The following is a 144,179-nucleotide window of genomic DNA, read 5'->3' as shown; positions in this document are numbered from 1 at the left end:
GAATTCAAGGTACCTGAATTCCCCTAAACCCTCCACCCCTCTGTTGCAAGAATCTTTCTTAAATAAAGCATTCAAGAAAAAGACAGTGTGTCGGAGCTATAGTTACTAGAGAAAGGAAATCATGACCCCTAAGATGTACCGTATATATTTGAGTATAAGTCGAGATTTTCAGCCCTTTTTTTTGGGCTGAAAGTGCCCCCCTCGACTTATACTCGAGTCACTGCCGTCTCCCTACATGATCAGCGTGTCATGTAGACAGACGGCGGTCAGCATGTGCTATTACCATTCGGCGGCCATTCACTGTTCAAAAGCCGTGCCTCCTCCTTGTCTGTGATAGACAGAAAACTCCATTTCCCAGCAGTCAGTGTACAGCCTATCACGGACATTCTCTCATCCTCGTCCGTGGTATGAGGGTGAGAGAATGTCCGTGATAGGCTGACCGCTGACTGCTGGGAAATGGAGTGTTCTGCCTATCACGGAGGAGGAGGAGGCGCGGCTTTTGAACAGTAGAATGGCCGAATGGTATTATCACACGCTAATCGGTGCAGAATGGCACACGGAGGATGGAGATCGCCACACGGAGGCATGCACAGGACACAGGTAGGATGCACACATACACAGGGAAACATGCACAGGACACAGGTAGGTGAAACATGCACACATACACAGGGACACATGCACACATACACAGGGACACATGCAGAAGACACAGGTAGGTGACACATGCACACATACACAGGGACACATGCACAGGACACAGGGACACATGCACAGGACACAGGTAGGTGACACATACACAGGGACACATGCACACATACACAGGGACACATGCACAGGACACAGGGAGGTATACAGCTTCAGATGGGCATTGTTGACCCTCTTTTTCCACTTAAGGTAGCTGCTGCATTTCTCACCCTCATCTTATACTCGGGTCAATATGTTTTTCCCAGTTTTTTGTGGTAAATTAGGGCCTCAACTTATACTCGGATCGACCTATACTCGAGTATATACGGTATATGGTGAGACAGTAGAGGAAAGGTAAGGCCCAATCAAATACCAGCAGCTCCTTCGGGGGTAGGTGCTACAATTCTATGAGAGAAATCTAAAGTGCTACTTTTAAAGGTTAATATGCAAGTTATTATCATAAAAAGTGTTTGGGGACCTGGGTCCTGCCCCAGGGGACATGTATCAATGCAAAAAAAGTTTGAAAAATGGCCTTTTTTTCGGGAGCTTTGATTTTAATAATGCTTAAAGTGAAACAATAAAAGTGAAATATTCCTTTAAATTTCATACCTGGGGGGTGTCTATAGTATGCCTGTAAAGTAGTGCATGTTTCCTGTGTTTATAACAGTCCGAGAGCAAAATGACATTTCTAAAGGAAAAAAAAGTCATTTAAAAGTGCTAGCGCTATTGCCGGCTATTAATGAATTGTCGGTCCAGACAATACACATAAAAGTCATTGAAAGTCATTGAAAAATTAAAAAAAAAATGCATGGGGGTCCCCCAAAATTCCATTTCCAGGCCCTTTAGGTCTGGTATGGATTTTAAGGGGAACTCCATTGTGGGGGTCTGCGGGCGGGGGCTTATCGTAATCTGGAAGCCCTCTTTAACAAAGGGGACACTTAGATCCCCCCTATGTGAATTGGTAAGGGGTATATACCCCTACCATTTCACAAAAAGAAAGTGTCAAAATGTTAAAAAACCACAGGAGACGGCTTGGGACAAGTCCTTTATTAAAAATAAAAAAATAAAAAATAAAAAAGAGATTCCAGCGATGTAATCCAATAAATCCATGCTCCTACTCCAGCGATGTAATCCAATAAATCCATGCTCCTACTCCAGCGATGTAATCCAATAAATCCATGCTCCTACTCCAGCGATGTAATCCAATTCTCGATCTCCAGCGATGGATGATCTCCAGCGAGGAACACGCACAGGATCCTGCCTCCACCGGACACGGCGCTAGCTTGACAGCTCTTATGTAGCTGAGGTTGGGGCCACCCGTCCCCCTCTGACAAGGGGAAAAGCCGGGGGTTTCCCGGGGACGTGTACAGGTGACCCCGCCCCCCTCTGATGCAATTGGAATCCTGCCCGCCCCCCTCTGATGCAACAGGCATACTATAGACACCCCCCCAGGTACGAAATTTAAAGGAATATTTCACTTTTATTGTTTCACTTTAAGCATTATTAAAATCACTGCTCCTGAAAAAACGTCCGTTTTTAAAACTTTTTTTTGCATTGATACATGTCCCCTGGGGCAGGTCCCAGGTCCCCAAACACTTTTTATGACAATAACTTGTATATTAACCTTTAAAATTAGCACTTTTGATTTTTCATGTTGGTGTCCCATAGACTTTAACAGTGTTCACGTGTTCGAACAAATTTTTTGCCTGTTCGCATGTTCTGGATGCGAACCGAACAGGGGGGTGTTTGGCCCATCCCTAATAATGAAAAAATTATCATGGACAATTCAAGAAATTAGAAAAGGAGAGAACTGTGAAGCCTTGATATTACTCCTGGAATAATACTGAAATATGGTTTAAGAACTGCAGCTCGTGTTTTTGAGTGAGGTAGAAGCTCTAGGGTGACTAGTCCATATTTGCCATAATTTCTCAAACTTGACCGTGTTGTCATTTTTATACGCCAACATTAACTCATATTGAGCTTGTGTATTCAACCTTATAACAACATCAGATAAATTTGGTGCTTCATTGGATTTCCATAGTTTTGTTATAGTCAGCTTTGCTGCTATTAATACATTTGCTACTACTGTTTTATACACTACAGAGTAAAGATCCAGATTTATTCCTAAAAAGGCCATTGCGGGAGTAAGGGGAAGTAAATTACCAGTGAGGTTAGCAAAAAATGTTGAAACTGATTTCCAAAAACTACTAAGATTTTTGCAATTCCATAAAATATGATAAAGGGAACCAGTTTGTTCATTGCATCGCCAGCAAATTAGGGAGAGTGATGGGTAGATTTTGGAAAGTTTATATGGTGTAAGGTACCATCTGTTTAATATCTTTTGGGCATTATCCCAATGTTCAACGCAGGATGATGCTTAGTGCTCAGAATTATGGCCTTATTCCATTGTTGCCAAGAAATAGATAGGGAAAGATCCCTTTCCCATTTCAGCATATTATTGGTTTTAACAGATTTAGGGAATTTTGAGAAAAGTTTGTAAAATAAGGATATTCCTTTCTTATCACAAGCGTATTTGTTCAGTAGGAACCTCCAGATTATTGATGGGATATTCATGCTCGATTCCGGGTCAAATTTCTTTAATCTTTCAAAATGTCTACGTTTTTTTTAGCACCAACTCTTTATAGGCTAGGGGTATGTAGGTTGACAAATTAAACCCCTGTGAAATCCAATTATTCACTGAGATACGGGCTCTACACTAGTCCAGCATTCTTAAGAGCACAGGGATTTTAATTAATTCACCTAGTTCTTTTGATTTAGATAATATGTATTTCCAAGCTATCAACGTGGATTTAATAGTGATGAGTTTTGGTATTACGACTTTAGGAAGCAAAGCATACGCTATAGCTAATGCACACATGTCATTGCCCTTAGTGACTTCTTTTTCAATATTTACCCAAAGTTTCTCGTCTGAGGGGGGGCATGACCAGATGCAGGAGAGAGTGAGGTGAGCGTGCGAGGCGTTTCTCCTCCGCTGTGCTCCGCTTCTCCTTATTGCTTGGCCGCCTAGGTTCGAGAGTGCCCGGATTGGGGAGACGCTTGACTCCCCTCCTGACTTCCCTTGCACTGCAGTGAGGGGAGAGCCGCGTTCTGTGGTGGAGATCCGAAGCAGGGATGCCGAGTCCATGGGCGCTCAAGATCTCGCAAGACTTCGGGCTCCGGAGATCTCACTGCGGGGCTTGCTTTCTTGGCTCGGCTGATGGAGAGACGTGTACTGTGCTGGCACGGAGGGATACGAATAGGTCAGCTGGTGGAGTGTTTATCTGTGGGATAAGAGGAGACAGCCGCCGGAGTCTTCAAATCCCCCCCCCCCCCCGAATAGCAAGTTAATAGTAACAGATAATAATCTTTGAAGAACTCTCTTAAGAATCAACATGTCCAGAAAACGTGCAGCGGAGGAACAGCCATCTCAGGAGGGGACTCAATTAACCCGTGCTGCAAAGGAGAAGGGCAACTAGACGGCAGCTGCTGCAGCCGCCAAATAGAAGAGATATGCCCATACAGCTTCTTTGTCGCCTGCTAAAGGGGGCTGTCAACAGGCATCAACGCAAGCCAAAGTACAGACGACCTCCTCAACAGATAGGAAGAGCCAAGGGCAGGTATCCTCAAACCCATCTACCCCATCAACCACCAAAACTGTGAGTACTAAAGGGTCAGGGGGAGGAAAACCTGGAACTCTATGTGCAATCTCTGCTGTAGTACCTGAGTCGGTCCCTGCACCTGATTCTATGTTGCTGAAGGAGGAACCTTCATTGAGAGATATATAATTTGATTGAATGATTAATGACTGTAAAGATTCAATTACTAGCCTTGATACCCAGCTAAAAAGCATCAAGGAGGAAATACGTACCATGGGGCAAGAACTTTGTAAGACTGTGGAAAGGACTACTGCTTTAGAGTAAAGAGTAAGCACAGTTGAGGATAATCTGTACCCATTGAGGCGAAAAATTAAAGGGCCAAGAGAACAAATGGACATACAGGCAGCCAAACTCGATGAAATGGAGAATAGAAGTCGCAGAAATAATGTCAGAGTGATAGGCCTGCCAGAGCGAAGCGAGGGTCCCAACCCCATAACATTTTTGGAGGGGTGGTTCAGGGAAATTTTTGGGCCCACTATCTTCATGCCACTATTTGCGATCGAAAGAGCACATCGAGTCCCCTTTAAAACCCACCAGGCAGGTGACTACCCTAGACCGCTACTCCTGAAAATTCGTAACTACAATGATAAGGTAAACCTGCTACAGAAGGCCAGAGAGATGGGGGACATTAAGTTCAATGGGGTTAAGGTTTCACTCTACCCGGACTTTTCGCCGAATCTTCAAAAGCGCAGAGCTGAATTTATACCGATCAAGCGTAGCCTGATGAAATATAAGGTCGTATATGCATTGCTGTACCCGACCCGCTTGCGGGTGACAGCATTTGGCGGAACTTTGTTCTTCAACTCTCCGGTTGACGCTGCACAGTGGTTGGAGGAAAACAAGAAGGACTTATAGTGCTGTAGAATTTGGAGAACATGGAGCTGCTACTGCTTTGACTCGATTTTGTGTTGGGGGGGGGAGAATTCCTTTTTATAAAGAGAAGGTAAAAGAAATTCCCCTTTCTTTTTTTTTTCTTTCTCTTCTTTTTTTTGCTATATGCATGAATATGCGCATGTGTACGCATACTTTATGCGGATCATGGTCCTGTGGGGTGAGGGAGAGAGGGGAAACATCTTTTGGGTTTTCTCCTCCCCCCCTTTTTTTCTTCTTTTTTCTTTTTTTTCCTTTATTACATATCTGTTTTTCCTTTTTTTTTGTTTGCTGGCAATCATCACTAGAATATTATAATAATATCACACTAATAATAATGGTTCACTTGAATACAAGGAGTGGAGGCGAGGAGTTGCACCTCAATTTGAATGTTTAGAAGTACACAAGAACAAGAGTGAAGGAGCAAATGTGGCTCCCATATTGGTTACACTTTGCACTAAAAATGTTAAGATTATTGGTTTGGAATGTGAGTTGGGGAAGGTTTGGAATGGTCACGGGTGAACCCCCTAGGGGAAGCCCAGTTGGGCAGTGGTTAGGAGGCATGGGAGGGAGGGAGGTGGTGGGAGAGGGGGATAAGGGTAGAGTGGGCAGGGCGGGTAGGGTAGGAGACAAAGGTTAAACACCACAAACATTAACACGATTTAGGACACAAATAGAGAGAAGGATGGGTTAAGAGGAGAGGGAAAAACACATAGATTGGAGTAAGTACTTAAGGTGGAGGGGAGAGAATTGGATCACTGGAGGGATTAATTTGTTATTTGTTTATTTACTTTTTTATTTCTTTATTTCTTTCTTACCTTTGTATTATCTTTATATGTTCTTATGCAAGACAAGACGTTTAGTATAACCTCTTGGAACGTCCGAGGTTTAGGGGATCCAATAAAGAGAACTACGGTTCTGTCTGCACTCAAGGTAAGTGGGCCTGGACTGCTCTGCCTTCAGGAGACGCACTTGACTAATGACACGATCCCACATCTTTGTAGTCAGAAATTTCAAACCTAATATCATTCTGTTCACTCCTCATATTCAAGGGGGGTGAGTGTAATGATCGGAAGAGAAATGGTGTTCTCCTGCCGCGAGAGCTATATCGATACACAGGGTCGATACATTTTCTTGTTCTGCTCGATTGAGAATAAATTATACCTGCTGGCAAACATCTATCCCCCCCCCATTTAAATTTAAGGTTCTACAAGAATTGATGGAATTTTTATTGGACAAAGTCGGAGTCCCAAATATAGTGGTGGGGGACTTTAATGAAGTTCTGGACAAGGGTTTAGATAGGTTCCCACCGGGAAACAGACCCAATAGAACAGGAGAGGGCCGACTAACTCGATTCTTGGACGAAATGGGGCTGAGCGACATATGGCGAATGCGGTACCCGCAGGAACGGCAATTCTCTTGCTTTTCAAGCTCTTACCTTACCCTGTCTAGAATTGACATGGCCTTAGCTAATAGTGAAGCATTAGTATTGATAAGGAATATAGAGTATGGTCCAAGAGGAGTCTTCGACCATTCCCCACTTGCGCTGACAATAAATGTGGGGGGGTAAGGCCCACCCAAGAGAATGGAAAATCGATCCTTGTTGGTTGGAATTGATTGGTAACTCTGGAGAAGTGGTGACTAGATTAAATTAATTTATACAAATAAATACAGGAACGGCACCAGCTGGAGTGGTCTGGGACTCCTTGAAGGCCTTCCTTAGAGGTCTCCTGATTCAACAGGTGGCAAGAGTGAAGGGGAAATCTAGGAAGTGGGAAAGGGATGCTAGGAATGAGGCGACTCTGGCAGAGAGGCGATACCTTGAGGACCAAACCCCAGACAGACAGAGGGAATGGCTAGATAAGCAACAAGCTTATAAAATGAACACTATATGAAAGACAGAGAACAGACGAATGTTTCAGAGACAGTGCCAATTTGGAGAAGGGGAGAGAGTTGGTCGTATGCTGTCTCTATTGATTAGATCTAATACCCCCCCTCTACTGTCTTGGCGGTTAGGATCCCAAGTGGAGAGATCTCTACCGATGCATCTGAGATAATATATACATTTACTGAATATTATAGCTTCCTGTACAAGTCCAATAGGGGAATTGGGAGGGAAAAAATGGATGATTTTCTTCAGAAAATAACAATCCCGACCTTGACAGAAAGGGACAAAATGGTCATGGATGCACCAGTGACCTTGGATGAAGTGCGCAGAGCAGTGGCTGGGATGCCAAATCAAAAGTCGCCAGGTCCACGGGCTCCCAATAGAAATATACAAACCATATGGAGAGGTATTGCTCCCGGAGTTGCTGAAGACTTTTGGATGGGCATTAACCAATGGGAGACTGCCCACCTCAATGTCAGAAGCCACTATCATTGTAATACACAAGGAGGGGAAAGACCAACTGGAAGCCTCCTCCTATCGCCCTATCTCATTACTATGTTTGGATGTAAAAATTTTGGCCAGAGTACTAGCAACTCGCCTAAATGGATGTATTCAAAATCTTATACATCCTGACCAGTCAGGTTTCATTCCAAGTAGGTCAACTAGCATCAACATTAGAAGAGTCCTCTTAAATATGCAGATTCCAACAGACAATGGCGGCTCTAGGGCCATATTGGCCTTAGATGCAGCCAAGGCCTTCGATAGCCTGGAGTGGGGCTATCTATGGAGAGTGCTAGAGAGATTCGGGTTTGGCCCCTCCTTTATTAAGTGGGTGAAAACACTCTATACCGAACCAAGAGCAAAAATAAAAGTTAACAACGAATACTCTGATTTGTTCCAGTTGGAGAGAGGGACGAGACAGGGCTGCCCTCTGTCCCCCTTATTATTTGCTCTCGCGATGGAACCGCTAGCAATTATGACCAGATCAATGATGGGCATACAGGGATTTCGGAGGCGCACAGAAGAGGATAGGATAGCACTGTTTGCAGATGATGTCCTGTTTTTCCTCGGAGATGTTCAAACTTCTCTAAGAGCAATGATACAAATGGTTGGAGAGTTCGGACAATTTTCTGGTCTGGTTGTCAATTGGGATAAATCAGCCTTGTTACCGGTTGACCCACTTGGCAACCAGACACTGCCGGGAACTCCAAACCTAAAAGTAGTTGCAAAACTGAAATATTAGGGGGTTTGGATTGCTAGCGATATAAATCTATACCTGAATGACAACTAAGTCCCACTATTACTTGAATTAAAGCAAAAAGGAGATATTTGGCGTTCACTCCGATTGTCTGTAGCAGGACAATGTAATCTCATAAAGATGATATGGTTACCTCAGCTACTATATCTTTTCCATAACTCCCCAATTTGGATAGGCCAAAAGTGGTTTCAAAGAATAGAATCCCTGTTTAGGGATTTAATTTGGAAAAAGGGCCAATCTACAATCAGCTTGCAAACTATGCAGTTACCGATCAAAGAAGGGGGTATGGCGGTTCCACACCAGAGGTCATATTTTCTGGCATCTCAGCTTCAGCAGGTAGCGGTTGTGGAGCCCTTGGAGGGGGTAACTCCAGCGGTAGGATGATAATAATGGGGGCCCCGCATAGCACATTAATAGAGGTATTAGAGGCAGATTAATTTATCCATAAATGCCCAACGATAAAATTGGTAAGGTATGGCAGACAACAAAAGTATTGCTGGGGTACAGAGGGATATCAGAATATGCTCCTCTATGGAACAATAGAAATTTAGCGGAACTAAGAGATATAGAGAGGCCTGTGGAATGGGAGAGACAGGGCATTAACCGACTAAGCCAGTAATATGAGGGCAATGTTATGAAAACATTCTTTTTAAAACATGAACTTAATATACCAAACAACTCATTTTATAAATACCTTCAAATAAGATACGCTATCCAGGCGCAGTTCAGGTCGCAAATAATCGAATGCACCCAGATCCCCACTCTTGCAAAAATAATTAATCTAGACACATCCAAAGGACTAAGCTCCGAACTATATGCCAGACTGGAAGCTAGAATACTAAATCGAGTGGGACTTTCCAAGAGTAGAGAGGGATGGGAGAGGGATGTGGGGGTAATGACTACGGAGGAATGGGATAGGATCTTGAGACGAGGAACACTGGTCTCAATTTCCCCCTCACAGAAGGTATCTCACCTGTTCCTAATACATAGAGTATATTATACCCCTCAAAAAATGTTTAAACTTGGGTTGAGTGCCCCAAATGCAGGGCAACAGGGGACCTTATCCACATGGTATGGAAATACCCGAAGCTATTTAGATACTGGGTAGAGATCATAGATACAATAAATAAAACTTTTAAGACTGCAATAGAACTGACGGCCAAGACCTGCTTATTGGGGGACATGGAGGGGGGGTAGCGCCTCGAAGGACACCATTAAAGTAGTGTTGAGATGCCTATTCCAGGTGTGAAAATGAATCGCACAGCAATGGCAAGCACACAAACCCCCGACTGTAGAGAACTGGGTTGAGACTATCAACTCAATAGGATTAAACAAAGATAGTTACCACCACTCCAGGCTATTCAGGCTCAAATCTCCTGTCCTCCACTGTGTGAAAAGGTGAGAGCTCCAGGGGCTGGCAATTGCTAATGCAATTGTATACATGCAGGAAAAAGATCTGGACAGCCGCACTCCGGAATGAGCAAATAAAATCTTCTTTATTCAAAACGTGGCATAAAATTAGTACATGACACTGCTGGAGCAATACAGCTTAGCCGCTAAGCTGTATTGCTCCAGCAGTGTCATGTACTAATTTTATGCCACGTTTTGAATAAAGAAGATTTTATTTGCTCATTCCGGAGTGTGGCTGTCCAGATCTTTTTCCTGCATGTATCAACTCAATAGCTGGGAATGAGAGAGCAATATATATTAGGCAAGGTAATTATAGGAAGTTCGAGAGAATGTGGAGACCCTGGCTGGATAAGATGGGGTATCCCCTATAGGGGGAGAATGGTGAACGCATAGAGATCCTCCCTGCCCTCCTCCTTCCCCCCCTTCTTTTTTCTTTTTCTTTTTTCTCTCTTCCTCTCCCTATTTATGTCTGGCCGTTCCCAGCCCCCCTCTGTTGAGGATCTTGGATGCCCCTTGCTCTAACATTCTTCTTGACCCCTTGGAGTATGGTTGTTTATTCATCCACTCTTTTTGGTGACTTTGCAATTAACCACTTTAAGACCAGCCTCGTTTTGGATTTTAGGTGTTTACATGTTTAAAACAGGTTTTTCTGCTAGAAAATTACTTAGAACCCCCAAACATTATATATGTTTTTTCTTCTAACACCCTAGAGAATACAATGGCGGTCATTGCAATACTTTTTTTTGCACCGTATTTGCGCAGCGGTCTTATAAGCGCACTTTTTTTGGAAAAAATTCACTTTTTTGAATAAAAAAAGAAAACAACAGTAAAGTTATCCCAATTTTTTTTATATTGTGAAATATAATGTTACGCCGAGTAAATTGATACCCAACATGTCATGCTTGAAAATTGCGCCCGCTCGTGGAATGGCGTCAAACTTTTACCCTCAAAAATCTCCATAGGCGACGTTTAAAAAATTCTACAGGTTGCATATTTTGCGCTACAGAGGAGGTCTAGGGCTAGAATTATTGCTCTCGCTCTACCGGTCGCGGCGATACCTCACATGTGTGGTTTGGCCACCGTTTTCATATGCGGGCGCTACTCGCGTATGCGTTCGCTTCTGCGCGCGAGCTCGTCGGGACAGGGGGGTTTTAAAAATTTTTTTTTTTTATTTTTATTATTTATTTTACAATATTTTATTTATTTTTACACTTTAAAAAAAAAAAAAAAATGGTGTCACTTTTATTATTTATATTACAAGGAATGTAAACATCCCTTGTAATAGAAAAAAGCATGGCAGGACCTCTTAAATATGAGATCTGGGGTCAAAAAGACCTCAGATCTCATATTTACACTAAAATGCAATAAAAAAAAAAAAAAAAGTCATTTAGAAAAATGACATTTGAAAAAATATGCCTTTAAGAGGCGTGGACGGAAGTGACGTTTTGACGTCGCTTCCGCCCAGCAGTGTCATGGAGACGAGTGAGCGCCATCTTGGCCTCATTCGTCTCTATACACAGCACGGCAGAGGACGCGATCGCCTCCGCCGCTACCGACGGCTCCGGTAAGCGGCAGAGGGCACCGGATTGTGGCGGGAGGGGGGGGCCCCTCTCCCGCCACCGATAAAAGTGATCTCGCAGCGAATCCGCTGCTGGGACCACTTTTATCTGAAAGCCGGCCGCCGCACGAAAACGGGGATACCGGGGTTATGGCAGCTAGCTGCTGCCATAACAACGATATCCCTGTTCAAACTTAGGACGTACATAGTCGTGCGGCGGTCGGGAAGTGGTTGATAGAATTTATATATAGGTAAGGATTGTGTGGTGTGTGGGTAGGGGGGGTGGGTGCGGGTTGGGAGGGAGGGAGTGGGTAGATAAAGTAGTGACAGTGCTATACATTGTAAGATATTACAAAATATTTCATAATGTTGTATTTTTTAACTTTTTTTTCTTACCTGTGTAATAATAATGTAACAAACAAATAAAGAAAAAGTATTGAATTAAAAAAAAAAAAGAAAATCAAAATTTAATTTGATCAAGGAGTGACGCATAGTAATACTGTCGATATCTGGGAGACCCATTCCAGTTTTATTACCTTTATTCTTAGTACTGGTAAGAATTGAGAAGGCTACTCTAGGTTTTTTATCATTCCAAATACATTTTTTAAGCTTTAGATTTACCTGGTTGAAAAATTTATTGTTCACCTGGATGGGGAGCGAGTGGAAATAAAAAAGAATTTTAGGAAGGTTCTGCATTTTAAAAGCCGCTATTTTCCCTACCCAGGAGAGTTGTGTTTTATGGAAAGATTGGAGATCCTTATTTATATTTTCTAGTAGTTTAGGGAAATTTACTTCATATAATTTAGCTGTTGGATAGGTAAGTTGAATCCCCAAATAAGGAATGGAGGACTTGTCCCAATTGTAAGTCGTTTTATTTTTAAGGGTCATATAGCTTTTTTGGGATATATTCATAGGCAGGACATGACATTTGTTGCTATTAATTTTGTAGTATGAGATTTTCCCAAAGGATTCTAATATATTTTGCATATTGGTGAGAGAGGTTTCAGGATTGGATAAGGAAAGTATTATATCATCGGCGAATAATCCTAATTTGTGTTTAATATTGCCCACTTTAATACCTGTAATTGATTCATTAGAACGATTAGTTTTGATTAGATTAGATTAGTTCTGCCAAAGGTTATAGTGCCAATTAAAATATTATAGGCGAAAGAGGGCAGCCATGTGCCATTAGAAAGGCCAAAGGTTTGGGGGGCGGAGCCGGCGGCCAGAGCGGATGGTAGTGTGAGGAGAAAGCTCTGCCACAACGGCCTGTATATCGCAGCTCACAGCTAACCTACACGGACCCAAATTGCACCCACAGCAAGGGGAGATCAGGAGGAACAAAGCGGTCACAATGAATAAAAGGAAATCGAGAGAGGGACCGAGAAAACTGACCGATTTTTACCCCCTCACGGCCGGCCGAGATTTCCAAGATGGCGCCCGCTCTGCAGAAAGAAATCCAGCATCCCCTGCACACTCCTGCAGCCATCCGTCGCCATCCCTGGGTGAGTCTGATCCCAAATGTTATCCACTGCCATCCTCACCCTCTGATAGCCCTGTGAAACAAAAGAGGAAGATTGGGGTGGAAGAGGAGATTTAGGATGAGGCAGGGACGGAGGGAGACATAATGGAGGAATCCTCCCCTTACGGCCAGCAGCTAGATGCTTTCCCCACTTCAGTACAACCCATCCTGGATACCACAATGAAGGAAATGTTACTGACTCTCAGGGGGGCCCTTCAGCAGGACATGTCTTCATTTATGCAGAACACTAAAACTGAACTGTCAGCGTTCAGTAGCAGAGTCACTTATGTGGAAAAAAAAATGGAGGAATTCACATTAGCACACAATGAGCTGGTGGATGCTCACTTTGATGTGGAAGATGAGATCAAATCCATGCGCCTCAAAATGGCGGGCATCGAAGACAGGGCACGCAGGAACAACATTAAGTTCAGAGGGATCTCTGAATCAATCAAACCAGCTGAACTCACAGCGTACCTCCAAAAGCTCATGACCTCGGTTCTGCCGTCTCTGGGGCCTAACGACATAATCATAGATAGAGCCCATAGACTGCCAAAACCCTCATTCCTGTCTGACCAAATCCCCAGGGATGTCATCGCTAGGATCCATTTTTACCACATAAAGGATCAGCTGATGCGATTCGCCAGACAGCACCCCACGCTCCCTGATCCATTCACCGGCATCGCATTGTATGCAGATTTATCGCAAGCGACACTAACGGCAAGGCACAATTTGGTCCCCATTACAAAAATCTTACGCAACCATAAGATTCTTTACAAGTGGGGATTCCCTGCTAAACTGCTGCTAGAAATGCATAACGAATCGCACGCGATCACTTCACTTGAAAAAGGGATGGAGCTCCTCAAAAGATGGCGTCTTCTACCTCCAGACGGAGAAGCTGCAGAACCTGATCCCCTACATGACAAAAGAAATAATCACCGTCAAAACAGAAGGGGCAGATAGGCACAGCTCTGCTACACGCATACCCCGGCTGATGGCCTTTATGAATGTGCGGTACCAATCTCAGCACCATTAACCCCTGACAACTTCCAAACTTCTCCTGCATTTAAGTGTAGGTTAAAGAAGCAGCCGTTGTTCGGCTAAAATGAACCCTAGTTATCCCCCTTCTTCGATTACAGGATGACTCCTGTGAACTGTTCTATGCAAACTTTATTGTTTGACTGTTCCATATTGCTGCATAACTCAGCTTGTTTTTTTGTTCATGTTTTTTCTTTTCTTTTTGATATTCTGAAAATTACCTCAGGATCATTACCTCAAATAATACACATACCCTTCAACATCTCAGGAGCATATTGCTTATTGGTTCCTACCACTAGATGGCAGCAGCTGGCACTAATTGAATTGAATGAACATTAAAGTAGTATCACACAATGTGAGAGGTTTAAACAGCCCCTACAAGCGCAGGGCCATGTGGAAGTCAGCTCTGGACCTGAAATGTGACATCCTGTGTGCACAAGAAACACACTTCGCCAGCAGCAAACCTCCAAAGTGCACGCACAAGAAATTCCCCAAAGTGTTCACCGCCAATGACATTTCAAAAAAAAAAGGGGTATTGATCGCTATTAAGGACACACTAACCTTTTCTTTATTACAGATTCATAATGACCCCCATGGACGCTTTATTATTTTGGTTGCTGAAATAGACCGGGTCCTCTACACACTGGTAAACCTATATGCCCCAAATGTTAAACCGCTGAAGTTTATACGTAAAGTTGTCACACTTGCCAAATCCTTACAAAAGGGCAATCTTATAATATGTGGGGATTTCAATATGGTTATGAACGATGTACTGGATACTTCCTCGGTGGCTGTGAGGAAGAGGCCCTCTTTAGGATCCTGGAGTCATGAAGAAAGACTCTTTGATCCATGGCGCTGCCTTAGATCCACCGAGAGGGACTACTCATACTATTCCACAGTGCACAATAGCTACTCTAGGATTGATTTCTTCCTAACAGATATGTACACACTGCAAAAGGTGAAAAAGGCTGATATACTCAATATTACCTGGTCTGACCATGCACCCGTAGCCATTGAGGTGGAGGCGGATGACAAAACCACCCATAAACCACTATGGCGCAACAATACCTACCTTTTGTCATGCCCCCACATCAAAGCTGAGATAGAGGAGAAACTTAAAGAATATTTTAAACTCAATGCCAATGGGGAATGCTCTCCAACAACGATATGGTGCGCACACAAAGCTTTTGCTAGGGGAATTCTTATTCAGATTGCCTCTAGGGAAAGAAAAAAGAAGTCACAACATTTAGCACAGCTCCACAAGTCCATTGCAGGCCTAGAGGCCCAACACAAGGATCCCCGCACCACATCCCCCAACATTTTGAAACGCCTTAATTCCTGTCGTGAAGAATTGCGACAGGAACTTAGGGCAGATTACGACCTTTATTTCAAAAGACTGAAACTATCCTTTTATTCCCAAAATAATAGGGCTAGCAAACTTCTGGCCGCACAACTCAAAAAAAGACATGCTAAATCCAATATTACTCACATTCAACAACATAACTCCGACACCACATTCTACAATCCTAAAGACATAGCTAATGCCTTTGGGGATTATTACAAATCTCTTTACAACCTCAACAAAGACCCACCCACCTACCAACCTACAGATAGAGAAATAGATGACTTCCTTCAAGGAATTCAACTGCCCTTAGTAGATTCAACAACACTACAAGCCCTTAATGCACCAATCACTAGTGCTGAAATCGAGACAGTTATCAAATCTCTTCCCATGCACAAATCACCAGGAGCGGACGGCTTTTCCGTTGAGTACTATAAAGCTTTTAGCTCCCTCCTAGCACCTAACCTTGTAGATGTCTTCAACATAGCAGCCACAACAGGATCTTTCCCGAGAGAAATGCTCCAAGCCATAATAGTTACCTTACCCAAACCCGGCAAAGACGACTCACACCCCCAAAACTATAGGCCAATATCATTGCTTAACTCTGACCTGAAGATATATGCAAAGATATTGGCAAATAGATTATTAGAAATTACCCCTTCTCTTATAGGATTGGATCAGGTAGGATTCGTAAAAGGCAGACAAGCACCAGACGGAACTAGAAGGATGCTAGACCTCCTGCGATTCGCAGAAGTCAATCAAGTACCGAGTATCTTTCTAGTCTTAGATGCCGAAAAGGCGTTTGATAGGGTGCATTGGGGCTACCTATCAAAAACTTTACTTAAATTTGGAATATCGGGATTGATACACTCAGCGATTATGTCCCTATACTCCAACCCCACAGCCCAAGTCAATACCTCTAGTCTCCTATCTGATCCTTTCCCACTATCTAATGGTACGCGACAAGGATGCCCTCTCTCCCCAATAATTTTCTCACTCATTATTGAACCTCTGGCACAAAGTATCAGGTCCAATGAAGCTATCAATGGCATTAGAATAGGTAAAGAAAACCATAAAATTGGACTCTTTGCCGACGATATAATACTGACTTTATCTAAACCAGCAGACTCTATACTAGAACTTAAAAAGCTAATGCATACTTTCAGTCAAGTCTCCTATTACAAAATCAACACAAATAAATGCTTCGCTTTAACACTTCACTTACCCACAGAGGAACAGCATACTATCGAACATTTGTTCCCCTGTAACTGGAACCCCCATCACTCACCTATCTCGGTGTGCAACTCACCTCCTCTTCTGCTAAGCTATACCCTAGCAATTACCCTCCCCTACTTGCGAATATAGAAGAAGAGATGGTCCAAATTGGCAAACTGCACATATCATGGATGGGGAGAATAGCTACATATCAAATGCAGATACTACCCAAACTCCTATACCATTTTAGAACACTACCCATACCTATTCCCCAATCATTCTTCACACAATTGGCGAAAATGCTAAATAAGTTGACAAAAGATGGTCTGAAATAGAACAAGAAATTAGCCCCGGCCATAATCTCCCAGCACTGGCATTAGCAGCCGGCATACATCACAGACCTACTACACCACAATTCCCCACTATACAAGCCTCTTTAATGGCGTGGTCTTCTATGCTACGTTACAACAATGCATGAAATACATATTCCATTAGCAACGTATGAATATCTGATTCCAAATATCTCGACCCAAACTTTTCAAAGGAACGGGGAAACACTTTCTTACATCTGACCTACAGGGACAGGAAACACTGGAAAGATATCAATTATTTCAAATTAAGCACTACATTAAATCTAATACCCCTAGACCACTAAAAATTCCCCAAATACTTTGGCATTATCTACTAAGCAAAAACCCGGGGAAACACAAGGGAATATCTCTTTTCTACAAATTCGCTACCCCCCTATACATGCAGACTAAGGTGCCCAATATGAGAAAGTGGGAACGGGAACTAAACAAAGAATTCCCATTGCACCAATGGCATCTAGCTGTAAAAAGCAATGGCAAATCTTCAGCTTGCATAGATCATTGGGAAAACGCACAGAAGATACTGCACAGGTGGTATCTTACACCTCTACGCATCAATAAAATGAATCCGAACACTCCACCATTCTGTTGGCGGAACTGTTACAACACAGGTACCCTGTTACACATTTTGTGGAGCTGTAAGATAATAAAACAATTCTGGCAGGAAGTAGCTTCCATCATTCATACAATCACAAATACTATGGTTACGCTTAACCCTGAACTTGCTCTCCTAAGCCTGGGCATAGAAAACTTTCCTCACTTGACGAGAAAGGTTGTTATTAATATACTATTTGCGGCACGAATATCACTAGCAAGAGAATGGCGCTCTCAAACACCCCCAAAAATTGAGGAAGTAATTTCCAGAGTGAATGCCCATTACACAATGGAAAAAATGCTTGCATATAAGGAAAGAAGAACCCAGGCCTTCCATAAACACTGAGATGTCTGGAAATCTTCTCAGTTTGCTCCCTCTCACTTGTGAAATGTGAATTGTTTTTCATGATATGTAGTAAAACAACTAGGCAGATAGTGGTTTAAGACTTTAAATAAGTAGAGAAAATGATAAGTAAACCAATAAACAAATAATAATTCCAGGAGTAGTCACATCAGCAGAACCTAGACAGATTTTAATAGGTTGTGACTACACTAAAAAAGTATGTGTTTTATGTTATTACTATAATAAGACAGTATCACGGTTTGAAGTTTTTAAGATAGTTATCTACAAAGTAAAAATTAAGCATATTTTGTAAACAGCCACTAGTGACCCTCATTAAGGTCGCTAGAGAGCTACTTTGTTCAAGACAATCAGAGGTTCCTGCTCACAGTATGTACCCAGTAGGGGTGACAGGTCCTACCTCCTGTTGAGGTTGTCAACTACGTAGATATGGGTGGCTCAGGTGGAAATATCTCTTTGTAGAATCACATCTGATATTTATCATTCACCCTGCTATGTCATTTGTTGAAAATGTCTATTCTCTTATGTGCATACATATTTTTTTCCTTACTCATTATATAAGTATACAGGTTTGCTCTGTTCCTATATTTTCTCAAGATGGCGGGTACCCCCTACATCACACACATCAGAAGAACGCGGAACTGAAGATAAAACCAAGGACAGCCAAACCTCGTTATGAAGATTCTCCATCTTCTTTTCTATCTTAACCAATGAGATGTACCTATTAGACTAACATAGCAATGACGTATTTTTGTGTATAAAACATTAGCACCGCCTTGAATAAATTAGAAGTGTAAAAAGTAATGGTGCTGAGCGTGTCTCAGAGTGTTTACTTTTATATGCATGCATAGCCACACTTTCCAATTAGAGACAGCAGCAGATAACCTTGGGCTCGATTGGAGCTCTTAATCATTTCCTTAACAGCTGGTGCCGAAACCCGGGAGCTTCAGGCTACAGTCGAAGCCATATCGCGATAAGCATTCGAGCGTTAACTGATAGATAAGAGGGGGTTTGCGCAGCCCTAACAGTAGTACGGTAAGTCTTCTTTATATACTTACCACTGTATGACTTTCTTATCTTTCGGTTGACCGCTGGATTCTGTCGGTATGCTCAGACTGTTTTAGAGGCAGGTATTTCCTCGCCTGAGGCTGTTTTAACGAACTTGCCGATGGGTTTCTGCTGTCTGTATTTGTTCACTGTCTGCCATTCTTTGGGCTACGAAACTCAGCAGTCTAAAAGTGCTACATGTGTGTATGTGTGTTCTCATCCCCAGACGAGCTGTCGGCCTCTGGGATGAGGTTTTCCCTTGTAGCAGACGGTTATAGACGGGTTACTCAAGGTTTGTCGGACCTTTGAGGGTTCTCAGCTGCTGGCTTTGCAGTATGAAAGTGTTACAGAAGTCTCACCCCAAGATGAGCTGTCGGCCTCTTGGTGTAGAGCTGTAATAGACGGCTATAAACGGGTTAAAAAAGGGGGAGTTGTCTGCCCCTTGTGGTTTACCTAAGCCTGTTGAAATTTTGCAGTTCGAAGAGTGGCAGGTGTAATGTCCTGTCGTGAGTGTATTTGTGGTTTACTGTTTGCTATACACGAGAGGGGTAGGGGTTGGGGACTGTTTAAGGTCGGAGGGGGGCTGCCCCGGGGGATCTGTTGGGTCGTGGGCCGTTGCTCCCCACTACCCCTGACGTGTTTGTTCTTGTTCTGAGATTAACCATACATTACAGGGTTATAGCAGACAGTAGCAGCTAGTAGCGCAGCCTTATGTGCCCCCACCCAAGGAATTTGTTGATAAGGAGCAGTGAGAAGAATATTAACCCATTAGTTGTACGTATTCTCCTCTCAAGCCGTTAGCCGAGAAACAGAGAGAGAAAAGAATGTGATATTGTGAAGAATGTGATATTGTGAAGAGGAGAGAAGAAGATGTTGAAATAGTTAACAAAGTTGAACGAAGTGGAGAAAGTTATGTTGCTAAAGAAACAGGGAGAAAAATCCTGTGTGATAAAGAAAATTGGATAAAGGAAGTTAAGAAAGCTGGCAATTGTATTCTGTATGTGTATCACAGAATTGATATGTGAAATTACCACACTATGTTGGAACTTGAAACAAAAGGAGGGGAGGGACAGCACTGCCCTCCGTCTAACAACCACTCCTTTCTCACCGCCCAAACACAACCCACTGTGACAACTCAGCCTGGCGGCCATCTTAGTGCACCCATGCCTTCACTTTCTACCCAGCCCAGTGCACTTCCTGCCGGCGGCCATCTTGGTACACCCAGTAAGCTTAAACACAGCCTGTACCCAGCCCTCCCTGTTTTAAACCAGGATGGTTCATACCACACACCTGTCTTCCCCAATACGGAAGCATCCATTCCCAGGCCGGATATGTTAATGATGAAGAAGCATCTGAGTGGGAAGCCCAACAGCAGGCAGCAAGGCCACCCGCTGATTTAACCCCCAATCCGGCTCCGGACTCACAGTTCCGAGAGGATCTCAAACACATGCTGGCAACCGTAAAGAACAGTGCCCCTTGCCAGCCCCCGCCCCAACAACAGTCTCGGTTACCAGAAGGGGCACCAGTGATGTATGTCGCTTTTACTCCATCACAAGCAGAGGCCTTAGTGACAAGTCTGCCTGACAAGTGCCACTTCCTACACCTCAGGCGTAGAGTTCTGGGCAAAGGAGAAATTGACGGATCAGACCACCACAATCCAAAATATTACCCAAGATAAAGGGGAGTCTGAAGAAGTATCATGCTAGACTCGTACAGGCCTTTGATGATCTGAGTTTCTCCCACTATGAAAAGAGACACACACATTTCCTGCGTGGGAATGGATGGGGTGCCCCGTTCCAGTCCACTTACTGAGCCACTCCAAGTGGGGACATTTCCTGATTTGCTTGCCAGATTTGTGGTGTCCTCTACATGTCCCTTGAATCTACTTGGAGCTGATGTGTTGTCCGGACTACAGGCCTCAATCAGGACACGCCTGAAGGGGGGATGAAGTTACATACTCCCCTATCTTTAGAAGACTCATCTGCTTTGTGTTTTCTGCCTCTCCTGATGACACTTCATGAAGCAATAACTTCAAGTTCAATACTGCAGGAGGTACTTGACAGAATCCCTGCGTGCCTAAGGTCCACAGGACCGGAAGACAACGGTCATTTAAAGGTGCCACCAGTTTCAGTCAAGCTAAAAGAGGGCGCATCATTGCCCCGGAAACCACAATAACCCCAAGAAGAGAACCCCTAAAGGAGAACCAGGTACCTGTGGTGGATGCCTTTGACTGCAAAATACCTCACAGTGGTGGACCTTACAAACGCTTTCTTCAGTGTCCACCCTCACCCCTCCTGCTGGTACCTTTTTGCATTCATCCACGGAAAGAAACGGCAACATACCTAAACAGTTGTGCCGCAAGGGGCACAGAACTTTCCAAGCCAGTTTGCAAAAGTTATGGCTATCATCCTTGACATATGACAAGAGGAACACCCGGAAGTGATTCTCTTCCAACATGTTGATGACCTTCTCCTTTGTGCAGCTGACTTACCCCCTGTTGAAGTCACCTCAGAAAGCCTGTTGTGCTATCTTGCCAACCAGGGGTGCAGAGCCTCAAAGCCCAAATTGCAGTGGTGCTCAACATCTGTCATTTTCCTTGGACACTGCTTGGACACCCCACTGAAGACAGGGTGCAAGTAATCTCTGACATCCCACTGCCACAAGGCCAGAAATCCCTTCATGCCTTCCTTGGACTAATTTTCTAGTGCGAAGCATGGATTCCAGAAGCCTTCCTAGTGATGCTCTGCAATCAGACCCCTTCCAGATGTCTCCTGAAGAAATATCTAAGTTTGAGCTTAAGTGCGCCACCTTCGGCGCTAGGGCTCCCAGACTACGACAAAACGCCCAAGCTCTTTGTATCCGAACGTCTGGGACATGCAGCAGGTATACTCACTCAATCACACGACATCAGCCTACGCCCCATAGGATTTTATTCCTGTCGGCTGGATGCGGTAGCAAGAGGAGGCCTATTGTGTCTGCGAGCTGGCATTGCTGCACAAACCTCGCTTGACAAAACTTTGAACTTGGTCCTCGGACACTGCCTCGTTCTGCTTGCTCCCCATGACGTTGTTGCCATATACAACCAAGATCCAGCCAAAACACTTGGCCACTACCAGATACTTAAGACTCCTGTGTTCCCTCCTACTGGACAGCATTACTCTATTAAGTTGTCAAACACTGAACCCTACCACCCTTCTTCCACTTCTCGAGGGGGGGAAAGGAGAAGGAGGAGTAGAGTCTTGACTTGTCACCCCATGACTGCATCGAACTAATACGGTTGGAAACCACGCATCTTCCCCCTGTGAGTGAAATATCCCTGCAGGATTCAGAATTCAGACCTAACAACGTGGCAAATACCGCACAGGACACGCGGTCACCACTGAAAACACTGTTCTACAAGCTGAAGCCTTACCACCGGTGATGTCTGCACAGGAGGCAGAGCTGTAAGCACTTACTACAGCATGTAAATAGGCAGAGGGAAAAAGAGCCAACATTCATATGGACTCAAGATATGCTTTCAGCATTGCCCATGATTATGGTGTTATCTAGGACAGAGGATTCCTGACGGCTGCAGGAACACCTGTGAAAACTTGATTGATGCCTTGCTTCTCCCAACCCAAGTGACTATTCTGAGTAAAAGCACACGACAAACTGAACTCAAAGGAAGCTCGAGGCAATCATCTAGCCAATTCAGCTGCCAGACAGCTGGTGGTCCACGGGAAGTGGACAGCAGGGTGGTAGAAGAAGACCACCCTGTGCTTACCTTACAGACTCTCCCAGTGGACAGAGTTTATCTAAAAGAACTACAGGAAACAGCAAGTCCGGATAAGAAGGAAAGCTGGAAACAGAGAGGAGCAACTCTCAGAAATGGACTATTCAAGTGCAACAAGAAGCCTTGTCTACCCAGGAGTATGTACCCAGCCGTGGTGCAATGGGCACATGGAGCTGCCCACTTGACAAAGACTTTTATGAACTCTCTTATCAACAAGTGTTGCACCAATAGTTACTCCACTGACCGACAACTTCTGCAGATAATGCATTATCTGCACCAAATGTAACCCAGGACGCACAGAAAAAAACACAGAAGAAGCACCTGGCAAAAGCCCTATACCCCATTCCAGAGGATGCAAATTGATCATTCTCAAGTGCCAAGAAGTGGCAGATTCGAATACGCCCTAGTGGAAGTGGTCACGACTGCCAGGACCACAGCTAAGAAACTACTGAGTGAGATAGTATGTAGATTTGGGGTCCCAGAGGTGATATTGAGAGATCAGGGCCCAGCCTTAACAGCAACCCTTAAAAAAGAGATTTAGGCAGCACTGGGGGTTCAGTTGGCACTACACACCCCATACCACCCTCAAAGTAGCGGGAAGGTAGAAAGGATGAATGGGACACTAAAAAAAACAAAACAGGATGTTAAAGATGGCCCAAGAGACTAACATAAGTTGGCCAGACAGTTAGCCCATTGCCCTGTTCAGTGTCAGACACACCCCCGGGGGAAACATGCCCTATCCCATTATGAAATTTTGTTTGGTTCAGCTCCCAGACTTGGTTGTTACTTTCCACAACAATTACAGTTGCAGTCTGATGTGTTGACTAATTATGTAACCACTTTATCATGAGAATTAACCTGAATGCATGTCCAGGTGTTTTCTTCCATTCCAGATCCTGAATTAGATACAGGAACACACCAACTACTGTCTCGAGATCCTTGAGCCAAGATATGATGGTCCATTCCAAGTTTTGCTGACCACAGCCACCTCAGTCAAGTTGGCCAGGAAGAACACTTGAATGCACGCTTATCACTGCAGGAGAGCGTGTTTTCGGGTGCTGCATATCCTTTTTCTGTTTGATCTGGGGGGGGGGGGGGGGGGGGGGCCCAGGAGGTGGCCATCACAAAAATGATAACATAATTACGTTTTGGTATAACTCTTCAGGTACACATGTGACCACCTTTACTTTAGATTACTGTGACATAGTACCTTGTCCATTTGACCCTTCATGGTGATGCCATTGGTACAGTGATATCCCTGATGGTAAGGACATATGTATGCCACACAGACAGTTACTGGGGACAGAGTTGTGGTTCCAGGGGGGGCAGTGGGTTGGAACACAGGGCCAGACTGGGCGATCACAGAGTGTATTAGACAAAAAAAGATGAAAATGGAAAGCCCCATATCCTAACCGAAGATACCCCTGATACATACATTGACCCAGCACACAGTCAGAGGAGGAAGCGAGCAGCTCTCTCCGGAAGCTTTGACCCTCATGTGTACATAGATGCCATAGGGGTTACAAGGGGGGTCCTTGATGAATTCAAAGCCAGGGACCAGGTAAAAGCTGGTTTTGAGTCTTTGATCCCCATAACAACTGTCAACAAGAATGTAGATTGGATTAACTACATGTCATGGTTATGCAATAGAGTTTGTCGATCAGCATACCTGTCTCCATGTGTTCATCTCTAGAGGCCAGCTGCCTCTCACCTGACTGCTTTTGTAACCTCTCCTCTAAGCATGGCCCCACCCCAGGCCCTATCAGGGAACCCTATATTAACCTGTGCACTGCAAGCCAGCAGTGCTGATCAACCATTGTGTGTTAGCCTCTGTGTGTACTTGCTGTGTTTCCTACATCTGATTCCTGTTACCGACTTTGGCCTGTTCTTAACTATTCCTGTCTGAGCGTGACCCTGAACCTTGGCGTGTACTCTGTCATCCTTGTCTGCTTGTGGCCCCGACTTTGGCTTGTCCCTTACTTTCCTTGTTGTTCCAGCCTGCTGCCTCCTTCCTCTTCTCCTGAAGTCTACCGTGAGCGTGAGCTGTGAGACCCTGGGGGCCGCGACCTGGAGACAGACTGCAGCGCAGTCCATCCTTACCATTAAAGGCTCTGGTGAACACCTGCTGGCTCTTAGACTCCGCGCCCTGGGGAATCTATGCTCTAGCTCCCAGTGGGATCTGCGTTAGTGATCCAGTAGGCCTGCTTCTTGAACCTCCCAGGGTTCAATCCGCAGCAGTCAGTAGTAGGGTCCACTATCTTGCGGTGCACTCCTGATCCCAACGGTGTGCATCTGTCACCCAGCCTCTAGGTGACCTGACACTACACATATTATAACCAACAGAGATTTGTAAATTACACTAAAGATGCCCTCCAGGGAATTGCTGACCAGTTAGCCCCCACTTCCTACATGACATTCCAGGACCGGATGGCCTTAGACATGGTGCTAGCTGAGGAGGTGTTTTGTAAAATCATAGGAAAAAACAGGAACCTGTTGTACATACATTCCTGATAATACTGGCCCAAATGGTAAGGTTACTTTAGCTATAAAGAAATTAGAAGATCTGTCATTGGAGTTGAAGAAGAACTCAGGTATCACAGACCCATGGGATCAATACTTTAGCTGGATGAGTGGGTGGCAGAAGGTGCTCACCCAGATAGGGGTAACGGTATTAATAATCCTGGTTCTTTTAGCCCTGATTGTATGCTGTATTCTACCTTTTGTAAAAAAGTTAATGAACAAGGCTGTAGACAATAGCACACCTACGTTTCTCCACCGAGAAGAAGAGGACCCCCTTATGATGGAAGATGACAAACCCTTCACTCCTCTACAGTCACTCCTTGTCCATAATCTCACAATCCTATAGGGTTATAGGGATAGATAGCGCCTGACTGCACCTCTCCAGCTGTATCGAGGAGGGAAGTGAACAGTTGCTGCCCAATTCTATATACAGCCTAAAAGAGTTGCTGAGGAGAAGGGCCAGGCCAAAGTAGGACCTTTAGTATTAGGGACAGAAAAGAGAAAATAGCCATTTTAGGGGGACTGTGAAGGAAAGTGATGTAGATAATAATAATAATAATCTGAAAATGTCTATTCTCTTATGTGCATACATATTTTTCTCCTTACTCATTATATAAGTATACAGGTTTGCTCTGTTCCTATATTTTCTCAAGATGGCGGGTACCCCCTACATCCCACACATCAGAAGAACGCGGAACTGAAGATAAAACCAAGGACAGCCAAACCTCGTTATGAAGATTCTCCATCTTCTTTTCTATCTTAACCAATGAGATGTACCTATTAGACTAACATAGCAATGACGTATTTTTGTGTATAAAACATTAGCACCGCCTTGAATAAATTAGAAGTGTAAAAAGTAACGGTGCTGAGCGTGTCTCAGAGTGTTTACTTTTATATGCATGCATAGCCACACTTTCCAATTAGAGACAGCAGCAGATAACCTTGGGCTCGATTGGAGCTCTTAATCATTTCCTTAACAGACACAGGTACAGGACACATGCACATATACACAGGACACAGGTACGGGACACATGACACATGCACATATACACAGGACACAGGTACAGGACACATGCACATATACACAGGACACAGGTACGGGACACATGACACAGGCACATATACACAGGACACAGGTACATGACACATGCACATATACACAGGACACATGACACATATACACAGGACACAGGTACATGACACATGCACATATACACAGGACACATGACACATGCACAGGACACATGCACAGGACACAGGGAGGTATACAGCTGCAGGTGGGCATTGTTGACCCTCTTTTTCCACTTACAGTAGCTGCTGCATTTCTCACCCTCGTCTTATACTCGAGTCAATAATTTTTTCCCATTTTTTGGTGGTAAATTAGGGCCTCGACTTATACTCGACTGACTTATACTTGAGTATATACGGTAAGTTTTAGTTTCTTAAAATATTTATTGCGGTTAGCTGCTAGAGTAGCCCTTAATTTGTTTCTACAGTTATTAAGTTAGTGTGGGTCATTAGGTCGCTTTTTATGATCTTTTTCTAGGGTTTTAATATCCCTCATTAGTTTATCTATAGCGGTAGCTTTCCTCTTTTTCTCCCTAGAGGCTAGTTGAATTAGCAAACCTCTAATGTAGGCTTTATGGGCACACCAAAGATTAGTGCTCGACACAGAATCATTATCATTTACCATAAATAACTCCTGGAGCTTTTCTTTCATCACAGATATGTGCTTCTCTTCTGATAAAATATAAGTATTATTTCTCCATAGAAATGTGTTGTTGCATTGCTGGTCCTCCTGTATTTCTAATGTAATTGGTGCATGGTCTGACCAAGTAATGTTATGAATTTTGGCGTCTATTGTTTTTTGTAAGAGAGTTTTGTCTGTGATGAAAAAAATCTATTCTTGAGTAGGTTTTATGTGCATTGGAAAAGAATGTATAATCCCTTTCGGTGGAGTGAACACACCTCCAGGGGTCATACAGGTCTTCTTGAAAAAAAAAGATCACATAGTGCCAATTTGATGGGGTGGTTCTTCTTGGTCGTATTAATATTTGGTTCCATAGGGGCATTAAAGTCCCACAAATGATAATGTTACCTGTTTGGATTTTACATATTTTTTTCAATATTTTCGGCAAGAATCGGTGAGGATGTCTGTTGGGTGCATAGACATTGGCAATTGTATATGTTATGTTGTCTATGGTAGCCACTAATATAATAAATCTACCTAGGTCGTCTGTTTGTAAATCCAGCATCTTAAATGTTACGGTGTCTCTTACTGCAATAATTACTCCTTGTTTCTTTTTGTGATTGTCTGAGTAGAATATATGTGGATATTTGTTGTGAGTGGACTTCTGTGAATTGTTTTTAGCAAAATGTGATTCCTGGACGCATACTATGTCACTTCCACACTTTAAGGCGTCAGTCCATAGAGCTTTCCGTTTGTGGGGACTGTTGAGTCCTTTTGCGTTTAATGATAGTAGTTTAAGTCCCATTAATGTGAAACCAATAGATCGCGAAGTGTTGCGTTGCTATTCTTAGGATAAACCAGGTTATTCCAGTGAGGTTATGCATTATATAGCGGAATGTTGGAGAGAACCATATAGCTAAGCCCATGAAGGTAAAGCAAAACCAACTTCTTAACACAACTGAAAAACTGTAAAAAACAAAAAACTGTAAAAACAAGGAGGAGTTGTGAACAACTCCTGTGTACTATTATGTTAGTACTTGCAATATTGGGGGAAAAATACATCTTTGGGATACAATTTTAACGAGTTCCCTGAAAAAATGGTATACCTGAGGACATCATACCAATTCAATTGCAGGTATTTATACCACTTGCATTTAAAAATAATCAATTTAATAACATTAATAAAAGCAGACCTGTACACATTTTGACTTTTTTTTATCTGTCTGGAGTTCAGCTTTAATAAGTTGTTTTTGGTTACTGCAATATGTTTTTTTTTAATATTTTTTGCTATTTTAAGGCTGAAAAACAGGGAGATGAACAAAAAAAAAACCAATGTAGTTATTTATTAAGTAAAATAATAAAATATATATCTTGAACACAGTCTCCTGTTATCCTAATTACAACAACACTTAAAGCGGAGTTCCACCGTCAAATATGTATAATATATATATTTTTTCTAAATTCCTAAGTTACTATAATCTACATATACCACTCACTTGTTATTTGCAAATGACCTCCCGATGTCCGGTTTCGTTTAAAAAAGGAACTTATAAAATTTGTTCGTGGTGGTTGTCATCTTGCCTGTGGGCATATGAAGCCCACAAGCAGACACTTCCTGGATATGGTGATGCTGAGCTACCAGCATGCACCGCCCGTTCCCGCGCATGCGCATTATTTACAAGTCGCAGCGCCGTAAGCCTCCGGCGTTGCCATCACAATGGGCGGCGGCGGCGAAAGTGCCCGTCCCGTTGTGATGGCAACGAATATCAACACAAGCACGTCATCTCGTCACTTACGGTTTCGGTATCTTGCGACGATTAGCGGCGGCTAGCCACACTGACTCCTGGGAAGATTGATTCATAGCTCCCAGGAGTCAGTGCACCGCTCCAGCAGACATTGCGCCGCCGGATCTGACGGTAATACTCGCGGGTGGCTAGGACTGGTAATGCCACATCAACAATCAATAACAAGGTAACCCTTTGGAGAAAAAAAACATTCTTTCTATTTGTCACTGTATTTTATGCCTGCTTGTGAATCAGCTTGATTTGTGAAAGAGTGTGGAACTCCACTTTAAATTGAAAAAGAGAGAGGGACAGAACTGGGAGATATTCAGACTCTGATGTGTGCACATGAGCTGACAGAAAATATAATGACAGAAGGAGAAAGAGAAAAAAAAAAGCAGTAATACTGATTCAGCTTATATTCCGCACAGTAAAGGAAATGGCGCTGTCATGTTGGGGTTCTTCTGGAGATGAATCCTGCAATGAAAGAATAATTATTATGTAGAGTTCTTTATTACCTAAAAGAAAGACTTCAAATCTACTATGTGAAGTAACTGAACCAGACATTCTACATTACCTTAGGTATATGTGGATGAGAGATGAACAAAAATGACCAATGTCAGTAGAATACACACAACCAAGACAAATCTCACACAGAATGAGAACATTTGAAGACGCGGGGTACTAGCTGGAAGTGTTGGCACTATAAATGTAAAACAATTTATACATGTTAGTTCTCAGTTCTCTCAGTTAGGGTCTCATTTTGGTACTTGATTAAGGATATCATTATACAAAGATCTTTTGTACCCTGTAATTATTTGTATGTTTTGTGTTTTCTCTAAATGAACAGTAACATTAGTGATTTTTACATTACACTGTAAGACCCCTTTCACACTGAGGCGCTTTACAGGTGCTACAGCGCTAAAAATAGCGCCTGCATAGCGCCTGTAAAGAGCCTCTCCTGTCTCTCCAGTGTGAAAGCCCGAGGGCTTACACACTGGAGTGGTGCACTGGCAGGACGCTAAAAAAAGTCCTGCAAGCAGCATCTTTGGAGCGGTGTATACACCGCTCCTGCCCATTGAACTGAATGGGCACCACTGCCGAACCACCGACAAAGTGCAGCTGCAGCCGTGCTTTGTGGGTCATTTTAACCCTTTTTCGGCCGCTACCAGGGGTTAAAACCTCCCCGCTAGCAGCCAAAAACCCCTGCAAAAACGACGGTAAAGCGCCGCTAAAAATACTTTACCTAATATTTACCGCTGACGCCCCAGTGTGAAAGGGGCCTAAGACTAGATGTTTTTTCTGGGACTATGGAGTTGCTCCCACCACCCTGACTTGTGGCTTTGACAGATTCCACTGTTCCTTGTGGTATAACATTTTTAAGTGTTTCTGTGGGATTTTGTGCCCATTCATCCACAAGAGCACTTGTGAGGCAGGTACTGATGCTGGACAAGAAGTCTTGGCTCACAGTTGGTTTTCCGATTCATCCCAAGGGTGTTCAGTAGGGTTGAGGTCAAGGCTCTGTGCAGACCACTCAAGTTTCTCCATACAAACTCTTTAAACCAAGTCTTTACAAATATTGCTTTGTGTGCTCTATTCATACTTGAACACAAAAGGGACTTTCCCAAACGGTTGCCACTAAATTGAAAGCACACAACTGTATATAATGTATTCCTCTGTTGTAGCATAAATAATACCCTTCTCTGGAACACCAAAGACCCAAAAAATTGAAAGGATGTTCACATACTTTTGACCATATGGTGTGGGAGGGATGGTCAGGAATTTACAAGCTTTCATATAGGGGTGGATTTACTAAGACTGGAGAGTGCAAAATCTGGTGCAGCTGTGCATGCCAGCCAATCAGCTTCTAACTTCAGCTTGTTCAATTAACCATCTCAGTACAGTGCAATTTCACCCCCTTCCTGCCCAAGCCATTTTTCAGCTTTCAGCACTGTCACAATTTGAATGACAATTGCGCGGTCATGCTACACTGTACCCAAATGAAATTTTTATTATTTTTTCCCCACAAATAGAGCTTTGTTTTGGTGGTATTTGATCACCTCTGCGGTTTTTATTTTTGCGCTATAAACAAAAGAAGTGTGACAAGTTTGTAAAAAACACATTATTTTTTACTTTTTGCTATAATAAATATCCAATTTATTTTTTTTAAACAATTTTTTTCCTCAGTTTAGGCCGATATGTATTCTCCTACACATCTTTGGTAAAAAAAATCGCAATAAGCATATATTGATTGGTTTGCGCAAAAATTATAGCGTCTACAAAATAGGGGATAGATTTATAGCATTTTTATTATTATTTTTTTTTTTACTAGTAATGGCGGCAATCTGCGATTTTTTTCATAACTGCGATATTGCGGCGGTCACTTCGGACACTTTTGGGACCATTCACATTTATACAGCGTTCCGTGCTATAAAAATGCACTGATTACTGTATAAATGTGACTGGCAGGGAAGGGGTTAACACTAGATAGTGATTGAGGGTTTAATCATGTTGCTAGGGAGTGTTTCTAACTGAACGGGGAGGGGACTCACAAGGGGAGGAGACCGATCGGTGTTGCTCTATGCTGAGAACACACATCGGTCTCCTCTCCTCTGACGGGAGGTGGATCTGTGTGTTTACACACACAGATCCACGGTCCTACCGTGTTACCGGGCAATTGCGTGTGCCCGGCGGACATCGCGGCCGCCGGGCTTGCGCATCGGGTACCCAGTGACGCGGTGGGCGCGCGATTGCCGGCGGCGGCGCGCGCCCCCTGATGGGCTGGGAAGGCGAGGGCGTCATATGACGCCCTTCCGGAACGAGACCCGCGCCGCCTGGCCATCATATGACAGCCGGCGGGCGGCAAGCTGTTAAGCTTTGACAAAACACCTGGAGGCTGATTGGTTTCTATGCAGAGCTGCACAAGATTATGCACTCTCCAGTTTTAGTAAATCAACCCCACAGTGTACCTCTTCAGAGGAACTTCAGAAAATTGAACACTACTATAAACTGGGTACACTCTATGTGTCATTCTTTTGAAAGTTTAAACGGGTAATGAAGCCTGTGCTGACAGATGGCATTTGTGCTGTATTCGCCTAAAAAGATGGCACTTGTCATTGTAGCTTGTCACTAGCAGATTAGCAACACCCAAGAAATGGCTTTTATGTAAAAACTGCAGGTGAAGAGCAAATGGAATATTTGCCCATATCAATCATTTTGACATTCTGTTTCATTGTTATTTCGCCTAGAAGAATAAATGCTGATAGATTGCAGATAACAGAGGGTATTGGACTCAGAGGTATTATTGGTCACTACTAATAATACCTCTGAGTCCAATACCCTCTGTTTAGGAAACACAAGTGTTGTAGTTGTAACTGTTAACTACTCACACAACAGGCGCTATATATTTATTGCTGTGCAAATGTACATAGTGCCTTCTGTTTATGGGCATGCTCATATGATATCCCTATTCCAATGCAAATACAGATGAAAATCAATGTGCATATAGGATTTTTAATTACTTAGCAATCTAGACAACAAACATTATTGCTTAGCTGCTATAAATCTATCTTTGTTAACGATACACAAAGACAATAGATGATTGTAATAGCTGTGTGTATTACAGCAGATACTGCTGGCACCTTATGATAACAGTGGTACTGGTATAGTCAGTTGGGGATGATAATATTACAGTATGCAGGTCTATGTCTACATTTGTTTACAGAAAATGCAAATCATGAATGGATTAAATGGAAAAATGGAATTCTAATTCATACCACATTTTTTTAAACAATACACATTCTTCAACTGTATCACTTAGTAATAATGTTGCAACATATGCATTACACATCAGGGAGTTATTTGCTACAACAATGGATACTCAGCGGCTTTGCCTCACTGATCTTGTGGCCCATGGAAAATGAAAACCACAATAATTTCAGGAAACATGCATGTTTAGGAAATTAGCAGACATACTACAGCTGGCCTTGAAAAAAGCGGAATGGGGAGGGGCACAGAGAAATTAGCTATAGAAGCAGGGTGACACTAAAGCTGCCCAAAGACTGATCTTAATTAGACTGGTTCAGTAGGAACCAACCAAATTTGCATTAATGTGTGGCTGCCCCTGCTCAATGGAAGTCGACTATTTGATTGACTTCTGTCAAAGGCATATGCTGGAAAACTTTTCTTGATTAGCGGGTGCAGCCGTTTGTTTTCTAACAGCAGGACCCACGGCTGTCAGTATAAACTATGTCCCGATGGGGGGAACCCTTCATCCACCTTGTATGTGTGGATGAAGGAATCCACTGGCTGAACAAACTACCTGTATATGGTCAGCTTAAAGTGGTTGTAAACCCACTTTGAAAAAAAAACAAAAAACTAACACCTGCAAGACAAAGGCATAAATAGCTAGTATGCATAGCATACTAGCTCACTATGTAATACTCACCTGAGATCGAAGCCCGCACTGCGGTGCCCATACACAGCACCGGCCGGCGACATCACTCCTGGGGGTTACTTCCCGGCATCGCGGCTCCAGCGCTGTGATTGGCCAGAGCCGCTGGTAACGGGACACTCACTGAAGCAACAGCACATACATTCCGTTGCTTCAGATTGCGTGTGCCGATGACATGCAGGGGACAGGGGATATCTCTGTCTTCCACCTCTTCTCCCTCCAACTGCCTAACAGTTACACGTAGAAACCTTCGCCACCTCAATCCTTCTCTTCTCTACTCTGCTACTGATCTCCTCTATGACAAAATCTCACCTCTGTCCTGCCCCAACCTAGCTACTTTCATCTACAACAGCTCACTGTCTTCCTCCCTAGACAAGCTTGCCCCCCTCACTACACGCAGAATTAGGCCCCGACTGCTACAACCCTGGCAAACAAATGACACCAGAAGTCTCAGAAAATGTAGCTGCGCTCTTGAGCGCCTGTGGCATAAGACCCAGGAAGACTTCACACAATATAAATCTGCCCTCCTAAAATACTACTCCTGCCTTCACACTGCCAAACAGACCTACTTTATCACACTCATTAACACCTTCTCATCCAGTCCACGTCACCTCTTCTCTACCTTCAACACTCTACTCTGTCCTCCACTGCCTCCACCCACCAACTCACTCACTGCCCAGGAGAATGCCAATCACTTCAAAACTAAGATTGATACAATTCAAGAGGAGATCACCAATGCGCAAAAACCTCCCCCATGCAACACCCCATGTCCACAGATACAATCATTACTTCATTAGCAAGAAACAGCAAAGCTGCTAAGGTGACCATAAATTCATTCACTCTCTATTAATAATAGTACTACAAAGTGTTCTCTGCCTCTCCTCTATATAAGAGTTTCTAGCCGTAACCAATTGCATATACATGTAAAATGAAGATTCTATCCCTAGGGTGGTCTATGACATAGGCATCCCAGGGACAGGATAGACAGCTACTTCTGGTCAGAAAGGGCACTCTACACACTTGTATAAAAAGTTTAGTAACAAATTTTATTATGGTGATATTCACCCAAATTGTTAATTTAAAAACAGTCAAGTTGCTTCTTTAAAGCTGATATAATAGTATCCTCTGGTAACATGTTATTCAAAACCATACTGACACATTAACTATGTTACAAGTGACTGACATCCGACAAACAATACTCACATAAAACAATCAAAAAAAACATATATTGCAGGCGCCTGAAGTTATCCACTCCTGTTCGGCAATCCCAGTAGGCCAATCGCCTCTATGTTTTAATTTTAAATAAATTATTTGTGGATCAGATCCAATTATATAATCAATTACGGGGGTGCCGAGCAGTAGTGATCCCCGGGGATATGATTTAAGTTCACTACGTTGGCCAGGGTTTTAATTATGAGAGCGGGGGGTGGTAATTAGGGCGGTAAAAAACAGCAATGATAATGAACGTCCAGAAGAAGCTACGTAACTTACCTGTTGCGAAACGCGTCGACGTTAACAGCATGCAGGGCAGCCGTGTGAAGTGACCCCCGAACCAGTGCCGGGTAGCGGAGGAGCGGCGTAGCTAGGTCCTACTACACATGAGATACCAATAAGAGAAGAGCTGACAGCAAGCTAAGTCGGAGTAAAAATCAAACGGGAGTACAGTGGAAGCTGGGAGCGACTAACTGCAAAATCGTCCATCTGATCGGTGTGTATATGACCATCTATATAGCGATACAGGGCAAATCACGATCGGACAGCAAGGATTCAAAATCCAATAACAGCTGCTTGACCACCGAAGAGCGAATAGCTGGAAAAGCATCCAGAAAGGTGACAGATGAGCGGCTAATAACCAGAAGATCCTTTGATTTACCTGTAAATTACCAGTCATATTGAGCAGCGGGACAAGTGAAGACCTGATCTCCATGAACTAACACACACCAGCAGCTGTTTCACAACTTAAACGCGAACAGCAAGGAGAGATAAGAGGTCTACTTCACTTGACTGTTTTTAAATTAACAATTTGGGTGAATATCACCATAATAAAATTTGTTACTAAACTTTTTATACAAGTGTGTAGAGTGCCCTTTCTGACCAGAAGTAGCTGTCTATCCTGTCCCTGGGATGCCTATGTCATAGACCACCCTAGGGATAGAATCTTCATTTTACAATCATTACTTCCCTCATTCAACCCTGCTACTATTACTGAGGTTGCTAAACTTTTATCTAGCACTCATCTAACCACTTGCCCCCTGGATCCTGTTCCCTCGCAAATGCTACGCTCACCCTCTGACTCAATTCTACACGCTCTAATGCCGCGTACACACGGTCGGACTTTTCGTCTACAAAAGTCCAACGGACGCTGACGGACTAAAGCTGGCTGGTAATCCGATCGTGTGTGGGCTTCTCCGGACTTTCAACGGACTTTTTTAGCCTAAAATCCGACGGACTTTAGATTTGAAGCATGCTTCAAATCTTTACGTCGTAAGTACGACGGACCCCGAAGTCCGCTCGTCTGTATGCTAGTCCGACGGACAAAAACCCATGCTAGGGCAGCTATTGGCTACCGGCTATGAACTTCCTTATTTTAGTCCGGTGTACGTCATCACGTACGAATCCGTCGGACTTTTGTGTGGTCGTGTGTAGGCAAGTCCGTTCGTTAGAAAGTCTGCTGCAAGTCCGCTGAAAGTCCGCCGGAAGTCTGTCGGACAGGCTGTCGGACTTTTGTAGACGAAAAGTCCGACCGTGTGTACGCGGCATAACTCACATTTTCAACCTCTCCCTCTCTTGTGGCATCTTCACAAACTCTCTAAAACATGCGCTAGTCACCCCCATACTAAAAAAGCCCTCACTGGATCCCACCAATCTCAACAACTTACGTCCCATCTCCTTACTCTCCTTCTCCTCCAAACTTCTTGAAAGACTGGTCTACAACCGACTAAGCGACCATCTGACCATGAATAAACTTCTTGATCCCCTTCAGTCCGGTTTTCGCCCTCAACACTCCACGGAAACTGCTCTCCTTAAACTCTCAAATGACCTACTAATGGCTAAAGCCAATGGATACTATTCTGTACTACTTCTCCTGGATCTCTCTGCTGCCTTTGACACAGTCGACCACCCCCTCCTCCTCAAAAAACTCCACTCCTTTGGTCTCTGTGACTGTACTCTTCGCTGGTTCTCATCCTACCTATCCCACCGCTCCTTCAGTGTCACTTACAACTCTACTTCCTCCTCTCCTCTTCCTTTTTCCGTTGGGGTCCCCCAAGGTTCTGTTCTTGGACCTCTCCTTTTCTCAATCTACACCACTTCCTTGGGTCAGTTGATTGCCTCCCACGGCTTTAAATATCATCTCTACGCTGATGACACCCAAATCGATCTCTCCACCCCTCAGCTCTCTCCATCTGTCTCCTCACGCATTACCAACTTACTAGCACAAAAAACAAAAGGTTCCCCTAAGTGGACTTTTCCGGCACTTGCATAGGTAAACAGGGTTTATACAGAATAAAGAGTGTTTATGTATAGTAAAAAACAAGTAATTTTATTTGAAAAATACAATTGTTAAAAACAAGCACTAGATATATAAGATAACATAGTAAGACTACATGATAATCATGATGAACAACACATAGTAGATTGTGATAAAGAACTCTTCTCAAGACCGACGCGTTTCGGGGTACTTAATATTTATGAAGTCCTTCTTCAGGGGCATAGTTGAGAGAGAGGGGTTCATCTGAGCTAATTAGAAAGAAATGAAGGGGAGGAGGGTCAGGTATTGGTATAACTTTCATGTGAATATCTAGTAAAAGGTTAGAATGATCAATTGATCACCTACCTGAAGATATATATTTATTTGCTTGTGAAGAGTAGATTTATGCTAAAAGCAAGGAAGGCCACAAGGAAAAGGGCCAAGTATAAGAGTAAACAATGGTGATGTAACCAATGTAGATGTTGATACTTAAATGGTTAAATAGTGAGAAATGCAGGTTGGTGGGCTGCAACCACTGTGGAGAGGTGTGACAGTACTCCCGTCTCGCCCGACCCGGGCGCGTGCGAGCCAGAGCGGCGTGCTGAGGTCACAGAAGGCGTCCCTAAAAAATAAAAAAGTATAAAGGGGACCTTAGAAAAGGGTCCAACAAAGGTAAATTGGGAGGTGAATGTAGTAATGTGTAAGTAAGTACGCTAATAAAAGTAGTAATGAGGAAGATGTTGGGGAAGCTATATATGCAAAGCAAAATATGAAAAGCAGAGTGCACCAAGTAGGGGCCAGCAAAAAAATATATATATATAATAAATTCCAGCTTACATTATATACAATAGCTATGTATATGTATATACATATGGGGATGTTAATTTGAGAGTAAAATATAATGTGGGGGTAAATATGTAGTTGCATACCTAATGGTAAATATATAGTATGCATAAGTAGTAAAAAATTCCATATAGTATATTAAGTAGCAGCTGGAGTGGTATAATCAAGTACAACACAGGGTTTGAGTCTGAAGTGTATGGAGAACCGATACAATGTAGCAGAGCCCATATGAACTCCCAAAAGCCTGCAGAGACCGAAGTGAGAGCAGGCCAGGGAGTAATAAGGTGTAGCTATAAGGCTAAGGGGGGAAGGAACTAGTAACCCAACTTGGCACTAAAGTGCTAGAACATTCAATGGAGTAAAATGACTAAAGTAACATACCTTGGGTAGAAGCAAGTATACAGGGAAACCACCTCACAACCAAGCATCCGGCGTATGTGGCGCCTTGGCAGGGAGTAAGTGAGGCTGGTTATTATAGTGTGAGAAATCTAATCAGCTGGCGTCAGAATGAGGCACAGCTGTGTGTGGAGAGCGTAAGCAAAGACGCTCTATATTGACCCCCCGAGGCGAGGATGCGCGGCGCCGCCCCAACAGCGCATGCGCGACGTCACGGCGTTTGGAGCAGCGTCGCGCACACCCGCCCCACCGGCACGGAAGTGCCACCCCGGCGAACAGTGCATGCTCGCCGGAGTGGCAACATCGAGGCGATGGGCGTGAGGAAACGCCAAGGCACCTCCCTCAACGCCGCCCCAGAGATCCTGTGAAGAAGAATCCTGTGGCAGCTTGCCGTGCCGGGCAGCCGCTCTAGCCACACGCGCCCCGAGGGGAGGGGCGAGGGGAGGGGGAACATGTCACAACATACAGCACGGGGGAGAACGCATGAAACATTGTATGCAAAGGAGGTGGGGTGACCTAGGCCTGAACACAATTGCCTAGATACCTAGGATGTGAAGGAGTATAAAAAAGAAAAAAAAGAGAGAAGGGGGAGTTTTTGAAATGAGGGGGGGGGGGGGGAAAGGGGAGAAATGCAATGGGGGAAGTTAGACAAAGGGCTAGGATAAGAAATGGTCGAGTCACAAAAGTTACTAAGATAGTGGAAGAGAGCTAAATAATACTGGAAACTGTAAATGTAAATAATTACGTATGGAAGTAGACAGAATGGAATATTGCATAGTAGAATAGTGATGGCCAACAAAAAACTTAAAAACATGTAAAAGGCATATGAATATAGATGCTAACTGAGTATATATAATAAACATGAATAGATCATATATAGGCAACATATGGACAAAGAGAAGGTTCCCTGAGGGAGCCAACCAAGCTGAATGTGTGTACAGATACAAGGTCCCCTGGGGTACCAACTGAAAAATCAAAGGGGTGAAACGAAAATTACATGGGATATGGTAAAACGGATAATGATAATAATAATAATGATATAATAATAATAATAATAATAATAATAATAATAATGAATGAAACATAAAGGTAGAGAAGGAGGGGGGGAGGAAAAGGGCGGGGAGGGGGGGAAAAAGGGGAGAGGGGGGGAGGGAAGGAAAGGAAGGAGGGGGGGGAGGTATATATGTGACAGACGTTCAGCTTGGTGTACAAAATTGGTCAATATCAAAAAAAGAAACAGAAAGGATAACCAACAACCAGATACAGCAGATCGATAAATAATTAGAGAACAAGAGACATACTCTAGAGAGATCGTGACCCTATTTTTCCATACCTCCGGAATTGAAACCTTGTAGGAAGGGTTTAAAACAAACCGCCTCATTGAGGCCTGGGGGTGTAGTGGCCTTAAGTAAATGGATCCATTTAAGTTCTCTCTGGAGCAGGACTTTATTCCAATCGCCCCCTCTGGGGCTAGGGTGTATGCGATCCAAAATTAGGAATTTAATGGAGGGGAATTTACCTCCATGTACCAAGGCCACATGTCGGCCGAGGGGGAGGTCGGGGTCAGCTGTTTTCATAGATAAAATGTGCCTGTATGCACGTCGCCAGAACTCAAGCTTGGTCTTTCCTATATAGAAGCAGCCGCAGTTGCACTGGAGTAGATAGACCACTCCAGTGGTTCTACAGTTTGCAAAGTGTTTTGGAAAAAAAGTTTTCCCGTTAGGGAGAGTGGGGTTTTTTTGAGTAAGCATGTAGCCACAGTAGTGGCATGAGCCACAGGCAAAGGTGCCTCTGTATTTACAGTGGATTGTCGATGGTCTGAACTCACTATTGGTAATGTGGTCACCAATGGAAGTGGCTCTTCTAAAGGTAAAGTGGGGCTTTTCCGGAACCAGATGGCCCAAGCTGGGGTCAAGGGCCAGTAGGTGCCAGTATTTCTCAATTATTCTTTTAATTTGACAGTGTTGCTGGTTGTATGTTGTGATGATACTAAGTGGGTGAGCATCTTTATGCTGTTTGGGGGGATGGAGGAGCACTTGTCTAGGTTTGTTGTTGACTTTGCGAAAGGCTCTTTTGAGGGAATTGTGGGAATACCCACGTAATAGCAGTCTATCTCGGAGGACAGCAGCCTCTATGAGAAAGTTGTTGTTATCTGTACAGTTACGCTTGATCCTAATATATTGGGAGTAAGGAATGGAATCAATTAGAGGTTTAGGGTGGGAGCTAGCAGCATGCAATATGGTGTTGCTTTTTCTAAAGAGTTTGGTGGAAAGTTTACCCTGTCCATCCTTGAAAATTTCAATATCTAAAAAAGTTACATGAGTAATATCAGAGGACATAGTAAATGTCAGGTTAAAGTCGTTCTTATTCATCCGAAGTATGAACTGCTCGAGTACATCCAAGGGACCCTCCCATACGACAAAAATGTTGTCTATATATCGATACCACCCTTGAATGTGGTTAGTAAAGTAAGTAAGATTCCCGTCTGTGAGAAGGGCTTTCTCCCACTCCCCCAGGTACAGGTTAGCATACGACGGGGCACAACATGTCCCCATCGCTACTCCCTGCACCTGGAGGTAGTGGGAGCCAAGGAAGGTAAAAACGTTGTGGGTGAGGATGTACTCGAGCAGTTCAATGATGAATGCATTGTACCTGGGATCGGAGTGCAATTGTTGCTGGAGTATATGTCTAATTGCCGCCAGACCCAGTTCATGTGGAATGGAGCTGTAAAGCGTCTCCACGTCAATGGTGACGAGGAGGGCTCGATCAGAGATAGAAAGCTGGTCCAAAATTTGCAAAAGATGGCTGGTATCTTTTACATAGGAAGCTAGAGACACCACAATAGGTCTAAGATGTTCGTCGATAAGTTTACTGGCATTTTCGCTTATTGAACCCACACCGGAAATAATCGGCCTACCCGGTGGGTCTTTTAGGTTTTTGTGCACTTTGGGGAGCGCATAAAACGTAGGGGTCTTGGGAAAATTATTTCTTATAAAAGTCCAAGTAGATTTACTGATAGTGTGGTTAAGAAAAGCGGAGTCGACCAAGGCGTAGAATTCTTTGTTATACTTCTCAACAATGGAGGCTGGCATACAGCGATACCAGTCTGCATTGTTGAGAATTTTTTTGCACATCTTAATGTAGTGGTTGTTGTCCAACACCACAACATTGCCTCCCTTATCAGAAGGTTTTATAGTAATTGTGTCGTTCGCCTTTAGGGATTTTAATGCCTCTAATTCTTTAGGGTTAAGGTTGGAGGGTCCTTGTTGTTTTATTTTGAGTTTTTCCAGGTCGTTGTTAACAAGTTTAAGGAAAGTTGCTGCATTTGGACATGTGCTTGGTGGTGGGCAGAGGTTCGATTTTTTCTTCAATTTAGAGGTACCCGGGTGTGGGTGGACATCCGAGTCGTCTATTTGTTGAAGAATATGTGAAAGATCTATCTGGTCTATCAGATCAGATGTGTCACTTTCCTCTAATAACGCAACAAGTTGATCCAAAGCCCGATTTTCCTGAGGGGTAAAAGTTATTCTGGTGTCCTGTTTCTGGTAAAGTTTTTTAAGAATTATTTTCCGGATAAAGAGGTGGAGATCTTTGTAAAATTCGAATTTGTCTAATCTCTGATCAGGACAGAAATTAAGTCCTTTCTTCAGAATGGAAATTTGATCAGTGGTGAGGGGGTAGGAGGATAAGTTGATAATACTCAAATCATTATCCAGAGGAGTGCACAGAGTGGGGAGAGAATTCACAGTGTCATTTGTGTGTAAGTGTTCAAATTCGGTGGGGGTGGTTTGAGACCGGCCAGTACTAGGTCTAAAAAAGATGAGTCATTACGGCTAGGCTCGTGTCCAGTAGTAGTGTTCTGAGAGGAAAGGGATGGATGTGCCTGTGTAGAATGATTGGACAAAGATCCCTTGGTGATATTATCAGGGTGTGCAGGGGGGAGGAGAGGATTGGACTTCTTTTCTGCACTAGGTTTTTTCGATTTTTGGTCTAGAGTGGGATCGCCAGAGAGTTGGCGTTTAGTTCCCGAAGAGGGTTTTGCTTTGGGAATGATCAGCGGAGGAATATGTGATGAAGGTTTGTTGGAAGAGAAATTTTGAGATGTCTGTGGATTCCTAGTTGTCCTGTTGTTTTGATTCCATTTATAGGCCTTGCCGGCCTCAAATGCATTCTTATCCCTATGGAATTTAGAGTTTTTCTTAATTAGAATATTTTTATTAAAGGATTCAAGGTGGATTTTAAGTTTTTTCTCTTTGATAGAGACTGATGGATGTGCCTGAAATTTTTTTTTTTTTTTAAGTAGTTCACAAACACTAGTAATCTCAGTGTCCAATGCTGAAGATCTCTTAGTGTATTCATCTATCAGTATCTGCATAAGATTGCGTGAGCATGTCTGTAGAGCGTTCTCCCATGTGGACTTGAAAGCCGCGTCCAGATCCTCCAGGGTTGGGAAGATCTGGACGCGGAGACCCAACGGGTTCATATTATTCTTCATATAGTCTTGAAATGACTTAAAGTGCCAAAAGAAAGAGGACTTTTTCTCTAAGTTCTTGGCAAGTTTAAAGAACAGAGAAGAGATCTCTGCTTCGGTTCGGTCACTATCGCCGAATTTGTCTAGATATTGTTGCATTAAAGTTTCCCAATCTTGACCCAGAAATATATTTTCAAAGTGAGAAGTCTCCGTTTCAGAAGTCATTTTGTAAATAAAAAAGTTTTGTTGTTTGAGAGGTGATGAAGGAAACTGGGGATAAAATAAAAGGGTTCTTTTCCAAGGGGAGGGTGGGGGGAAAGGGGGTTAGGGGGGAAGAAGGGGAGTGGAAGATGGAAAAATCCCTTGGGGGTATTTAGAATAAATATATAATTGTACAAGGCCTAAAATACGTTGGTCAGAGCGGGGAGTGGTATTTGCTACCAAAGAGACATTGAACAAAAGGGGGGTGACCAACTAGTTTAGGGGAGGGAGCCGTGCCACGTCCAATATTGTATAAACACAAAAAACAAAAGGTTCCCCTAAGTGGACTTTTCCGGCACTTGCATAGGTAAACAGGGTTTATACAGAATAAAGAGTGTTTATGTATAGTAAAAAACAAGTAATTTTATTTGAAAAATACAATTGTTAAAAACAAGTACTAGATATATAAGATAACATAGTAAGACTACATGATAATCATGATGAACAACACATAGTAGATTGTGATAAAGAACTCTTCTCAAGCCCGACGCGTTTCAGGGTACTTAATATTTATGAAGTCCTTCTTCAGGGGCATAGTTGAGAGAGAGGGGTTCATCTGAGCTAATTAGAGAGAAATGAAGGGGAGGAGGGTCAGGTATTGGTATAACTTTCATGTAAATATCTAGTAAAAGGTTAGAATGATCAATTGATCACCTACCTGAAGATATATATTTATTTGCTTGTGAAGAGTAGATTTATGCTAAAAGCAAGGAAGGCCACAAGGAAAAGGGCCAAGTATAAGAGTAAACAATGGTGATGTAACCAATGTAGATGTTGATACTTAAATGGTTAAATAGTGAGAAATGCAGGTTGGTGGGCTGCAACCACTGTGGAGAGGTGTGACAGTACTCCCGTCTCGCCCGACCCGGGCGCGTGCGAGCCAGAGCGGCGTGCTGAGGTCACAGAAGGCGTCCCTAAAAAATAAAAAAGTATAAAGGGGACCTTAGAAAAGGGTCCAACAAAGGTAAATTGGGAGGTGAATGTAGTAATGTGTAAGTAAGTACGCTAATAAAAGTAGTAATGAGGAAGATGTTGGGGAAGCTATATATGCAAAGCAAAATATGAAAAGCAGAGTGCACCAAGTAGGGGCCAGCAAAAAAATATATATATATAATAAATTCCAGCTTACATTATATACAATAGCTATGTATATGTATATACATATGGGGATGTTAATTTGAGAGTAAAATATAATGTGGGGGTAAATATGTAGTTGCATACCTAATGGTAAATATATAGTATGCATAAGTAGTAAAAAATTCCATATAGTATATTAAGTAGCAGCTGGAGTGGTATAATCAAGTACAACACAGGGTTTGAGTCTGAAGTGTATGGAGAACCGATACAATGTAGCAGAGCCCATATGAACTCCCAAAAGCCTGCAGAGACCGAAGTGAGAGCAGGCCAGGGAGTAATAAGGTGTAGCTATAAGGCTAAGGGGGGAAGGAACTAGTAACCCAACTTGGCACTAAAGTGCTAGAACATTCAATGGAGTAAAATGACTAAAGTAACATACCTTGGGTAGAAGCAAGTATACAGGGAAACCACCTCACAACCAAGCATCCGGCGTATGTGGCGCCTTGGCAGGGAGTAAGTGAGGCTGGTTATTATAGTGTGAGAAATCTAATCAGCTGGCGTCAGAATGAGGCACAGCTGTGTGTGGAGAGCGTAAGCAAAGACGCTCTATATTGACCCCCCGAGGCGAGGATGCGCGGCGCCGCCCCAACAGCGCATGCGCGACGTCACGGCGTTTGGAGCAGCGTCGCGCACACCCGCCCCACCGGCACGGAAGTGCCACCCCGGCGAACAGCGCATGCTCGCCGGAGTGGCAACATGGAGGCGATGGGCGTGAGGAAACGCCCAGGCACCTCCCTCAACGCCGCCCCAGAGATAGAAGAATCCTGTGGCGGCTTGCCTTGCCGGGCAGCCGCTCTAGCCACACGCGCCCCGAGGGGAGGGGCGAGGGGAGGGGGAACATGTCACAACATACAGCATGGGGGAGAACGCATGAAACATTGTATGCAAAGGAGGTGGGGTGACCTAGGCCTGAACACGATTGCCTAGATACCTAGGATGTGAAGGAGTATAAAAAAGAAAAAAAAGAGAGAAGGGGGGGTTTGGGAAATGAGGGGGGGGGGGAAGGGGAGAAATGCAATGGGGGAAGTTAGACAAAGGGCTAGGATAAGAAGTGGTCAAAACACTTATATCGAGTCACAAAAGTTACTAAGATAGTGGAAGAGAGCTAAATAATACTGGAAACTGTAAATGTAAATAATTACGTATGGAAGTAGACAGAATGGAATATTGCATAGTAGAATAGTGATGGCCAACAAAAAACTTAAAAACATGTAAAAGGCATATGAATATAGATGCTAACTGAGTATATATAATAAACATGAATAGATCATATATAGGCAACATATGGACAAAGAGAAGGTTCCCTGAGGGAGCCAACCAAGCTGAATGTGTGTACAGATACAAGGTCCCCTGGGGTACCAACTGAAAAATCAAAGGGGTGAAACGAAAATTACATGGGATATGGTAAAACGGATAATGATAATAATAATAATGATATAACAATAATAATAATAATAATAATAATGAATGAAACATAAAGGTAGAGAAGGGGGGGGGGGGAGGAAAAGGGCGGGGAGGGGGGGAAAAAGGGGAGAGGGGGGGAGGGAAGGAAAGGAAGGAGGGGGGGGAGGTATATATGTGACAGACGTTCAGCTTGGTGTACAAAATTGGTCAATATCAAAAAAAGAAACAGAAAGGATAACCAACAACCAGATACAGCAGATCGATAAATAATTAGAGAACAAGAGACATACTCTAGAGAGATCGTGACCCTATTTTTCCATACCTCCGGAATTGAAACCTTGTAGGAAGGGTTTAAAACAAACCGCCTCATTGAGGCCTGGGGGTGTAGTGGCCTTAAGTAAATGGATCCATTTAAGTTCTCTCTGGAGCAGGACTTTATTCCAATCGCCCCCTCTGGGGCTAGGGTGTATGCGATCCAAAATTAGGAATTTAATGGAGGGGAATTTACCTCCATGTACCAAGGCCACATGTCGGCCGAGGGGGAGGTCGGGGTCAGCTGTTTTCATAGATAAAATGTGCCTGTATGCACGTCGCCAGAACTCAAGCTTGGTCTTTCCTATATAGAAGCAGCCGCAGTTGCACTGGAGTAGATAGACCACTCCAGTGGTTCTACAGTTTGCAAAGTGTTTTGGAAAAAAAGTTTTCCCGTTAGGGAGAGTGGGGTTTTTTTGAGTAAGCATGTAGCCACAGTAGTGGCATGAGCCACAGGCAAAGGTGCCTCTGTATTTACAGTGGATTGTCGATGGTCTGAACTCACTATTGGTAATGTGGTCACCAATGGAAGTGGCTCTTCTAAAGGTAAAGTGGGGCTTTTCCGGAACCAGATGGCCCAAGCTGGGGTCAAGGGCCAGTAGGTGCCAGTATTTCTCAATTATTCTTTTAATTTGACAGTGTTGCTGGTTGTATGTTGTGATGATACTAAGTGGGTGAGCATCTTTATGCTGTTTGGGGGGATGGAGGAGCACTTGTCTAGGTTTGTTGTTGACTTTGCGAAAGGCTCTTTTGAGGGAATTGTGGGAATACCCACGTAATAGTAGTCTATCTCGGAGGGCAGCAGCCTCTATGAGAAAGTTGTTGTTATCTGTACAGTTACGCTTGATCCTAATATATTGGGAGTAAGGAATGGAATCAATTAGAGGTTTAGGGTGGGAGCTAGCAGCATGCAATATGGTGTTGCCGGCAGACATATCAGCAGACTAGCAGACATATCAGCCTGGATGTCACATCACTTCCTCAAACTCAACCTATCCAAAACCGAGCTCATGATATTTCCTCCCTCAGGTGCCACTTCCCCTGATTTCCCTGTCAATATCAACGGCTCAACTATCAACCCATCTGCCCACGCCAAGGTCCTAGGTATAATCCTGGACTCTGAACTAACCTTTCGACCCCACATTCTATCACTATCCAAAGCTTGCCGCCTCAATCTCCGCAACATCTCCAAGATACGCCCCTTCCTAACCAATGTCACCACAAAGCTTCTAATCCACTCCCTGGTCATCTCCCGCCTCGACTACTGCAACTCCCTCCTCATTGGTTTACCTCTAAATAGGCTATCCCCACTTCAGTCCGTCATGAACGCTGCTGCCAGGTTCATCCACCACACAAACCGCTCAGCGTCTGCTACACCCCTCTGCCAATCCCTCCATTGGCTGCCACTCAGTCACCGAATTTAATTCAAGATACTAACTATAACTTACAAAGCCATCTCTAACCTAGTCACAAAATACCAACCTAATCGTTCTCTTCGCTTCTCCCAAGACCTCCTGCTCTCAAACTCCCTTGTCACCTCATCCCATGCTCGCCTTCAGGACTTCTCCAGAGCCCCCTCCCCCCATCCTCTGGAATGCTCTACCCCAATCCGTCCGATTTTCTCTTACTTTATCCACTTTCAGACGATCCCTGAAAACTCATCTCTTCAGAGAAGCCTATCTGGCCCCCACCTAACACAACTGTACATTTATCTTCTCAATCAGCACATCACCCACAGTTATTACCTCTTGTATTTCTTGACCTTCCCTCTTAGATTGTAAGCTCTAAGGAGCAGGGCCCTCTGATTCCTACTGTATCAAAGTGTATTGTATTTGTACTGTCTACCCTCAAGTTGTAAAGCGCTACGTACACTGTTGGCGCTATATAAATACTGTATAATAATAATAATAATATCTCCTAAACCGTGCAGGTTTAGGAGATATCCTGGGTAGCTACAGGTAAGCCTTATTATTACCTGTAGCAAAAAGTAGTCTGTAAGGGTTTATAACCACTGGTGTTATAAGCATGTACAAGAGCTGATACAGGAACCATGAGGTTTATGAGGAGGTAAGTAAAACCTTGGACAGATGGGTGGTGGTGGATGTGGTATATTTGGATTTTGCAAAAGCGTTTGGCACAGTTCCCCACACACGGATCATGTGTAATTTAAAGTCTACAGGCTTGGAAAAATCAGTTTGTAAATGCATAGAAAACGGTCTAAAAGACAGAATTCAGAGAGTAGTGGTTAATGATTGTTACTCTGAATGGTCTAAGGTTATCAGTGGTGTACCCCAAGGTTTAGTGTTGGGACCCTTACTTTTTAATAACTTTATAAATGATATTGGGTCTGGGATTAAAAGTAACATTTCTGTCTTTGCAGATCACACTAAGCTATGCAGTGGGATAACAGGATGTCCCCAATTTGCAAGCCAACCTCAATGCCCTGCCTAACTGGGCGACTATGTGGCAGATGAGGTTTAATGTTAATAAATGTAAAGTTATGCACTTGGGGGCTAAGAATATGCATGCACCATACATACTAGGGGGAGTACAACTGGGGGAATCAATGGTGGAGAAGGATCTGGGGGTTTTGGTAGATCATACGCTCAATAATAGCATGCAATGCCAAACTGTGGTTTCCAAAGCGAGCAAAGTCCTTTCTTGTATTAAGAGAGGCATAGACTCCAGAGAGAGAGATATCATTTTGCCCCTGTACAAATCACTAGTAAGACCTCATCTGGAATATGCAGTGCAGTTTTGGGCACCAGTTCTCAAAAAGGATATGGGGGAACTGGAGAAAGTGCAGAGAAGGGCAACCAAACTGATAAGAGGCATGGAGGAACTCAGCTATGAGGAAAGATTAGAGGAACTGAATTTATCCACTCTTGAGAAGAGGAGATTAAGATCACTTTATGGTCAACACTGAGGACAAGGGGGCATTCTTTATGTCTAGAGGAAAAGAGATTTCATCTCCAAATACGGAAAGGTTTCTTCACAGTAATGCCCTGTACACATGGTTGGACTTTCCGATGGAAAAAGTGCGATCGGATTGTGTTGTCGGAAATTCCATTTGTGTATGGGCTTCATCAGACTTTTTCCATCGGAGTTCTGACACACAAAGTTTGAGAGCAGAATATAAAATTTTCCGACAACAAAATCCGATCGTTTAAATTCCAATCGTGTGTACACAAATCCGACGCACAAAGTGCCACGCATGCTCAGGATAAATTAAGAGACTAAAGCTATTGGCTACTGCCCCGTTTATAGTCCCGACGTACGTGTTTTACTTCACCGCGTTCAGAACGATCGGATTTTCCGACAACTTTGTGCGACCGTGTGTATGCAAGACAAGTTTGGCCCAAAATCCGTCTGAAAAAATCAGACGGATTTTCTGGTCAGAATGTCCGATCAAGGACGGGCGGCAGGGGATGTGACGTGCTAGAACCAGGGGGAGGGGCCTGACGGTGGCGTGGTGGAGGAGGGCAGAGGTTTGAATGGTGATGGCGGCAGGGATGGCTCGGGGTGAGAGCCTGGGTTTGTCCCGCTAAATGTTCCGCCTCGGTGCAGCGGGAGGAGGTACCCAGCTTCCTGGCCCTGCTCTCTGCTCGGGATCTTCCCTCTACAGCTGCTTAAGGAAAAAAACCCATAGGATTGCCAGTACAGCACCCCCCACCACACAGCGGGGATCTAAAGGAACTCGGAGGACCCCTGAAGTCCAGGCTACCCCTTGAAAATGCATCGGTACTCCCTGGTGACCGTGAGGCAGGACCGTGATGGCAGCTTGATCGTCTCTTGAAAACTGCGGGCCCCAGGTATGATCAGCGGACGCTGAGCTCTATGTTATTGTTCTGGACTCTCTTATTTCTCTCTTTGAGTGTTTATACCCATCATGCAATAGAAGAAGTACTGAGGTACTGAGTAATTGAATTGTGGTGCTATAGAACTGAATAAATGAGTTTAAGCTGAGCTGACGCTGACGGGAATAGCTGAAGTGAGAGCAGAGTGCTTGTTTAAAGGATTTGAGGATCTTTTCTCTTACTTCATCTTACCAAAGTTAAATAGCTTGCGGAGAAGTGAAATGGTCAATTCTTATATGTACCGCAGGATCTCCAAGGTTATGCACTGAGTCTCACCAAAAATACCGGGACTATAGCTAGCTTTGCGCAGTATGGGGGAGTATGTGGCGAGGAGGCAAAGTGGGGCGAAAGATTTAGAAGGAGAAAGTAAGAGCAAGCCAGACGCAAGCAAGAGGAAAAGAGCAGGGGGGAGAAGAACATGAAAGGTCGCTCCCATAAAGCAGCGGAATCTAAACAGCCCAGAGAAAGTTTGAATTCAAGCTCAACCCAAAAATATTTAAAAGAAGCGCAAATAAAAAGCCCAGCTATGGATAATAGGCAACAGAGTGCGAAAGATAAAAAGAAGGATCCAGCTAAGAATAAAGGAGCCCAAGGGGGGACCCCCAGAGGGGAGATACACCCAGAAGTGGACATGGACCTCAGTATGGAGGCAGACATGGATGCACTCCCAACAAAAATGGAGATGCAGGACATGTTTTCCAAACTAGAGATTTCAATCAAAGCAGAGATTCTCAATGTAAGGGCAGATTTGGGGCACCTCTTGAAGCGAGTGGAAGTAGTAGGAGGAGGCATCAGAACAACAGGCGCTGGAGATTACAGCTCTGAAAAATCAACTAACAAAGCTACAGTTAGAACAGAGGGGGATGCTATACAAATTGGAGGAACAGGTAAATCAAAACAGGCTGCAAAATTTAAGGATTAGATCTATTCCAGAACAGAGAGGAGAAGATCTGTTCTCAAAGATGAAAGAAATTTTCAGCCCACTCTTGGGTAGAAATCCAGATGAAGAACTAAAAATTGATCGAGTCCACAGGATAAGAAAACCCCCAAGTGTGAGAGAAGACGTACCCAGGGATATAATTGTTAAGTTTCATCAATATGAGGACAAGGCAAAGATCTGGAGTAAATTGAGAGGAGTTCAACCGGTGAAATTTAACAACAGTGAAATTCAAATATTCTCTGATCTTTCGGCTGGGACCCTGTTCAGGAGACATCAATTAAGACCTTTATTGGACACACTGAGAGGGGCTAATTTGAAGTATAGCTGGGGGTGGTGAGGGGGGGTGCTGGGGAGGGAGAGGGGAGGTAGGGGGGTTGGATGTTCCCGCAGATTCTTTTCAAACAGAGAGTAAAGGGGATGTGCATGAGGCCGGAAGAAGGTGCGTCTTATAGATCGAGTCTGATGGATATCAATTGCATGACTTATAATCTAAAAGGGCTGAATTCTCCCGTCAAGAGGCTCAAAGTGCTGAAAGAATTACAGCACTATGGAGCGGATTTAGTTTTTTGCAGGAGACCCACTTGGTGTTGGAGGAAGGCATCAAGCTGTACTCAAGGAACTTCCCGAGTTGGATCTATTGCGATTCCCCCATTAAACGGGCAAAAGGAGTGGCAATCGGTTTCTCTAAACTGATTAAATATGTATTGATAGAAAGGAGAGCGGATCCGGAAGGCCGTTTCTTATTTCTGAAGGTTAAACTTGGGGAAAGGATTTTCACTCTTGCCAATATCTATTGTCCGAATAGAGACCCGATTAAATATCTCTCCCAAACCCTGAATAGATTGATGGAATTTAAGGAGGGGGAAGTGATATTGGCGGGAGATTTTAATTTTTGCCTGGATCCAGCCTCGGATGGTTCATCTAGTACACGGGAAGTAAGTAAAAACTAGGGTTGTCCCGATACCACTTTTTTAGGACCGAGTACAAGTACCGATACTTTTTTTCAAGTACTTGCCGATACCGATTACCGATACTTTTTTTTTTATGTCACATGACAGTGTTTTGTTTTTTTTTTTTTTAACAGTGCTTTTTTTTTGGGGGGGGGGGGGGGGTGAACGTTGTATGTGTGTGTGTGTTTTTTTTTTTATTTACAATTTTTATTTTTTACAATAATTTTTTTTATTCTTTATTGCAATATGTGTTTTTTTTTTTTTTTTTTTTTTTTTTTTTTAATCAGCCCTGTTGGGGGGCTTTGGTGAGATATCAGGGGTCTTAACAGACCTCTGATATCTCCCCCTTGAGACAGAGAAAGAGACAGAGGATAGAGATTCCCCAGTCCCTTTCTCTGCAGCCTCAGCTGCACTGAGAATGAATGGAGAGAAGACAGCGGCTCCTCTCCATTCATAAACTGACACATTGTAATCACAGGAGATTACAATGTTTCAGTTATGTGAATGGACAGAGTCAGCTGACTCTGTCTATTCACAAAGGAAGGAGGAGGGGGACGGCAGAACGGAGGGGGGAGAGCAGAGAGGGACAGAGAAGGAGAGGGGAACGGAGGGGACAGCGGAGAGGCAAAGCAGAATGGAGGGGACAGCGGAGGGGGACAGAAAAGGAGAGAGGAACGGAGGGGACAGGAGAGGCACAGATAATGAAAGAGGAACGGAGGGGACAGCGGAGAGGCACAGCAGAACGGAGGGGACAGCGGAGGGGGACAGAAAAGGAGAGAGGAAAGGAGGGGACAGCGGAGAGGCACAGATAATGAAAGAGGAACGGAGGGGGACAGCGGAGAGGCACAGGGAATGAAAGAGGAATGGAGGGGACAGCGGAGGGGGACAGAGAATGAAAGAGGAACGGAGGGGACAGCGGAGGGGGACAGAAGAGGAGAGAGAAACGGAGGGGGCATGGAGAAGGATGCAGTGACAGTCAGCGTTGACCGATCACCGCTGTATGTCACTAAAGCTGCTGAAAGCCGCTGGGGGAGAATCTTGTAACTCCCCCATGCGCCGATCACAGCTGACTTCCAGGTATCGGTGGAAGCATCGGGAGCATTTGCCCGAGTACAAGTACTTGGGCAAATGCTCGGTATCGGTGCCGATACCGATACTAGTATCGGTATCGGGACAACCCTAGTAAAAACCTCTTAACGAGTATAGGGCGTAAACTGCATGCATGTCAAATGATAGATGTATGGAGGGTACAGCATGCAAAGGTGAGGGATTATACATTTTTTTCTCCGACCTATTCAAGGCTGGATTATTTGATGGTGGATCACAGTTTATTGGACTCTGTAGGGGATTCGAAGATAGAGATCATGACACTGTCAGATCATGCCCCGGTCAGGATGAATGTGAAAATAAAAGGGCTTCAAAGGTTTCCGTATACTTGGCGTCTGAATGAAAATCTAATCAGGGATGATAAGATAGCCGGAAAAATCCAACAGGAAATTGATTCATTTTTTTTGATCAATGATACCGGAGAAATCTCGGGGGCAGTCGTATGGGAGGCCTTTAAGGCTTATATAAGGGGGGTCTTAATTTCTATAGGAGCGGGAGAGAAGAAAGAGAGAACTAAAAGGAAAGAGTCTTATTGCTGAAATCCATAAACTAGAACAATTACATAAAGCCTGTAAGGGAATCGATAGGCCCCTGCTACAGCAATTGATAATTAAAAGAGAAGAATTAAAAGACTTATTGGAGAATGAGTCAAATAGGATCATGAATAAACATCTAAGAGATAGCTACCGGGGGGAAACAAGGTGGGCAAACATTTGGCAACAATTTTGAGGAAAAAAAGGGATGTGAATTTCATCGACAAGATTCAAAATAAAAAAGGGGAATTGAGGCATACATCTAAAGAGATAGGGGAAGAATTCAGGCAGTATTTTACATCCCTCTACTCTGTTAGGCAGAAGGAAAATAGTGGCGGGAATAGGGAGGAGAGGGTGAGAGTTTTTTTGAAAGGGGTGGGGCTCCCTGCTTTGTCTGAAAATGACATAATAGAACTAGAGAGACCTATAACCGAAGAAGAGATATGCCTGGCACTGAAATCATCTCCTCTGGGCAAAAGCCCTGGACCGGATGGTTTCACATCTAGCTTTTACAAAAGATTTAAAGACTCCTTGGTTCCAAAGCTCTGCCAGGTTTGGAATGAGCTGGGGAGGCAAGGAGAATTGTGCAAGGGCGCGTTAACGGCATCAGTGACCCTAATCTATAAAGAGGGCAAAGACCGCACCCTATGCTCTAGTTACAGGCCGATTGCGCTTTTAAACGCAGACGTCTTCTTATTTCGGAGGCCATTTTTAACATAAAGTTTATTTAATTTTTCAGACAGACAGAGAATAAATCACATTACAATACCTTTTGGCATAGTCATTGAACAGTGGAACAATCTGTTGTGCAAACACACACTTATATCAAGTGCAACAATTATTACAATAGTAAATGATAACTTGGCATTTACAATAGTACCCAAAATATCAGTTAAGGACTTAGGGGCGAGGAAGGGGGGGGGGGGGAAGGGGGGGAGACATGGGAAGGAAATGGGGGGGAGGGAAAGGATAGGAGGGAGAAAGGGGGGGGGAGGGCGGGTCTCTCTAAGTCCAACTTTGCATTTAATTCTTATGAGTGGATTGAAGTTTGAAAGTGATCGCACAGGAAGGTGGTGCTAAAGGGGAGGTGGCATGGGGATAGTATAACTACCTGAAATTATTCTAGGGACAGGTGTCTCGCTTTAACCCAACAGGCCCATATCTTATCGAATTTATGTGGGCAGTTTCTTCCTAGGTACGTTAGTTTGTAGAGGGGCAGGGCGGCATTTACCAGGGACAGCCAGAGTTGCTTAGTGGGGGGCTGAGTCTGATTCCATTGTAAAAGAATAGCTTTCCTCGCATAAAAGGACACATAGAAAACAAATAGTTTCTTCCTCTGGGGGGCTTCAAGGAAATCGCAAATACCTAACAGGAGCGGAATAGGACTAAATGGGACCCTGACCTTACCTATAGAATTAATCTCAGATAGGACTTCCCTCCAGAATCCCTCCACCACAGGACAGGACCAAACCACATGGATGAAGTCTGCATCATCTGAACCACATTTAGGGCATATTGCCGATCTACCCGGATAAATCATTGCCAGGCATGCTGGGGAGTAGTAGGCCCGATGAAGAAATTTTAACTGGGTGTATCTGTCTCTGGCTGAAATCATTAGGGGTAGATATTGCTGAACACCCTCCTCCCAGTCCTCAACGGTCAGGCCCGGGATATCGTTCTGCCATGTTGTGTACAATCGTGAGATCCTAGAGGTATCCAGCACGGCCAATCTATTATAAATGTTAGAGAGTGCACCACCACCGTCTAAGGACTGCAGCATGTTTTCTAAATCAGATAGTTGTAGATCTATCAACGGGGGGAATTGGGAGCGGTATGCGTGGTATAATTGGAGGTACCGAAAGAACATGTGGTTCGGCAGGTCCCTGTTACGTTTTAGGGCATCAAAATTAAGCAACTGTCTCTCGGAAACGATGTCTCCCAGACTTATAATTCCATATCTGACCCATATGTTCGGGTCTGTTATAGAAGCAAAGTGGGGCAAACGAGGGTTGCCCCACAGCGGGGTCGAGGGGGACCACGTATTCGGTTTCCCCATCTTCAAGGCGACCGTGTCCCATACTCTAATTGTCGTCTTCATGAGCGTAGTCACCCGGAGGCTAGATTTAGGGCCCTTGTGTATTAAGACATTTAGCTCCTCAAGGGAGCCCAACAGCGCCGCCTCTAGTTTAGACGCGGGGTTAGCCGGGGTTTTGGACAGCCACCATCGAACGGTAACCAGGACCGCTGCCCAGTAATATTGTATGAAGCATGGTAAAGCCAGACCACCCATTGTAACTGGTAGTTGCAGCGTTGTTTTAGCTATCCTAGGCATTGCTCCCTTCCACACGAAGGAAGTAAGTATGCTGTCTAGCTTATTAAAGAAAGAGACAGGTATAGGAGTGTGCCTAAAAAGATAGGTGAACTTGGGCAGCACAGTCATCTTAACCAGATTAACCCTACCCACAGGCGTGAGCGGAAAATTTTTCCAGACTACACACCTATGGGACAGCTGGGAGACTACCAGGGTCAAATTTAGAGGAATAAATTGCTTTAGGTCTCTGTATATCTCCACCCCCAAGTGTCTAAACTGAGAAACCCTCCTGAGCTGCTCATCCGGGGGGGGGGATCAGTGCTGGAATGAAGTGGGAACAGTATGGATTTACCCCAGTTTATACACACCCTTGAGTATCTCCCGAATTCATCAATAACCGAGAGCGCAGTCCGCAGGGAAATGCCGTCATCTGTAAGATATAGGAGAGTGTCGTCGGCATATAATGATATTTTTTCGTGGAGGGGGCCTATAGGAATACCCCGTATCCCAGGGTCAGAGCGAAGGAGGATTGCCATGGGCTCTATTGCAAGTGCAAATAACCCCCGGGGATAGGGGGCATCCCTGTCTCGTTCCCCTACTCAGAGAAAAGGGTGCAGAGAGGACAGTACCGGTGCGGACCCTTGCCGTCGGAGCCCTATACACGGCCTCGACCCAGGAGACGAAGACTGGACCAAATCCGAACCTGCGGAGGACCTCCCACAGATATTGCCACTCGACCGAGTCGAAAGCTTTCTCTGCATCCAGGGAGGCCACTACCGCAGGACAGCTGTCTCCGATCCCGGAGGCCAAGACCGAGTACAGTCTACGGAGATTGATATCCGTACCCTTGCCAGGCATGAAACCCGATTGGTCTTCATGCACCAAAGTGAGTATCACCTCATTCAGATGTCTAGCAAGGATTTTTGTCAAAATTTTAGCATCCGAATTAAGGAGGGATATTGGCCGATATGACGAGCAAAGCTGAGGGTCTTTACCCGCCTTGGGAATCACTATTATAATAGCTTGAGCCATGGAGGGAGGAAGGGCCCCCGCCTGCAATGTTTTGGTGATCATGTAATGCAGCCTGGGTGCTACCGCTTCTATAGTCTGTTTATAGAATTCTGATGGGAATCCATCTAACCCCAGGGTTTTACCTGATTGCATTGAGGCTAGCGCAATTTGTACCTCCTCCAGGGTAATCGGGGCCTCTAAACTTTCTCTCGCTGAGGGGGAAAGAACTGGGAACGATACTCTATCTAGAAACTCACATAGTTCTCCAACAGAGTAGTTTGCCCTAGAGGAATACAGTTTAGAATAGTACTCCACAAAGCAGGCATTGATTTCCACCGGGGCGGCCACCAATGTCCCGTCCTCTTTCCTAAGCCGTGCTATAGTGGAAACAGTGGACTGCTCCTTAGAAATCCAAGCCAGCAGTCTGCCCGTTTTATCCCCCTGCTCAAAAATTCGCTGGGTTTGAACTAGTTGCCGCTTATTTACCTTGGCCACCCTGAGTAACATCACCTCTCTATATGCCACCCTCATATCTTGACCTGTGATGGGATTGGCGGTCTGAGCATAACGAGCCTCAAGGGCCTGGGCCTTTGCCTCCGCCTGTTCCAATGTGATCAGATCATTTTGCGTTCAGTGGCAATTGAGGCGATATAGCAACCTCTAATGTAGGCCTTAAATGTCTCCCAATCGTTCCCCGGTGAGGTGGTGCCTGCATTTAGAGTCCAGAATTGTTTAATTAAAGTAGTTATTTCAAACTCTATAGTGGGATGTGTTATCCAAAATTTGGATAGGCGTCAGATCCTATCCGCTGAGGGCATTGTAGTTTGGATGCAACAAAGTAGAGGAGAGTGGTCTGATATACCGCGGGGAAGCATACTGATATCCTGTAGTTTGGGGAGCATACTGACACTTGCGTATAGGAGGTCTATACGGGATAGTGAGTTATGTGATGAGGAGTGACAGGTATACATGCGGTCTGAAGGGTGCTTCCACCGCCAGACATCCACCAACCCAAACACCTGCGCCCATCTAGAGAGGGCAGACTCTGTTTGGGGGTCTGACGAAAGCTTATCCAAAGATGGGTTAGGTGGGATATTAAAATCTCCAACTAGGAGAACGTTATCTGTGGGGAATTGTGACAACAGAGAGGCAATAGATTGGAGGAGGGATAAAGTAGCAGGAGGTGGCAAGTATACACCAACGATCACCAATTCAATCATGTCTATAAGCACATGCACCAGAACGTATCGTCCATCCGGGTCCAGCTTTACCCCAAGGATCTCACAGCCCAGGGATTTATGTATCAAAATACTAACCCCACGGGAATAACTTGAGTGGGAGGCATGGTAATGATGTCTCACCCAGGGACGTTTAAGACTCATAATTCTGCTGCCTATTAAGTGAGTTTCTTGAAATATACAAATTTGGGGATTATACTTTCTTATATATTCGAAGACTAAGGAGCGTTTGATTTTATTGTTGAGACCTCTGACATTCCAACGATAGGATTTTCAATGGAGCCATATTAAAGAAAAATGAGGGGGGATAAGTAACAGGAGATCCTTGTAGCCAGGACCCGAAGAGACTGACACATCCACCAAGCCCAGAACCTTAGAGAGCCTGCTGACCCATAATATCCAGATTAGTAGCGTAGAGCACCACAGATTATGCCTATTTACCATTACTATACTCTGTCCGATCAAATGTGAACAAAAAAAACAAACATGTAGAACGAAGAAGAAAAAAAAAGAAAACAAAGGAAAAAAAAGGGAAAAAATCGAAAAACCAAACAAAAAACATAAAACCCCACCCAACCCACCCCACACCCTGATAAACATATCTCAGGGTGTCTGTGTACCCGAACCTATCCCAACAAACACTTATATATCTATAGTTTAGGAAAGATTCCTGTGGGGGTAGTGCGTAAAAGGGAACACACCCAGGACATCTTCCTGAAGGCGGGAACAGGACGCTCCGCCAACCGTTATGTCTGGAGGCAACTTGTGATAGTAATATACATATATAGGAACATATCTATCTGGAACACTCAACATGTTACACTTAGATCAAACTAAGGGCTCAAACTTAGTTACTATTTAACCTGTCGTGACCGATCAAATACTCTGTAAGAAAACTGAAACTCAGAGTAAAGAGGAATGATAAAGTCTCCCTAAGTTCTCCATGTACACCCCCACCCCAAATCCCCGGAGAGCCACAATGTGTGACAGTAAGTCCCGACATAACCACAATCCTTGAGCAGGGATTAAAGTATAGTTACATGTGAGTCCTGCATCTGTAGAGGTAGTAGATCCGGAGTCCATCCCTCACCCCCTAGACCGATCATTATGGGTAGGGGGGCCATTAAAAGAAATTCCTTCCAGGAGAAAAGGAGGATCCCCAGCTCTATCTTGCAGGGGAGACACAACACAGAAGGTGTCCAGCGAACCAGGCTATGACTGTTTGCCCACACATTCTCTACTCAGCCCATGGAAAAAAAAACAGAGCGGTATACGGGGGAGAGTGTGTCACAACCGCCTACCGTAAGGACCCCCTGTATCCTCCCAAATGTCGGGTCAGGAGTCACCACTCGCCAGATAACATAAACCTCCGGTCACCGGGGGGGGGAGGCGCGCATCCCGCTGCAGAGTCTCGCCAAAACGGGGAGGGATTATAGCCTCAAGGGATCAGTGAGTCTAATGACTTCTGTGCGGGCAAAGACAGCATGTGACCGGGAAGGAGAAGTGGAGATGGACATAGGGCAGAGAACGGGATCAACGAGCTCTAGGGAAGGATTCCAGCCAGCGGGTTGCCTCTTCAGGGGATGTAAAAAATTTAGATGACTCACCATCCACCACCTTAAGTCTGGCCGGGAATAACATATTGTACTTCAGCCCCTTCGCACGTAGTTGGGCTTTGACGTGGTCGAAAGTACGCCTTTGCCTCTGAATTTCCATAGAGTAATCTGGGAACAGCATGATTTTTACATTCTCATAGCGCAGCTCCTCCAGTTTACGTGCCTCACGGAGCACCAGATCCCGGTCCCTGAAATTCAGTAGCCTGAAAATAAAGGTCCGAGGTGGAGCTCCCGGCGGGCCCCTAATGGATGGCATCCGATGTGCTCTCTCCACCGCAAAGTAAGGGGAGAAAGGAGCCTGTGGCAGTAGCTCGCGCAAGACTCTCTCTGTGTATGCAGCCAGGTCGCGGCCCTCGGCACCTTCAGGGAGGCCCGCCAGGAGGAGGTTGTTCCTCCGATTCCTGTTCTCCTGATCTTCCGCGCGAGATTCCACGGCCTTCATCTTAAGTTGCAGAGTGCGGAGGGAGGCACCATGCTCTCGGATTGTGTCCTCTGTGTCCCCAATTCTTCTCTCAGACTCGGAACCCGGAACTTGTCCATGTCTCTCCTCACCAGCCCCATCTCCATCTGGATCTGTTCAATTTTCGCCATAAGCGTTGTCTGGCAGCCCGTGATGGCTTGCATTAGAGCACTGAACTGCTCACTCCCCAGTGCGGACGGGTCTGACTGATCAGTTTGAGACGCCATGCTGTTCTTGTCGAGAGCACGTGTACCCCGGGGCAGCGACGGGGAATTAAAGGTAGGATTACGCTTGCGATTCGAGCCAGAATTACCCTTTCTCATGCCCGAGATCAGCTTGCACCTCTCAGTTAGGATAGGAAGCGATAGTCCTATGTAAAAAGGATCATTTAGCCTCTCAGATGCGGAGCGCCCAGCACACACGTCCTCTCAGGTCGCCATCTTAACCACGCCCCCATTTCGGAGGCCATTAAATCCAGCGGATCCCCAGGACTATTTCTGTCGATAGATGCCGAGAAGACTTTCAAAAGAGTAGACTGGGGATTTATGTTTAAAACGCTTGATGTTATGGGAGTAGGACCTACAATGCTAAAATGGATTAAAATCTTGTATAACCACCCCACTGCATTTGTGAAGGTTAATAGTCTAGCCTCAGCTCAGTTCGTTATAGAAAACGGGACTAGGCAGGGATGCCCGCTCTCTCCTCTTTTATTCGTCTTGACTTTAGAGCCCTTATTAGCCACGATCCGAAAAAATCCGGATATTAACGGCTGCATAGTGGGCAAGGAGGAGCACAAACTGGATGCTTTTGCCGATGATTTTCTTCTCTATATCACGAAACCTAGGATCTCAATCCCCAATTTGCTGGCCACATTGAAGAAATATGGAGAGCTGTTAAACTATAAAGTTAACCTTGAGAAATCAGAAGCCCTAAAGATCAATGTGGATAAGCAGGAAGTAGCAAGACTTAGAGAGGTGTTTCATTTCCCTTGGAGGGAAAACATTAATTATCTGGGGGTTAAATTGGCAGGTTCCCTAAGGAAGATTTACCTGCTGAATTTTATCCCGTTATTAGATGAAATTAGATCAGAAATAAAAAGAATATCGCATCGCCCGATCTCATGGATCGGGCGAATTAACACAGTAAAATGGTGCTGGCCCCAAAGGTGTTCTATAAGATGCAGATGTTACCAATTTCACTGCCTCAAACATATTTTAGAACCTTAACAGGACTAATAAGTAGTTTTGTATGGAATAACAAGAAACCTAGGATAGCGTACATGGTGTTGAGTAGAGAGAAAGCACAGGGGGGGTTGGCCATCCCAGACTTTAAAATTTATTATAAAGCGATCGTTCTATCACGGGCTATAGATTGGGCAAAAGGAGGGACTAATAAAAGATGGGTTAATTTGGAAATGGGGTTAAGTAATGCACGGTTAAATCACTTGTTTTGGAACCCTCCTCAATATAGGAATCTAGGTCCAAATACACACGATATAACACATCGCACTTTTAAAAGGAGAGGATGTATGGCCCCGGGAACGATGGCGCATCTTTGGTGGGGTTGCCCAAAAATTAAAATATTCTGGCGGGAGGTGATCCAGCTTATTGAGGAGATTACGGGGAAGGTTATCCCGCATGACCCATGGGTTTGTCTGTTCACGGTTCTGAGGGATCGAGTAGAGGGTACAAATCTTCCCTAATCTCAGTGTTTTTAAATTTAGCAAAGAGTGCAATACCAAAAAAATGGCAGGAAGTAGAGGGGCCTAAGATTCGGGATTGGATTTCAAGGATTAATGAGATTTATAATTTAGAGAAGACTGAGGCAGTAGATTCCCTGATAAGGGATCATGATGAGGGTGGAAGCAGATGGGTCAGATGGGAAGCCTTCAAGAAATCTGAGAGATTTGCCGATGTTATCATGAATTAATATGTGCGCATCCATACTTGATGTCGTTATTATGGGTCCAGATGAAAAGTACCTGCGGGGAGGGGGGGAGGTGGTATTGGGGGGGAGGGAAGGGTATGCAAGGGGCTAAAGGGGGTTTATCATAATCTTATAGAGATATGTATATTTTGAAGAGTGTAATGCTTTTTGTATTTTCTTATATAAAACTAAATAAAGAATTAAAAAAAAAAGAATGTCCAATCAATATCTGATCATGTGTACAGGGCATTAGAGCTGTGAAAATGTGGAATATACTCCCTCCAGAGGTGGTTCTGGCCAGCTCAGTAAATTGCTTTAAGAAAGGCCTGGATTCTTTCCTAAATGTACATAATATAACTGGGTACTAACATTTATAGGTAAAGTTGATCCAGGGAAAATCTGATTGCCTCTCTGGGATCAGGAAGGAATTGTTTCCCCTGCTGTAGCAAATTGGATATATATATATATATTTTTTATCTTTTTTTAATGGCTGAACTTTTTTCAACCTGACTAACTATGTAACTATGTAACCATGTGACAAGAGAAACCTGGATGCTCCCAATGTTGTCTTTTCCTTCCAAAAACAATAGTTGTCAAATTTAGAAATGTTAGCTGTGCCTAAGCAATACCCTGATAATGTATTTTTTGTCTGAAATTCCAACTTAACCCCTAAATGCCGCTGATATGAAAATATGCGGCCTCTCGGTGGGTGGGCCTTGGTGCCGAGAGGCTGCAAATTTATGTACCAATTTCCAAACACAGCTGTCCTGAGAGTGAGCGCCGGCACAGTTACCACCGGCTAACAGAATTGCTTCTTGAGCCAATCACATGATCATAAACCCCACCTCCCGGTCAGTCAGACACAATTATATCCATTTTGTGTGCACAAAAGCATGTAATAGTAATGTTTATTTTTAAAAAAATGATCATTTTGAAAAAAATGCCCCCCTGTCACAATGGTGGGTGTGACAGGAGGATTGTGTGTGTGTGTGTGTGTGTGTGTGTGTGTGTGGCGGGTTGGGGTGCCAGATGGATGAGGCCTAAGTAGAGAAAACTCTTGCACCAGCCCTGTCTTGGAGACAACTGGCAATACTGGTGACTAGTCCTTTGCCCTTATCTGTTTTTTTGTGTTTTTTTTTGGGAACAGCCTCCAGAGTGCAGTTCCTCTTTTATGTACCTACCAGTAATTATTTCTGAGTCGCTGACCTGAAACAAATATGCAGATCCAGAGTTTTGATATCACTGGATGGACTCTGGTCTTTTTTCAACCAGATTAACTATGTACTGTGCTACATGCTTGTTTTTGGGAACTAAAAGTGATCAGCAATGGCAGCCTTCAGTTTCTCTCAGTTCAGGTTCCCTTTAAAATCCTTCCTTGCAGGGTGTTAACATTCGCTTCATACAGATATGTCTGCAAGTGACAGGCTCTAACGAAAATTATGATACAGTTCCTTGGCTTTCTAGACTCCATCACAAAGTCACTCCCATTAAAGTTTTATTAAAACCACATTATTAAAAACTATCATTAAATGCTGTATTACATGCTGTTCATACTCACTCAGTCACTATGGGATTCGCTTTCCGTTTTCTGCAAAAAAAAAAACTGGTTGATCCTGCTATTCTCTATCTCCCCCCTTCTGTACATGTCCTTACTGCAGTTGCAGACTTGGCAGAGCAGTGTTGGCAGCTCTACACATGCTCAATTTTCAGTGTATTTTCTACCCTGAGCATTTCTTCCATATCACAACTGAGCAACCCATGTGACCATAGAGTCACACATGTGGGTGGATACATAGTGGTAAATAACAGCCCACACCCCCACTCCTCCTCCATGCCCACTAACCAGCAAATTAGGGTTGCAACAGACTGCTGCCAGCCTGCCACAGTAGCTTTGGAGAGCGAGGTGGGGTTGGCTTCTGACCAATATGGGTTGGATCCCTCTGCCTCAAACTTTGAAGCTCTGCAGGCATCTAAACGTAGCCTTCATCTACATTTGTCAGAGGTTACTAGACTTGACATGTATAACACGAAGCAAAAATTTTTTGAACAGGGAGACAGGAATGGCAGACTGTAGGCGATGATGTCTCATCATGACACCCCTAATACCATGATCCCTGAACTTACCTCTCCCACGGGTGAGGCCATCTCTTCCCCAGAGGCTATCTTACAAGCCTTTCATGATTTTTATCAACCTTTATATACCACCACACTACCCTCGGGTTCAGACACAGAGAGGTTAGCATCTCTCCTGGATCCGATAGCCCTTGGTTGGCTCTCCGATACTGAAAGAACTCATCTAGTTGCTCCAATTACCGCAGAGGAGGTTGAAGTTGTTATTAACTCCCTATCCACTGGCAAAGCTCCTGGCCCAGATGGTCTCCTGACTGATTTCTATGTAGCACATGGTAACATGCTAGCCCCCCGCCTGGCCGCCCTATTTACACATTGCCTGGAACAGGGCTCTCTCCCATCTTCCATGGCACACGCACATGTTATCCTCATCCCTAAGACGGGCAAAGACCCCAAACTATGAGCCTCTTATAGACCTATAGCACTCCTTAATACTGACCTCAAACTCCTAACTAAACTTCTTATCACTAGACTTAATCCATTACTTCCCTCTCTCATTGACTCGGATCAGACCGGGTTCATGTCTACAGACATCAATCTGCATAGGTTGTTTACTAACCTCCATGCAAGACATGACAATCAGGGTAATAGAGTGGTTGCCTCTCTCGACATTGAGAAGGCATTCGACTCGATTGAATGGCCTTTCCTGTGGGAGATTCTGAGGAGATTGGGGTTTCCATTGGTATTCATTCGATGGTTACAGACTATCTATTGTTCACCAACGGCTGCCATTCGCTTAGGGGGTCATCTGTCTCCAGTTTTTGAACTTTCTAGGGGTACAAGACAGGGCTGTCCTCTCTCTCTGGCACTTTTTGCCATTGCCATGGAACCAGTGGCGGAGGCACTTCCTGCCTCACCACATATTAAAGGTCTACGGCTGGGCTGGCTGGAGGAGAGGGTGGCCTTGTATGCAGACGACCTCCTTCTCTTCCTGAATGACGCTGGCCCCTCCTTGCAGGGGGCACTGTTAGTCCTTGAAGAATTCTCTGTAGTGACGGGACTTAAAGTTAATTGGGGTAAGTCGCAGCTCCTGGCTATTGATGCTGAGGCTAAAAAAGGGGCCTTGGCTTCTCTTCAGCTGCAGTGGGTGGACAAGTTTACCTACTTAGGGGTGTGTATCTCAAGGAACGGCACTGACTTCTATCCAATGAACTTGTTTCCAGTAATCAACTCAGTCAAAGCCAAGCTGAAAGCATGGGAAAACCTCCCCCTGTTATTACTGGACCGTGTTAATCTTATCAAGATGAAAATCCTTCCCAAGTTTACATACTTGTTTCGTAACTCCCCTCAATGGATCCCCAAATCATTCTTTTCCCAACTTAACAAAATGTTCTCCTCCTTTCTTTGGGGTCCACATCCCCCCCGCTTTAGGCTAACCACCCTAATGTGCCCTTGTTCGCAGGGGGGTTTAGCATTCCCGGAATGTCACAAATACTTTATAGCGGCTCAATTGGTCACTGCATTTTGGTGGCTTGTTCCAGACAGATCCAACTCAGCTTGGGCCACTGAGGCTGCGGTATTGGGATCTGCAGAGGCGCTGTCGAATCTCCTTTTACAGGCCACAAGGCTCCATACGACTTATCCCCTTCCATGCGTACCACCCTTAGGGCCTGGAGGGAAGTCTGATCTGTGAAAAATATCCTCTGACCGCTGTATCCCCGAATGCCCCACTCTAGAACAATCCCAACCTGCGAGATCCCAGACCCTGTGATATGAGCCAGGTACCATATCAAGGCTCTCTCAGACATCACCTCAGACCTAACACTTTTCTACTTTGAGCACTTAATGTCTCATTACAATGCCCCACTTTCGCACAAATTCAGATATCTACAGTTGTCCCATGCTTTCAGGGCTCAGTTCCCGCCAGGTGAAAGGCAGATGATGCAATCCGACATAGAGCGGATTTTGCGATTTGATTGTACCAAAAAACCCACCTCAGTGCTATATGCACATCTCCTTTGGGTCTCTTCTCCTGAGCTGTCCAGGCTCCATCAGCAATGGGGCCGGGATGTTCCGGAGTTAGACTCCGAGGACTGGGAGGATGTGTGGGACTTCCCATTTAAAATACTGGTATCCTTGAGAGATCGCCTCATTCAATACAAGATTGTCCATAGGGCATATCTTACTCCCGCTCGGGTGCACAAGATGAGGTCTTCTCTCTCCCCGGAGTGTTGGCGGTGTGATCATGCCCCAGCGGACTATATCCACATTTTCTGGTCCTGCCCGGTAATTACAGGTTTCTGGTCACAAATTCTTTCAGAGGTGAACGAGTTGCTATCTATTTCTTTTGCTCCTTCCCGAAAAATATGCCTACTGGGGCTGGTGGAGGACTTGGTGCCAAGAGTGGCAGAGAGAACCCTGTTGGGTTTCCTGCTGTTCTATGCCAGGAAGTGCATTGTCCTGGGCTGGAAGCGGAAGACTCCTCCCTCTATAGGCTCATGGAAGTCACTTGTTAACACTGTGATACCTCTTTACAGGGACACCTATACACATAGAGGGTGTCCGAAAAAGCATGACAGAGTCTGGAGTAAGTGGTTGGCGGAACACTCCACTGCTTTAACAAATTAAGTGGCCTCTCTGATATATGACAGCCTTTCATAATGCCCTAATAGACTAACCAGGGTTGCGAGAAATATTCTGGGTGTGCCAGCCCTATGTTAGCCCTCCCTTGGAGCAGGAGCCATGACAATTTGTTGCTGTTGTTATACCTATGGTAGCCGTAGACAATTTAATGTACTTGGATATTATACAATACTTTATGACCCCTGCATGGGTCCCTTCCCTGCTGATGGCCAGATGTTGGCTGAGCTGCTGTACGTCTGTATTGTTTTGTGTTTGTCAAGAAAATAAAAAAAGATTTTCAAAAACCAGCAAATCAGAATGGGGGTGGGCAGCTTGATAGATAGTGGCTTCACCATCTAAGACACAGACTGGCGGTGTGTGACACAGCTTGTGACTGTCAGAATATCACCCACAGCATGTTATTGCGAAAAAAAAAGAAAGATTTCATTTCAATTGCATATTTGTATTTAAAACAGATTATTGATAGTGACCAGCAACAGACTAGAAGCCCCTCCTGCCAGTGTTTCACTGCTGACAGGCTGGGGAAGAGCTGAGTCATGGGACAGCTGTATATTGATTCGGCAAAAAGGCACTTCGATTTTTTAAAAATAATTACAGGGCCATCATCCACATACAGAAAAAGAATGTATAAAGTGATTTAAACAATGGGGTTGATTTACTAAAACCGGAGTACAAAATCTGGTGCAGCTGTGCATGGTAGCCAAACAGCTTCTAACTTCAGCTTGTTAAATTAAGGTTTGACAAAAAAAATCCTGGAAACTGGGTTCTATGCACAGCCGCACCAGATTTTGCACTCTCCAGTTTAAGTAAATCAACCTCAATGTGTGTTTAGTATTACTTTAACCCCTAGGTGCTGACAGTGCGCAAAAATGGCGCCTCTCGGCAGGTCGGCCATATAGCCGCCACAGCTTTGCAGAGACCGCGTGCCTTGAGCGCTCCCGCCAAACTTACCAGCGGCTAACAGAATGCTTCCGATCGCAAGACACCTCCATTCATGTGATTGGCGTGACAGCCAATCATGGCAGTCATGTGATCATAAGCCCAATCCTGCCTCTTGGCATCTGAAACCTCTTAAAGGGCTGTGAGGCACCGGTGCAAAGGGGTTAAGGTCATCACAATAAGGAATTATGTATCCTACTAATCACTTTCTTGGTAAACTTCATCGTAAAATATTTGCTAGATCCTGTTCAGCTGCTGGAATGTACTGTGTTAACCATGTCATTGGGTCCCGCAGCAGTCATATGGTCTGTAGTTGAACCCTGGTATGACCAAAAATATGATCCTATTGAATCCTCTGAAGAAGCATTTTGATACACCATCTGTGGGCTCACTTATTGTTTGTGAAAGAATCTTCATAAAGCACCAGATTTGCTCCAATTTATAAATGGCCATATTATGCATTTGCACATGATAAAAGGACAATTAATAAAGTATTATTTAATTTAAATTGTATTACCTTGCTTTGACTTATTCCAGGTAAAGCTGACAAAAGAGGAACCAAGCCAAACTTCACAAGCTGCACTCTGCTTGTCTACAGGAAGTGAAATGTAATTCAGAAAGGTCCAGGTTCCATTAAGCTCCTTGGTAGAGCTCATCCTGCCCATATAGTATGCACCAGAAATGTTCCATCTTATGTAAATGCTATGATAAGCCTTTTGCACCAAACAAGCCAGCTGGACAGTAGTTACATAATCATGCGGTATCTCAGCAGGAGCCAGGAGATAGACTGAGACAGGGGACCTGCAGTTGCCTAAAATAACACAGATATATTTCAATGATTATTCCTTTTTTCCTCACATGAATAAAGTTTTTAGAAAAATAAAGCATTGTGTTAACAGCAAAAAAGGCAAGTGAAGTAGGCATATGTCCAATTTTTGTTTACAGCACAAACATATGCATGGTGTCTGTTTTCTTCCTGAGCTTACCCCAAACACGTCAGAAAAATTTGCTACAAAGACCAGACCACTAAATCTGGTTCAGCCGTGCAGTGCCGGGACAAGGTCATCTAGAGCCCAGCGAGCATGCCAAACTGCCCCCCCCCCCCCTTCCTCCTTCAAGATGCATGAACATTATGTGTCAGCAAAAACCTCTACAAAAGCACTAATCTACATGCTTACCCTCTAAGCATAAATCCCCCCTCCTCCCAATACCCCCTGCTGAAATCACCCCTCTCAGCACAAACCTTTGCCCCCCCATCCCCAAACTCAAATGCCCTCTCCACCCACAAAAATCAGCTCTCCTAATACAAATCTTCTACTCCTAAGAATTCCCCTCCTAGTACAAGTTTTCTCCCCCCACTCCAAATCCCCCCTAATAGCACAAATACCACCTCAATCCTCCCTCCTAGCCCAAACTTTTCCCCCATTTTTAGCCCCGCTTTACCGTCGTTTTAGCACTGCTAGTGGGGCAGTTTTAACCCCCCGCTAGCGGCCGAAAAGGGGTTAAATCCGCCTGCAAAATGCCACTAGAGCGGCGTTTTGCCGGCGGTATCGCAGCGCTGCCCCATTGGTTTCAATGGGGAGCAGCGGTGGAGGAGTTCACTGCTCCTTCACAGCTCCAAAGAAGCTGCTGGCAGGACTTTTTCTGACGCCCTGCCAGCGCACCGCTCCATTGTGACAGCCCTCGGGCTGTCACACTGGAGTGCATGGAGCAGCTGTTTAAGGGTGTTTTGCAGGCGCTATTTTTAATGCTATAGCGCCTGCAAAACGCTCCAGTGTGAAAGGGGTCTAAATCACCACTCTTACCACCTTCCAAATTCCCCCTCTCAGAACAATACTTACCTGCCTCCTCCCAAAATCCCCTTTTCAACACAAATTCCCTGCCCCGTTACTCATGGTGCCCTCCCATCTCACATGATACCACAGTGCCCAGGGCAGCTGTCCCTCCTGCTCACCCCTTGTCCTGGCCCTGCCGCTGTGCATTGTAGCCAATTCGTTTTTTTTATTTCAGCTTGTTAAATTAAACTTTGACAAAAGAACATGGAAGCTGATTGACTTCTTTGCAGAGCTGCATCAGATTTTGCACTTTCTGGTTGTAGTAAACCTATCCCATAGTACTTCACAGTGCTAAACCTTTCACCCAATTTCTAAATTGCTGCATTTGGAAATTTCAAAAGCCAGTATTAAGGAATATGAAAAGTGTGTCTCCGATGAAAAAATATAAATCTATAATAATGTGTAACTTTATCTTTAAATAGCAGATCTGCTGCAGTTATAAATTCCCCATCAGTGATGTGAAATAAGCAATATTACTGTAAAAAGTGTAACTGCGCTGACCCTAAATGATATATATATATATATCTTACCGCATATCAAAAACAGTGAACAATCTTTATCAATAATTCATCAAAAATTTAAAATGTAGGGAAACTACACTCAAAAAGTTGGGAGTTATGCATAAACTAAAAGAATAATTATTAAAGTGGAACTTCACTGACTCAATCAACATTTACTATTTTAATTCTCATGCTGCTAACATTAGTAAATAGATAGGAAATTTTTTTTTCTTTTTTTTTTTTACATTTCTTCAGTTACTTTCTGGTTTCCAGGCCTAGGCAAATGATGTTATACATCCCAGAAGACTTCAGGAGGAGAGGAGGAGTTTTTTCAACTAAGCCCACTTTTCTGCCTGCATACATGAGCTAAGGGCAGATAGATTCCAAGAAGTAAATGCTACATGAATAATGTACTCAAGATGGCAACGGCTAGAAATGCTAGGGGTGTTTTTCAAAGTGATTTCTCAGTAAAATAAAACATGATAAAATGATAAAATAGATGGATGGGTGAATTTGCTTTATATATTAAAAGTTAATTGAAGGAGAATTATGGCCAAAGCTCTTTTTGCCATACTTATCCTGTGGGTCAAAGGAGTGCACTTAATTCTGCACTCCTATGACCCAGATTCAGCCGACAGTAGGCTAAAGTCCACCATCAGCTGACGTCACAGAGACATTCCAGGCTTTCGGGATCCGAAGAATATTGTCGGTATTCACCCAGATTCCTAACTGGCAGCTGACTCAGCCTCTCAGCACCCTGCTAAGATCCTGAGCCAGCCTTTCTACAGCCCAGCGCTCCTGACAATCACTGCTCTGTACTAAGAAGGTACCTCATAACTGAGTGATCAGTGGTCTTTGATAACTCAGTTCTCAGTGTAGAGGTGGCAGGGGACAGACATATGCTGCAGCCATCTTTGTGAGTATGTATGTTCGTTAGTTTAGATTCCTGCACTTTTCTTTTAAATAGTGTTTTTGGTTTGCGGTGCTAAGATGCAGTCTAATTCCCCTTTAAATATTTTCTAGATTGGTATGTACATTTATTGCATTAACCACTTGCCGACCGCCTTACGCATATATACTGCAGCAAGTCGGCTTGGCTGCGCAAACCGACGTACCTGTACGTCGGTCTGTGCATGTAGTACTGTGGACGCATTCTGCGGGAGCTCGCCCACGGCTCCAGCGGACTCGATGTTCGCTGACGACTCGTGATCGGCATGAAGAGAGGCAGAACTGGGATCTGCCTATGTAAACAAGGCGGATCCCCATTCTGACAGGGGAAGTTTCAGGGCTGGCTCAGCCCTTCCTTCTCTGAGTTGGCCACTCAGCTGTTGGCTAATTGCCAGCTCTCATCTCTCTTCACAGTTAACCACTTCAGCCCCGGGAGGATTTACCCCCTTCCTGACCAGAGCACTTTTTACAATTTGGCACTGCGTCACTTTAACTGCTAATTGCGTGGTCATGCAATGCTGTACCCAAACGAAATTTGCATCCTTTTCTTCACACAAATAGAGCTTTCTTTTGATGGTATTTGATCACCTCTGTCGTTTTTCTTTTTTGCGCTATAAACGGAAAAAGACAGAAAAATTTGAAAAACAATGATATTTTCTACTTTTTGTTATAAAAAAAAATCCAATAAACTCAATTTTAGTCATACATTTAGGCCAAAATGTATTTGGCCACATGTCTTTGGTAAAAAAAATGTCAATAAGCGTATATTTATTGGTTTGTGCAAAAGTTATAGCGTCTACAAGCTAGGGTACATTTTCTGGAATTTACACAGCTGTCATTTCTTGAGGTGCTAAAATGGCAGGGCAGTACAAAACCCCCCCAAATGACCCCATTTTGGAAAGTAGACACCCCAAGGAAATTGCTGAGAGGCATGTTGAGCCCATTGAATATTAATTTTTTTGTTGTCCCAAGTGATTGAATGACAAAAAAAAAAAATTACAAAAAGTCATTAAATGATATATTGCTCACACAGGCCATGGGTATATGTGGAATTGCACCCCAAAATACATTCAGCTGCTTCTCCTGAGTACGCGGATACCACATGTGTGGGACTTTTTGGGAGCCTAGCCGCGTACGGGGCCCCGAAAACCAATCACCGCCTTCAGGATTTCTAAGGGTGTAAATTTTTGATTTCACTCTTCACTGCCTATCACAGTTTCGGAGGCCATGGAATGCCCAGGTGGCACAACCCCCCCCCCAAATGACCCCATTTTGGAAAGTAGACACCCCAAGCTATTTGCTGAGAGGCATGGTGAGTATTTTGCAGCTTTCATTTGTTTTTGAAAATGAAGAAAGACAAGAAAAAACATTTTTTTTTCTTTTTTCAATTTTCAAAACTTTGTGACAAAAAGTGAGGTCTGCAAAATACTCACTATACCTCTCATCAAATAGCTTGGGGTATCTACTTTCCAAAATAGGGTCATTTGGGGGGGTTTTGTGCCACCTGGGCATTCCATGGCCTCCGAAACTGTGATAGGCAGTGAAGAATGAAATCAAAAATTTACGCCCTTAGAAAGCCTGAAGGCGGTGCTTGGTTTTCTGGGTCACGTACGTGGCTAGGCTCCCAAAAAGTCTCACACATGTGGTATCCCCGTACTCAGGAGAAGCAACAGAATGTATTTTGGGGTGTAATTTCACATATTCCCATGGCATGTTTGAGCAATATATCATTTAGTGACAACTTTGTGCAAAAAAAAAAAAAATAAAAAATTTGTCTCTTTCCCGCAACTTGTGTCACAATATAAAATATTCCATGGACTTGACATGCCTCTCAGCAAATAGCTTGGGGTGTCTACTTTCCAAAATGGGGTCATTTGGGGGGGTTTTGAACTGTCCTGGCATTTTATGCACAACATTTAGAAGCTTATGTCACACATCACCCACTCTTCTAACCACTTGAAGACAAAGCCCTTTCTGACACTTTTTGTTTAAATGAAAAAATTATTTTTTTTTGCAAGAAAATTACTTTGAACCCCCAAACATTATATATTTTTTTAAAGCAAATGCCCTACAGATTAAAATGGTGGGCGATTCATTTTTTTTTTTCACACAGTATTTGCGCAGCGATTTTTCAAACGCATTTTTTGGGGAAAAAACACACTTTTTAAAATTTTAATGCACTAAAACACACTATATTGCCCAAATGTTTGATGAAATAAAAAAGATGATCTTAGGCCAAGTACATGGACAACAAAATAAATACATTTTTAAAAGCCATTAAAAGCCTTTACAGGTTACCACTTTAGATTTACAGAGGAGGTCTACTGCTAAAATTACTGCCCTTGATCTGACCTTCACGGTGATACCTCACATGCATGGTGCAATTGCTGTTTACATTTGACGCCAGACCGACGCTTGCGTTCGCCTTAGCACGAGAGCAGGGGGGGACAGGGTTTTTTTTTAATCATTTTTATTGTTATCTCAGGGAATGTAAATATCCCCTATGACAGCAATAGGTAGTGACAGGTACTCTTTTTTGAAAAGATTGGGGTCTATTAGACCCTAGATCTCTCCTCTGCCCTCAAAGCATCTGACCACACCAAGATCGGTGTGATAAAATGCTTTCCCAATTTCCCAATGGCGCTGTTTACATCCGGCGAAATCTAAGTCATGAAATGCTCGTAGCTTCCGGTTTCTTAGGCCATAGAGATGTTTGGAGCCACTCTGGTCTCTGATCAGCTCTATGGTCAGCTGGCTGAATCACCGGCTGCATTCTCAGGTTTCCTGTTGAGACAGGAGAGCCAGAGAAAAACACAGAAGATGGTGGTGGGGGGGGGCATTCCCTCCCACTGCTTGTAAAAGCAGTCTAGAGGCTAATTAGCCACTAGGATTGCTTTTACATGAAAGCCGACCGCTGGCTGAAAAGAATGATACCAAGATGATACCTAAACCTGCAGGCATTATTCTGGTATAACCACTCAAAGTTGTGAATGGCGTACCTGAAGACAAAAAAATGGTTAGCAATAAAACACAGTAAACGGTAAAGTATAAAAAATTGCATACCTGAAAAGCAAACATGATAAAACATAATAATAATAAAACATTGCAGAATAGAATACAGTAAAAAAGAGCAGAACAATAGAGAGAGAATAGAGAGCGAGCGAACAATAAAACGACAACTATTTTTTTTAATTTTATATATATATATATATATATATATCATAGTTGCCAACAGTCCCGATTTTCCCGGGACAATCCCGATTTTGGGACCCTCGTCCCGATTGGAGAGTGTCCCGAATCGGGATTTTCCATAAGGAAAATCGGGAATGTTGGTTTTTTTTTTTTTTTTTTTTTTTTTTTGGAGCAGCGGGCTCCAGCAAAATGGCGGCCGGCGCTGCCGCTCTAGCTGCCTCTAGTGGAGAGGGGAAGGGGGCTCGATCCGTGCAGCCAATGAAGCGGCTTCTTTGGCTGCACGGCCCCTCCCCTCTCCACTGAAGCGAGCAGAAGACACGGCGCCGGCGCCGTGTCTTCCTGAAAGTTCCCCAGCCCCGTACTGCGCAAGCGCTGCGCCTGCGCAGTACAGGGGGTCCGCCATTGCCGAGGGGAACTTTCTCGGCAGAACACCGGCCGCTCCTCCACTGAGCGGGGGCCGGGCTGCATTGAGGGGGGGAGGCTGCACTAACTGAGGGGGGGCTGCACTAACTGAGGGGGGGGCTGCACTAACTGAGGGGGGGGCTGCAGTGAGGGGGGCTGCACTAACTGAGGGAGGGCTGCAGTGAGTGGGGCTGCAATAACTGAGGGGGGGCTGCACTAACTGAGGGGGGCTGCACTGAGGGGGGAGGCTGTACTAACTGGGGGGGGCTGCACTGAGGGGAGGCTGTACTAACTGGGGGGGCTGCACTAAGGGGGGGAGGCTGCACTAACTGAGTGGGGCTGCACTGAGGGTGGGCTGCACTAACTGAAGGGGGGCTGCACTGAGGGGGGGCTGCATTAACTGAGGGGGGGCTTCACTGAGGGGGGGCTGCACTAACTGAGGGGGGGCTGCAGTGGCGGGGGCACCTGATGCAAGGACAGACTCTGGCGGGGGCACCTGATGCAAGGACAGACTCTGCTGGTGGCAGGCGACGTGGCTAGTGACACGCTCAGGGATCCCACTGATTCTGCATTATGGTGAGTTGAATGATTTAATTTTATATTACAATGTAATAATAGAAATAATGCGCTTCAATCATCCTGACACCATAACAACCATGGTGCCGGGATGATTGAAGCGTTAACACCAGGTGTTTGGAGTATCTTTATCTGCTGATTGTTAAACTTTCTAGAATACACATATTTCTATTGTTGTGTAGGACCTGGGGCTGCTGTCCCGTCATTCCTCTCTCCCCCTTTCCCTCTCCCCCTTTCCCTCTCCCCCTTTCCCTCTCCCCCTTTCCCTCCCCCATTCATCTCAGACTCTAACCATACCCTCTTGAGCCACGCCCACTTTCCGCGTAAGCCACGCCCACTTTCCGCGTAAGCCACGCCCACTTTCCGCGTAAGCCACGCCCATTTTCGCGTAAGCCACGCCCATTTTTCGCCGCGGCGCGCTTCGCGCGCCGCAACTATTATTTTTACTAGGCCACGCCTACAAACGAATGCCCCGCCTCCTAATTATTGATTGGCTCCGCCTACAGCAAAAAAAAGTGTCCCACATATTTTTTTTTCAATGTTGGCAACTATGATATATATATATATATATATTTTTTTTTTTTACACTTTTTTTTGTAACTAACTTTTATAACTGTAACCGGTTCCAGGTTCGGGTCTCTCAAAATTCGATGGCATCTTGGGAGACCCTGTGAAAGTGTGCCTAGTCTGTGCAATGCTGTACGCTACGCTAATACTCAACTAGTGAATGGTAGCATTAAAAACATTCACCAATGCAAAGACCAGGATTGTCAGGACAGGAGGGACAATAATAGCGGGTGTCACGCCTATATCCGCACTTGCTGCAGACACTACATCTTTTTTGGGGGGGTTCGTTGGGTAGGGGTACTCGGGAGGACATAAAGTAAATGCCTCTCATGCAGCCGACTGCATTTGGTTGGGGATGTGAATGGGGGAAGTACGGGTGCTGCAGAAGCGGTGGGTTCCCAATTAGGATTGGCGAATGCAGCAGGAAGGGCACTATGGGCACGACGGGCCTGTGTTTGTCTTCTTCTTGGTGGCAGCGGGACACTACTTGTGCTTGCCACCTCACCAGCTTGAACTGCACTTATGGGACTCGCCACGTCACCAAGTGTTACTGCAGTGCTGGTTTGACTACGACCGGGGTGTACTAGGCCGCTGGTGCTTGCCAGTTCACCAAAACGCTACCAAAAAACTGTTAGCGATCGCAGGGATCAGGCCTGACTCTGCGAACGCTGCAGTTATGCGTTTAGTGTTGTATAAGTGACAGTGATCGATCGATACTGCACTTGGGTGGGCTGGGCTGGGCCGGGCAGAGGGGCAAAACGCAGGTGCTAGCAGGTATCTGGGCTGATTCCGCTAACACTGCATTTTTGGGAACCCTAAACTGCTGGGGACGCTAGTATAGATCTGATCAGATATTGATCCATTCAGATACTATACCACTAAGGGAGGTGTACAGTGTGTGCGTGGGTGTTAGCGGTACTGGCGCTAACCTGACGCTGCCTGGGGCTGGTGCTTGCCAGTTCACCAAAACGCTACCAAAAAACTGTTAGCGATCGCAGGGATCAGGCCTCACTCTGCGAACGCTGCAGTTATGCGTTTAGTGTTTTGTAAGTGACAGTGATCGATCGGTACTGCACTTGGGTGGGCTGGGCTGGGCCGGGCGGAGGGGCAAAACGCAGGTGCTAGCAGGTATCTGGGCTGATCCCGCTAACACTGCGTTTTTGGGAACCCTAAATTGCTGGGGACGCTAATATAGATCTGATCGGATCAGATATTGATCCGTTCAGATACTATACCACTAAGGGAGGCGTATGCTGCGTGCGTGGGTGTTAGCGGTACTGGCCCTAACCTGACGCTGCCTGGGGCAATGCATATCACCGCCGGGCGATCAGGGGGCTAAACCTTTATTAGGTAATAAACGGTGGGTGCCCTGACACTGTAAAAAATAAACAAACTAACCAGCGTCACCCGTAACGGTTATAAGGTGATCACTGGTGAAAGGGTTAACTAGGGGGCAATCAAGGGGTTAAAACCTTTATTAGGTAGTATATGGGGGTCCCTGTCGCTATAAAACGCTGACGGCGAACCTATATATTTACCTCCCTAACTAGCGTCACCAGTGACACTAATACAACGATCAGAAAAACGATCGCTTAGTGACACTGGCGACGGGGGGGTGATCACAGGGTTTAAACTTTATTAGGGGGGGTTAGGGGGGTACCCTAGACCTAAAGGGGGCTACCACTAACTGCCCTACTACACTAACTGTCACAAACTGACACAGATGCAGTAATCAGAAAAAAAAAACTGCTTGGTGTCAGTGTGACGGGGGGGGAGGGGTGATTGGGGGGTGATCGGGGGGATCGGAGGTGTATTGTATGCCTGGCATGTTCTACTGTGTGTGTGTTGTGCTCTCACATTGCAGTCTTCTCTCCTCGGCGCCGGAACGGAAAATACTGAGCCGAGGAGAGATTATATCATTTCCTCTGCCTCTGTGTACTATACAGAGGCAGGGGAATGATCTGATTGGCTGGGAGCGATCACGAGGGGGGGGGCCACGAATGGATGGCCTCCCCCTCATCTCTGAACGCTCCCAGTCAGAAGTCGACCGCCTCGGGCACCGGCGGGGTCCGATCGGACCCCCCACCCGCGGGAGGCAGATCACGTACAGGTACGTGATTCTGCCTGCCCGTGCCATTCTGCCGACGTATATCGTCATGAGGGGGTCGGCAAATGGTTAACCAGCTGTTGTGGATCTGCTCGTCAGTCCCACCTACGTAGCCTCCCTGGCGGTTTTCCCTAGTGTGACTCGGGGTTAAATTTCAGCACCATTACCGGTAACCCCAAGCCACACTCGGGATTACATCCCCAGGATCCTGCGATGTCCCCCCGCTGTGTCTGTGGGCTCTGTCCTCCCCCCGAAGCCTCTCTGTCCCGGGCTCCCTTCCCTGCGAGCGTTGCGACGCACGGGGGCGGAACCTGGCAGCAAATTCAAAAAAATGAAAATTCATAACACATACAGTACACTGTAATCTTACAGACTACTGTATGAAATCATTTCACATCCCTTTTGTCCCCAGTGCTTTATCCTATGCCCTGCATGCAGTTTTATATTATATACTGTTCTTTCTGCCTGGAAACTGGAGATTGTCCATAGCAACCAAAAAGTGTCCCTTTACGTCAAAAGTGGTTTTAGACCAGCTAGAAAACAGCGATAGTAAATTAGAACACTTGCAGAATTGAGCGATAGCGAATCGTGGGGAAATTTTTTTTTATTATTATTATATTATTATTTTTTATATTTATTTATTATATTATAATTTATGATTTTGTGTTTCAAACTTCATCATACCCGGGATATCTACTAGACTCTTGGTGGACAGATTTAAGTGTGTTATTGCTAAGAATTACAGGCCTACAATATAAAACGCCAAATTTCTATGCAAAATAATTGTACCGCTTTGAGACGCAAAAATCTGAAATAATCATACCGCCAGGGAGGTTAAAGGTCTCCAGCTCACTTCATTCCTGCCTTCGCCTTGGTCACATCACAAGAAACCATCTCCTGCGTTCCTGTCTAAAGACTGGCTTTGCTGACATCCCTTCTGGCTCCTTATCCTGCTTGCTGTTCCTCTACTTGGATCCCTGATGTCACGTACCTGGTGGCGGAGCCCAGAATGCAGGGAGTAGCCTCTTGTGTGCCTCTGGCTCGAGAACCCCTGATAGAGAAAACAGGGACTCAAGAGCACAGGGGGCCACAAGTGTTTGGCAAGTGGCAGATGTGGAGCTGATCCGAACCTCTGGTGCAGCAGAAGGAGGGCTGGCAGGAACACTGGAACTGCTGACTGAGCAGAGAAGTACCGTAGCTGGCAGGAACTCAGGAACAGCAGGCAGCAGGGAGGTGTTCTGTAGTCCAACTGGAGCACTGGAACAACTGGTAGTAGGAAGATGAACCAGAACTCTGGCAGGAACACTGAAACAGCTGATTGAGCAGAGAAGTAGTGTAGCTGGCAGGAACTCAGGAACAACAGGCAGCAGGGAGGTGTTCTGTAGTTCAACTGGAGCACTGGAACAACTGGTAGTAGGAAGATGAACCAGAACTCTGGCAGGAACACTAGCGAGGTCAGACAGGCCGGGTCAACACTGGTGGGCAGAGCAGGTACCAGACAGAAGCGGAAGAGTAGTCGGGGCGCGGACCGGATCGGCAACAGACAGGCAGCAACAACCGTAGGATGAGGCAGGAGAATAGTCAGACAAACCGAGGTCGGGGACTGGCAGCAAACAGGAGTAGTCAGGAGCGGGCCGGGTAACAGGAATCAGGTAGACAGGTATACTGATAGCTTAGGGTCACAGGAAACGCTGTAGACCGGACAGCAAGAAAGCATGCTAACAGGCTCCTTTAAATAAATCCATTGGCGGCAAACACTGTCACACTGTACGTCCGCGCGCTCCCGCGCATGCCTGAGTACCGATCATACGCGCCTGCTCGCACCACCGCGTACCCGCGTACACTCGTTCGTGCTAGCGTGCCTCTGCATGCGTTCGTTCGCGCTAGCGCGCACCCACACACGTCCACCGGCTCTAACAACTGTGCTAACAGGACGTCTTTCATGACATTGCCCCCCCCCCAAGGGGCAGCCTCCGGATGCCCAACTGTGCCATCTTACTTGGATGGGACCTCTTAAAGGCAAGAATCAACCTCTTCGCGTGAATGTTAGACTCCGGCTCCCAAGAGTTCTCCTCGGGCCCGTACCCCTTCCACTTAATCAGAAACTGGACTTGGTTGCGTCTTTTTCTACAATCCAGAATGGACTCAACCTCATATTCAGCTTCTCCATCAATGATCACAGGTTCAGGGGGACCGACCTTCCGGTTGACAAAAGGATCAGGAACTGCGGGTTTGAGTAGGGCAACATGAAAGACCGGAATGACTCTGGTAACTTTAGTTCGTAGGCCACAATATTAATTTTCCTTAGCACTGGGAAGGGACCCACGAACTTGGGGCCCAATTTCTTGGAAGAACAAGCCAGTTTTAAGTTCAACGTGGACAGCCAGACCTGATCTCCGGGTTTAAGATCAAGCTCCCCCCTTCTCTTCCTTCTTGTCAAACACCTCTTTATTGTAGTTCTGGGTCCTTGCCATAGTCTCCTTCAGGAGTTTGTTATTTGACTCAAAGAAGTTTAGGTTCTCTTGGACAGCTGGTACTGGACACTCCGGGATGTTATTAGACAAGAACAGAGGATGGAAACCATAATTTGCAAAGAACGGGGATTGCTTTGTGGCAGAATGAACAGAATTGTTGTAAGCAAATTCGGCAAGGGGTAGAAGCGGAGCCCAATCGTCCTGGGAGAACGAGGAAAAGCAGCGCAGATACTGCTCCAGCGTCTGATTCGTTCTCTCCATCTGGCCATTTGTTTGAGGGTGATAGGGAGAAGAGAAGGAGAGGTCAATTTTCAGAGACTCACAAAGAGCTCTCCAAAACCTGGAGGTAAATTGCACCCCCCGATCAGAAGTAATATTGGCAGGAATGCCATGAAGCCTCACCACTACCTTGATAAATGTCCTAGCAGTTTCAGCAGCAGTAGGGGTGCCCTTCATTGGTAGGAAATGTGCCATTTTGGATAATCTATCCACTATTACAAAGATCGTAGTGTAACCTTCAGAAGGTGGCAGCTCGACAATAAAAATCCATGGAGATCATCCTCCATGGCTTCTCCGGGACAGGTAGTGGTTTCAACAGACCCCAAGCTTTAGACTTGCTGCCCTTATTTTGAATGCAGGTGGCACATGCTTCCACATAGTCCTTGCAATCCTTTTTTAACTGTGGCCACCAGAACGTGCGCTGAAGAAGTTCAGATGTCTTATGCACGCCGAAATGGCCGGCCAACATGTGATCATGGCAGGAACTAAGAACTGCTGCTCGCATCTCCTGAGGTACGAAGATCCTATCCCTAAACCACAGAAGGTCATCTCTGGCCTGTAGAGCTGTATCAGGTGGAGTAGAAATGTTCCTGGAGGCTTGCTTGATTTGTGAAAGTAGATCCCCTTGGAGCAACAGAAAGTTTCCTGAGGATAAAATGGTGTCTGGCGGAGAAGATGCTTCTGAACCGCTGTACATTCGTGACGGCGCGCGTCAGGCTTGATGTTTTTTGACCCGGGACGATAGGTTATATGAAATGAGAATCTGGTAAAGAACAGTGCCCATCTGGCCTGTCGTGGTTTCAAACTCCTGGCAGTCTTTAAATATTCCAGATTCTTGTGATCTGTACAAACAAGAATCGGATGAGCTGCTCCCTCTAAAAGATATCGCCATTCCTCAAGCGCAGCTTTGATCGCTAACAACTCTCGATCGCCCACGTCGTAGTTCCTCTCTGCTTCCGATAATTTGCGAGAAAAAAAGGTGACTGGGTGCAGAAGAGCCCTAGGCCCCTGTCTCTGGGAAAGCACTGCACCGACCGATATCTCGGAGGCATCCACCTCCAAAATATAAGGCAATGTGGAATCAGGATGTTTTAAAACTGAGGCTGAGACAAACAGATCTCTCAGTGTTGTGAAGGCAGTCTGAGCTTCAGTAGACCAGTGGAATTTAAGGCCCTGCTTGGTTAGCCTTGTAATGGGAGAAATGATGGTGGAGAATCCTTTGATGAATTTTCTGTAAAAATTTGCAAATCCTACAAAACGTTGGATTCCCTTCTTGTCAGTAGGGGCGGGCCAGTCCAGAATGGCGGAGACCTTCTGAGGGTCCATTTTGATGCCTTCCACAGAGATAATTAGACCAAGGAACTGGATACTTTCTTGTTCAAAGACACATTTCTCGGGCTTGGCGTATAGGCCGTGCAGGCGAAGTCGGGTCAAAACATTTCTGACATGGTCATGATGTTCAGCTAAGGAAGAAGAAAAGATTAGGATGTCATCTAAATAAATAACAACAAACAGGTCAAGATAGTCTCTGAAGATGTTATTCACAAAATGCTGAAATGTAGCAGGAGCATTACAAAGTCCGAAAGGCATGACTAAATATTCGAAGTGCCCAAACCGAGTACGAAAAGTAGTCTTCCATTCGTCTCCCTTGCGAATGCGGACAAGGTTGTAGGCACCACGAAGATCTAACTTAGAAAACACTACTGCAGACCCCAGCCTCTGAAAAAGTTCTGGCACTAATGGTAAAGGATAACGGTTCTTGATCGTGATTTTATTAAGTGGCCGATAATCCACACAAGGGCGTAGAGAATGGTCTTTGTTCTCCACGAAAAAGATTCCTGCTCCTGCCGGGGACGTGGAGGGTCGGATGAACCCTTTTTTTAGATTGTCATCAATGTAGGTTTTTAATACTCCTAGTTCTAATTCTGACAAAGGGAAAATTCTCCCAAAAGGAATCTCTGCCCCTGAAAGGAGCTCAATTGGGCAATCGTATGGCCGGTGGGGAGGAAGAGTCTCGGCACCCTTTTGACTGAAAACATCCAGAAAGCTGTGGTAGATTTCAGGTACAACTTGACAGATCTCGGCGTCAGTTTCCATGCACAACAGGGAAGAAGGGGCCTTGGTGACTTCTGGTAGACAGTGTTGATGGCAGTAAGAAGAAGGGAACTCAATCTTCCCCGAGGTCCAATCAATTTGCGGATTATGGGCCTTGAGCCACGGCATGCCTAATATGATGGGAAATAGAGGAGACTTGATGGCATCCAGACAAAGTAGCTCTTGATGAGTGCTGGCAATGGTGGTGAGCAGAGGTACAGTCTCCTGGGTTACTGGCCCTGATCTGAGGGTAGAGCCATCGGCCAAATATACTGAAAGTCCTTTCGCTCTGGGCCGGAGGGAAATGTGATGTCTGGAAGCGAAGGACAAGTCTATGATGCCACTGCAAGCCCCGGAATCAAAGATAGCGCTGGTTTGTATATTCCCTCCTGGGAGCTGTAAGAGAATCGGAACAGCCAGATGAGAAACATTATTCAGTACAGCAGGGGTAAGAGCAGGGGAGACAGAAAGGCACTTACGAAGCTTTGCCGGGCATGTTCGTACAAAATGTCCGGGTTCCCCGCAGTATAGGCACAGGTTACCAGCCCGACAGCATTGACGCTCTTCAGGAGTGAGTGAAGGGCGTAAAAGACCTAACTGCATTGGTTCCGGCGTATCTGAGGCCATGGTGGTTGAAGCTGGAGGAGCAGAGTGGGGAGAACTAGCCACACGGGGCAGCATCCAGACAGGACGAGCAGGACCAGAGGATCGCTCCGTATGCCGTTCTCTCAGGCGTCTGTCTATTTGAATAGAAAGGTCTATGAGGCCCTCTAAAGTCTCTGGAATACCCACTCGGGTTAGTGGCCTGAAATAAGGTGTCCAGGGTATCAAGTGAGGTATCTTTCTTTTCTAGTAGGCGATGGGCCCAGGACTGGGGCTCGCCTGTCAGCAGCGAGATCACGAACCCCACTTTGGTGGTTTCCAGGGAGAAAGTCCTTGGTTGAAGGGCAAAAAAGAGTTCACATGAGTTGCGGAAAGACCTGAATTTACTCCGGTTACCCGAAATTCTTTCAGGCGTGGGAGCCCTGGGTTCAGGCGGCAACATCACCACTGAAGGTGCAGCAGAAGTCCTGGATGCTGGAGGTGTGGATGCTGCTAGAGCTTGGACTCAGCCTTCCAGCTGGGTATAGCCCTCTTGTAGACTTTTTACCGCCTGGGTAAGTCCAGCAAGATGGCGGCAGAGTTCGTCCATGGGAGAGGCTCCCTGCGTGGGCTGTCCGGTATTGTCACGTACCTGGTGGCGGAGCCCAGAATGCAGGGAGTAGCCTCTCGTGTGCCTCTGGCTCGAGAACCCCTGATAGAGAAAACAGGGACTCAAGAGCACAGGGGGCCACAAGTGCTTGGCAAGTGGCAGATGTGGAGCTGATCCGAACCTCTGGTGCAGCAGAAGGAGGGCTGGCAGGAACACTGGTACCGCTGACTGAGCAGAGAAGTACCGTAGCTGGCAGGAAGTCAGGAACAGCAGGCAGCAGGGAGGTGTTCTGTAGTCCAACTGGAGCACTGGAACAACTGGTAGTAGGAAGATGAACCGGAACTCTGGCAGGAACACTGAAACAGCTGATTGAGCAGAGAAGTAGTGTAGCTGGCAGGAACTCAGGAACAACAGGCAGCAGGGAGGTGTTCTGTAGTTCAACTGGAGCACTGGAACAACTGGTAGTAGGAAGATGAACCGGAACTCTGGCAGGAACACTAGCGAGGTCAGACAGGCCGGGTCAACACTGGCGGGCAGAGCAGGTACCAGACAGAAGCGGAAGAGTAGTCGGGGCACGGACCGGATCGGCAACAGACAGGCAGCAACAACCGTAGGATGAGGCAGGACAATAGTCAGACAAACCGAGGTCGGGGACTGGCAGCAAACAGGAGTAGTCAGGAGCAGGTAACAGGAATCAGGTAGACAGGTATACTGATAGCTTAGGGTCACAGGAAACGCTGTAGACCGGACAGCAAGAAAGCATGCTGACAGGCTCCTTTAAATAAGTCCATTGGCGCCAAACACTGTCACACTGTACGTCCGCGTGCTCCCGCGCGTACCCGCGCGCGCCTGAGTACCGATCGTACGTGCCCGCTCGCACCACCGCGTACCTGCGTACACTCGTTCATGCTAGCGTGCTTCCGCATGCGTTCGTTCGCGCTAGCGCGCACCCGCACACATCCACCGGTTCTAACAACTGTGCTAACAGGACGTCTTTCATGACACCTGACTTCTGGCCTTGCTGATTGCCCGATCTGGTTACTGAACTCTGGCTCGGCTGACTACCCGATCCGGTTACTGGACTCTGGCTATGATTGACTACGCTTACTCTATTTACCTTTTTATTTTTATTAATAAACAAGTGTGATTTTACTGTACTTCTGTCTCGGTCGGGTTCATGGTTTCTGACAGGAGGAGAGAAAGATCAGCTGTTCCTTGTGATCAGGAACAGCGATCTCTCTCTACTGCCAGTCATTTCATCCCCCTGACAGTTAGAAAGCACCTCCCTAGGGAAAACTTTACCCTTTAAGGGGAAGAAAAGGGAAGCGCCACCTAAGTGTAGAGATTAAAACACGCTTTATTAGCGCAAGGATTAGGAACACTTACAGGATAAGAGTAGTTTTCTGGTTCATAAAAAAACAAGGGAGAAGGAGGTGTTGAAGCCTTTAGCATCCTTCCAGGTTCCCTGTCATTTTCCCAGGATGTGTGGATGGAATGGACTGAAAAGGTTATAGATAAAGATAAGTGATGTGTATACTTGGCATATATGACTAATGGTATTATGACTAATATTATACTTACTATGGATGATAGGGCGAAACCCCCAAAAAATTACTACTATTTCTAAATGGAATAATCTGGACCATAAGGGTCTGCTGAAAAGAAAAGGAAACAAAGGCAAGTGAAAAATGGTGGTATGGTCTATGCATAAAACATCAGCATACTGTTACTGATATGACATGTTTTAATTACAGTAGGGTATAAACTTCTAGTTCCTCGTTGAGTCCTCCAGGTGAGAGGGTACTTAAGGAGTAAATCCAGTCTGATTCCTGCTGGCAAAGGCATTTCAAGCAATCTGCCGCAGGAATTGATTGAGGGATGGCTTCAATAGCCCAGACTTGGAGGTTGGCTGTGGACTTATTGTGGTGTTCAAGGAAGTGTCGGGGTACACTGTTTCATCATGACCTTTTGCTATAAAACGTCTGTGCTCTCCAAAACCTGTATGTGTCAGGGCTGGGCTCAGCCCTTCCTTCTCAGAGCTCTGTGCTCAGCTGTCAGTTAATTGCCTAAGTCTCTTACTTCCACAGTGACTCACCTGGTCTTCATTTCCTGCTCGTCAGCTAGAGTTGCTAGTTATATAAACTCCTTGGATCATATCTTCAGTGCCTTTGCCTTGGTCAACATATTCGGACTCTCTCTGCTGTGTTTTCCTGTGAAAGACTTTTGCTTGGCTGACTTCCCTTCTGATTCCTGATCCTATTTGCTGCACCTGACTTTGCTGATATCTGGACTTCTGTTTCTCTGGCTTGTTCTGACTACCCGTCCTGGTTACTGAACTCTAGCTATGTTTTGACTACGTTTGCTCTGTTTATACCATTTTACAATTTTATTAATTAGTGTGATTTTTATGCACTTCCCCAGTGATTTGGGGCCAATCCAGTTCAATGCAGAGGGTTTCTCAACCAGGTTGAAATTTACTTTGAGATGCTGCCCCAGGCGTTTCCCATGGACAGAAGTAAAGTAGGCTTCATGATATTTTTTGCTTTCTGAGAGAGCCTTAGCCTGGGCAAACCCTCTATGAGAGTCGCAAAAACCCGTTGTCCAAAGTTATCCAGAGTTTGTGGCTTCCTTTAAGAGGGTGTTTGAAGTCCCCACATGCTCCACGTCTGCTGCCAAAGGCCTGATGTCCTTCAAACAGGGTACGAGAACTGTTGCAGATTTCGCTATTGAGTTCAGTACTCTGGCAGCAGAGGTTGCTTGGAATAATGAGGCCCTCGTGGCTGCTTTTCCTCATGGTCTCTCGGATCACATCAAAGATGAGATAGCAGCCCAAGACATACCCACAGAGCTGGAGAAGTTGATCATGTTTGCCATCCTCATTAACTCCAGACTCCGAGAGAGAACCTCCTTTAAGAAACGCTTGCCTCCTGTCCATTTTGGCTCCGAGCTTTGCAGTCCCATCCTTGCCTCCCTCACCTCCCATACCTCCTGGTACCGAGTCTGGCAGTGAGGTAGAACCCATGCAGTTGGGCTTCATACGTCTCTCTGAGAGGGCCGTTAGGAGGAGGGAGAGATTGTGCCTTTATTGTGGCCAGGCAGGTCACTCTTTGAAGTCTTGTCCTACCCGTCTGGGAAACGCTGTCACTTGAGGTCCTGTAGGGGACAGACCTTAGGTGGCATTGTTACATCCCCAGTTATCCAGAAGGATAGGCTCCTGGTACCGGTTACCCTTTCTTTGTCCGAGTCGTCCACCGAGATACTGACTCTAATCGACTCTGGGGCTGCAGGCCTGTTCATAGATGATGCCTTTGTGTCCAAGCACTCGATTCTGCTGCAGCTGCGTACCACTCCACTTGCCATTGAGGCTATTGATGGGAGACCTCTAAAGCCTGCCCAGGTGACTCATGAGACTGCTCCGTTAACCATGGTCGTGGGGGCTTTTCACCATGAGATAATCCAATTCCAAGTCACAAAAGGAACCTCATATAGATGGGATTTTAAGGGCAAAATTACTTATAAAAAATTATATATAAAAAAATAGATTTTATTATACAAAGGTTTAAAAACAATTTTATACAAGAAATATGTGTATGGACAATACAACTGTAGTGTGTTACAGTAATGACAAAAAATCAAATCCAACGCGTTTCGATGTTAATTTATGCAATCTTCTTCAGGGATAATTTTTGCCATTTCTGAAAGGTACAAAATATAATATAAGTATACATATATTTCATAACATGCATATGAAGCCTGTGCTGAAACACATAAAGAACTTACAAAAATAGTGGTCGACATAAAAATTTCCAATGGTTCATCAAACATCCACCCAATCTGTATAGGCCTTTAATCATGCAAAAGAACCCCCGGATAGTAGTTAGTTTTGTGTTTTTTTTTTTTTTTTCTTGTTCTTAAGGTTTTTACCATGTGCTGTGTGTTTCTCTCCTAGATTTCCACATCACTGCCACTTGCAATTATGTTACAGCGGCTCGCCGCTTTTCAATTTGGCGCCTCCTTTTGGATTCTACTATCCGGGGGTTCTTTTGCATGATTAAAGGCCTATACAGATTGGGTGGATGTTTGATGAACCATTGGAAATTTTTATGTCAACCACTATTTTTGTAAGTTCTTTATGTGTTTCAGCACAGGCTTCATATGCATGTTATGAAATATATGTATACTTATATTATATTTTGTACCTTTCAGAAATGGCAAAAATTATCCCTGAAGAAGATTGCATAAATTAACTTCGAAACACCTTGGATTTGATTTTTTGTCATTACTGTAACACACTACAGTTGTATTGTCCATACACATATTTCTTGTATAAAATTGTTTTTAAACCTTTGTATAATAAAATCAGTTTTTTTAAACATAATTTTTTGTACGTAATTTCGCCCTTAAAATCCCATCTATATGAGGTTCCTTTTTGTATTATTTAGAGATGGTGGCAATTCTTCACACCAACTTCTGAGAGTCTATTTATTTTTATATCCAATTCCAAGTCATTTCCTCACCCCATTTTCCGGTGGTTATTGGTTATCCTTGGTTACAGAGTCACAAACCCCTCTTTTGATTGGCTTCGTGCTAAAGTTCTTTCCTGATCATCACAATGCAGGGAGACATGTTTTCTGAAAGTGGCTAAGGTCTTGTGCACACCTTCACTCTCCATCCTGCCGGAGGAGTACGGTGAATTTTGCGATGTCTTTCACAAAGGTCAAGTCGGTAGTTTGCCTCCGCACTGGTCGCATGATTACGCAATTGACCTTCAACCTGGGGCCATACCCCCTCGTGGTTGGGTCTACAATTTGTCTGTCTCTGAGGACAAAGCCATGGAGGAGTATGTGGCCAATGCACTTTCTCGACGATTCATCCGTAGATCTTTGTCTCCTGCTGGTTATGGTTTCTTCTTTGTGAAAAAGAAGAGTGGTGAGCTGAGACCTTGTATTGATTATAGGGGTCTCAATCTCTTCATGATTAAGAACGCATATCTGATTCCTTTGATTATGGAGTTATTTGACCGCCTCAAGGGAGCAACGGTTTTTATGAAGCTTGATTTGTGAGGGGCATACAATCCTGTGAGGATCAAGGAGGGCGAAGAATGGAAAACTGTGTTTAATACCAGCGAAAAATACTCCACCTCTCAGGTAGGTCCAGGCTGACAGACCGATGTAAGAATTCAAATCCTCCGAGTAGAAAGAGCCCCAGGTGCCTGCTAATGCTGAGACGAATGGAAGTGGACAAAGTAATCTGGATGGCCGCACACCGGACTGATAACAAGTGCCTTTATTAATAAATCTGGATCATGGAATACACAAGCACTGCGACAGGGCCGTACAGGATTCAGCTGACGCATTTCACACTTATGACAAGTGCTTACTCATGAGTAAGCAAAAACAATAAAAAATACTGCGCTTCCCTACACCCCTAAGCTGCAGTTCTCATTCATAGGTAAGAATCGTTCCTATGACAACGTCCAATAGGACGAAACGTACGTCGGAAGGCAGACGCGCTGACGTCATCGTTTCTACCCCACTGTGAACGGGTGCATGCAGGCCGGCCGGCTGATTTACAATACATGCTGTTACTCGAGATTTTAATGTGAGTGTGCTACTTTCATTTTTTATTCATTAAATTATTTATACCGATTCACACGATGGAGGATGTGTCTTTTATTCCCCTGGGTTCCTCATGCTGAGTTTTTGGCTTGTATGTTGGAGAGTTCCGGGCGATCCTCCCTCTATGCTGTGATCGTTGGTGGTGTCCCCGCTGAGTGGATTTCATACATAAGCCTTATGAAAGCTTGCCTTCGGTAAGCATACATCCTTATAGGTGGTGGATCCTTCTCACGAGGTGTTTTTTGTTCATCAAGCCCGTAGTCACTATTGGTGAAATTATTTGCAATAAGGACTGTCTTTATTTGAAGTCACTATTAGCCACGGACTTATTCCTTTTTTTCTCATCATTTTTTATCAATCTTTTTTTCACTAATTTATCTGCCTATAGTCACAATATTTAATATTTATAATATTAATCACGATCATGTTGTGTTGATATTTGGGTCCAAATTATAATATGTTGTTTTGTTTATAACACTATAATCAAGGTAATAGGTTGATGGGTATTTATTCACTATAAGATTTATAGCGCGGTTCTGTTGACTGCTTTACTCATGAGTAAGCACTTGTCGTAAGTGTGAAACGCATCAGATGATTCCTGTATGTCCCTGTCTCAGTGCTTGTGTATTCCATTATCCAGATTTATTAATAAAGGCACTTGTTATCAGTCCGGTGTGCGGCCATCCAGATTACTTCATCCACTTCCTGTGTTTAATGCCAGAACTGGCCATTATGAATACATAGTTATGCCGTTTGGTCTTTGCAATGCTCCGGCAGTTTTCCAGGAATTTAGCAACAATGTCCTCCGAGATTTGTTGCAGCTATGTGTGGTGGTTTATCTCGATGATATCCTCATATTTTCCAAGTCCCTAGGGAACCATCACACAGATGTCCGCCGTGTGCTGCAGAGGTTGAGAGATAATAACCTGCATTGCAAATTGGAGAAGTGCGAGTTTCATTGTGAACAGGTTAAATTCCTGGGTTATTTCATTTTCACTGCTGGTTATTCTTTGAGCAGTACTACAGTGGGTGAGTTTACGACCATTGCAACGTTTTCTTGGCTTTGCCAGTTATTATTGGAAGTTTATTCATAACTTCTAGTCTCTGGTCAAACCCCTGACTGATATGACCAGAAAGGATGGTAACCCACAGAACTGGTCTCCAGAGTCCATTAATGCCTTTGAGAGTCTCAAGGCTGACTTTGCTTCTGCTCCTGTGTTGGTACATCCTGATCCTATGGTACCTTTCATCCTTGAAGTTGATGCATCTGAGACTGGAGTTGGTGCCCTGCTGTCTTAGCGCCCTAGCTCTGAGAGCGCTATGCATCCTTGTAGCTACTTTTCCAAGAAATTATCTCCCGCAGAGTCCAATTATGAAATTGGGGACAGAGAGTTGTTAGCGATCATTTTAGCCCTTAAAGAATGGAGGCACCTTCTTGAAGGTATCACTGTGCCAGTTCTTATTCTGACTGACCATAAGAATCTCACTTTCTTGTCTGAGGCTAAACACCTCTCTCCCAGAAGAGTGCAATGGGCTCTTTTCTTGTCAAGTTTCAATTACATAGTTTCATTCTTACCCGGTTGTGATGAACCCCTGTCCTCAACAGGTCTATGTCCGCCGTAAATGCTTCCTCTGTCCAGAACCAGCACTATCCAAGACCCCTTAGCTCACCCAGTCACCAGCCATAACACAGTGTAGGGTGAACAACAACATCAAAACTCCTTTATTCAAGCAGATGTTACCAGAGATATACAACCCAGAGACACTTCCCCCCAACCTTGGATTCAGGGCGGGGTAAACTGTCCAATCACAATAGACACACAGATCAGGTGTATTCAAATTTCTCATCAGTAAACAGTCTTATCAACAGGGAGAGCTGTTTGAGGAATCCCCCCCTCCACATCAATCCCATAATATCCAAGGCAGACAGACACAATAGCACATTGGAATACAACCCCACCCCAAACAATCACAGCAAAGAGTCCACAACAGCAGGAGACAACACACAATATATACATATATACAACATTCCAGTGTGGCTGTACAGTGTGTCTAAATAGCACAGATCATAGTGGGGTTCTCAGGCACCCTGGGCCCCTAATGGACGCAGGGTGATTTACACATAAGAGGGGCCAGTGGAACTGGACACGGAGTTTCCAGAGCTCTCCAAGGTAAGCTGTGTTCCACAAACCTCCCATCCAAAGTGACTCCTGTCACACCGGTACTAAGAAAGAAGGGCTAATGCTTTGTCACAACAGTTTTCTTTCACTTCCAAGATGGAGTCGGTTCCTGTTCCTGTGATTCCTCCTCGTATTCTGGCTATGGTTCGCACCAGTCTCACTTATCCTTTGGGTGACAAAATTCTTGCCGCTCAGATCCATTCTCCTCCTGAGAAACTTTGTGACCGCTGCTTTGTTCCTGAGAGCCTCCGTACTGCCGTGCTCCAGACTTACCATTTCCCAACAATTCTGGTGGCCTAGTCTACGTGCTGATGTAGCCGCCTTCATAGCTGCTTATTCCGTGTGTGCTCAGAGCAAGACACCACGACACCTTCCAGTGGGCCTCCTACAACCCATACCCAATGGAGAGAGGCCTTGGACCCACCTGCCAATGGATTTCATTGTGGAGTTACCCAACTCTCAGGGCAACTCAGTTATCCTTATGGTGGTTGACAGGTTCTCGAAGATGTCTCATTGTATTCCACTTGAGAAGTTGCCCACATCTAAAGAAATGGCTTTCCCTTTTGCTCGGGAGATCTTCCTCTCACATGGGCTACCCAAGGTGATTGTCTCGGACAGGGGTAGCCAGTTTGTGTCCAGGTTCTGGCGAGCTTTTTGTGCACAGTTGGGAATTCAGCTTTCTTTGTCCTCTGCGTATCACCCGCAGTCCAATGGGGCCGCAGAACGAACCAACCAGTCCTTGGAACAGTTTTTACATTGCTACATTTCTGACCACCATAACAACTTGTTAAACCTCTTGGAAAAAGGTGTAAAAAACACTGCGCTAACTAGTGAGAGGGAGCAGCTACATACAGTGTGACAAAAACAGTGTAGAATAAATAGAAAAAATGTAGCGCATAGTGGACAAACCAAAATAACAAAAAATGGTAATAAATAATAATAAAGTCCAAAGCAACACAAGTCCTTCAACCAAATGTAGTGGACTAAACTAGTGACAAACAAAAGTCAATTAGCCATAGGGAAAATATATGAAAGGTAATTCTCCAACTGTGTGTAAGCATGGAAACAGTCACTGGAGATGGTGGTTATTCCAAATGATGGCAGGAAACTTAGTTAATCCGTAAATGACTTTGGACTTTATTATAATTTATTTACCATTTTTTGTTATTTTGGTTTGTCCACTATGCGCTACATTTTTTCTATTTATTTTACACTGGTTAGACCTCTTACCTTGCTCACAATAGTGCCGTCAATACCACTTCCCGATTGTCTCCATTCATGGCAAATTATGGTTTCCAACCATCCATGTTGCCTGACTCATTTATTCCCCAGAGCAATCCTGGATTGGAGGAGCATCTCTGTGGTCTTCGTTCCACTTGGGTATAGGTCCAAGAGTCATTGCAACGTGCCAATGATAGGTACAGACTCCATTCTGACCGCAGACACCTCCATGCGCCTTCCTACCAAGTTGGGGACAGGGTCTGGCTGTCATTTTGCAACCTCCGACTCCGTGTTCCCTCATTAAAACTGGCACCACCGTTTATTGGGCCTTTCCGTATTCTCTGTAGGAGCAACCCAGTGGCTTATGCTTTAGACCTTCCTTCTAATATGCGTATTTCAAAAGTATTTCATGTCTCCTTATTAAAACCTTTGGTATGCAACCGTTTCACCACTTCGGTACCACATCCTCACCCAGTTCAGGTTGAGAACCATGAGGAATATGAGATACAATCTATCATTAAATCCTGTAGCTTCCGTGGGCGCATACAGTACCTGGTTCATTGGAGGGGGTACAGCCTGGAGGAACACTCTTGGGTCTCATCCTTCGACGTACATGCTCCTGTCCTCCTCCGTGCCTTCCATAGATGTTTTCCCCTCAAACCCGTTGGTCCTTGAAGGGGAAGGGTCATTGAGGAGGGAGTACTGTCAGGACTGAGCCCAGCCCTTCCTTCTCAGAGCTCTGTGCTCAGCTGTCCCTTAATTGCCAAAGTCTCTTCCTTCCACAGTGACTCACCTGGTCTTCATTTCCTGCTCGTCAGCTAGAGCTGCTGTTTATATAAACTCCTTGGATCAGATCTTTAGTGCCTTTGCCTTAGTCAACATATCCGGACTCTATCTGCTGTGTTTTCCTATGAAAGACTTTTGCTTGGCTGACTTCCCTTCTGGTTCCTGATCCTGTTTGCTGCACCCGACCTTGTGATCTCTGGACTCCTGTTTCTCTGGCTTGTTCTGACTACCCGCCCTGAATACCAAACTCTGGCTATGTTTTGACTACGTTTGCTCTGTTTATACCATTTTATTAAATAGTGTGATTTTTACTGCACTATTGTCTCAGTTGGATTCATGGTTCCTGACAGTACGAAGTATTCTAATTGTTTGACAGACGTGGAATAAACCACATGGGCAGGTGAGGCAGTAAACCACCTAGTCGGTCGAGCAATTATAAAATTCTTTGATGTGGTATGTTTTCCCTTTGTGTGAGAAATTCTTTTGGCCATGTTGTACAAAATTACAGGTCAGACACAAAGGTTTTTTGCATTGGAACATGCCTATCAGAGATATCAGCATCCGAGGCCTATTAGGTGGCGGTGGCTTGAGCTTTACTAGGGGCTATTTTACTTTTGATATTCCGGGCCTTGCGATAGGAAACTTTAGGTTTTTTAGTGAGGCTGGGCTGTAGGGAGGGATCTTCCAAGAGTATTGACCGGTGTTTAGACAATATAGCCTCCATTTTCTTATGCGGAACATGAAATTGGGTAGTAAAACGAGTGGGTTGTGCTACATTGGTTGTATCCTGGTGGATGGGCTGGCCAGGGGTGGGGTTCAAATAATATTTGAATGTCTCATCAACAAGAGGAGTGGGAAAGCCTTTATCAGTAATTATTTTTGCAAGGAGGTGTCCATGGGTGACATAATCCTCATCTCGGGTACAATTTTGTCTTAGGCGACAGTATTGACTGTGGAGAATATTGTTAACCCATTGGGAATGATGGCAACTACGATAATGTAGGAAAGAGTTTCCGACTGTGGGTTTCACAAAATTATTTGCATAAATCTGTCTATCCTCATGGCTTAGAGTCCCCAAGCAATGTTCCTTTTTAGATACCGACATTCACACAGAATGGTCCCACATTGCAGAATTCTGTACTACCAAATGGATGGGAGTACTCATACAGCAAAGGGAAATTCCAAACCCTTAAAAACAAGATTGTTGATCTATACAAACTTATCTATGAATCCCACCGAATGCACCCCTGTCTTGACTTACCCCCTTAAAGAAAAACAAGAGAAACCAAGATCAGGTGATCTGTAGTAAGTTAGGTAAATTTAGGAGGGATGCAGAAGATTACAATTGGAACACAGTGTTCTGTTGGAAAAAAACTAGAAACCAAGTCCCAATTCCCGACCACCTTCCTCTTCACCCTTGTCATGTTGTCCTTTCTCCAGAGATATACCCACATGTACCACCTTGCCACCTTCTGTTAATATTCCTCCTGGGAATAATTTAATCAACACAACACCCCCAAACCCCAACGTCAAAGGAGAACTATTGGCACTAAGCCTGAAAAAACAGCCACATCACATACAAACCCTATCATCATTAATGCAGAATCCAAATCACCACCATTAGCAACCATTAGTTCCCCATTATACTCATCAATAATAGCCCCCATTGTCGAATGTTCTAACATATCTGACATAACATTGACCTCAGCCATCACCAGTCCGGTATAGCCCCATTTAGAGCTAGAGGTTAACCCACCTGTCACTGCTCTACTTGCCCCACAGACCAGTCAGAATACCAATACCATACTTATGGATGAGTTAAGCTCCCTACCGAACCTCATAAAAAGAAAGTACAGAGACGAGGAAGAAGAGGGGGGCAAAAATAGAAAAAAGGAAAGAAAAAATACAGAAACTATAAAGATATACAATCTCTCTACCCATGCGCTTTTACCATATGAAATTGTATTACTTAATGAAGGCTTAACCTTTGCCCCCACTATTCAACCCAACCCCTTTACTTTGTTTAAAGATGTAAATAAATTTATTAGAGATCTTACATTAAAAAGGTTTTATAACAACAAAATCTAGAGGAATTATATGCTGAGAACTTTTATGATGATTTGGATTGGTTTTACACAGCATTGCCCTACCTCTCCTCCCATCGTACACATTCAAGCTTGCGTCCAGTATCACAAATTTATCCCACATATAGTAAAGGTCCATATCATCAAATATTTTATCAGGTTGTCTATTCTAAAATTATGCATATATGTAAATTCAACTCCTCCCACAACCCTAAGAAATCTAATCGTACACCACTTGAAATGAAAGCTCTGGAGAACCTCACCAATAATGAACACATTATTATTAAGCCCGCAGACAAGGGTGGAGGCATAGCGATCCAAAACAAAGACATCTACATAAAAGAGGCACTGAGGCTGCTCTTCGACTCCCAAACATACCAAGTTTTATACAGTGATCTACTCCCGCTTTTCTCCAAAGCTAGCCAACTCATAGAAAAAGCGGTAAATGCTAATATTATTTCCAAAACTGAGGCCTCTTTTCTTAAAAAAGATTTTTATAAGATACCATACTTTTACCACCTACCCAAAGTCCATAAAGATATGGAAAATCCACCAGGCCATCCAATTGTGGCTGCAATGGACAGTGCCACTGGTGGTTTTTCCAAATATATTGATCAATTCCTCCAACCATTAGCTCAGAGTCTCCCCTCTTACATTCAGGATGATACCCACTTATTGGACATGCTAGCACCATATGCATGCGAACCTACATATTGGTGGCTATCTCTTAATGTAACGTTGCTCTACACTTCCATTCCCCATGATGTAGGAGTGCAAGCAGTAGAAAATTTTTTATCAGAAGACCCCAACACAAATCCCAGACAGGCTCAGTTCATTTTGGAAGCCCTTTTATTTTGTCTAAAACACAACTATTTTGAGTTTAATGGCACGTTTTATCTCCAAACTCATGGCACAGCTATGAGGGCAAATTTTGCCCCCAGCTATGCAAACCTTACTATGGGCTATTGGGAACTTGTGCATATCATCAGTCACAACCCCTTTTCCACCCATGTGGTTTACTATGGACGATATATAGACGACATAGTTATTATATGGAGCGGCCCCCCCAGCAAATTGACAATCTTTTAATACACTGCAATAACAATACATTAGGACTATCTTTCACCTATGTTCTAGCCCAGGACTCTTTAGCCTTTCTTGAATTTGAACTATGCCATGAGGATAGACAGATTTATGTAAAGAATTTTGTGAAGCCCACAGCTGGAAACTCTTTCCTACAATATCGTAGTTGCCATCATTCCCGATGGGTTAACAATATTCCCCGCAGTCAATACTGTCGCCTAAGAAAAAACTGTACCCAAGATGAGGATTATGTCATCCATGGACACCTCGCAAAAAAAATTTACTGATAAAGGCTTTCCCACTCCTCTCATTGATGAGGCATTCAAACATTACTTGAACCCCACTGCTGGCCAGCCCATCCACCAGGATACAACCAATGTAGCACAACCCAATCGTTTTACTACCCAATTTCATGTTCAGCATATGAAAATGGAGGCTATATTGTCTAAACACTGGTCAATACTCTTGGAAGATCCGTTCCTACAGTCCTGCCTCTCTAAAGAACCTAAAGTTTCCTATCGAAAGGCCCAGAATATCAAAAGTAAAATAGCCCCTAGTAAGCTCAAGCCACCACCACCTAATAGGCCTTTGATCCTGATACCTCTGATAGGCATGTTCCAATGCAAAAAACCTTTATGTCTGACCTGTAATTTTATACAACTTGGCCAAAAGAGTTTCTCACATAAAGGGAAAACATACCACACCAAAGAATTTTATGATTGCTCGACCGACTACATGGTTTACTGCCTCACCTGCCCATGTGGTTTATTCTACGTCGGTCGAACAATTCGAACACTTTGTAACATTTTTAAGAGCACAGACGTTTCACAAAAAAAAGGTCATGATGAACACAGTGTTCCCCGACACTTCCTTGAATACCACAATAAGTCCACAGCCGGCCACCAAGTCTGGGCTATTGAATCCATTCCCCAATTGATTCCTGCAGCAGAACGCTTCAAACGCCTTTGCCAGCAGGAATCACACTGGATTTACTCCTTGGGTACCCTCTAACCTGAAGGACTCAAAGAGGAACTAGAAGTTTATACCCTACTGTAATTATTCTGTAACATGTCATATCAGTAACAGTATGCTGATGTTTTATGCATAGACCATACCACCCTTTCTTACTTGTACTTGTTTCCTTTTCTTTTCAGCAGACCCTTATGGCCCAGATTATTCCATTTGAAATAGTAATCATTTTTTGGGGGGTTTCCCCCTATAGTCCATAGCAAGCATAATATTAGTCACAGATAACAAATATTTATACTGCCAAGTATACACATCACTTATCTTTATCTATAACCCTTTCAGTCCAAATCTCTAACCATATTCACCCCATTACCCCCCTTCCCCTTTAAGTACACATATATATAGGTTATTGTATACCGAGTATAGATTTTCCTATATACGCATGATTTTATTAAGAATTTTTTAATGAGTTTTGAATTGTTTCTAATTATATTTTAGTCATATAAGATGTATACATTTTAAGCTTTTATACATATTTTTTTTATATATTTGGATTATCTTGTATATATGCTCTGTTTAAGTACTTTTTGGATTTCCAGTCTGTACTTCTGCTTCATACTTTCAGTTGAAATTACTTGTATTTTGTAAACTGTCCCACAATGGTAAGGCTAGTACCTGTAGTTCCACGCCTGCCAGTGACCCATAAATACTGACACCTTTGCAGCCATTGTGCGATTTGCTGGGTGCTCAGTGTGCACCTGTACCTTTAAGAAGGCGTGGGCTCCCTTCAGTCCATCTACCCTCCACCTACTCATCTGCGTAGGTGTGCGCAGCCTATTGCATTAGTGTGTGCACCCCAAAGCTCAAACACACTTGCATGTGTGTGTGTGTATATATACACAGTACACAGCAGTATGTATAGCAGTAGGGCAATGGACAATGCCAGTAGAGCAGAGATTGGTGTCAACAGTTTATTTTTATTATTTAAAATTTTTTTTTTTTTTTTATTATTTAAAAAAAAATTAATAAAAACCTTTTATTATTTTTTTTTACAATTTTTTAGGAGCCCATTGGGGGGCTTTGGTGAAATATCAGGGGTCTAAACAGATCCCTGAGGTCTCACTTTTGAGAAAGAGAAAGGAACTGAGGACAGAGAATCCTTAGTCCCTTTCTCTGCAGCAAAGCAGCAGGGGGTATCTGCGCAGCACAGGGTGATTAGGGTGTGCCCGGGCATACCTGGCACATCCTCTGCGCATGCCTATGCTCATCCAAATGCATGTGCTTCCACTGTGGAGTCACTCATAAGCTAGTGATAGGAACTACAGATACCAGGGTGGCTTGGCGAGGCTCGGTTGTCTGCTGGCTGGTCAGTAAGTAAGCTTGGAATTTTTCCTTGGATTTATCCTTGGCCTTGTCTATAGCTCTGAGCATGTAGCCTTTTCTCTGCCCATTCTCTGCCTGCCTAGCCTGGCCATATCCGTTCTGGTGACGTCATTTCCGGCTGCTCTGGCCGCGTTCCACGCTGGTTGTAGTTTCTGCTTTTTGGTGGCCACAGGGTGCACAGAAGACCCTCCATCCATCCATGCAGCCTGGGAAAATGACAGGGAACCTGGAACGATGCTAAAGGCTTCAACACCTCCTTCTCCCTTGGTTTTTTATGAGCTTGAAAACTACTCTTATCCCCTACTTATTTTGTACGTTAGCCCACTGACAAAGAAATGATCAGTCTATAATTTTAATGATAGGTTTATTTTAACAGTAAGAGACAGAATAACAACAAAAAAGTTATAAATTGATTTGCATTTTAATGAGTGAAATAGGCATTTGATCCCCCATCAATCAGAAAGATTTCTGGGTCCCAGGTGTCTTCTATACAGGTAATGAGCTGAGATTAGGGGCAGTCTCTAAACTACTTCCATACTGGGCATTTTCACCCCCTTCCTGCCCAAGCCAATTTTCAGCTTTCAGCGCTGTCGCCCTTTGAATAACAATTGCGCGGTCATACTACACTGTACCCAAATTAAATTTTTATCATTTTTTCCCCACTAATAGAGCTTTCTTTTGGTGATATTTGATCACCCCTGCGATTTTTATTTCTTGTGCTATAAACAAAACAAAAGTGACAAGTTTGAAAAAACACAATATTTTTTACTTTTTGCTATAATAAGTATCCAAATTGTTTTTTTTTTTTAAACAAATTTTTTCCTCATTTTAGGCCAATACGTATTCTTCTACATATTTTTGGTAAAAAATATCGCAATAAGCGTATATTTATTGGTTTGCGCAAAAGTTATAGCGTCTACAAAATAAGGGCATAGATTTATAGCATTTTTATTATTATTTTTTTTTTTTACTAGTAATGGCGGCGATGTGCGATTTTTATCGTGACTGTGATATTGCGGCGGACACATCGGACAATTTTGACACATTTTTGGGACCATTCACATTTATACAGCGATCCGTGCTATAAAAATGCATTGATTACTGTATAAATGTGACTGGCAATGAAGGGGTTAACCAGGAGGGGGCGCTGTAGGGGTTAATGTGTTGCTAGGGAGTGATTCTAACCGTGGGGGGTGGGGATTCACAAGGGGAGGAGACCGATCGGTGTTCCTCTGTACAAGGAACACACCATCGGTCTCCTCCCATCTGACAGGACGTGGATCTGTGTGTTTACACACACAGATCCTCGGTCCTGCTCAGTTACCGGGCAATCGCGGGTGCCCGGCGGACCCGAGCGATGCGGCGTGCGCGCGCCCCCTGGGCTGCCTGGAAGGCTGCGCCGTCATATGACAGCGGCCCAGAACAACAGCTGCACCGTCCCGCTGTCATATGACGGTGGGCGGGCAGCAAGTGGTTAAAGAGACTGCTTCTAATCTCAGCTTGTTACCTGTATAAAAAACACCTGTCCACAGAAGCAATCAATCAATCAATCAATCAATCAATCAGATTCCAATCTCTCCACCATGACCAAGACCAAAGAGCTGTCCAAGGATGTCAGGGACAAGATTGTAGACCTACACAAGGCTGGAATGGGCTACAAGACCATCGCCAAGCAGCTTGCTAAGAGGGTGACAACAGTTGGTGTGATTATTCAACTGAAGAAACACAAAATAGCTTTCAATCTTCCTTTGTCTGGGGCTCCATGCAAGATCTCACCTTGTGGAGTTTCAATGATCATGAAAACGGTGAGGAATCAGCCCAGAACTACACGGAATCTTTTCAATGATCTCAAGGCAGCTGGGATCATATTCACCAAGAAAACAATTGGTAACACACTACGCCATGAAGGACTGAAATCCAAGGTCCCCCGACCCAGCAGGACAATGACCCAAAACACATGGCCAAGGCAACAATGAAGAGGCTCAAGAAGAAGCACATTAAGGTCCTGGAGTGGCCTAGCCAGTCTCCAGACCTTAATGCCATAGAAAACATGTGGAGGGAGCTGAAGGTTCGAGTTACTAAACGTCAGCTTCAAAACCTTAATAACTTGGAGAGGATCTGCAAAGAGGAGTGGGACAAAATCCCTCCTAAAAATTGTGCAAACCTGGTGGCCAACTACAAAAAAAGTCTGACCTCTGTGATTACAAACAAGGGTTTTGCCACCAAGTACTAAGTCATGTTTTGCGAAGGGGTCAAATACTTATCTCACTCTTTAAAATGCAAATCAATTCATAACTTTTTTGAATCTTTGTTTTAGATTTTTTTGTTGTTATTCTGTCTCTCACTGTTAAAATAAACCTACCATTAAAATATAGACTGATCATTTCTTTGTCAGTGGGCAAACGTACAAAATCAGCAGGGGATCAAATACTTTTTTCCCTCACTGTATATGAAATTACCTTATTTGTAATAGGGCTGGGGAAAAAAATCGATCTTAATCTTGAATCGAGTTGAGGGGTCAAATCGATTCAAAATTTAAGCAAATCGATTTTTTTAGATTTTTTTCTTTTCACCGCGCCAGTCGTGAGGAGCTGTGGGCAGGAGTTTTTCTAGGCGAGGCCGCGGCTTTGGCCTAGTCCGCGGTTTCGGCCTAGTCCACTAGGCTGGACGCCTTGGACTAGGCCGAAGCCGCGGCCTCGCCTAAAAACTGCCTGCAGCTCCCCAGGACTGACGCTGAGACGTACAAAATCAGAAGGGGATCAAATACTTTTTTCCCTCACTGTATATGAAATGACCTTATTTGTAATAGGGCTGGGGAAAAAATCGATCTAAATCTTGAAACGAGTTGAGGGGTCAAATCGATTCAAAATTTAAGCAAAACGATTTTATTACACTTTTTTCTTTTCACCGCGCCGGTCGTGAGGAGCTGTGGGCAGGAGTTTTTCTAGGCGAGGCCGCGGCTTTGGCCTAGTCCGCGGTTTCAGCCTAGTCCGCTAGGCTGGACGCCTTGGACTAGGCCGAAGCCGCGGCCTCGCCTAAAAACTGCCTGCAGCTCCCCAGGACCGGCGCTGAGACCGTGCCAGTCCTGAGGAGCTGCGGGCAGGAGCTTTTAGGTGAGGCTGCGGCTTCGGCTAAAAACTCCTACCCGCAGCTCCTCACGACCAGCGCGGTGTCTGAAAAAAACAAACTCGATTCGAATCGTGAATCGAGTTTTTTTTAAGAAAATCACAGATTTTTTTTTTAAGAAAATCTCCCAGCCCTAATTTGTAATTACCTTATTAACTACTTGACATCCGCGCTATGGCCGAATGATGGCCACAGCACGGACCTGAATTCCGTCATATGACGGCCTCCCCTGTGCACGCGCCCTGCGCGCGCCCTACAGGGGGTGCGCCGAGCGCCCTGGGATCACCGAGTCACTGAGACTCGGGTGATCATCGATCCAAGTAAGGGGCCGGTCCCAGACCCTTACTATGTGATCAGCTGTCAGCCAATGACAGCTGATCACATGATGTAAACAAAAGATTACTAATCAGCTTTTTTTTCTACTCACGCTAACAGCGTGAGTAGAAAAAAAAGCCGATCACCGGCTTGGATGCGAGGGACATCGGTCCCGAAGAGGATCTGCCTCATGTGTGCCCACATAACAGTGCCCACAGTGCCACCTAACAATGCCCACAGTGCCACCTATCAGTGTCCACAGTGCCACCTATCAGTGCCCACAAGTGCCACCTATTAATGCCCATAAGTGCCACCTATCAGTGCCCACAAGTGCCAGCTATCAATGCCCACCAGTAGTGCCAATCAGTGCCCCCTAGCAGTGCTGCCTATCAGTGTAACTGATAGTGCCCATTATTGCCACCCATCAGTGCCCATCACTGCCGCCTGTTGGTGCCCCTCACTGCCGCCTCATCAGCGTACATCAATGAAGGAGAAAAATTACCTGTTTTACATTTTTTATAACAAAATTTAAAAAAAAATTATTTTTTTTTTAAAATTCAGTTTTTTTTACATTTTTTTAACAAAAAATAAAAACCGCAGAGGTGATCAAATATCACCAAAAGAAAGCTCTATTTGTGGGGAAAAAATGATAAAAATTTCATTTGGGTACAGTGTTGTATGACCGCGCAATTGTCATTCAAAGTGCGTCAGCGCTAAGAGGTGAAAATTGGTCTGGATAGGAGGGGGGTTTAAGTGCCCAGGAGGCAAGTGGTTAATTCATATGCGTATTGAGTCATATTTCATGTTAGTCAACATTGTGTTAAGTTTAAGAGCCCCAATATTTTACTCTATACATGTTTTACACTGGTTTCTAAACCGGAGTGGTAAAATATTAAACAAATCCTTTACTATGCAGAGTAAGACTGAAAATGATTATGTGACATTACAAAACACCCTGAACCCTCAGAAACCATACTTATGAAAAGAATGGACGAGTTCAAACCACAGTCCTGAAAAGGAGGGCCTTAGAAACATTACTTTCGTTTACTGTCAAGTAAGACTATTTCACTGTTAATTCCACACCAGCAAGAAATCTCTACCTCCATCTATGAAGGCTGTTCTGAGAAAAGATTGAGATGAACAATAGAGGCCTTGAAGTTGGCCAAGTACCCTTCTTTACTTACTGTCCCTGTAATGCCATAAGTAGGGAAAAAAAACGTAGGGGGTTCACACCTTATTAGAATTAATAATTGCATAAAAATATTCGCAAAACCATGCTCCACAGAAAATAATTTTAGTTATGGCTGGTAAAGGTTAGAACCAGAATAAGTAAAACGGTTAGAAAAGGCTGGTAAGGGTTAGAACTAGAACAAGTATAAGGATTAGAAAGGGCTGGTAAGGGTTAAAACCAGAACAAATATGAAGATTAGAAAAGGCTGGTAAGGTTTAGAACCAGAAAAAGTATAAAGAATAGAAAAGGCTGGTAAGGGTTAGAACCGGAACAAGTATAAATATTAGAAAGGGTTGGTAAGGGTTAGATTCGGAACAAGTATAAAGATTAGAAAGGGCTGGCAAGGGTTAAAACTGGAACAAGTAGAAAGATTAGAAAGGGCTGGTAAGAGTTAGAACCAGAACAAGTAAAAAGATTAAAAGGGGCTGGTAAGGGTTAGAACCGTAACAAGTAGAAAGATTAGACAGGGCTGGTAAGGATTAGAACCGTAACAAGTAGAAAGATTAGACAGGGCTGGTAAGGATTAGAACCAGAACAAGTAGAAAGATTAGAAAGAGCTGGTAAGGGTTAGAACCAGAAAAAGTAGAACGATTAGAAAGGGCTGGTAAGGTTTAGAACTGGAACAAGTAGGAAGATTAGAAAGGGCTAGTAAGGGTTAGAACCAGAAAAAGTAGAACGATTACTATTTCCAAATGGAATAATCTGGACCATAAGGGTCTGCTGAAAAGAAAAGGAAACAAAGGCAAGTGAAAAAGGGTGGTATGGTCTATGCATAAAACATCAGCATACTGTTACTGATATGACATGTTACAGAATAATTACAGTAGGGTATCCTCGTTGAGTCCTCCAGGTGAGAGGGTACCCAAGGACTAAATCCAGTATGATTCCTGCTGGCAAAGGCATTTGAAGCGTTCTGCCGCAGGAATCAATTGGGGGATGGCTTCAATAGCCCAGACTTGGAGTTTGGCTGTGGACTTATTGTGGTGTTCAAGGAAGTGTCGGGGTACACTGTGTTCATCATGACCTTTTGCTATAAAACGTCTGTGCTCTCCAAAACGTGTATGTGTCAGGGCTGGGCTCAGCCCTTCCTTCTCAGAGCTCTGTGCTCAGCTTGCACTAAGTTTCTTCCTTCCACAGTGACTCACCTGGTCTTCATTTCCTGCTCGTCAGCTAGAGTTGCTAGTTATATAAACTCCTTGGATCAGATCTTCAGTGCCTTTGCCTTGGTCAACATATCCGGACTCTCTCTGCTATGTTTTCCTGTGAAAGACTTTTGCTTGGCTGACTTCCCTTCTGGTTCCTGATCCTGTTTGCTGCACCCGACTTTGCTGATCTCTGGACTCCTGTTTCTCTGGCTTGTTCTGACTACCTGTCCTGGTTACCGAACTCTGGCTATGTTTTGACTACGTTTGCTCTGTTTATACCATTTTATTAAATAGTGTGATTTTTACTGCACTTCTGTTTGATTCATGGTTCCTGACAGTAGGCAAAGGCCATGAATTCAGAAGTTGCAGGCAAGCCACTAGTTGGTAATATTTTTTCCAGATTGGATAAGCAGCATCACCGCATGGATCAGTTTGCCATGGCGTTACAAACGCTCCTGAATCGCACGGCTCACCTGGAATCTCCCACTGTGCCTGCTGCAGTACAACCTGTGTTGCAAGCCGTCCCTGCTGCTGGCACCCAACTCGAATATTACCTCTATAAGAGGTATGTCTGGTTCCGCTCCGCTTCCCCAGCGATTTGGGGCCGATCCAGTTCAATGCAGAGGGTTTCTCAACCAGGATGAGATTTACTTTGAGATGCTGCTCCAGGCGTTTCCCACGGACAGAAGTAAAGTAGGCTTCATGATATTTTTAGCTTTCTGAGAGAGCCTTGGCTTGGGCAAATCTTCTATGAGAGATGCAAAAACCCATTGTCCAAAGTTACCCAGAGTTTGTGGCTTCCTTTAAGAGGGTATTTGACGTTCCCACACGCTCTGCATCTGCTGCCAAAGGCCTGATGTCTGTCAAACAGGGTACGAGAACTGTTGCCGATTTCGCCATTGAGTCCCGTACTCTGGCAGCAGAGGTTGCTTGGAATAATGAGGCCCTCGTGGCTGCTTTTCCTCATGGTCTCTCGGATCACATCAAAGATGAGATAGCAGCCTGAGACATACCCTCGGAGCTGGAGAAGTTGATCACGTTTGCCATCCTCATTGACTCAAGACTCCGAGAGAGACCCTCCTTTAAGAAATGCTTGCGGAAGCCTCCTGTACGTTTTGGCTCCGAGCTTTGCAGTCCCATCCTTGCCTCCCTCACCTTCCATACCTCCTGGTACCGAGTCTGGCAGTGAGGTAGAACCCATGCAGTTGGGCTTCATACGTCTCTCTGAGAGGGCCTTTAGGAGGAGGGAGAGATTGTGCCTTTATTGTGGCTAGGCAGGTCACTCTTTAAAGTCTTGTCCTACCCGTCCGGGAAACGCTGTCACCTGTGGTCCTGTAGGAGACAGACCTTAGGTGGCGTTGTTACATCCCCAGTTATCCAGAAGGATAGGCTCCTGATACCGGTTACCCTTTCTTGGTCCGAGTCGTCCACCGAGATACTGGCTCTAATCGACTCTGGGGCTGTAGGCCTGTTCATAAATGATGCCTTTGTGTCCAAGCACTCGATTCTGCTGCAGCTGCGTACCACTCCACTTGCCATTGAGGCTATTGATGGGAGACCTCCAAAGCCTGCCCAGGTGACTCATGAGACTGCTCCATTAACCATGGTGGTGGGGGCTTTTCACCATGAGATAATCCAGTTCCAAATCATTTCCTCACCCCATTTTCCGGTGGTTATTGGTTATCCTTGGTTACAGAGTCACAACCCCTCTTTTGATTGGCTTTGTGCTAAAGTTCTTTCCTGGTCGTCACAATGCAGGGAGACATGTTTTCTGAAGTAGCTAAGGTCTTGTGCACCCCTTCACTCTCCATCCTGCCGGAGGAGTACAGAGAATTTTGCAATGTCTTTGACAGGGGTCAAGCCGGTAGTTTGCCTCCGCACCGGTCGCATGATTGCGCAATTGACCTTCAACAAGGGGCCATACCCCCTCGTGGTTGGGTCTACAATTTGTCTGTCTTGGAGGACAAAGCCATGGAGGAGTATGTGGCCAATGCGCTTTCTCGAGGATTCATCCATAGATCTTCGTCTCCTGCTGGTTCTGGTTTCTTCTTTGTGAAAAAGAAGAATGGTGAGCTGAGACCTTGTATTGATTATAGGGGTCTCAATCTCTTCACGATTAAGAACGCATATCTGATTCCTTTGATTATGGAGTTATTTGACCGCCTCAAGGGAGCAACGGTTTTTATGAAGCTTGATTTGTGAGGGGCATACAATCTTGTGAGGCTCAAGGAGGGCGAAGAATGGAAAACTGTGTTTAATACCAGAACTGGCCATTATGAATACTTAGTTATGCCGTTTGGTCTTTGCAACTCTCCGGCAGTTTTCCAGGAACTTAGCAACAATGTCCTCCGAGATTTGTTGCAGCTATGTGTGGTGGTTTATCTCGATGATATCCTCATATTTTCCAAGTCCCTAGAGAACCATCACACAGATGTCCGCCGTGTGCTACAGAGGTTGAGAGATAATAACCTGCATTGCAAATTGGAGAAGTGCGAGTCTCATTGTGAACAGGTTAAATTCCTGGGTTATTTCATTTTCACTGCTGGTTATTGTTTGGGCAGTACTACAGTGGCCCCGACCCGTGGGTTTACGACCATTGCAGCGTTTTCTTGGCTTTGTCAATTATTATCATATCATTCTCGTCTCTGGTCAAACCCCTGAGTGATATGACCAGAAAGGATGGTAACCCACAGAATTGGTCTCCAGAGTCCATTAATGCCTTTGAGAGTCTCAAAGCTGACTTTGCTTCTGCTCCTGTGTTGGTACATCCTGATCCTATGGTATCTTTCATCCTTGAAGTTGATGCATTTGAGACTGGAGTTGGTGCCCTGCTGTCTTAACGTCCTAGCTCTGAGAGCACTATGCATCCTTGTGGCTACTTTTCCAAGAAATAATCTCCTGCGGAGTGCAATTATGAGATTGGGGACAGAGAGTTGTTAGCGATCATTTTAGCCCTTAAAGAATGGAGGCATCTTCTTGAAGATACCACTGTGCCAGTTCTTATTCTGACTGACCATAAGAATCTCACATTCTTGTCTGAGGCTAAACACCTCTCTCCCAGAAGAGTGCGATGGGCTCTTTTCTTGTCAAGTTTCAATTTCATTCTTACCCGGTTGTGATGAACCCCTGTCCTCAACAGGTCTATGTCTGCCGTAAATGCTTCCTCTGTCCAGAACCAGCACTATCCAAGACCCCTTAGCTCACCCAGTCACCAGCCGTAACACAATGTAGGGTGAACAACAACATCAAAACTCCTTTATTCAAGCACACGTTACCACAGATATACAATCCAGAGACACTTCCCCCCACTCTTGGATTCAGGGCGGGGTAAACTGTCCAATCACAATAGACACACAGGTCAGGTGTATTCAAATTTCTCATCAGTAAACAGTCTTATCAACAGGGAGAGCTGTTGAAGGAATCCCCCCTTCACATCCATCCCATAATATCCAAGGCAGACAGACACAGTAGAACATTGGAATACAACCCCACCCCAAATAATCACAGCAAAGAGTCCACAACAGCCTGAGACAACACACATTATATGCATATATAAACATTCCAGTGTGGCTGTACAAAGTGTCTAAATAGCACAGATCATAGTGGGGTTCTCAGGCCCCCTGGGCCCCTAATGGACGCAGAGTGATTTACACATAAGAGGGGCCAGGGGAACTGGAGACGGAGTCTCCAGAGCTCTCCAAGGTAAGCTGTGTTCCACAAACCTCCCATTCAAAGTGACTTCTGTCACACTGGTACTAAGAATGTAAGGGCTAATGCTTTGTCACAACAGTTTTCTTCCACTTCCAAGATGGAGTCGGTTCCTGTTCCTGTGATTCCTCCCGATCGTATTCTGGCTATGGTTCGCACCAGTCTCACTTATCCTTTGGGTGACAAAATTCTTGCCGCTCAGATCCATTCTCCTCCTGAGAAACCTTGTGACCGCTGCTTTGTTCCTGAGAGTCTCCGTACTGCCGTGCTCCAGACGTACCATTCTCTTAAGGCTGCTGGCCACCCAGGGAAGAATCAACTCTTTTGGGCCATTTCCCAACAATTCTTGTGGCCTAGTCTACGTGCTGATGTAGCCCCCTTCGTAGCTGCTTGTTCCGTGTGTGCTCAGCGTAAGACACCACGACACCTTCCAGTGGGCCTCCTACAACTCATACCCAATGGAGAGAAGCCTTGGACCCACCTGCCAAGGAATTTCATTGTGGAGTTGCCCAACTCCCCAAGCAACACAGTTATCCTTATGGTGGTTGACCGGTTCTCAAAGATGTCTCATTTTATTCCACTTGAGAAGTTGCCCATATCTAAAGAAATGGCTTTCCTTTTTGCTCGGGAGATCTTTCGCTTACATGGGCTATCCAAGGTGATCATCTTGGACAGGGGTAGCCAGTTTGTGTCCAGGTTCTGGCGAGCTTTTTGTGCACAGTTGGGAATTCAGCTTTCTTTGTCCTCTGCGTATCACCCGCAGTCCAATGGGGCCGCATAACGAGCCAACCAGACCTTGGTTGGCTCGTTAAAAGCAGTTAAAAACAGTTTTTACATTGCTAAATTTCTGACCACCATAACAACTGGTTAGACCTCTTACCTTGGGCGGAGTTTGCTCACAATAGTGCCATCAATACCGCTTCCCGATTGTCTCCATTCATGGCGAATTATGGTTTTCAACCATCCATATTGCCTGACTCATTTTATCCTCAGAGCATTCCTGGATTGGAGGAGCATCTCCGTGGTCTTCGTTCCACTTGGGTACAGGTCCAAGAGTCATTGCAACGTGCCAATAATAGGTACAGACTTCATTCTGACCGCAGACACCTCCATGCGCCTTCCTACCAAGTTGGGGACAGGGTCTGGCTGTCATCTCGCCACCTCCGACTCCGTGTTCCCTCATTAAAACTGGCACCACCGTTTATTGGGCCTTTCCGTATTCTCTGTAGGATCAACCCAGTGGCTTATGCTTTAGATCTTCCTTCTAAAATGCGTATTTCAAATGTATTTTATGACTCCTTAATAAAACCTTTGTTATGCAACAGTTTCACCACTTCGGTACCACATCCTCACCCAGTTCAGGATGAGAACCATGAAGAATATGAGATACAATCTATCATTGAATCCTGTAGCTTCCGTGGGCGCATACAGTTATGGTTCATTGGAGGGGGTACAGCCTGGAGGAACACTCTTCGACGTACATGCTCCTGTCCTCCTCGGTGCCTTCCATAGATGTTTTCCCCTAAAACACGGTGGTCTTTGAGGGGGAATGGTCGTTGAGGAGGGGGTACTGTCAGGGCTGAGCCCAGCCCTTCCTTCTCAGAGCTCTGTGCTCAGCTGTCGGTTAATGCCAAAGTCTCTTCCTTCCACAGTGACTCACCTGGTCTTCATTTCCTGCTCGTTAGCTAGAGCTGCTGGTTATATAAACTCCTTGGATCAGATCTTTAGTGCCTTTGCCTTAGTCAACATATCCGGACTCTATCTGCTGTGTTTTCCTGTGAAAGACTTTTGCTTGGCTGACTTCCCTTCTGGTTCCTGATCCTGTTTGCTGCACCCGACCTTGTGATCTCTGGACTCTTGTTTCTCTGGCTTGTTCTGACTACCCGTCCTGAATACCGAATTCTGGCTATGTTTTGACAACATTTGCTCTGTTTATACCATTTTATTAAATAGTGTGATTTTTACTGCACTATTGTCTCAGTCGGATTCATGGTTCCTGACAGTAATTGTTTGACCGACGTGGAATAAACCACATGGGCAGGTGAGGCAGTAAACTACGAAGTTGGTCGAGCAATTATAAAATTCTTTGATGTGGTATGTTTTCCCTTTGTGTGAGAAATTCTTTTGGCCATGTTGTACAAAATTACAGGTCAGACACAAAGTTTTTTTGCATTGGAACATGCCTATTAGAGGTATCAGGATCAGAGGCCTATTAGGTGGCGATGGCTTGAGCTTTACTAGGGGCTATTTTACTTTACTGATATTCCGGGCCTTGGGATAGGAAACTTTAGGTTCTTTAGTGTGGCAGGGCTGTAGGGACGGATCTTCCAAGAGTATTGACCGGTGTTTAGACAATATAGCCTCCATTTTTTTATGCTGAACATGAAATTGGGTAGTAAAATGAGTGGGTTGTGCTACATTGGTTGTATCCTGGTGGATGGGCTGGCCAGGGGTGGGGTTCAGATAATATTTGAATGACTCATCAACAAGAGGAGTGGGAAAGCCTTTATCAGTACATTTTTTTTGCAAGGAGGTGTCCATGGGTGACATAATCCTCATCTCGGGTACAATTTTGTCTTAGGTGACAGTATTGACTGCGGAGAATATTGTTAACCCATTGGGAATGATGGCAACTATGATAATGTAGGAAAGAGTTTCCGACTGTGGGTTTCACAAAATTATTTGCATAAATCTGCCTATCCTCATGGCTTAGAGTCCTCAAGCAATGTTCCTTTTTAGATACTGTCCTTCACACAGAATGGTACCACATTGCAGAATTCTGTACTACCAAATGGATGGGAGTACTCATACAGCAAAGGGAAATTCCAAACCCTTAAAAACAAGATTGTTGATCTATACAAACTTATCTATGAATCCCACCTGAATGCACCCCTATCTTGACTTACCACCTTAAAGAAAAACAAGAGAAACCAAGATCAGGTGATCTGTAGTAAGTTAGGTAAATTTAGGAGGGATGTGGACGATTACAATTGGAACACAGTGTTCTGTTGGAAAAAAACTAGAAACCAAGTCCCAATTCCCGACCACCTTACTCTTCACACTTGTCATGTTGTCCTTTCTCCAGAGATATACCCACATGTACCACCTTGCCACCTTCTGTTAGGATTCCTCCTGGGAATAATTTAATCAACACACCACCCCAAAACCCCAACTTCAAAGGAGAACTATTGGCACTAAGCCTGAAAAAACAGCTACATCACATACAAACCCTCCCATCATTAGGGCAGAATCTGAATCACCACCATTAGCAACGATTAGTTCCCCATTATATTCACCAATAATAGCCTCCATTGTCGAATGTTCTAATGTATCTGACATAACATTGACCTCAGCCATCACCAGTCCCGTATAGCCCTATTTAGAGCTAGTGGTTAACCCACCTGTCACTGCTCTACCACCAGTCAGAATACTAATACCATACTTATGGATGAGTTAAGCCCCCTACCAAACCTCATAAAAAGAAAGTATGGAGACGAGGAAGAAGAGGGGGGCAAAAATAGAAAAAAGGAAAGAAAAAATACAGAAACTATAAAGATATACAATCTCTCTACCCATACGCTTTTACCATATGAAATTGTATTACTTAATGAAGGCTTAACCTTTGCCCCCACAATTCAACCCAACCCTTTTACTTTGTTTAAAGATGTAAATAAATTTATTAGAGATCTTACAGTAAAAAGGTTTTATAACAACAAAAATAACAAACCACCACCTCCCAACAGTGGGGCTAAAGAGATGTCTCCCCTAGATACACCCTCATTCGATTACACCGGCTTACCGGCACTTGCTGATCTAGAGGAATTATATGCTGAGAACTTTTATGATGATTTGGATTGGCTTTACACAGCATTGCCCTACCTCTCCTCCCATCGTACACACAAGCTTGCGTCCAGTATCACATTTTAATCCCACATATAGTAAAGGTCCATATCTTCAAACATTTTATCAGGTTATCTATTCTAAAATTATGCATATATGTAAATTCAACTCCTCCCATAACCCTAAGAAATCTAATCGTACACCACTTGAAATGAAAGCTCTGGAGAACCTCACCAATAATGAACACATTATTATTAAGCCCGCAGACAAGGGTGGAGGCATAGCGATCCAAAACAAAGACATCTACATAAAAGAGGCACTGAGGCTACTCTTTGACTCCCCAACATACCAAGTTTTACACAGTGATCTACTCCCGTTTTTCTCCAAAGAAGCTAGCCAACTCATAGAAAAAGCGGTAAATGCTAATATTATTTCCAAAACTGAGGCCTCTTTTCTTAAAAAAGATTTTTTTAAGATACTATACTTTTACCACCTACCCAAAGTCCATAAAGATATGGAAAATCCAATTGTGGCTGCAATGGACAATGCCACTAGTGGTTTTTCCAAATATATTGATCAGTTCCTCCAACCATTAGCTCAGAGTCTCCCCTCTTACATTCAGGATGGAACCCACTTATTGGACATGCTAGCACCATATGCATGGGAACCTACATATTGGTGGCTATCTCTTGATGTAACGTTGCTCTACACTTCCATTCCCCATGATGTAGGAGTGCAAGCAGTAGAACATTTTTTTATCAGAAGACCCCAACACGAACCCCAGACAGGCTCAGTTCATTTTGGAAGCCCTTTTATTTTGTCTAAAACGCAACTATTTTGAGTTTAATGGCACGTTTTATCTCCAAACCCATGGCACAGCTATGAGGGCAAATTTTGCCCCCAGCTATGAAAACCTTACTATGGGCTATTGGGAACTTGTGCATATCATCAGTCACAACCCCTTTTCCACCCATGTGGCTTACTATAGACGATATATAGACGACATAATTATTATATGGAGCAGCCCTCCCAGCAAATTGACAATCTTTTAATACATGGCAATAACAATACATTAGGACTATCTTTCACCCATGTTCTAGCCCAGGACTCTTTAGCCTTTCTTGAATTTGAACTATGCCTTGAGGATAGACAGATTTATGCAAAGAATTTTGTGAAACCCACAGCTGGAAACTCTCTCCTACATTATCGTAGTTGCCATCATTCCCGATGGGTTAACAATATTCCCCGCAGTCAATACTGTCGCCTAAGAAAAAATTAGACCCAAGATGAGGATTATGTCACCCATGGACACCTCCTCGCAAAAAAATTTACTGATAAAGGCTTTCCCACTCCTCTCATTGATGAGGCATTCAAACATTACTTGAACCCCACTGCTGGCCAGCCCATCCACCAGGATACAACCAATGTAGCACAGCCCAATCGTTTTATTACCCAATTTCATGTTCAGCATATGAAAATGGAGACTATATTGTCTGAACACTGTTCAATACTCTTGGAAGATCCGTCCCTACAGTCCTGCCTCACTAAAGAACCTAAAGTTTCCTACCGAAAGGCCCAGAATATCAAAAGTAAAATAGCCCCTAGTAAGCTCAAGCCACCACCGCCTAATAGGCCTTTGATCCTGATACCTCTGATAGGCATGTTCCAATGCAAAAAACCTTTGTGTCTGACCTGTAATTTTATATAACTTGGCCAAAAGAGTTTCTCACATAAAGGGAAAACATACCACACCAAAGAATTTTATGATTGCTCGACCAACTACGTGGTTTACTGCTTCGCCTTCCCATGTGGTTTATTTTACGTCGGTCGAACAATTAGAACACTTCGTAACATTTTTAAGAGCACAGACATTTCACAAAAAAAAGGTCATGATGAACACAGTGTACCCCGACACTTCCTTGAATACCACAATAAGTCCGCAGCCGGCCTCCAAGTCTGGGCTATTGAATCCATTCCCCAATTAATTCCTGTAGCAGAACGCTTCAAACACCTGTACCAGCAGGAATCACACTGGATTTACTCCTTGGGTACCCTCTCACCTGAAGGATTCATCGAGGAACTAGAAGTTTATACCCTACTGTAATTATTCTGTAACATGTCATATCAGTAACAGTATGCTGATGTTTTATGCATAGATCATACCACCCTTTCTCACTTGTACTTGTTTCCTTTTCTTTTCAGCAGACCCTTATGGCCCAGATTATTCCATTTGAAATAGTAGTCATTTTTGGGGGGGGGTTCCCCCTATAGTCCATAGCAAACATAATATTAGTCACAGATAACAAACATTTATTTTGCCAAGTATACACATTACTTATCTTTATCTATAACCCTTTCAGTCCAAATCTCTAACCATATTCTCCCCATTCCCCCCCCTTCCCCTTTAAGTACACATATATATAGGTTATTGTATACCGAGTATAGATTTTCCTATTTACGCATGATTTTATTAATAATTTTTTAATGAGTTTTGAATTGTTTATAATTATATTTTAGTCATATAAGATGTATACATTTTAAGCTTTTATATATATTTTTTTATATATTTGGATTATCTTGTATATATGCTCTGTTTAAGTACTTTTTGGATTTCCAATCTGTACTTCTGCTCCATACTTTTAGTTGAAATTAGTTGTATTTTGTAAACTGTCCCACAATGGTAAGGCTGGTACCTGTAGTTCCACGCCTGCCAGTGACCCATAAATACTGACACCTTTGCAGCCATTGTGCGATTTTCTGGGTGCTCAGTGTGCACCTGTACCTTTAAGAAGGCGTGTGCTCCCTTCAGTCCATCTACCCTCTACCTACTCATCTGCATAGGTGTGCGCAGACTATTGCATTAGGGTGTGCACCCCAAAGCTCAAACACACTTGCATGTGTGTGTGTGTATATATACACAGTACACAGCAGTATGTATAGCAGTAGGGCAATGGACAATGCCAGTAGAGCAGAGATTGGTGTCAACAGTTTATTTTTATTATTTTTAAAATTTAATTTTTTTTATTATTTAAAAAAAAAAATTAATAAAAACCTTTTATTATTTTTTTTTTTACAATTTTGTTAGGAGACCATTGAGGGGCTTTGGTGAAATATCAGGGATCTAAACAGACCCCTGATGTCTCACTTTTGAGAAGGGGAAAGGAACTGAGGACAGAGAATCCCTAGTCCCTTTCTCTGCAGCAAAGCAGCAGGGGGTATCTGCGCAGCACAGGGTGATTAGGGTGTGCCCAGGCACACCTGGCACATCCTTTGCGCATGCCTATGCTCATCAGAATGCATGTGCTTCCACTGTGGAGTCATTCATAAGCTAGTGATAGGAACTACAGATACCAGGGTGGCTTGGCAAAGCTTGGTTGTCTGCTGGCTGGTCAGTAAGTAAGCTTGGAATTTTTCTTTGGATTTATCCTTGGCCTTGTCTATAGCTCTGAGCACGTAGCCTTTTTTCTGCCCATTCTCTGCCTGCCTAGCCTGGCCGTATCCCGTTTTGGTGACGTCATTTCCACGCTGGTTGTGGTTCCTGCTTCTTGGTGGCCACAGGGTGCACAGAATCCATCCATCCGCGCAGCCTGGGAAAATGACAGGGAACCTGGAAGGACGCTAAAGGCTTCAACACCTCCTTCTCCCTTGGTTTTTTATGAGCTTGAAAACTACTCTTATCCCCTACTTATTTTGTACGTTAGCCCACTGACAAAGAAATGATCAGTCTATAATTTTAATGATAGGTTTATTTTAACAGTAAGAGACAGAATAACAACAAAAAAGTTATAAATTGATTTGCATTTTAATGAGTGAAATAAGTATTTGATCCCCTATCAATCAGAAAGATTTCTGGGTCCAAGGTGTCTTCTATACAGGTAATGAGCTGAGATTAGGGGCAGTCTCTTAAAGAGACTGCTCCTAATCTCAGCTTGTTACCTGTATAAAAAACACCTGTCCACAGAAGCAATCAATCAATCATTCAATCAATCAGATTCCAATCTCTCCACCATGACCAAGACCAAAGAGCTGTCCAAGGATGTCAGGGACAAGATTGTAGACCTACACAAGGCTGGAATGGGCTACAAGATCATCGCCAAGCAGCTTGCTAAGAGGGTGACAACAGTTGGTGTGATTATTCAATTGAAGAAACACAAAATAAGTTTCAATCTTCCTTTGTCTGGGGCTCCATGCAAGATCTCACCTTGTGGAGTTTCAATGATCATGAGAACGGTGAGGAATCAGCCCAGAACTACACAGAATCTTGTCAATGATCTCAAGGCAGCTGGGATCATATTCACCAAGAAAACAATTGGTAACACACTATGCCACGAAGGACTGAAATCCAAGGTCCCCCTGCCCAGCAGGACAATGACCCAAAACACACGGCCAAGGCAACAAAGAAGAGGCTCAAGAAGAAGCACATTAAGGTCCTGGAGTGGCCTAGCCCTTTCCAGACCTTAATTCCATAGAAAATATGTGGAGGGAGCTGAAGGTTCGGGTTACTAAACGTCAGCTTTAAAACCCTAATGACTTGGAGAGGATCTGCAAAGAGGAGTGGGACAAAATCCCTCCTAAAAATTGTGCAAACCTGGTGGCCAACTACAAAAAAAGTCTGACCTCTGTGATTACAAACAAGGGTTTTGCCACCAAGTACTAAGTCATGTTTTGTGAAGGGGTCAAATACTTATTTCACTCATTAAAATGCAAATCAATTTATAACTTTTTTGAATTTTTGTTCTAGATTTTTTTGTTGTTATTCTGTCTCTCACTGTTAAAATAAACCTACCATTAAAATATAGACTGATCATTTCTTTGTCAGTGGGCAAACGTACAAAATCAGCAGGGGATCAAATACTTTTTTCCCTCACTGTATATGAAATTACCTTATTTGTAATTACCTTATTAATTCATATGCATATTGAGTCATATTTCATGTTAGTCAACAACATATTAAGTTTAAGAGCCCGATTATTTTACTCTATACATGTTTTACACTAGTTTCTAAGCCAGAGTGGTAAAATATTAAACAAATCCTTTACTAGGCAGAGTAAGACTGAAAATGATTATGTGACATTACAAAACACCCTGAACCCTCAGAAACCATACTTATGAAAAGAACGGATGAGTTCAAACCACAGTCCTGAAAAGGAGGGCCTTAGAAACATTACTTTCGTTTACTGTCAAGTAAGACTATTTCACTGTTAATTCCACCCCAGCAAGAAATCTCTACCTCCATCTATGAAGGCTGTTCTGAGAAAAGATTGAGATGAACTATAGAGGCCTTGAAGTTGGCCAAGTACCCTTCTTTACTTACTGTCCCTGTAATGCCATAAGTGGGGAAAAAACATAAGGGGTTTTACACCATATTAGAATTATTAATTGCATAAAATTATTCGCAAAACCATGCTCCACAGAAAATAATTTTAGTTAGGGCTGGTAAAGGTTAGAACCAGAATAGGTAAAACGGTTAGAAAAGGCTGGAAAGGGTTAGAACTGGAACAAGTATAAGGATTAGAAAGGGCTGGTAAGGGTTAAAACCGGAACAAGTATGAAGATTAGAAAAGGCTGGTAAGGTTTAGAACCGGAAAAAGTATAAAAAGAAAAGGCTGGTAAGGGTTAGAACCGGAACAAGTAAAAAAGAACATGAGAGGGCTGGTAAGGGTTGGAACCGGAACAAGTATGAAGATCAGAAAAGGCTGGTAAGGGTTAGAACTGGAACAAGTATAAAGATCAGAAAGGGCTGGTAAGGGTTCGAACCGGAACAAGTATAAAGATCAGAAAGGGCTGGTAAGGGTTAGAACTGGAACAAGTATAAATATTAAAAAGGGCTGGTAAGGTTTAGATTCGGAACAAGTATAAAGATTAGAAAGGACTGGCAAGGGTTAGAACCGGAACAAGTAGAAAGATTATAAAGGGCTGGTAAGAGTTAGAACCGGAACAAGTAAAAAGATTAAAAGGGGCTGGTAAGGGTTAGAACCGTAACAAGTAGAAAGATTAGACAGGGCTGGTAAGGATTTGAACCGGAACAAGTAGGAAGATTAGAAAGGGCTGGTAGGAGTTAGAACCGGAACAAGTAGAAAGATTAGAAAGGGCTGGTAAGGGTTAGAACCGGAAAAAGTAGAACGATTAGAAAGGGCTGGTAAGGGTTAGAACCGGAACAAGTAGAGAGATTAGAAAGAGCTGGTAAGGGTTAGAACCGTAAAAAGTAGAAAGATTAGAAAGAGCTGGTAAGGTTTAGAACCGGAAAAAGTAGAACGATTAGAAAGGGCTGGTAAGGGTTAGAACCGGAATAAGTAGAAGGATTAGAAAGGGCTGGTAGGAGTTAGAACCGTAACAAGTAGAAAGATTAGAAAGGGCTGGTAAGGGTTAGAACCGGAACAAATAGAAAGATTAGAAAGGGCTGGTAAGGGTTAGAACCGGAATAAGTAGAAAGATTAGAAATATTTTGAAGCACTTTCAGCAGCTGATTTAGTGCTTCTTTAGCCCCAGTTCACACTAAATGTGACATTGAAATAGTGCTGCTTCATTTGAAGTAGCACGATTTCAAAGCCGCAGGTCAGTGCGACTTCAGGTGCGACTAGCCTGATGTCTGTGTGACTTCATGCACAGATGTCTATGCAAGTTGCATCTGAAATCTCTAAAAATAGTGCAGGAACCCTTTTTAAAATCTGTGCGGCACCGCAAAGTCAGAGCCGCACCGATTTGAACAGTTCCATTACCGACAGCAGGGTGTAACTTGTCATGCTATTTAAAACTGTCAAATCGCATGACAAGTCACACCGGTGTGAATGGTGGCTGAGTATGTGAAGTTTCCTGTTTCAGGGTGGCTCCTTTCTCTTCCAGCTTCCTATGGAAGTATTCCTGCACACAAGGACAATAGTTGTGTATTTCTACACTTTGTGCATTAAAGTGGTTCTAAAGGCTCAAGGTTTCTACCTACATGCATTCTATGCATGAAGATATAAAACCTCCTCTATGCAGCAGCCCCCTCCCCCCCCAATACTTACCTGAGCCCCATTGGCTAAAACAGCAGCGAGAGCCATTGGCTCCCGCTGCTGTCAATCACAGCCAGTGAGTCAATGAGGAGAGAGAGGGGGCAGTGCCAAACCATGGCTCTGTGTGTGAATGCACACAAATAGCTGCAGCTCTGGAACAAACCTGCTTGGCTGCCCCCATTGCAAGCAGGAGGAGGGGTCAGAAGCGCCAGTGGAGAACCCGAGAAGAGGATCGGGGCTGCTCTGTGCAAAACCATTGCACAGAGCATGTGAGTATGACATGTTTGTTATTTTAAAAACAAATGATGAAAGTCCTTTAATATTCCTTTAATAGAAATACATAGCCTAGTGGCCTAGGATGTCAAGGCACTCTCCTGCTCCTCCCTCCTCCTTTCTCCAAGCTAACAGACTGGCTCCAGACCGCACTGTCCACTATTAATTCTCCCTGTGAAGCCCCACACACACTCACAGCTCCTCTCTACTAGATCAGTCTGTCAGAGTGAGCAGTCCTGAGAGGGCTTCAGTAGCAGGAACTATAAGCAGAGCATCGGAAACTGCGGCCAGAAGGTTCTGTATCCCTCCACAGAGACAAACAAGTCCCTTGTAACTAGGGCTGTTTTCATCCAGACAACTACAACTATGTAAAGATAGGTGACATTCTGATACATGTAATAGATGCTAGATTCTGCTTAAGCTTTCATTGGGGCGTTGGAAGAATTTTCAAGGGTTCCCTGGTGTCCGGGTGTCAGGCAGCCAGAAACCCGGACAGAGGATGTAAAAACCGGACTGTCCGGGTGGCAACCCTATGTGAAGAATGGAAGTTCAGGGAAGCAGCACTAAAAAAGCAGGAGTCAGCAACATTAAAAGTTGTAAAATGCAAGTGCTGGGGTAACAATTTTAACAGATAATTTTATTTGTTTGTTATGTTTATTTTATTGAGCTCAGTGTGTTAAGCTAAAAACTCTGAGGGTTTTGTACTACTTTAAGTCACAACTTCTAAAGTGGTATTAAACCCAAAAAACATAAATTAATATATTGTATCTGCATGTTATTCGGGTGTTGTTTAATATTTCCAGCCCCCCCCACACACACACCTACTTTAGACGACGTGCTAGCCCTTGTATCACACTTACTGATCAGACATAATAGTCAGGCAAAGCATGCCAAGGCTACAAAAGGCATTTTGCACACTCCATGTCAGCACACCTAAAATGAATACATAAATTTGTTTTCAAACAGTCCCCCTTCTCTGACAGCAATTTGTTTCAAGGTATACAAACCCAGAGTAAGTGGCCTGTAAGTACACCAGATACAGTCAGGTCCATAAATATTGGGACATCAACACAATTCTAATCTTTTTGGCTCTATACACCACCACAATGGATTTAAAATGAAACAAATAAGACGTGCTTTAACTGCAGACTTTCAGCTTTAATTTGAGGGTATTTACATCCAAATCAGGTGAACAGTGTAGGAATTACAACAGTTTGTATATGTGCCTCCCACTTTTTAAGGGACCAAAAGTAATGGGACAATTGGCTGCTCAGCTGTTCCATTGCCAGGTGTGTGTTATTCCCTCATTATCCCATTTACAAGGAGCAGATAAAAGGTCCAGAGTTCATTTCAAGTGTGCTAATTGCATTTGGAATCTGTTGCTGTCAACTCTCAATATGAGATCCAAAGAGTTGTTACTATCAGTGAAGCAAGCCATCATTAGGCTGAAAAAACAAAACCCATCAGAGATAGTAAAAACATTAGGTGTGGCCAAATCAACTGTTTGAAACATCCTTAAAAAGAAAGAACGCACCGGTGAGCTCAGCAACACCAAAAGACCCGGAAGACCATGGAAAACAACTGTGGTGGATGACCGAAGAATTCTTTCCCTGGTGAAGAAAACACCCTTCACAACAGTTGGCCAGATCAAGAACACTCTCCAGGAGGTAGGTGTATGTGTGTCAAAGTCAATAAATGAATACAGAGGGTTCACCACAAGATGTAAACCATTGGTGAGCCTCAAAAACAGGAAGGCCAGATTAGAGTTTGCCAAACAACATCTAAAAAAGCCTTCACAGTTCTGGAACAACATCCTATGGACAGATGAGACCAAGATCAACTTGTACCAGAGTGATGGGAAGAGAAGAGTATGGAGAAGGAAAGGAACTGCTCATGATCCAAAGCATACCACCTCATCAGTGAAGCAGGGTGGTGGTAGTGTCATGGCATGGGCATGTATGGCTGCCAATGGAACTGGTTCTCTTGTATTTATTGATGACGTGACTGCTGACAAAAGCAGCAGGATGAATTCTGAAGTGTTTCGGGCAATATTATCTGCTAATATTAAGCAAAATGCATCAGAACTCATTGGACGGTGCTTCACAGTGCAGATGAACAATGACCCGAAGCATACTGCGAAAGCAACCAAAGAGTTTAAGGAAAAGAAGTGGAATGTTATGCAATGGCCAAGTCAATCACCTGACCTGAATCCGATTGAGAATGCATTTCACTTGCTGAAGACAAAACTGAAGGAAAAATGCCCCAAGAACAAGCAGGAACTGAAGACAGTTCCAGTAGAGGCCTGGCAGAGCATCACCAGGGATGAAACCCAGCGTCTGGTAATGTCTATGCATTCCAGGCTGTAATTGACTGCAAAGGATTTGCAACCAAGTATTAAAAAGTGATAGTTTGATAGATGATTGTTAATCTGTCCCATTACTTTTGGTCCCTTAAAAAGTGGGAGGCACATATACAAACTGTTGTAATTTCTACACCGTTCACCTGATTTGGATGTAAATACCCTCAAATGAAAGCTGAAAGTCTGCAGTTAAAGCACATCTTGTTCGTTTCATTCCAAATCCATTGTGGTGGTGTATAGAGCCAAAAAGATTAGAATTGTGTCGATGTCCCAATATTTATGGACCTGACTGTACCATTACTACAACAAATTGAATTAGGGGCAGCAGCAATAAGGATCTAACTTGAGTGCACCAGACTGGTGGTGAGCAACATTATCTGCAGGGAGTTGTGTGCTACCCCTGGCAGTCCTGCTGGTCTAGCCACAATGTGTATGTAGGCTCTACAGAAATCCAGCCCTGATACCTGTATAGGATACTGATTCAGAAAGTTTTGAAACTATTTGATCAGCATGACATCCTTAGGTTGCTTTCACACTGAGGAGTTTTTCAAGTGCTTTTGCATTAAATAAAGTGCCTGAAAAGTTCAAGAAAAATGCATACCTTTAAAATCAATGAATGTGTTCACACTGGGGTGGTGCGCTTCTGTTGCGGTGAAAAAAATCCTGCTTGCCCCATCTTTGGAGCATGTTTGGGGACCTAAAAAAAACGCACCAAAAATGCACCTTACAATTGGCAGCAATGGAAAACGCAGCAAAAAGGCACCCGAGATGCGTTCTTGGTGTGTGTTTTTTAGTCACTTGCAGTTTAAAAAACGTACCACAAAAGCAGCAAAATCACTGCAAAATCATGGAAAAAATGCATTTGCATTTTTGCAGCGACCAGTTTGAAAGCAGCCTAACAGTTACACAGTACACAAGAAGCCCATCTTTACAAGTTTTTGAGCAGGAATATTTGAATAAGCATTCCTTTTCATTTCAAGTAACAGTAATTCAATTACATTTGAAACTATCCATTTAAGCAAAAACATTTTTTTAAAGGAGTATAACAAATACAGTATCTCACAAAAGTGCTGGCTATACTCTGAGGATAGATGCCGCCTACCAAATCCCTGTTAGACACACACATATACAGTATCTAACAAAAGTGAGTACAACCCTCAAATGTTTGTAAATATTGTATTATATCTTTTCATGTGACAACACTGGAGAAATGACACTTTGCTACAATGTAAAGTAGTGAGTGTACAGCTTGTATAACAGTGTACATTTGCTGTCCCCTCAAAATAACTCAACAAACAGCCATTAATGTCTAAACCGCTGGCAACAAAAGTGAGTACACCCCTAAGTGAAAATGTCTAAATTGGGCCCAATTAGCCATTTTCTCTCCCCGGTGTCACTAGACTCATTAGTGTTACAAGGTCTCAGGTGTGAATGTTAAATTTGGTGTTATCACTCTCACTCTCTCATACTGGTCACTGGAAGTTCAACATGGCAACTCATTAAAAAGAAATAACTCTGTGGATCTGAAAAAAAGAACTGCTGCTCTACGTAAACATTGGCTTAGGCTATAAGAAGATTGCCAAGACCCTGAAACTGAGCTGCAGCACGGTGGTCAGTGCTCAGACCATATTGTATCAAATTGGTCTGCATGGCTTTCGTCCCAGAAGGAAGCCTCTTCTAAAGATGATGCACAAGAAAGCCAGCAAACAGTTTGCTGAACACAAGCAGACTAACGATATGGATTACTGGAACCATGTCCTGTGGTCTGATGAGACCAAGATAAACTTATTTCATTCAGATGGTGTCAAGCGTGTGTGGCGGCAACCAGGTGAGCAGTACAAAGACAAGTGTGTCTTGCCAATAGTCAAGCATAGTGGTGGGAGTGTCATGGTCTGGGACTGCATGAGTGCTGCCGGCACTGGGGAGCTACAGTTCATTGAGGGAACCATGAATGTCAACATGTACTGTGACATACTGAAGCAGAGCATGATCCCCTCCCTTCGGAGACTGGGCCGTAGGGCAGTATTCCAACATGATAACGATCCTAAACACACCTCCAAGACGACCACTGCCTTGCTAAAGAAGCTGAGGGTAAAGGTGATGGACTGGCCAAGCATGTCTCCAGACCTAAACCCTATTGAGTATCTGTGGGGCATCCTCAAATGGAAGGTGGAGGAGCGCAAGATCTCTAACATGCACCAACTTTGAGATGTCGTCATGGAGGAATGGAAGAGGACTCCGGTGGCTACCCGTGAAGCTCTGGTGAACTCTATGCCCAAGATGGTTAAGTCAGTGCTGGAAAATAATGGTGGCCACACAAACTAATGTCACTTTGGGTCCCATTAGGACATTTTGAGGGGACAGCAAATTTACACTGTTATACAAGCTGTACACTCACTACTTTACATTGAAGCAAAGTGTCATTTCTTCAGTGTTGTCACATGAAAAGATATAATAAAATATTTACAAAAATGTGAGGGGTGTACTCACTTTTGTGAGATACTGTATTTATTAATAATAAAACACAGTATTGTATAGTATACTTACTTCTAGCAATAAGAGTGGTCAAATCAAAAGCATTCAATATGGATCTCCGTAGCACAGTGCAGTAATATACACCTGAATCTTGGCTCTGCACATCATGTATATTTAACCTAGCACTATTTCCAGCAATATCACAATTATATTTAGGTACACTCATGCTATTTAGCCAAGAACATATTATTTGAGGGGGTTCTCCTATTTTGAGAGTGCGTCTGAACCAGGTTATTGCACTGCCTGTATCCAGAGTTATACCGGAATGACAGAAAATGTTAGCTGTGCTTTTCTCATCCACAAACAGGGTATTTTCAGGATGGTAGGATGTCAAGTTAACCGCCAAACCTGGAAAATAGAAGCACAAGCAAATAACAGAACTGGTATATTTTTAAATATGTTTGCATTACTCATACTGAAATACTGAAATATTTCAGTACTCGCATTATTAAATATTTCCAAATTACATTTCAAGTGTGCTTATACAAATATATTTATTAGGATGCATATACAGTAGTACAGTATATATCTACTCTATATACTGATATTATATATATATATATAGATATAGATATAGATATAGATATAGATATAGATATATCTATATATATAGATATAGATATATATATATTTATATATATACAGTATCTCACAAAAGTGAGTACACCCCTCTCATTTTTGTAAATATTTTACTATATTTTTTCATGTGACAACACTGAAGAAATGACACTTTGCTACAATGTAAAGTAGTGAGTGTACAGCTTGCATAATGGTGTAATATATATATATATATATATATATATATATATATATATATATATATATATATATATATATATATATATATATATATATATACTGTATGAAATAATGCGTAATAATCATTTGTTATTGACATTATTGAATAGATAATAATAATAATAGAGTAGATAATTTGTTATTGACATTTCCCCCATTTTCATCTGGGGGATATATTTTTTGCCATGCTGCAAAGCATCATGGCCAGGACATGTATGCAACCCCATCTGGCTGTCTTTTCAGCCTAAGACCCCATTCATACATGTGCATTTATGTGTGCTTTAGGTACAGTGCATTAAAAAAGTCCTGCATGCTGCATTTTTGTTGAACTTTCATCAAAACGCACATGCATTTATTACAGTTACTTATATAGCGCTGTCAATTTACGCAGCACGTTAAATATTATGAATACACATCAGTCCCTGCCCTGAAGGAGCTTACAATCTAATGCCACGTACACACGATCGGAATTTCCGTCAGAAAAACCTTGGATGTTTTTTCCGACGGAATTCCGCTCAAGCTTGCCTTGCATACACACGGTCACACAAAAGTTCTCTGAACTTTCAACCGTCAAGAACGCGGTGACGTACAACACTACGACGAGCCGAGAAAATGAAGTTCAATGCTTCCGAGCATGCATTGAATTGTTTCCGAGCATGCGTAGGAATTTTGCGCGTCGGAATTGCTACAGACGATCAGAATTTCCGGAAAAATAGAGAACCTGCTCTCAATCTTTTGCTGGCGGAAATTCCACCAGCAAAAGTCCGATGGAGCATACACACGGTCGGAATTTCCGACCAAAAGCTCACATCGGACTTTTGCTGGCGGAATTTCTGATTGTGTGTACGGGGCATTAGGGTCCCTAACTCACATTCATATATGTACATACTAGGGACAATTTATACAGGAGCCAATAAACCTACCAGCATGTCTCTGAAGTGTGTGAGGAAACCGGAGTACCCAGAGGAAACCCGCACAGGGAGAACATGCTAACTCCGTGCAGCTAGTGCCTAGAGATGCTAGGCACTAGGCAGAAGTGCTAATCACTTAGCCACTGTGCTCCCCCATTCTTTTGAGATCAATCATAACGTGCCTAAAATGCATGTAAAACCTAAAACGTAATGCACCAAAAAACACTGTACCAATGTGAACCAGCCCTAAGAGGGCGGCCAGGAGGAGGCAAAACAGTGCTCAACCCCTGATTTACAGTATATCACCCCTGCGACCACAACTGTAAACAAGTAATAGAATTCACAGTGCAAATATTTACATGTGAAATCTGGCATTGTGAATAACAATTGTCACCTGCATCTATAATTCTAGCTGTTATGCACTAGAAAAGTGCTGCAACAGTCAAACTCATAATAAGTAGCAGTATTTGATCTTACTTTACCTTTGCAAAACAGCACCTGCAGCATTAAACATAACCAAATCATGTCCTCAGCACAGGAGAGATGCTCAACTTGTGTATCAGTGTAGTTGAAGCTCAGTTCACAGGAAATGGTCAATTGGTAAATTTCTGACTGTCAGCATGCATCTCAAGAGCAGAATACACAAACCAAATAGTAGTAAACTTTCAGTATGATTAGCTGCAAGGTATGTGGTGAGCCTGGTCAAGAGTTGTTATTGAATATGTACCCCATGGAAATGTAGGAGAGCACTTGCTTATTCCTTCACACCTCTGCTGGTGCTGGTACCAAATTGGCTACTTAGTAATTATTACATTTCGGGTCACAGAACATTTTCAAATTCATAATAATAGTGTTGTAGTACGTGTACAGGGGTGGGCTCCCCAGGATACAGCGAAGTCACGAACGAGGAAAACAACTCCAACACCAGCTCTTGTCAAAACTGAATTTTACTTAAACGTGGTAAAGAACCCAACCGCCAAGTCTGGGAACATACAATAAATTTACAGATACGCAGCCAGAAGGCTGAGACCCTTGTGCTGCGCGCTCCGTAGGATGCAGGAGAAAGACAAGTAATTTGCATACTGGCGGGCACGACTAAACCGCCACTCCTTACCTGTTAATACCCTAAGAACAACACAAGAATAACTGTATGGGTGTGCGGGGCGGGCTAGCTTGCGGTGCAGCACAACAGTTTCCAAACTTACAAAGCTCTACCGTATTCCCATCCTCCCTTAACTGGTGTCGTATCATGCGTCTGTGTATTCCTCCTGGGCACAACGCCACTCTGCCTTGAGTTTGCAGAAAGTTCATCAGCTCTCCAATTGTGACATGCCACTTTAGGTTATGGAGTCCCAGTAATGAACAGTAGCAACAATTTTGGCCTGACACAAACAGAGACCCTACTAACTACCTACAGGCCTGGTCTCAGTCCATAGGTGCCAACAAAGTTATGGGGTGCGTGCACGATCTTACCGACCCGGGTCTGCTCTGCATCCACTGGTGATTCTGACCGGAACAAAATGTCTCTCCAACAAGTATGCGGTCCCGCTGTGTATGTTGTTTTATTCCTCAGCTCTCATCCGTGTTCCTGCAAGCAATTCCTCGTTCCTCTGGACAGGATCAAGATCTTGGACACAAGTAGCTTCACTCAGCTGCAGTTCTGGTCACTGAAGTCTGCTCACACACCTGGATGCTGTAGGATTCTCTGCACACAGTCCTCAGAACCAGCTCCTTCTCAAAACAACTGCCTGCTCGCTCCTCTCTCTCTCTCATCAATTTCTGTCCAAACCGCCTGTTAGCTGTGTCAGGAAAAACAGCGGCAACTTGTGGCCAAACAGCAGAATGACAGTTAAATATTTAATTTTAAACAAACAGTGTACAAACAGTGTTCAGATAATGAGTGCTGCTTCCCATCTTACAGGGTTATGCTGACTTCAGGTGAATGGACACTGGCAAAATAGTAAAAACAGGAAGTCCTCTCTCAGATGTAACCTCTCCTCATTAAGCCAGGCTCGAGTTTTTTTGCTAGTGTCTTAGTTGATGTCAGTACAGTTCTCTGCACAAAAATAGCTAGCTTCTCTATAGTTCCAGCTGGGATTAGGAGACTGGCGTGTAGGCAGGTTGCCTGCTGTGTTCATTTTAGCCAGACTAATGTGGCTTCCCAAGTTAAGGGGAAAGGGGTTAATTCTGCTTTGCATCCCCTGCTCACATTCGCTGGCTTTTTTGGGGTCCAGTCTCATGTCCTGTGACATATAAAAGGCAGATGTTCGGGTCTCAAGAGAGCGCAGGGAGGCGGGCTAAAGAACAGGAACCTTGCAGGACTTGCTGAGACTTATAGTTTGTCTATGGAGCACCGCCCTTTCGGAAATCACCCAAGCCAATTACTTCTCCATTCGAGTCATGCCAGCTTTGGACTTCACTCATAAGAACTTTACCTATGCAGGTACACTGGGGGACCCGCTGTTAGACCCCTTTCACATGTGGTAGACTGCGCCAGGAGTCCGTCTGCTTAGCTGGGAATCTGTCTGCTTATCCCTGATGAGCAGGCAGATGGCTTGTCCGTGTCCACTCCGCCTATGCAGAGCGGACACAGATACAGCCCATTGTCCTCTATGGGTGGTCAGATGTAAATGGACCGCCTGTCCATTTACACCTGATGGCCATCCGATCCTCTAGATCAGGGGTCTCCAAACTTTGTAAACAAAGGGCCAGTTTACTGTCCTTCAGACTTTAAGGGGGCCGGACTGGGCCAGTTGGTGTAAACAATGCCCCATCTTTGGTATTAGGGTAGAAATAGATGGTATCAGTGGGAGAAGTAGTGCCCTTTTTTTGTTGTCAGTGAAAGGAATTATGCCCCATCATTGGTGTCAGTGGAAGGAATAGTGCCCCATTGTTGGTGTCAGTGGAAGAAAAAGTGCCCCATTGTTGGTATCAGTGGGAGAAATAATGCCTGAATGGCTGGATAAAGGCAAGCAAAAGACCACATCCGGCCCCAGGGCCACAGTTTGGAGACTACTGCTCTAGATAGATGGGAAATGGATCCCCATCTGTCTCTTTTTAGCAGATAAGGTTGGATGTCAGTGGGTGTCAACGGACACATGTCCGTTGACACCCACCACTCCATAGAGGGCAATTGATGGTCTGATTGGGTCCACCTAAAAAACTGACAGGCGGACTCGATCGGTCAGTCCGTGTGAAACGTGCCTTAGAGTTAGTTAGGAAAAGGGAATTTTGTTATGCTATGCCTGCCATGCCGAACTTTTAGTAAAAGTTGTTTAACCACCTCAGCCCCGGAAGGTTTTACCCCCTTAATGACCAGAGCACTTTTTACAGTTTGGCACTACCCTGCTTTAACTGGTAATTGCGCAGTCATGCAATGCTGTACCCAAACTAAATTTGCGTCCTTTTTTCCCCACAAATAGAGCTTCATTTTGGTGGTATTTGGTCTCCACTGGGATTTTTATCTTTTGCAATATAAACTAAAAAAGACCCCAAATTTTGAAAAAAAAATTATATTTTCTACTTTTTGTTATTAAAAAAATCCAATAAACTAAATTTTTGTCATATATTTAGGCCAAAATGTATTCAGCCACGTCTTGGGTAAAAAGAATTCAATAAGCGTATATTTATTGGTTTGCGTAAAAGTTATAATGTCTACAAACTATGGTACATTTACTGGAATTTACGCAGCTTTTAGTTTATGACTGTCTATCTCATTTCTTGAGGTGCTAAAATTTCAGGGCAGTACAAAACCCCTCCACATTCCTTGGGGTGTCTACTTTCTGAAAAGGGGTCATTGTGCTATCTTGGCATTTCATGGCCTCCGAAACTGTGATAGGTAATGAGGAGTGAAATCAACAATTTACGCCTTTAGAAAGCCTGTCAGTGGGGGGCGTGATCGGATGCAGGAGAGAGCGAGTGTGAGAGAATGAGTGTGTGAGGTGCCTCTCCTCTGCTCCTTCGCTCCTTACTGTCTCTGAATGGAAGACGCCTAGTGTGGAGTGGTTGGTAGTTTGGCGTCATTGCTGTGCCTGCTGTTGGTGCTGCCTGACCCCCTCCGGTCCCCTCTCTGGGGGCCTTTGCAATGTATAGAGGGTCGGCCCTTGGACTGTGCATCGCTGAAGCCGGTATTGAAGCTGGTATTGCCTCTCCTGAACCTGAGGAGGCTGAAGTAGATAGTCGGAGCAGGAGCCACGCTGGGCTCGGAGACGCTCGTAATCTCGCGAGATTCTGCGGGACTGAGATCTTGCTACAAGACTTGCTGGTGCGGCTGACACACTCGGCTGACGCCGCTATGAGGATGGATAGAGGTGGATAGAACGGGAGCGCTGCGGCCCCAATCCCTCCAATTTCTCCCTCAATTCCTCCCCCTTCTCCAACAACAACAGCAACAACCCTTGAGCATCTAAATTATGTCCAGAAAATGCGGGATAGAGGAACAGCTACCCCAGGATGGGGTTCAGGTGACACGTGCCGCAAAGGAAAAGGGGAGTCAGGCGGCGGCGGCAATAGCTAAACTTGAACATTACGCCCTCCCTGTCACCTGTTAAAGGGGGTAATCAACAGGTAACAACGCAGGTTAAACCTCAGGCAGTTAGAAAGAGCCAGGGACAAGCATCTTCAAATCCTACCTAAACAGCAAATGCCAAAACAGTGCATACTAAGGGGCTGGGGAGTGGAAAACCAGGAACTGCATCTGTAACACCTACTGTGGTATTGAGGGCGACCACTATGGCTGGTCCTATATCGGAGGAGGAGGAACCTACATTAAAAGATGTATTAAATGCTATTACTGCCTGTAAAGACTCAATTACTAATCTTGATGGCCAGTTGAAGAGTATTAAGGGGGAAATATTCTCAATGAGCCATGAGCTGAGTAAGACTGTGGTAAGGATTATCGCTTTAGAAGAGAGACTAAGCACAGTTAAGGGTGATTTATACCCACTAAAGCGAGAAATTAAAGGGCTGAAGGAGCAAATGGACATACAGGCGACTAAACTCGATGAAATGGAAAATAGAAGCCGTAGAAACAACATGAGAGTGATAGGCCTGCCGGAGCGAAGTGCGGGCCCCAACCCCATAACATTCTTAGAGGGATGGTTCAGGAAAATTTTTGGGCCTACTACCTTTACATCATTGTTTGCGATCGAAAGAGCCCACCGAGGCCCTTTTAAAGCCCGGCAGGCGGGCAACTACCCCACCCCATAACTCCTAAAACTTCTCAATTATAATGATAAGGTTACCCTCCTGCAGAAGGCTAGAGAGGCAGGAGACATTAAATATAAATGGGTTAGGATTTCACTGTACCCTGATTTCTTGCCAGACCTCCAGAAGCGTAGAGCCAAATTTATACCAATTAAGCGTACTTTGCAGAAATACAAGGTTATATATGCTTTGTTGTACCCAGCTCGCTTACGGTTGACAGCACTGGGCGGAACTGTGTTCTTCAACTCTTCGGCTGATGTGGCGCAGTGGTTAGAGGAAAATAAGAAGGACCTATAGAAGTGTAAAATATAATAGACATGTAATAGTCATGAAATTGCTTTGATTATGTATTATATGGAGGGGGGGGTAAATCGGTGGAGACTCATTCCTTTTACCTCTCTTTTTCATTTATTTTTTTATTGTTTTTTCACTTTTTTTAAATGTATTTTTTTCTCCGCATCCCCTTTTGGTGGTTCGAGGGTGAGTTAAGGGTAGAGTGGGGGGGAAGAAGCACACACCACAAAAATTAATACGACAGATGGCACAAATAGAGAGAAGGGTGAGATACGGGAAGCAGGAAGAACACATAGGCTGGAGAAAGGATCTAGGGTGGAGGGGAGAGAATGGGACTGTTAGATGGTCTATCTTCTTGTTTTTTTTCTTTTTCTTTTCCTTTTTTTTATATTCTTGATTTATTTTTGATATTTGTTTCATGCAAAATAAGACATTTAGTATAAATTCCTGGAATATCCTGGAATGGAGGTCTAGGGGACCCAATTAGGAGAGCCACGGTTCTGTCTGCATTGGAGGGGAGCGGGCCCAGACTACTCTGCCTGCAGGAGACCCATTTGACCAATGCCACGGTGGCACAACTTGGTAACCAGAAATTCCAAGCTCAATATCATTCGGTCCACTCCTCCTATTCAGGGGGGGTGAGCATAATGATTGGAAGAGGAGTGATGTTCTCCTCCAGAGAGAGTTGCATTGATGAACAGGGCCGGTACATTTTTTGTTTTGCTTGATTGAGAATAAGGCTATGTTTCCACTATTGCATCCCCAAAGTCACGCGATTTACACTGCAACCTTGCTATGCGATTTGTGATGCGATGTCATGCGACCGGTGAAAAGCGTGTTAGAACAAGTCACACCGATGTCGGAACAAAGTAGTGCAATTAGAATGAGGACCATTGAAATACATGGGTTTTGACCTGTCATGCGACTTCACATGTGTCAAGTCGCACAACAACTTGCAGTAGTGGAAACAGAGCCTAAACGATATGTGCTGGCAAATATTTATGTTCAATAAGTTTTTATTGTTTTAACACAAGTTTAAACAGAAAAAAGCATAGATAAGACCGGGGGCCTGACATCAGGCATACCGGTTCACCAATTGAAAATATACATTTGTAGTGAGAAAATATAGTGCATTCCATTGCAAGTACTTAGGTATCTTGGAATTGTGTCTATGAGGTCAGCTTTTAAACATATGACCAACACTTGTCTTAGTGCTATTTCTCTCGGTCTGGACTCCCCTTTGGGATCCCGCTGCGTCCAGAGGTCGAGGAAACAATTGTTAAAACGTATATAATTAACAGGGTCATAATGGTGAGGTATTTCAAAATCTCCTGAGTGATGGGAGAACTCATATTGAAAAATCGGAATACAAATGATTCCTTGGTGCGGCCAAGAATGGCCCAGAAGAGCAAGCCAGAGTAGGCTTAAAGCAACAGTAGAAGAAAAGAAAAGATCTAAGAAAAAGAAAGATTGCAGGGGTATAAGGTGGGGGGGGGGGGGGGGAGGGGGAAAGTAGGGACAACCTACTGAGGGTGTCACTTTCCTGGATATAAGGATACTATTATGGGGGCGTTTGGACTCTCAGGTTGTATTCATCGCTAAGAGTCTATGCTTTAGTTTGTCTGAAGCAGAGTAATGCCTCCAGATGCTCCAGATGAAGGAAAACTTTGGTTGTTTATCTAATGCCTTGGCTTGCATTTCTTCCATAAGCATTATATTGTTTATTTCGCTCACCCATTCTACAAGGGATGGGGGGGGGGTGGTAGTTTTCCAATGTCTGGGGATTAATTGTCGCTCTGCACTAAGGAATAATTTTAAGAGGTTGTTCTTTTGTGATTTGACAGTACCGGGGAGTATAGAGAGAGAAGGGCAATGGTAGGAGAGGGCACGAGCGGTTTATCGTATATTTCTGCGTATATCTGCAAAATTTGTGTCCAAAATGGGAGGAGCACATCACATTTCCACCAAATGTGTATGTACGTACCTTTTGCTGAATTACATCTCCAACACATATCAGTGGTTGATGGAAACATGATCCTTAGGGTGGAAGGAACCCAATACCACCTTGACACTAGTAGCTCGAGTGTATCTCGAGATAGCTGATTTATGAGTAAAAAGGAAGGCCTTACCCCACTCTGCCTCCATTATGTCTCTCCCAAGTTCCTCCGACCAGGTTTCAGTGTATTTAGGTAAGGACCCATGGATGTGGTCCAAAATCATTTTGTATATTAATGATAAGGTGTGTCGGGGTGTCTCTGAGAGCGTGCATAGTTGCTCAAAAATAGTCAAGGGTCTATGGATTTGTTTGGAGTCGTGGAGTTTTTTACAGTAGGAAGTCAGGTGTAGACGTGTAAGCCATGTTACCTTAGAAGATGTGGTATTTTGGTTGGTAACGAAGGTACCTAGGGTGTTGTTCACAAATTGTCGGGCTGTGGGCCAAGAGGCTCTATTGTAGTCATCTAAAGTCTGAGTGGAATTGCCTTCAGGAAAAGCTGGGTTATCGAATAGGGGGGGTGAGAGGACTCGGTTCAGAGGTTAGTGAGTAACTCTCCCTTCTGCAATACCAGATTGCCAAAGCATCTCTGGTGAGAGGGGACAGCCCTGCTAATGATTTGTATGTCTAACTATAGCCCCATAGGAGTGCTCGAAGATCAATTGAGGACAAGTCTTGCTCCACAAGGGTGGAGGCTTTGATCAGGGGGCGGGGGAACCACTCCAGGATGCAGGAGATCACTGTTGAGGTGTGATAAAGCACAAAATCTGGTAGGCCTATCCCTCCTTTGGTGGTAGGGGAGCATAGAAGTTTATTTTTCAGCCTAGGGTGATTCCCCATCCATACAAATCAGATTGCCATAGATTGAAGGGTGCGAAAAAATGCCACGGGGAGGGCAATAGGGAGGGCCTGGTATAAATAAAGGAGTTTGGGGAGAATATCCATTTTTAATACATTCATGCGACCGAACCAAGGCAGTGGTAAGGCGTCTGAGTTTTGTAAGTAATGGGCTGAAGTTTAGGGCATATATATCTGAGGTTCGTTTCGGAATGGCTGTTCCTAAATGCGATATGGAGTTTGTCTGCCATTGAAAGGAGAAGTTAGATTTAAAGGAGAGGGTGGCAGGCGTCAGAGATAAATTTAGTGCGTCTATTTTAGAGATGTTTAATTTGTAATTACTAAAACAGCCAAACCGGTCTATCTCAGCTAGTATAGATGGTATGCTGATGAGCAGTTGGGTTACATAAAGTAGTAGGTCGTCTGCATATAGGGAAAGTTTACAGTGGGAGGTGGGAGATTGTATACCGTGTATGTTGGGGTTAGCTCTAATAGCTTGGGCCAAATGTTCAATTACTAAGGCGAACAGGAGCGGGGAAAGAGGACAGCCCTGTCTGGTACCATTAGAGATCCTGAGTTTTTCTGATTGGGTACCGTTCACCAAAATGGTAGCCGAGGGTTTAGAGTACAGGAACATGATGCATGAAAGCATTCTTGGTCCTAATACTAGCTGGGAGAGGGTGGCAGAAAGAAAGGGCCAACTGACCCTGTCGAAGGCCTTTTCTGCATCACACGAGAGAAGGCAGGTCGGTATATGATTGCATTGGGCATATGCCATAAGATGTATAGTTTTGGTGGTGTTGTCCCTGGCTTCACGTCCAGGGACAAAGCCCACCTGATCTTTAAGGATTGTCTTGGGCAGTAAGGGAGATAGGCGATTCGCTAGGATCTTCGCATATAGTTTTAAATCTATATTTAAAGGGGAGATTGGCCTGTGGGGCATAGGGAGGGGTCTTTACCTGGCTTTGGGATAACTGCTATTTGTGCTTGAAGCAAAGTAGAGGAGGAAGCAAGACCTCCATTAATGGCATTAAATGCTTTTGCTAGCAAGGGTGCCAGTTGGAGAGTAAACGTTTTATAAAAGCGTGAGGAAAACCCGTCAGGGCCGGGGCTCTTTCCATTTTTAAGATTTTTTTATGGCGAGTTGAAAATCCGTTTTGGAAAGGGCGGATTCCAGTTCTTCTACTTCGGATGCTGGGAAGGGTGGGAGTGCCGTTTCCTGAATATATGAAGGGAGGTCTTGCGAGTGAGATGAGGGCGATGAAACTCGTGGAGTGAGGTTATATAGAGTAGAATAGTACTGGCGGAATTCTTTGGCTTTGGCCGAGTTGTTCAGTAATTTACCTTTGGTTGGGGAATTAATGAACGGAATTGGCTTACGGGTTTGTCGGGGCTGGAGTGTATTTGCTAAATGTCTGCCACATTTATTGGGTTGAGAGTAGTGAGCGAATCGCCCTTTATCCCTCGCTACCAACGAGTGCTCTGCAAAAATTTGCAAGAGGTCCCTCCTGGCGTTGGTGAGTTCTAGTAGTACTGTGGTGTCAGGGTTTTTTTTGTGTGATTCTTCCAACTTGGCTATGGTGGCAAGGAGCCGTGTAGTGTCGGCTGTACGTGCACGTTTAAGTCGGGAACCGTGTTGAATGAATTTACCCCTGAGCACACATTTAAGTGCTTCCCATTTTGTAAGTGGGTTGGTGGTATCTTGGGCATGGTCAGCTACAAAGTGGTTGATGGTCTGTTTAATGTCCTGTATACAAACAAAGTCAGACAGTAGATTGTCATTCAACCTCCAAGTAGTCCGTTTCTTGTGTATGGGGACGTTTCCTAGTTTCATGTGTATGGGAGCGTGGTCAGACCAAAGGGTGAGGCCTATGGAGGAGAGGGGGGAGTAATCTAGTAAGGATTGGGAGATGAGGAAGTAATCCAGTCTGCTATAAGAATAATGTGTTGGGGAATAGTACGTGTAGTCTTTAGCGCTGGGGTGCAATATTCTCCACACGTCCACTAAGGACAGGTCAGATAGAAGTGTTCGTATTTTGGTCAGGGAAGCTAGGGAGATTGAGGACTTACCAGTCGAGGCGTCGAGGTGGGGTATCAAGGTGGCATTGAGATCGCCTCCCAGGATCATGTTGGTTGTACTAAATCGCTTCAGGCGAGAGACCACATTGGAGAGAAAGTGCTGCTGGTCCTGGTTTGGAGAGTAAATATTAATTATGGTATAGATCATATTCATGTATGACAATTTAAGAAATATATATCTACCCGATGGATCAATATAAGTATCAAGGACATCTGGGGTGAATGTGGCGTGAAATGCGATGGAGACCCCTTTAGATTTTGCTGAATGGTTGGTGCTATGAAACCAGGTGGGGTATTGTTTATGGAGAAATTGTGGGATCGCATTAGACCTAAAATGAGTTTCCTGTAGGAGAAGAATTTGGGTGTGTAGTTTGTGAAAATGATAGAGTATGTGTCTTCTCTTCTCCGGGGTGTTAAGGCCCCTGCAATTTAAGGAGGAGACTATAAGGGAGGTTTGAGTTGTCATAGGGAAAGTAATTTAGGGGGTGAGCAAGAGTTAATATGTTTGAGGCCCAAAGGAGAGGGAGGGAAGGGAGAGGGGAGGGGAAGAGCGACATCTTGTGGGGAAAAAATAGAAGGTAAGTATGAGAGGTAAAAGAGAAAGAATTGTGGAAAATAAAAAAGAGAACCAAGGCCTAAATGGCCTAACTAATAATGTTGTGATCAACATAACAGCTAAAACCGATATGGGCGCTGAAAACCCTAAGTGGGGGGTCGCGGTCAGAGCACAGAGAGGCCCGCACACGCCGGGCAACTTCTATTGGTTTTATCTATGTGCAAAAAGGCTCAGGCCCTGCATTGCCATTCATATTTTTCATAACTATAAGTAGGTGTCTGAAAGGAACATCCTATAAAAAAAAAAAACCCATACAATATAAACTTGATGGCCTGCAGGGTCATTTACTCAGCTTCTAAATATAACAGTAATCTGCAATAAGACTGAGGGGAGGGAGGTGTCAGGAGCAAACGTATGGTGGGGAGGGGGAACAAGTACAAACAGTTGTAACTCTCATGTAAGAGGAAAGCTTATTTCTTAATGAAAGAAGTTAAGACCTGTATATGGAAAATCAAAGTTAGATCAGCAGTATAATGTCCCAACAAAACTGTAAACTGTAAACAGGGACAGCTTTACTGGTCCGGAACCTGTGAAGAAAAGTGTGATTAATCAGAGAGTGAAGAACAGGAGTTCATCCATCAGTTGCCCTAGAGGTTTCCGGTTTAGAGCGGTTTCGTTTTCTTTTGCCAGCCTGTGGCAACCTGAAAACCTGGGGTGGCAGCATGAGGAGGCCAGTCCGGTATAGGAATCTGCGGCAACTCAAATGTTCCGAGGAATTTTGAGAGATCACCCAGTGTGCGGAATGTCACTGACTTCCCTTCGTGGGATACCAAAAGATTAAATGGGAAACCCCAGCGATATTTTATTTGTTTTGCTTGAAGGGCACCTGTAAGGGGTTTCAGAGCCCGCCGCATGTCAAGAGTCAGCTTGGAGACGTATGGGAGTAGAGACACTGGGGTCCCGTTAAAGTAGATGGCGTCTTGAGCCCGTGCAGCTTTCATGATTGCATCTTTAATCGCATAGAAGTGTACTCTGCAGATGACGTTTCTGGAATATTTCAGGTTAGGGTTCTTAGGGCCGAGGGCTCTGGGAACACCATCAAGCTCTAGGGGGGCATCTTTATCCTTCTGCAGCAGGTTGTTAAACATGGCGACGACTGCAGGGGCTAGGTCCTTGGTTTCTACCTACTCTGGTAGGCCGTGGATACGTATATTATTACGTCTGGCTCTGTTTTCCTGGTCGCCCTGGTGGTACATTAGTTGCTGAATCTGCAGCGTGTGTTCATGTAAAATGACTTCATGTGCATGAAGTGTGGAGGCAGTCTCCTCCACACTATGCTCCACTTCTTCCAGCCTGTTTGTTACATCTCTGCGTAGCTCAGTGATTTCCTGCTTGTAAGAGCGCTCAAGTCTGTGCACACAGGCTTTAAAATCGTGCCTGGTAGGGAGGGCCTTAATGTAAGCTTCCATGTCCCATCCACCATAGGATCGGTGTGAGTCTGGGGAATGGCAGGCAGAGTGGACAGAGCCATTGTCAGAGTCTGGAGGGGACCTGGCACGCTGTCTGGTTCTCATATTAGAAGTGGAGCGCTGTGAAGCAACTCCCTGTGAGGCCACATGTGTGCCCGAGGTCCGGGGCAGCGCCATCTTGGACGAGGGGGGGGTCGCGCTGTGTCTGTCTCAAACGGGTAAAAAAACGATCAATTTCACCCTCGTTGTGTGGTTCGGAGGTGCGGTGTCCCTCTCCCCCTTCTTTCCTCCCCATTACCGACCTTTCTGCAGTGTCCGGAAAGGGCTGAGAGCCTCGTTTGTTCCAACGTGTCCTGCTACTCCATACGCTAGGCCACGCCCTGCTGGCAAATATTTATATCCCCCCCCCCCATTTAAGCTGGAGGTTTTACATAAATTAGTGGAGTTCACACTGGACAAAGTGGGAACTCCAGTAATAGCGGTAGGAGATTTAAATGAAGTCCTCGATAAGAGCCTAGATAGATTTCCCCTGAAAATAGGTCCAATTTAGCAGGAGAGAATCGGTTGTCTCGATTCCTGGAGGAAATGGGGTTGAGCGATATATGGCGAATGCGTTATCCGCAGGAACGACAATACTCATGCTTTTCAAGTTCCTAACTCACTCTCTCAAGAATTGACATGGCCCTAGGTAATAGGGAAGCAACATTGTTGGTAGGGAACATAGAGTATGGTCCAAGAGGAGTGTCAGACCACTTCCCATTTGTGTTGACAATAAATATAGGAGGTAAAATCCATCCAAGAGAATGGAAAATCAGACCTTGTTGGCTGGAATTGATTGGCAACACTGGAGAGGTGGTAACCAGACTACATGAATTTGTACAAATCAATGCAGGTACGGCATCACCTGGAGTGCTTTGGGACTCCTTGAAGGCCTTAGAGGTCTTTTGATCCAAAAAGTGGCAAGAACTAAGGGAATATCAAGGGAGTGGGAAAGAGACATCAGGAACGCAGTGATACTGGCAGAGAGGCGATATGTCGAGGACCCAACCCCAGGTAGGCAAAAGGAATGGCTAGATAAGCAACAAATCTATAGAATGGCTATTACAAGAAGGTCAGAGAACAGACAAATATTTCAGAGACAGTGTCAGTTTGGAGAAGGAGAGAGAGTGGGTCGTATGCTGCCCCTGTTAATTAGATCTAATACCCCCCCTCCACTGTTTCTGCGATTAAGACACTAAGTGGCAAGATCTCCACAGAAGGGATAGAGATAAAACAAACTTTTGGTGAATATTACAAGTCCCTCTATAAGTCTAGTAGGGGAGCTGAGAGTGAAAAAATGGATGGTTTCTTCCAGGCTATACAAATTCCAACTTTGTCAGAGAAGGACAAAATGGATTTAGAGACACCGGTGACCCTCGAGGAATTACAGCAAGCAGTGGCCGGGATGTCCAATCAAAAGTCGCCAGGCCCAGATGGGCTCCCAATAGAAATATATAATTGGTATGGAGAGGTCCTGCTCCCAGAATTGCTGAAGACATTGGGATGGGCATTAGTCAATGGGAGACTCCCCACCTCAATGTCGGAAGCCATTAATATTGTAATACATAAGGAGGGGAAAGATTATTGGACGTCTCCTCTTATCGTCCAATTTCTTTATTACGTACGGATGTAAAAATCTTGGCTAAAGTGCTAGCAACCCATTTAAATGGATGTATTCAAAATCTTATACATCCTGACCAGTCAGGTTTTATTCCCAATAGGTCAACAAGTATCAATATCAGAAGAGTTTTTTTAAACATGCAGATTCCAACAGACAATATGGGCTCCAGGGCCATATTGGCCTTGGATGCCGCTAAGGCTTTTGATAGCCTAGAATGAGACTATCTTTGGAGGGTGTTTGAGAAATTCGGCTTTGGCCCCTCCTTTATTAGATGGGTGAAAATACTTTATAGGGAACCAAAAGCAAAAATTAAAATTAATAATGAATACTCTGAATTATTCCAATTGGAGAGAGGGATGAGATAGGGCTGTCCTCTGCCCCCCTTACTGTTTGCTCTCGCGATGGAACCACTAGCAATTATGACTAGATCTATGCTAGATATTCCGGGGTTCCGGAGACAGACAGAAGAGGTCAGGATAGCACTGTTTGTGGATGACGTCCTGTTTTTCCTTGGAGATGTTGAAACTTCACTAAATGCAGTGATACAAATGGTGAGGGAGTTTGGACGATTTTCTGGCCTGGTTATCAACTGGGAGAAATCAGCCCTGCTACCAGTCGACCCACTTGCTAACCAGATATCGTCGGAAATCCACACCTAAAAATAGTGACAAACTAAAATTTCTGGGTGTTTGGATCACGAGAGATATAAATCAGTATGTCAATAATAACTTAGCCCCATTGGCCTGCAAACTATGTAGTTACTGATTAAAGAAGGAGGCATGGCGGTTCCACACCCGAAGTCATACTTTTTGGCATTTCAGCTATAATATCTAGCAGATTGTGGAGTCATAGGAGGGGGGAAGTCGAGCGATAAAATGATGATAAAGGGGGCCCCACATAACATACTAGTGGAGGTACTAGAGGCAGACTCATCTATTCACAGATGACAGACAACAAAACTTGTCAGTAAAGTATGGCAGGAAACGAAGGTATTAATGGGATATAGAGGGGTAACTGAATATACCTCCCTATGGAACAATAGAAATCTAGTGGAAGTAAAGAGTATAGAGAGGTCTAAAGAACGGGAGAGACAGGGCATTAACCGATTAATCCAACTATACAAGGGTAATCTTTTGCTATCTTGATATTTCAAGGCCTTCTAAACTGTGATAGGTATTGAGGAGTGAAATCAACAATTTACGCCCTTAGAAAGCCTGAATGCCACTTCTAATGATGGGCTTACATGCACTGTTCTTTTTTTTCATGGGCTGAACGAAAAAAAAAAAACCTGACAGATTCCTCAATTCAGATCGATTGATGTGGATGAAGAAATCTCTGCCAAGAAAAGTGAATAAAAATATATGCTGAAGCATAGGAGCGATCCGTCCCTATGTCCACCCCTGCCCCAATTCTTCATATGCTTTTTTTTAACTGTGGTGGTGAAATCACCTCCTACAGTGCATGGATTTATGTATCGTGAGAGCAAACCCTGTTGCTGTCAAAATAAACACATCAGTGCTGCAGCAGAATGGCGTACCTGCAAAGCAAACAACGGTTAACAATAAAACACAGTATCAATAAAACCTTAACTCAATAAAACAACTTTTTTTTATTGTAATCTGTGCCAAAAATAGAGTAAAAAATAGATGGCAAAGCATAGGGGCAATCCACCCCTATGTCCACCCCAGCCCCATGCTTCTGAAAATACGAAAACCCGAAAATCTTAAATAATAACTAACTAATAATAACTATTAAATTATAGGTATTGGAATTTCCTTTCAAATTTGGCTGTTAGTGAACGTAACGAGTACGAATTTATCCGAAGTTACGAATTATCTGAAATAACGAATGCCGTATCGAAACGAATGGAATGTAACGATCTAATAATAATAAATAACAATATTAATAATAAAACCTTTTTATTATTATTATTTATTATTAATTTGTTCCATTCCATTTGTTTAGATGCGGCATTCGTTATTTCGGATAATTCGTAACTTCAGATAAATTTGTATTCTTTACGTTCACAAACAGCCAAATTTGAAAGGAAATTCCAATACCTATAATTTAATAGTTAGCTATTATTAGTTAGTTATTATTTAGAATTTTACTGAATTTCTTTCTTTTTTTTCAGATTTCGAATTTTCAGATTTTTGAATTTTTGAATTTCCGAATTTGAAAATTTGGAAATTGAAAATTTGAAAATTTGGAAATTGAAAATTTGAAAATTTGGAAATTGAAAATTTGAAAATTTGGAAATTCGAAAATTCAGAATTTTCGAATTTCCGAATTTGCAAAAAAAGCAAAAACTAATGAAACTAAAACGAACAAATTTTTTGTCAGTGCACATGTCTATTGCACGGTGCCACATGTGCCAATTCCTAATTGAAAGAGGTGACTAAAAAGTGGCACGCTTGTATAAAAATTGTGTACGTATAAATGGTACCCCTTTCGGAATCAGGGTGACATCAAGTTCCAAACAATCTTGCCGCTGCTCCCTTTGTATTCTTGGCAGTCACGGGGCTCCACATTGCTATCTTTTCCCCTCGTAAACCAGGAAACTACATGTATAGCCTGTTGCCTTGTCACAAAGCTTATACATTTTGACCCCATATCTGGCACTCTTGCTGGGGAGAAACGTTTTGAAAACAAGGCGGCCAGAAAACGTAAACAGGGACTTATCAACGCAGACAACTTGATCGGGAATAAACAAGGCTACAAATTTTCAGGGTCACCCCAAGGATGACAGAGTTCATTGTCGTTGAAGTGCATGAACCGCAAGATATGCTCGTATCTAGTCCTGGCAGCAGAGAACACGGGCATATGGTGAATTGGGTCAGTGGCTCAAAATGACCGCAACTTACTCTTTTTAGTAATGCTCATGAAGAGGGATAGGCCCAGAAAGGTCTTAAATTTGGGAACCGTTATAGGTTTCCAGCCAAATTCTCTGGCAAGGGTCAAATTTGGATTTGTGGTGATAAATTGACCAGCATATACAGTACATGTGCTTTGGTCCGCAATAGATCTGTACATATCTTCTGTGAAAAACCGCTCATAAAAGGGGAGTTAAATGTGCTGTTTCCACTTAAATTCTGGGTTTGCCAGTAAATGGGGGGGGGGGGTACGGGCGCTGCAGAAGTGGTGGGCTGCCACCCAGGATTTGCAGGCGCATCTGGAAGGGTACTTTGGGCTCTACGGGCCTGTGTTTGAATTCTTGGTGGCTGTGGGACACTACTTGTGCTAGCCACCGCACCAGATTGAACTGCACTTATGGGAATCGCCACATCACCAAGCGTTACAGCAGTGCTGGTTGGTCTACGACCAGGATGTACTAAGCTGCTGGTGCTTGCCAGTTCACCAGAAGGTTGAGCCAGTGGTAGAATTATAGGGGTTGCTGAGTTTGCTATGGCGACTGGGCCCCTTGCTGCAGGGGGCCCTTGAGGGCTGTTGTGGAATCTCATATTAGCCAATGTATTTCATATTATATATATATTGATTTGCATATATTTTATTGATAATTATTATTATTATTATTATTCATATTATTATATAGTAGTGGTTTTATCAATATTATTATTCAATAAGTAAAGCAACAATTATTAATCTTTAATAATGTATACTGTGTTTTCCATAGATTTAGAAAGTCTTCATTTATAAGTGTTGAACTTTAAATGACCTCTGCTTTATGACAAGTACTTGTACACAGGTGTTCTCGAAAATGTATTAAGATAGTTTACTGGGTGAAAGTTCATTAGGATAGATTCAAGTAATATAGAATTGTCTCAAATCTGAAATGCATATAAATCAGACAGATAAAGATATGAAAACAGGTGGTTTAGAAATAATTAAAGTTATGTACAGTACATTAAATTAAGTTTGACAAGGTCAAACAAAGGTATGCTTGTGCCCTCATTAAAACTGTTAAAATACATACATATAGTGAGACATATAACACATCTGGTGGGGTTATTGAAAGTTCATTGTCTCAGTCGTAAATCTGCAAATCCTTGAAGCTAGTATCAAGATAAGGAGAGTTTGATAACACAGCTGGGTGCCAGACTGTCTCTATACAGGTGTTTTTAATTGGACAAAAACAGTTATAAATCACTTTAATGAACATATAGGAATTTTGGGAATAATTAAGTTTATCTGGTTGTAGAACAAGTGTCAGATTTATGGTTGGTTACTTTGACGTAGATCTTAGTGACCAATCATATGTAAGACAGATAGTTGAGATAAGACTTGTAAAAGGGTATATAAATGCAAGCTCTACAATTGTTAGACAGACAAGTCAGATAGGAGCTCATAAGGCTGAACTCTATGTATGCTGCCCTATTGCACGGGTCATAGAGGTCAGAACCAATGGGCAAGTATCTGTCCTAACTTGTCCCCTCGGACAAGTCAGATAGGAGCTCATAAGGCTGAACTCTATGTATGCTGCC

General features: G+C 44.0%; 1 protein-coding gene across 2 annotated transcripts; it reads right to left on the bottom strand.

Moving 5' to 3' along the window:
• Positions 1–28,118: 28,118 nt before the first annotated feature.
• On the bottom strand, positions 28,119–126,242 carry LOC141129961 (uncharacterized). Of its 2 annotated transcripts, XM_073617974.1 has the most exons (5): positions 126,127–126,242; positions 123,948–124,283; positions 67,436–67,729; positions 29,149–29,274; positions 28,119–29,048 (listed from the first exon to the last, which is right to left on the bottom strand). In XM_073617974.1, exons 1-4 carry the CDS (start codon positions 126,167–126,169, stop codon positions 29,150–29,152), a joined length of 798 nt encoding a protein of 265 aa, XP_073474075.1. In that variant the 5' UTR covers positions 126,170–126,242; the 3' UTR covers positions 28,119–29,048; position 29,149. The 2 variants fall into 2 exon arrangements, with proteins under 2 accessions (XP_073474075.1, XP_073474076.1); XM_073617975.1 differs by lacking the exon at positions 29,149–29,274.
• Between the last annotated feature and the right edge of the window lie 17,937 nt (positions 126,243–144,179).

Source organism: Aquarana catesbeiana, linkage group LG02 (assembly GCF_042186555.1).
Source record: "Aquarana catesbeiana isolate 2022-GZ linkage group LG02, ASM4218655v1, whole genome shotgun sequence".
Classification (NCBI taxonomy): Eukaryota; Metazoa; Chordata; class Amphibia; order Anura; family Ranidae; genus Aquarana; species Aquarana catesbeiana.
This window is presented reverse-complemented; position numbering and strand designations above follow the sequence as displayed.

Coding starts and splice junctions, on each gene's coding strand:
- LOC141129961 (XM_073617974.1), bottom strand. CDS start 126,169: ATGATTTGGTTATGTTTAATGCTGCAGGTGCTGTTTTGCAAAG. Junction 124,284..126,126: donor GCAGGTGCTGTTTTGCAAAG/GTAAAGTAAGAT, acceptor TCTATTTTCCAG/GTTTGGCGGTTAACTTGACA. Junction 29,275..67,435: donor CTGGAATAAGTCAAAGCAAG/GTAATACAATTT, acceptor TTACATTTATAG/TGCCAACACTTCCAGCTAGT.